Here is a 136,974-nt window from a genome sequence, read left to right as displayed (position 1 = left end):
TAGTGATCACAATTGATTAAGACCAGAAGAGAGTCAATCCACCTGGAACAGTTTCCTACCTTGTGTATTTTCTTAACCTCCAACACCAAGTCACCACCACAGTTATATTCCTCCAAATGACAGCCTCCACAGTGAGGATGGAAGCATGTTTCCTTTTCCACTCAGAAAGGAGAAATTGACTTCGTATGAAAAGTGCTGGCCTGAGTCTGAATTCTTACTTTTATCACTGCTTGTTTAGTGACCTTAGGAAAATCACTGCACCTGCTGAATTTGAATTTTCCCAGCTGGGAAGTGAGAGAGGATTCAGAGTTTGTAAAAGCTTCAGGATTTTATGGTTCCATAAAATCCTTGCAATATGAGGCATGGGGCTTGGCCATTTGTGCACTGATCAGTCCTAACCACCCACTAAAATAGAATGGGTAGAGACTTCCTTTCTATGGGTTTAGAGATACTGTCTGATTATTATCAGAGCTTAAGTTCCTTTAGCTCTAGAGGGTTGGTTCTGGTTAGGAGATCCCAGGAGACTACTCTTCTCTTTCATCAGAGGGAGCAAAAACTTTTCCACCTAACTTTGTAATTTGCTCTCATTATGTGCAGGGCTTTGTATGATGCATGACTTACAAAATGCTTCTGGAAATCTCTGGGGATTTAAACCTTGCAGAGTTCATCCTGCCCACAAACAAGGTTTTCTGCTACTTTGGAATTTATGTTTTGGCAGGAAGACCAAATGAAATTGTGATCCTGATGTTCATTCTATTCACTTTCTCACTGAAAAAAAAAAAAAAATTGCTCTCCTGACCAAACTTCAGACAGGCTCCTCTAAGCCTGCTTCTCAAATGACCCTGGGCTTCCGTGTCCACACTTCCTGGGCCTGTATTGGCCCCCTATAGCAAGTTCAGTTTAGAAGAATCCCCACTCTTGACATTTGAGAACCCCCAATATCTGAGCAAATTCCTCTTCCGCTGCCATTCCCCAGATGATGGATGTCTAATTATCCCAGGCTGCCTTCAGCAAGAATCCTGTTGGATTCCCAATGTTTCCTGTTAATAATGTTTTATCCTGATATTACCCAACTCTGTTTCATGATCATAAGTCCTCCCTGTCCCATATTGTATAAAAAATTTAGCCCCAGGCAGGAGTGGTACTACATGTCCACAATTTCTAGTGACTCAGGAAGCTGAAGCAGGGAGAGTGCAAGTTTGAAGCCAGCCTCAGCAATGTAGAAAGACCCATGACCTTCAGCAACTCAGCAAGGCCTGTCTCAAAATTAAAAAAAAAAAAAAAAAAAAAAAAAAAAAAAAGAGGACTGGGGATATAGCTCAGTGGTAAAGCATCCCTGAGTACCATGTCCGGAATTAAGCCCACTGTTAAACTGAGATGTCTTTCTCTCTATTAAAATATTTCATAAATAAAACCCATTTTGCTATTTTAGTTACTTTCTGGCTCTGATTTTCTTTGACACCACTCACTAGTAACCCACTTTCTCTAATCACTGACTCCCTTCCTGGATATTTAAGGACCAACGGTGTGTGATGTGTTAAAGACTACACTAATTATTGTGGGAATACTCAGAAAAATATAAGGAATGGAGTTTTATTTCAAAGGGTTTATGTCTTTGTGGGGGAAGCCAAATGGTGCCCATGAGAAATGAAATACACCTTAGCGTGCTGAGCACTTACTAATGATCAGACAAGAAAAATTGATGACCACTGGACTAGGGTAATCAGTGGAGGGGTGTTTGGAAGAATTTTTGAAAATAGCAGAGTTGGAATGCCAGTTTCTGGTAATACCTTGTAGCAGTATAGTAGCTTCAAATATATAGTGACCAAGGACTAAATATATAACCCAAAGGCACATCCTTAATGCCCACCTCCTCCAGCCACATCCTACCTGCTCTAGTGACCACTCTGTCAATCCCTATTAGGGGATGAATTTACAGACTGGCTGAGGATCCAGTAATCCAATCATTTCACCTCTGAATGTTCTTGCATTGTCTCACATAGGAGCTTTTGGAGAACACCTAATATCTAAATCACAACAGACACTTAAAACTGAGGAAATAATGCCAAGTTAATAACTGGATGGTATCAAATTAAAAGTCTTGTGCACAGCAAACAAGAATGTGAAGAGAGAACACACAGAATGGGAGAGAATCTTTTCTACTCTTTTGACAGAGGATTAATATCCAGAATATATAAAGAACTCAAAATCTTAGCACCTTAAAAGCAAATGACCTAATTAATAAAGGGGCAAGTGAACTAAACAGAACCTCTCAAAGAAAGAAATAAAAATAGCCACCACCACACCGCCCAAGTTCAGCATCTTTAGCAATTAGGGAGATACAAATCAAAACTACATTAAGTTTTCATCACACACCAGTCAGAAGTTTAATCATCAAATATACAAATAATAATAAATTCTGGAGAGGTTGTAGAAGAAAAAGAACACTTTTACACTGTTGGTGGGATTGTAAATTAATACAACCACTATGAAAAAATCAGTATCAGTCCTCTAAAGACTAAAAATGGAACCACCATATGATCCAGACCACTCCTCAGTATTTATCCTAATGAATTTAAGTCATCATTCTACAATAATACATGTACACCCATGCTTACTATTAGCATCATAATTCACAACAGTCAAATTACAGAACCAGCCTAGCTATCCATCAATTAAAATTTTAATGTAAAACTATTATTGAATAAAAATATTACTTTAACAAATTACCTTATTTATCTATGAATCATATTTATTTTGGATAGAACACAACAATTCAGGGTCAATTCTCTTGCAAATTGTTTTAATTCACAGGTCAATTTTCTTGCAAAGTATTTAGTTTATACATAGGAACACTAAAAACACTAAAAACACTATAAACTAGAACTAAAGTATATAGTATTTTATTTAATTTAAACACATATTCACCATAAAATGGAAATAAGAGTTTTGTTTATGATAGGAATAAATAAATATTCACAGAAATATAGAAAAATACTTAAAGAGTATTTATTTATAACAGTGGCAAATCAATTCTATAAATTTCTTTCAAGTTGTGTACTAATGTTTATAGCCTATAGGTCTATCATCAAAAATATTTTTAATTATTTCTTAGAAAATAATTTTACTTGTTCATTTTTCTGCTTTCTCAAAAACAAAATGGAATCTATGTGGCTTGCAAATGTAGTCATTGCATTTCAATAAGATTCAAAATTTTCAGGCCAGGCACAGAGGTGCACACCTATAATCCCAGCAGCTAAGGAGGCTGAGTCAGGAGGATCTCAAGTTCAAAGCCAGCCTCAGCAAAAGTGAGGTGCTAAGTAACTCAATGAAATCTGTCTCTGAATAAAATACGAAATAGGTTGGGGATGTGGCTCAATGGTCAAGTGCCTCTGGTTCAATCCCCAGTATTCCCCCCACACCCCCAAAAAAGATTCAAATTTCAGTTTCTGAAAAGTTTAAGTTTTCTGATTTTTATCAAATGGCTGTTAATTATAATTATCCATCTATTGCAAAATCTTTGTTTAACTTTATATTTTCAGAAATATAAACCAAAATACTATTGTTCTCAATCACATTTGGCCATTGAGTTTTTACTGAAATCTTTTAGTCTATTACATGCTTTAACTAATTATTTCTCTGTTGACCTAACTGAAAACTTTGAAAGTACAGATGTTACTCATTCCATTTAGAAGACGGTCATAAGACCTAACTGATGGCAATATGACTTCTACCTCTAAGAAGATGGAGTAAAAGCATTTTCCCCATTTCTTACCAATTAGTACAACCCAAAACTATAGATATTGCATAAAAAGCATGTATTAAAAATAATCTATAAATATGGAGAAAAATCAAGAGAAGTTCAAAAATTTGCAAGTAAAAGGAAATTACATTTATGAATTCTCTGGATTTTCTTGTTGCAGCAGATATCTTAATCTTGTAGCTGATGATGTCAGCAACACTGGAAAGTCAGAAACTAAAAACACTTAGTTTTTCCTTACATTTTCTAATTTTTTGTGGAGATTTTCTACTTCTTTCCTGAGTGAACACCAAACAGGATAAAAAGAAATCCACACCAATTCACATCATAAACAAATTCCTGAAAACATTAAAAGATAATAAAAAAAACCTTGAAAGCAACAAGAGAAATATGATATTTTATCTATAAGGGTAAAACAATTTGATTGATAGCAGATTTTTCAGCAGAAAACAGGGATTTCAAAAGGAAGATTTTTTAAAAAATTTTTATTAGTTATTAATAGACCTTTATTTGTTTATTTGTTTATACATGGTGCTGAGAACCCAGTGCTTCACGCATGCTAGGCAAGTGCTCTACCACTGAGCCACAATCACAGCCCCAAGGAAGTGTTTTACAGAAACATATAAATGACTTTAGCAGCTGATGAGTCATATATATTATCAGGACTCCATTAAAGCATGAGCAGTCAACAGAAAGAAAAAAAAATTCTCAGTTAAATCAACATCTTCAGTTTTACATCATTTAATTCTTCAAATAGCAGTTATGAATGACCTAACTCTGACCATCACTCAAGTTTTTAATATCAGAAAAAATTACCAACACACAGATGAGAAACAACTGAGGATATAATATGCAGGTTCCTCATCTCAATCTGTCTTATTTTAAGAACTAGAGTATCTAGTATTTTATTTAATTTAAACACATATTCACCATAAAATGGAAATAAGTGTTTTGTTTATGATAGGAATAAAAACAGAGAAATATATGTCTCACCCCCAAAATGAACATCACATTTCATTTTTAAGAAGCATCATAAGCCAAGGTAATTTTACAATGTCTCTAAACTCCAAATATATTTTCATACTCTCTTCAATGTAAAACCATTATCTAAGAAGATTTGTCAAGCTTTATTATGTGCAATTTACATTATCACATAAATCTATTTTAAAATTGAGGTATTATTTACAGAGAGTAGAATGCATAAACAAGGAGTGTAGCATTCAGTGAGTTTGCCTAATTTATAGGTCACCAAATCTGACTGTGAGGTCTAGAAAATTTTTATCACACAAAATGTAGGGTCTAGAAAGTTCCTTTGTGGATTTTTCTAAACAAAGCCCACCAAAATCAATGAGATAATTTCTATAACCATCACAAAATTTTCTTGTTCTGTGAACTCATAAATGGGACTGTATTATTGTTTCTCCTATTGCTCAACATAATATTTCTGATATTTATGCATGTATGATTTCATTCTTTATGTTTTTATTAGTGTGTGTTTCTTGTTCTTTATTGCTAGTTATTATTTCATTTTATGAGTAGTCTACAACTTTATTGACCTGCTTTTGGACATTTGGACATTTTCTAATTTCTTCTTATTATAAATTAAATGCTAAAACATCCCTACAAATCTTGATGTGGAAACACACATACTAAGTCCGTTTACATTAATAGAAACCAGTATTCTTACTTACAGGATGGCTGTTTCATTTTTCTTTGCCATTTTGCTCTTTGATGAGATTTTTTTTTTATTTTTCATACCTTGATTTATTAATTTATTCTATTTTTATGCTTTGCTAAAGATCTTTTCAGGACAATGAAGATATTCCCTTATGTTTTATTTTGATTGCTGTATGTTTTTGCTTTTACATTTAGGTCTGTGCTTCCTTTTCTATATGTACATAAAATTAAGCAGTGATTAAGTTATTATTCCCAAATGCAGTTGTTTCAGTATCCTTTGCCTGAAAGATTTTCTTTCCTTCATTGAATTTCACCAACACCTTTGCTGATGTCTAATTAACTCTACATGTGACTATTTCTGGATCCTATTTTTCCACAGTATGCCAGTAGATGCTGTTTTTGTTATTATTGCTTTATAGAACTTTTGAAATCAGGGGCTTAAATCCTCCACATTTCTTTCTCAAAGATTCTTAAGACTTCATATTTCCTTATGAAATTTAGAGTTAGTTTATCAATTTCTATAGCAAAGCCTGCTGGTATTTTTTTAATTGAAAATGCATTAACTAGACAGGTAATTTGGGAAACTTGAATACTTACCATATTGAGTATTTTAATTCATAAATTTGCATTCATCACCATTTAAGGATTTTTAAAATTTTTGCCCTTTGTTCTAAACTTGTAGCATTAATTATAGAGCACTTCTCCACTTTTGTTAAGTTTAATTTTAATTGTTTCATTTTTGATCTTATTAAAATTGACATTTAAAAATAAATAGGCAAAAGAACTAAACAGAAACTTCTCAAAGAAGAAACATAAGTGACCAAGAAATTTATGAAAAAATGTTCAGCATCTCTTGCAATTAGGGAAACACAAATCAAAACTACACTAAAATTTCATCTTATTCCGGTCAGAATGGCAATTATCAAGAATACAAGTAATAATAAATGGTGACCAGAATGTGGGGCAAAGGTACCGTCTTACGTTGTTGGTGGGACTGAAAATTAGTACAACCACTCTGGAAGATAGTGTGGAGATTCCTCAAAACACTAGGAATAAAACCACCACATGACCCAGCTATAAGACTCCTTGGTAGTTATACAAAAGATCTAAAGTCAAACTATAGCAATACAGACACTTCAGTGTTTATAGCAGCACAATTCACAGTAGCCAGATTATGGAATCAACTCAAGTACCCTTCAACAAATAAATGGACAATGTGGTATAATCACACAATGGCGTTTTACACAGCCATGAAGAAAAATGAAATAATGGTATTTGCCAGTAAATGGAAGGAAATAGAAAAAAAAACCATGCTAAAAAAATAAGCCAGACTCAAAAAATCAAGGGTCAGATATTTTCTCTCATATGTGGAAGCTACAGAAAACTAAGGGGAAAAAAGGCAGTTGGAGAAGGAATTAGATATAATGGTACAGGGAAGATCAGTGGAGTAGGAGACTGAGAATGAAGGAGAAAGGGATGGAAAGGGGAAGGAAAATGGAATGAATTTAACACAATCATGTTATGTTTATATACAAAGCCACTATAGGGAATTTCACCTTTATGTATATGTAGAAGAAAGAAAATTTAGTAAAGTAGAAGAGAAAGAATGGGGAAGGAGGGAGAGGAGCAATGGGGTTTGAAATCAAATTCCTTGCATGCATGATTCTGTCAAAATGAACCTAAATACTATATATAATTACAGTGCTCTAATAAAAAATATTTCTTATCCTTTATTAATAATTTAAAAATAATTCATTTGATCTATCATATATAACTTAAGATTTTAATAGAACTAATGCATTTATTATTTCGAGTGGCCTTTTGTGTATATTTAGTTAGAATATCTAGGTATGCAGTGAGAGCATCTGAAAATGAATAAAGTCTTGTCATTCCTTTCACATAAATATTTTTTATGTCTTCCTCTTATGTTATTGTACTGGTTTGAACCTCCAGTACAATGCTGTATGTAGTTGGTAAGAGTTAGGGGAAAAAGTTTAATTTTTTACAGCAAAATATGATATTAGCTTTAGGCGTGTCATAGAAACAGATTTGCCCACGAATGAATACTGATTTTTGTAATTGTTTTTGACAAATGTTGAGGTGAATAAATTAATGTTTTATCATTTCTTTGATTAATGTAGTAAATTATGCTAATAAATTTCAGTTAGAAAATCAGTCTTGCATCCTTGGAATAAGACTCCCTTTTCATGGAATATTAATCTTTTTATGTTTTGTTGCAGTGTATTTTCTAATATATCTTGAGGGACATTCAAAACCATGTTAATGTGTTATAGTGGTCTGTAATTTTGTTTTCTTGTAATATACTTGTCAGGTGTCAGTTGTCGTGTCATTTTGGGCTCATAAAATGACAAATGAATTGTTCTCCAACATTTTATTCCCTGAAAGAATTTGTTTAGCATTGTTCATTGTTTACCTTAAGTATTCGATAGAATTAACCAATAAAATGATCTGAAAATATTTAAAGGAAATATGTGATAATTCAATACATCTATAGAATGCTTTGTGATAAAATCAGGATAATTAGTATTTTCGTCTCCTCATCATTTCTTCATGTTTGGAGTTTAACTTCCCCTTTGCTAGTCTTCATAAAATATATACAAGATTGTTGTAAACTCAAGTAACACTCCTGTTGTAAACTCAAGTAACTTCCCCTTTGCTAGTCTTCATAAAATATATACAAGATTGTTGTAAATTCAAGTAACACTCTAGAGCCCTAGAATTTATTCTTCCTATCTCATGGTATTTTGGTATCCATATCTAACCTCCCTCCTCTCCCCACTCCCCCACCTTTCCCAGCATCTATTAATCACTATTTTACTCACTTTTGTGAGGTCAAAGTTTATAGCTTTCACATATGGAGAGAACATTCAGGATTTATCTTTCTGTGTCTGGCTCATTTCACTTGATATAATGTTGTCCAGTTTCATCTATTTTGCCACAAATTGCAGCACTATTCACAGTAGTTAAATAATGAATCAGCCCAGGTGTCCATCACAATGAATGGATAAAGAAAATGTAGTGTATATATAAACAAGAGGATACTATTCAAACACAAAAGTGAATTAAATCCCATTGTAGATAATAAAATGAATTTGTTTTTCTTTCTGAATACTTTTGTCTATTTTTAAAAACATATTTTGGGCAGGGCACAGTGGTGCATGCTTGTAATGCCAGTGGCTCAGGAAGCTGAGGCAGGAGGATCACGAATCCAAAGCCAACCTCAGCAAGAGTGAGGTACGAAGCAACTCAGTGAGACCTGTCTCTAAATAAAATACAAAATAGGGCTGGGGGTGTGGCTCAGTGGTTGATCACCCCTGAGTTCAATCCCTGGTACTCCCCCCTCCAACAACAACAACAAAAGGGGGAGTGTTCAGTTTTTCTCTATATTTTTGCAACCTTTGGAGTTCTTTTAAAAGAATGTTTTTTAAGTTCTCTAAAGTTGACACTAACCTGTTCATAATGTTCTTATTCTAATTGCCTATGTAACCTGAATTAATATTCCTTCTCCTTTTTTTTAAATTCTTCCCTCTTTATTCTGATCAGTCTTAATAAGGATTTATCAATTTCCCTAACAACTTCAAGACTTAGATTTTGGAATTGTTAATTTTCTTTTTTTCCTTATTGGTTATTATTTATATATTTATTATATTTTTGTTCTCCTTAATTTTTGAGTAGGCTTACTTTTTCTCTTAATTACCATTCATTGTTTTAATTCTTCATCTTTCTGAGCATGAGAATTTAAAACTATAAATTTGTCTTTGAACAATATGGAGTGCATTTCATAAATATTAACAATATTTTTTTATTTTTAAAGTAGAATATTTTCTTTCTAAACTCATGTATTATTCTTTGACTATGAGTATGTTTAAAGACACAGAGAGAGAGAAAGAGAGAGAGAGAGAGAGAGAGAGAGAGAGAGAGAGAAATTGATTAGCTCAGCTTCATTCATCTCTCCACTACTTGTAACAATCACTGCAGCCAGATTGATAAACTCTTGGCCCATTTAACATTAGATATTGGATTAATATATGGGTTGAGGGAGAGATATTGAAGCAGAAATAGGGCAAATTGAGGTGTTGAGCATAGATTTAAAAAGAGGCAGTTTATGATGTGAAGGAATTCAGTTTCTTTCCATAGGGAAAAAATAAAACAAAATGAATGAATGTATGAATCATGGAAAAAACATTAAAAACACCTATTTGAAGTCATTGAAAAATGACCAAAGTCAGTCAAAAATTTGAGATGCAGTTAATTTTAAAATAATACTATTTTATAACATTAGTTAAGAACTGTGAAATTTAAAATTTTTTTGCCTAGTAATGGTCCATAGCATACCATACCTAACATTAAAAAAAAAAAAGTTTGAAGCAGAAGCAATGCTGGGAATTTTAAAGGGGGGGATTCTGTAAATGAGGGAGCTACAGAAAGAGCTGAAATGCCAAATCTGAATATGGTCTGTGTCTAAAGTCCTGTTCTCACAGGGAGTGCGGTGAAAGAAAAATTTTTTCTCAGCAAAAGAAACAATCTGTGAGGTAAATAGAGACCCTACATTTTGGGAGCAAATCTTTACCTCTCACCCATCAGATAGAGCACTAATCACTGGGTATATAAAGAACTCAAAAAGCTAGACACCAAAAGCACAAATAACCCAATCAATAAATGGACCCAAAGAGACACTTCTCAGAAGATGATGGACAATCAATCAGGAAATATATGAAAAAATGTTCACCACCACTAGCAATGAGAGAAATGCAAATCAAAACCACTGTACGATTTCATCTCACTCCAGTCAGAATGGCAGCTGTTATACATACAAACAACCATAAATGTTGGCGAGGATGTGGGGAAATAGGTACACTCCTACACTGCTGGTGGGACTGCAGATTGGTGCAGCCAATATGGAAAGCAGTATGGAGATTTCTTGGAAAATTGGGAATGGAACCACCATTTGACCCAGCTATCCCTCTCCTTGGTCTATATCCAAAGGACTTAAAAACAGCATACTACAGGGACACAGCCACATCAATGTTTACAGCAGCACAATTCACAATAGCTAAACTGTGGAGCCAACCTAGATGCCCTTCAGTAGATGAATGGATAAAAAAAAATGTGGCATATATACACAATGGACTATTACTCAGCAATAAAAGAGAATAAAATCATGGCATTTGCAGGTAAATGGATGGAATTAGAGAAGATAATGCTAAGTGAAGTTATCCAATCCCAAGAAACCAAATGATGAATGTTTTCTTTGATATAAGGAAGCTGATTCATAGTGGGATAGGGAGAGGGAGCATGGGAGGAATAGATGAACTCTAGATAGGGCAGAGGGGTTGGAGGGGAAGGGAGGGAGCATGGGGTTACAAATGATGGTGGAATGTGATGATCATTATTATCCAAAGTACAGGTATGAAGGTATGAATCGGCGTGAATATATTTTATATAGAATAAGAGATATGAAAGATTGTGTTCTATATGTGTAATAGGAATTGTAATACATTCCATTGATATATATAAATATAAATACATAAATAAATAGAAAAATATAAACAACCACAAAACAGACAAAACAAGAGAAGTCTGAATGGCTCTTGGTAGTATTTGTGAGTTTGATATGCTTTTGACTAAGTATATCCCTCTACTGCCATGCAAATTGGAAGACCTGAAAATGAGCTGATCTCAAAACCTTACTGGTTTGAGGCAGAACTCAGGAGTGTCAAGGCAACCACCACTTTAAGGTATAGCAGAGAAGAGTCTCAAGATCTGAGAGTAAACTCTGTATCAATATTTCTTACAGCTACATTACACCTACAGACAGCTAGGATGTGCATGAACAGTGGAGATGAAGAAACCAGACTACTAAGACAGAAGAAAAGAAGCAGCTTTTTGAAGTCAAATGGTTTGATCACAGATATCCAGTACTGCAGGTGAGAAGAAGTTGACGTGTTTAGTTCAGGAGTGTTAATGACCAACTGAAGAGCAACCTTAAAGAAAGAAAAGAAAACAGAGTTACTGAAATATTTTCTATTCTAAAATTTCAATTTTCAACTAAAAATATTTACTTATATACAAAAATTAGTAAATTGCAATCCATGCATAGCTGGGTCAAATGGTGGTTCCATTCCCAAAATAGTCTACAAAAATTGATCACAAGTGAACACACAGTTTGAATTTTGTAGTATTCACATCAGGAATTGTAAATATATTCAAGGAATAAAAGAAAAATATAATTTTTAAAAGTATGCATATGTATAACAGTAAAGAAATGAAAATTCTAAAAAGGAACCAGTTGAAAATCTAAAGCTATAGAGGTATAATAACTGAACTAAAAGTTTCAGGAAATGAGTTCAACAAAACATTGAATATGACAGAAGAAAGAATAAGTGAATTTAAAGCTAAATCAATAGCACTCACCTAATCTGAAAAATCTAGAGAGAAAAACAAAGATGAAATGGACAAATTATTTTAGTTTTTTGAGACAGCATCAAGGTCCATATTTGTACAATTAAAGTTTCAGGAAGAAAAAAAAGGAAAATAAAAGAAAAAAGAAGAGAAAAATATTTGAAGAAATAACAGCTATAAACATCCCATTTTTGTGAAAAAATGCTAAACAATTAATCCAATATATTCAACAAATCAGAAAAAAGAGAGCAACATAAGGTATACCCATGTACATTATAGTCAAATTGCTGATAGTAAAGAGAAACTATTGAAGCGAGAGAAAAACGACACATACCATAGATTGGAATAATTATACAATTCATGGCAACATTTGCATCAGAATTTGGATGATGGAGACATTGAAAAGGACATATTAAAAGATGAAAGGAAAACACATGTTGAACCAGATTTTTATTTCCAGCAAAACTAATTAAAAATAAATAAAATTACAGCTAAAAACCTTAAAAGCCAACTATATTTTGCAATTAAAGAAAAAAATGAAGATATTTTCAAATAAATAAAAATGTAGACATTGTGTTTCAGCAAATCTGCACTATAAGAGATAATAAAGCCAGTCCTTCAAACTGAAGGAAATTAGAACCCATGCTACCTTGGATATAAAAAAAAAATGAAGAAGAGCACTGAAAATGGTAAATGTTGGTTAAATATAAAAGAATATGCATACACAGAATGTTTTCTTAATTTCTTTATAGTGATATATGATGGTTTTAAAATATAACAATATGTAGATTCATATAAATGGGACTATGCCATTGTAAATTTTCTGTATTTTGATGGAAAGTATTCAATATTAAGTTCAAGTAGATTATGTTAAAAGTGAAGTTCAAGTAGATTTTGCTAAAAGTTCATGCTGTAATCCCTAGACCAACAACTAAAAATGGTGTAAGAAAAATAGGTATAAGCCTAGTATTAATACTTGTTTCTGAATCTCACTTATCTTTCTTTCTTTTTTTTTTTTTTTTGGTGTTGGGGACTACAGGGGATTCAACCCAGGGGGCTCTATCCTAAGATATTTCCCCATTTCTTTTAATTTATTTATTATTTTAATTTTGAAGCAGCATCTTTCCAAGTTGTCCAGGCTGGGCATGAATTTGAGATCAGGCTCTCCCAACTTCCCAAGTTACTGAGAATATAGGCGTGGGCCTCCACTCCTGACCACATCTTGCTCATATTTTGATTCTGTATATGATGAAGGAACCAGGAATAGTATGGTAGCTAGGAGAAAAATTCTTGGGTCTACTTGTCACCAATTAGCTTTGTTATCATAGGATATTTAATTTTTTTTTATGTCTCAGTTATCTGTCTGAAAATAATGAAGAAAATGACAATAATCCCTCAATGTTGTGAGTGTTAAATCCACATAATGAAGTTGGTCAATGTCTGGTATGGATTCATGTGACCAATCATTATTACTGTTTCTGTTGAATCAGTGAGTGAGTAGAGATGTAGATTGCAGGTGCAAATATTGGAGAAACACACCCTTTGATAGCGATAAGTCAGGCAAAGTGATTAATGTAGGCCGATTGCAGGGGTTGTTTTGAGGGTTCAAGACAATCCGATGGAGTAAAGTAGATTAGAAATTTGGATGCAGATATCGCAGCAGCATAGGAGGGAAAAAAAAAAGGAAAGAGAATGAAAATAAGACAAAGTTACTTTTAAGAAAAAATCATCTTAAAAAAGTAGACAGATAAGAATAAAGGGGAAAATGACCTTGAAAGAGATCAGGATAGTCTTCAGAATGACTTTGAAACCAGACACTACATGAAATACCATATCAACATCTTGAGACCGCAGCCGGGGGAGAGCAAATTCCTGTTTTTATTCCACTTTTATGGCATGCATCTGAACACACAAATCCTGAGCTCTGTGATCTTGGGTTGGTTGCTTCAACTCTATTTTGGACTCAATTTGTTCATCTATAAAATGTAACTAGCTCGCTAGGTGTTAGGTTTTAAGAGGTTGATCATGTCCAAATAATATAATATTTAGCACACAATAGATGTACAAATTGTTGCTTTAATCATGATCTTTTTAGCATCTCCTTGTTCATATTCCCTTTTCTGCTTTCCCCAAAAGGATGTTCCCAACTCATAATAAAAAAACAAAATTAGACCTGCTTCCTGAAACAGCACCCATTGGGACTGGGAATCCTTAGAGAGATAAGTTGTTTGGATGGAAGCAAATATGGTTCACCACCTGGGGCTAGAAATGTGGAATGAGGTTTTCTGGTATCATTTGGAGACATTGTTGTGCTCAGAATAGGTGTTTATGGAATGGACCTCAGAACAGGCTGGCTAGCTCATGGCTGTCGAAAAGTAGGACTTGCTCTCACTGTGAGCCTCCTTGGTGAGTGGAGCATCTTCCCTAGTCAGAGCTCTCCCATGCTTTGGCAGGGAGGCGCAGAGCCTAATGGCTGGTCTTTGGGCTAAGGGATGCTTGATGCACAACCGGCCATTGGCCCCATTCTTCCTTCAGCACTCACATAGTCTTAACATGAAAAAGGAGCCTCCCCTACTCTGCCCAAGGGATTTAGAAAGGATGCAATGACATGGGCAGTGGCTGTAGAGACACAGATGTTTAAGTTGAGGAAGATATCTCTTAATCTGCATTAGTACTGGGATCCTTCAGAGTCTGAGGAGAGAAATCATTGTAAGAGGAGAATGACGTTAGGTTAGCTACTAACTATACTTGTTCACTAGAATTGATTCTGGGTGACTTCAAGAAATTAACTTCATCTTTCTTTTTTTAATTTGTTCATTTTAGTTATAAATGACAGTAGAATGTATTTTGACATATCATACATACATGGAACATGACTTCCCATTCTGGTGGCCATACATGATGTGGAATTACACTAGTTGTGTATTAATTTATGTCCAAATCATTGTACTGTCTTTCCCATTCCCATCCTCCTCCCTTCTCCTGGTTTCTCCCTGTCCAGTCTGGTGAGTCTTCACCCCTTCCTCCCCGAGTTTATTGTGAGTTAGCTCCTGCATATCAGAGAGAACATTCAGCCTTTGGTTTTGGGGGGATTGGCTTATTTCACTTACTATGATAGAGTCCAGTTCCATCCATTTACCTACAAATGCCATAATTTCATTCTTCTTTAAGGCAAATATTTCATTCTATATATGTTCCACATTTTCTTTATCCATTCATTTATTGAATGGATAGGTTGTTCCATAGCTTAACTATTGTGAATTAAGCTGCTATGAACATTGATGTGGCTGCATCACTATATTATGCTTATTTTAAATCCGTTGGGTATAAGCCAAGGAGTGGGATAACTGGATCAAATGAAGATATTTTCAAATAAATAAAAACAAATTCCAAGTTTTCTGAGGAATCTCCATGATGCTTTACAGAGTGCTTGCACCAATTTGCAGTCCTGCCCACAATGTATAAATGTACTTTATTCCCTGAGTCCTTACAAACATTCATTGTTACTTTGTTCTTGATAATTGACATTCTGATTGAAGTAAAATGAAAGTATAGTTTTAACTTGCATTTCTCTAAATGCTAGTGATGTTGAACATTTTTCATTTATTTGTTGACCATTTGTATTTCTTCTTCTGTGAAGTGTCTGTTAATTAACTTCACCTTTCTTGACTTTTGTTGCCTGATCTATAAGATAATATCCATTAAGCTGTTCACCTCTAGATTCTAATAAGCAGTATGTGTATGTCTAAAGAAGGGCACATGAATATACATGTGGCACATGTATCTTCATATTTGCATGTACCCAAATACAAAAGCATTTGTCATGTAATGGAAAGCCTGATTTACTTGTGGACATGGCCATTATGTAATAACACATACTTTTGAATGTGCAAAATGTGCATAATTATGAGTGAGTGCTTTGTATGTGCCTATACATATGTAGTCATATATGTATTTGTGTGCAAGTGTGTGCACATGAATGTTTGTGATGACTGTGTGTCTGTTTGCAGGCATATGTACATACATGCATGAAAGAACGGATTCATATATGTTTGTGCCTAATGTAACAAATACCTTGCTGAAATTTGACTGCAGTCTAAATCAGGCCTTTCTTTTCAGGTTACACAAAGAAAAGCGAATCCATATCAGCTGCCTTTTGATGGAACTAGGCATCTGCTATCAAGGTGTAAGCAATCGGCAAGCCGATCAGGAATATCCCCCAGAATGGTGCTACACAATGGGACTTTCTGGAGGGGCTTTGTTTTCCTCGGATTCTCCAGCTTTGGTGAACTGCAACTCCTGCTCTTTACCTTATTCCTCTGTCTGTATCTGGTCACCCTGACCAGCAATGTCTTTATCATTGTCCTCATCAGGCTGGATAGCCATCTGCACACCCCCATGTATCTCTTCCTTTCCTTCCTGTCTTTCTCTGAGACCTGCTACACTCTGGGCATCATCCCTCGGATGCTGTCTGGCCTGGTTGTGGGGGGCCAGTCCATCTCCTACGTGGGCTGTGCGGCACAGATGTTCTTCTCCGCCTCATGGGCCTGTAGCGACTGCTTCCTTCTGGCTGTCATGGGCTTTGACAGATACGTGGCCATCTGTACCCCGCTGCACTATGCCAGCCGCATGCACCCTACCCTCTGTGCTCAGCTCATTGGTGCCTCCTTCCTCGGTGGGTACCTCTTTGGGCTGGGAATGACACTGGTCATTTTCCACCTGTCCTTCTGCAGCTCCCATGAGATTCAGCACTTTTTCTGCGACACGCCCCCCGTGCTGAGCCTTGCCTGTGGAGATACAGCACTGAGCGAGCTGGGGATCCTCCTGCTCAGCCTGCTGGTCCTGTTGGCCTCCTTCTTCTTCCTCACCATCTCCTATGCCTATATCCTGGCAGCCATCCTGAGGATCCCCTCTGCCGAAGGACGGAAGAAAGCTTTCTCCACCTGCGCCTCGCACCTCACGGTGGTCATCATTCACTACGGCTGCGCCTCTTTCATGTACTTGAGGCCGAAAGCCAGCTACTCTCTTGAGCGGGATCAGCTTATTGCTGTCACCTATACGGTGGTGACCCCTCTCCTCAATCCTGTTGTTTATAGTCTAAGGAACAGGGCTGTGCAGACAGCGGTGAAGAATGCTTTCCAAGGGAGCCTACTGGGTAAAGGATGAAGACTGGCTCAAAGGGACACTCTCCTCTGTGTCACAGACCAACAGGCCAGATTTTCCTGACCTCAGGTCAAGGTGTCCTACTCAGCAGCCACTGGAAGAGCCCATCCTGCGGGTCTTTCCTCCAAGGCTACTTGAGAAAGCAGAGGGAGGGCTTCTGACTCTGCTCTCCGTGTTCAACTCACAGTGAGCACAAAATAGGAATTTTCACTTTCAGCCTCATAGATGCCCCCTTAGTTACTGAAACCCACTAAGAATTAAGGCTTTTCTTCATTCATTAAGATCATGACAATAAATTTGGAGTATTCAAGTTCAGGGCATTGGCTGGCAGAAACCCTAGCAGGGTCACTATAGAGTTTTATAAAATCATACCATGATTAGACTATTTGACCTCTAATGCTCTTCCAATATTTGGAATTCAGTGAAAAGCAGTATGACAGAATGATACCTTCCTAAAATGCAAAGAAAGGTTATTCCCCCTCTCACTGGGTATCTTTTATATTATTATATAGTAGAGCTTTCTATCTCTGACCCATTATTAGTTTACTTCCTTCATTTTAATTGTTTATGTAAGATGGGCAGATTCTATTTCAGAAAATGTATTTATTTCCTATTCTCCTTGGTAAGTGCTGTTGCTCTCTGGTGTCAAGGATGGTCCTTTCTCCCTGACTAGGGTATTATCCTTGGAATCTGTTGTAGAGCTATCTATTCTACCTATCCAGACTTCCACTTACAATGTTCCACACACACTGTCAGACATGGTTAGGGATAGGTGAAAGTGTAGTGTCTGTGGGCTCTCCCATCCAGCGAGGAGGTCCACGGAACAGGGTAGAGGAGAGTGTGGTTACAGAGTCGCTAATCAAGACCTCCGGAGACCAAGCAGGAAGCAGGTCTGATTTTACTGCACAGTCACCATGTATATATACTCAGGCAGTAGCTAAGCAGGTTCCAGGCAGCCACCAATACAATTTCTACTACCTGTCTTTGCAGTGACCAGTCGAGGAGTGGGCCATGGAGCAAGTGCAGGGACTGCCACACATGGCCCCATGCCCAGGGCTGTGCCTATGGGGTAAGCGGTTTGCTGCTCACACGCCTAGCACAGAGGAGTGGCCTGCCACTCAGACGTCCTTAATGTGTGCCATGTATGCAGCACTCCATGCACTTGTCCCCACAGTAGTGAATTCCTAAAGCTGTCTGGTGGGAGCCTGAATGTAAGCATTTCAACCTAGGTGACTGTATAACCCTGGATAAGTCGCTTAAGCTTCCCTCAGTTTCAAAGCCTTCATCTGAAAAAAAATGGTTGTAACTTCATAGTTTTGTTTTGGTGATTAAAGGAGATCATGAATGTAAAGAATTTAGCCTTAGTGATCGTCTAATAAATTTCAGTTGCTGTTATGAATGTGTTATGGAAAGTGATGTTGGATTTTTGTTCAGGGAAATTTTATTCTTGAGGGGGAAGATCAGAGAAGGCTTCATGTCTAAGGTAGGATGTGACCTTGTTCCTGGAGAATGAGTGACTCCTGAGTGCACCGACTGAGGACATTCACAGAAGGACGAACAGAATAACCACAGGTTGGGAGGTCAGACAATGTAGACCTGGTCCAGAGGAGGGTGAGTTAGTTGTCCAGGAAGCTGAAAATGTCTCACAAATTACTGTGAAGTTCGCTCAGGTTAGGACTCATTTGTTGGGGGTGGGCAGCAATTTGAATACCTTGCTTCAGATCCTTTGGGAACTGGGAGGCACAACCTGGGAGCCGATAGTGAAGTGGCATCGGTGATGAGTTTTGAGATGAACCCAGTGGCAGGGAGGATGATGGATTTCATCAGGGAGAAACCAGAGGCAAGGGGACCAGGAATCACTCCATTTCCATCATCCTCCAGAGAGGCAGAGGCCTGAACAGGGACTGTGACGTCAGAAATTGAAGAAAACTATAATCATAAGAGATTTTAAAACAGTGGGATCCAGATCCATAGGATTTAGCCATGAGAGATAAATGAGGGATGACTTCAGAAATCAAGGAAGAATTTAGTCTGTGATGATATTTTTTTCCCAATTGGAATCCATAGTTTTTTATGTTTTCAGAAAAAACACATTTGTAGTTAGAATTTGATGAAAATTAAATTTGGGAGAAGGGACCTACATCTTAGAGAAAAGAGCAAGATAGAGAGAAGTAGGTGAGTTATTTAGATAGCAGAAAGGTTGGCATTTGAGGAGAAGGGCCAGCTACCCTAGAGACCTTTTCAGTGTAGGATGGATCTTACCCCACTGCTCTGAGGGACTTGAGAAGATTTATTTCCATAACCTATCAATAAATAACCCAGCATGACAGTCCCTAAATGTCCACTGGCCAGTGGTGAGTAAGAGTGCTCCAAGAATCACTAAGCAATATTTAAAGGTAATTCTAATTTCCAAATGAAGCAGGCAAAAGTATGGAAGGGTTAGGAGTCACTTGGGGGGTTTGTTAGATATTTCTGAGGTCCATGTCTATAGAACTTGACAAAATTGATTTGGGTAGGAAACAACAGAAGTAGGCTATGAAAATTGTCTTTCTTAATTAAGAATTTGACCATGTGCTTTAAAAGGGCAAACATTCCTTCGAGAGAGAGAGAGAGAGAGAGAGAGAGAGAGAGAGAGAGAGAGAGAGATATTAGTCCTGATGCTTTTTAGCTCTGTGACCTAGGAAAAATTTCTTAACATTTTGTGTCTCCATTTTCTCAATTGCAAAATGAAATGATAACAATATTCATTTTATAGGAATTTGGGGGGAAGATTAATATAAAATATTTAGAATAAGGCCTGATACACATTATGTACACAATACAACCATCTCTTATTATTTGAAGTTTCTAGCTAGTATCACCTTAGAGGGCCTTGTCTTTTTGCCAGTTGACATTGGTATAAGCCAGAGACAGATGTGTCCATAATTTTATATATCACAACAGAGCTGGACAGAGTGCTATCGCCCAGTACTATGTCTGACTGGAGAACACAGGAAGATGGATCTAGATCCCAGAGACATGAGAGGATGAAATACTGGGAAAGATTAAGCTATATGTAGGCAGAGTATGGAAACAAGAATTGATGGATGGAATCAGAAAGATTCATAAGAAATAAAGGGATATTCATATAGAAATAATACAATTTTGGAGAGCCAACCAAGCACTAGGTATTAAGAAAGAAAAAAATCAAGTCTGCAGCCAGAGATCTAGGGCCCAGAATTACAGTTGAAAGTAAGTAAACAGAAGGTCAAAAAAAGAGATGAATATTAATTAGGAGAACTTTGAGATTAAGAAGGATATTTGATATAAATTCTAATTGTTATAACATACAATGAATATTTATAGTTTCCTACTAAATCATGTATACTGATTAAAAACTTATACTTTTTCAATTTTATGTTTTATTTTAATTTGTTATATATAACAGCAAAATTCATTACAATTCATATTACACGTATAGAGCATAGTTTTTCATATCTCTGGTTGTACAAAAAGTAGAGTCATACCATTCTTGTCTTCGTACATGTACTTAGGGTAATGATGTCCATCTCATTCCACTGTCTTTCCTACCCCCAAGGCCCCTCCCTTCCTCTCCCTCCCCTTTGCCCTGTCTAAAGTTCCTCTATTCCTCCCATGCTCCACCCCCCCTATCCCCATTAAGGATCAGCATCCTCATATCACAGAAAACATTCGGCATTTGATTTTTAGGATTGGCTAACTTCACTTAGCATTGTATCCTCCAACTCCATCCATTTACCTGCAAATGCCATAATTTTATTCCCTTTTAATGCTGAATAATATTCCATTGTGAATATAGACCACATTTTCTGTATCCATTCATCTACTGAAGGGCATCAGGTTGGTTCCACAGTTTAACTATTGTGAATTGTGCTGCTATAAACATTGATATGGCTGTGTCCCTGTAGCATGATGTTTTTAAGTCCTTTGGGTATAGACAGAGGAGTGGGATAGTTGAGTCAAATGGTGGTTCCATGCCCGTTTTTCTAAGGATTTTCTATACTGCTTTTCATATTGGCTGCACCAACTTGCAGTCCCACCAGCAATAATGTATGAGTGTACCTATTTCACCACATCCTTATTGTTGTTTGTATTCTGAATAGTTGCCTTTCTGACTGGAGTGAGATGAAATCTTAAAGTAGTTTTGATTTGCATTTCTCTAATTGCTAGAGATGTTGAATGTTTTTTTCTTATATTTGTTGATTGATTGTATATCTTCCTCTGAGAAGTGTCTGTTCAGTTCTTGGCCCATTTATTGACTGAGTTATTTGTTTTTTGTTGTTAAGATTTTGAGTTCTTTATATATCCTAGAGATTAGTGCTCTATCTAATGTGGATGTGGTACAAATTTGTTTCCAAATTTCACTTCACCTCACTGATTGTTTCTTTTGCCGAGAAGCAGCTTTTTAGTTTGAATCCATTCCATTTATTGGTTCTTGATTTTAATTCTTGTGCTATAGGAGTCTTATTAAGGAAGTCAGGGCCTAATCCCACATGATGGAGACTTGGGCCTACTTTTTCTTCTAATAGGTACAGTGCCTCTGGTTTAATTCCTAGGTCCTTGATCCACTTTGAGTTGAGTTTTGTGCATGGTGAGAGATAGGGGTCTAATTTCATTATATAGATTTCTATTACACTTTTTTTTTTTGCACAGATCTGATTTTAGAAGGAACTGTATGTAGGTCTGACCCTTTTATTTTAAAGCATTTTCATTGCTTCTTCAGACAAATATTGTATCAGATAAATATTTCATATACATATTACTCAATCTCTTTTATAAGATGGCACAAGTTGTCTTTGGCTGTAAAGAACACTTTTTCATCCATCACATGCCTAAAATCTGATTCAGGTCTTAAAAATTCTTGGCAGGAGGGCTGGGGAGATACCTCGGTGTTCAAGTGCTTGCCCAGCATGCATAAGACTGTAGCCTTGTTTTCCCGTCTTGGGGCAGGGGGTAAAACCATGATTACCTTTTTCTTTGATTATTTTAATGCATGGGTCTTAGACTTTCCATACTTGTGTGATACTACACAAAACTGATTTTTGGTGGCTTACTGGACTATACTCTTTTCAACTATAAAATTTTTAGCTACTTATAATTAATTTAGATATTTGTAGACATTCATATGCAAAATGCTTTCTTATTGTTATACTCCATGACATATTATTTGATTGTTCATACAAAAGTCAGTGAAATACTTATTTAATACTTATTTACTTAGTAGCAGAAAAGAAAACTTTTTAATGTTAACCAGAATTTTTCCCTGGTTGAAGAAAGGATTAATTCCCATGCAGAGAAAGGGATTGAGACAAGATGGTAATCAAGTGGCAGTGTGCATGTATTGAGAAGTGAGGGCTATTTGTGTGGGATATTAGGACTTTTATTCAAAGCAAAAAAGACCTAAGAATTCTCATAACCAAATGACACCATCACCTTTTTACAAATCAGGCCAGAATATAAGCATTTGAACTTCTTCAGAACAAATCTGTCCTGGAAATTCCTGGTGAGAACACTGCCTCTTGTTTTTTTCTATAATTTGTAATTTTATTAAAACTCCATTGACTTTTTAATTGAAGATTATTTTAAAAAAACATAAATGTTCTTTTTACTACATTAAAACTTACAAAGAAATTCAGGTGATTGGAGAACAAGGAGGGGAGCCCTGCTATGCTGGAATTTTGTCCTCATAGTGATAACATCTACTATAATGGTAAAGTATGAAAAAGGATCAAGTTAAAAGAAAAAAAGTTCTCCATGCTGATCTCCATATGGTTCCATTTTATAGACAAAAATATTGCAGTTCCCCAGAAAATCAAATATCTTCATTTTCAAATGTAAGAATTTAAAGAACTTCTAAAGCTAAAAAGAAATGACAAATTACCTTGCCATTTGGCAAAAGACCTTGGCAAATTACTCTACTATAGCCATTCTTTACCGTACAATTAGCTAAGTAATGCACAAGCTCAATTGGGCCAGAAACATTTTATTTCATTTCTCCCTTTAAAAACATACTTTATTTTCTAATTTAAACACAAGAAAATGATAAAGGTATATAGAAACCTAACAAACAAAAAATAAAGGCTGGCACTCCTCAGCAGTGACTAGTTGCCTGCAAAATAAGCCCATAGTTTCCTCTCCTCCAACTCTGTTAACTTCTCACCCATGCCCACAAGCTTGATATATTTTTTAAATCCTGCAATAAATGTAACACACACACACACACACACACACACACACACATCTTTTCACCCTCCACCCTCCCTGTTTCCTTCATTTCCCAATACTTTCTCCCAAACTGAGGTTTTCCATGATCCTCAACAATCTGCTCATCAACTGCCAAAGTAGGAATTGGTGAAGCCAACATAATCATAGCCAGCAGGCTGGCTTCGACCCCGTGGGTCCATATACTGCTGCATATGTATGGTACAGAATGACACTTGTTCTGGGGTTAAGGCCTAAAAAACATAAAAATAGAAAAACAGCGTTACAGAGACTTGAAATGGCTGGTTCCCTGAGGCATTTAGTTTGCTCTAAGTGTAGGAGGTGGAGAGCTTTTGGAGGGAGGAGCAAGCTCTGCTCTTATCACAACTTTTATTCATAAATTCATGATTTGTAATGAAAAAGACCACCTCAAATTTCCAGCGTGGCTCTTTCCTCAAGGAAAGAGCTAACTCATTATCACTGTTCACTCTCATTGCCTAAATTTGACTTGTTAAATACAAGGGAAATGAATTAGCATTAAAAGCTGAGCTGTAGGTTTTGGATTGACTCTGTTAGTCATCAGAGAAGCACTGCAGGATTTTGAGCTTCATTAAGACCAAATGAAGTGACCAAACAAATGACATATTGTGAAAAAGGAAGTCTGAGGGAAAAGAAAATGTGGGTATGTGGGTGGGGTTTTCAAAGTAAGGCAACTGAGATGACCATAATCCAGATCATGAAAGAACTGGAATCTGACCTGCTTCAAGTCCTCTTTGGTAATATAGGCCTTGCCCTCTGCCAGGGATTGGAAAGCATTCTCTATCTCATCACTGGTCTTGATGTTCTCCGACTCCTTGTCAATCAGGAATGATGTATAGTCCTCCAGTGAGACATAGCCCTTCCTGTAGGAGAAATGGAAGTGAAGATGGACTTTCCCAAGTCAGAGAAAAAGGCAGGCTCTCTTCCACGCTATTCAGTGTTCAGAAGACAGAGAGCATCTCTGTTCTCCAAGTTCCTCCTTAAATAAGCTCTCTGAGGCTAGGGGCTATACTCTTCGTCTTGATAATCTACCCACCTTACAGACAAATAAACATTGATAAGCTCTAGACTCTGTTCTGCATGGGTTGGTCTCTTTACACAGTTTTGGAATTTCCCATCAGCACCAGTCCCACATATTTAAATAATGGCTTGTCTTCTTTGGTCTTCTGTATTAGGAAGAATTGGTCCCAAACAGTAACTTATTCTGTCTTTGACTACACCACTCTCACAGTGCACACACCTCTACCCTCAAGTGGTAGCTCTTGAATCATCTAACATTCCTTAAGATCTCATATATGTGAAAGGATTCTTCTCTCAAGTTCCATCCTTTGAAATAGCTGAAATCCATAAATCAAACATAAAACATGAATTGGGAAAATTGCAGAACGAGGGACTGAGTTGGAATTAATGCCATTTACTTCTCAGTTATTCATGAAAGAAAATCAAGAGCTGCCCAATTCATTTATGGTTGGCTCTCGCTCTCTCTCTCTCTCTCTCTCCTTTCTGATCATCATATGAGCCGCATCCCTCTGCCACACTCTTCCTCCTCTGCCCTATCTCAAGTCCCAAGGAATGGTGCCAGCCTTCTATGAACTAAGACCTCTGAAACCAAGAGCCCTCAAATAAACTTTTTCTCCTTTACAATTGTTCTGATCAGATCTTTTAGTTGCAACAGTGAAAAACCTGATTAAAACACCATCCAAGCCCTAATCCCTGCCTGGATCTGACTCTTGGTCCTCTTCTTACCTTCCTGGATCCACGGCATCCAGGAACTTCTCAAACTTAGGCTCTGGTTCATCCTCCTCCACCATGGGCAAGTAATAATTGAGTCCTCGCAGGCAGGACCTGAATTCTTTGTGAGTCAAACGCCCTGTCAAATTCTCATCAAAGTGTCTAAAGAATAAAAACATGTTATCAAGCTCAAGAGAGAACCAGGACTAAAACAGATAGGAATAGGTCTTTCTTGTTGCATTAGCTACAAGTTTTTAGACATGTCATAGGTCTTGAGAGAATAGAGAGCCTCTCTGTATCTCTGTATTTTTTTAACCTAATGAATAGAGGGAAAATCATAAAGAATTGAGCATAAATGAAATGTATTTAGTCCAAGAATCTTATAGGCATTTCATATTAAAAGCTGTAGCTGAAGCAAATTAACATATTTAGATCTTCATTTAAGATCTCATCAAGTCACTCAGAGGGGAAAAAAAAGGATTACTTAGTTTTCAACTAATTCTGAATGGTCTGGGAAACAAAGCACCAGTCAACTAGGAAGTTCTACTCACTTATAGGTGGTGCTAAACTCCTTTAGAGTCTCCTCACTCACACCTATGGTATCCCTGGAAGGAAAGCAGAAATTAATCCATGAAATAAAACAAGAACAGCAAAAGACATCCCGCATGAAAGAGAGAGGAATTTTAAGAAACATTTACTATTTGAGTCATCTAGCTCAGAGTTTGACAAACTGTGCTCCAGGGGCCAAATCCAGCCTGCCCTCTGTTTTTACAGTCCATGTGTCAAGAATGGTGTTTCCATATTTCATACAGTTGAAAATAATCCAAAAAAGAGAGCATTTGATGAAACCTGAAATTCATATAGAATTCAAACTTTAGTGTCCATAAATAAAATTTTGCTGGAACATGTTCATTCCTGTATGACTGATCTATGGCTACCTTGCAACTCCATCAGCCAAGTTGAAATGCTACAACTGAAACCACTGGACTCACAAAGACGAAAGCATTCATAACAAGGCCTTTACAGGATTCCTTGCCAATTCCTGATATAGATAAAAAAAAAAAACTGCCAAAAATTTATGGAGGCCTAAAGAAGCTGCTTTGAGATAATTTATCTTTAAAAAACATTTTTACTGTTCTGCTCTATTAGGCCATACCTGAATATTTCTCCCATTCTAGATATTATATTTTGAATGACATTTTGCTAAAGGGAATGTTTTCTGAATAGATCACACAAGATGGTGAAGGGACTGCAAAAATTGGATGGAGTCACTTGTCGAGGTAGATAATGGGCAGACTCAGGGGAAAAGGCATGTGTCTTATTTCGTTATAGATCCCAGTGTAAAGTGAAATAGTCCCTCTGTGGAAATGAGAAAGAGCACTGGCTGTGGAGGTGAGTGCAGTACTCCTGAAGCAGCTCTTCAATCTAGTACCCCACCCCCAGCCCTTGGTTCAGTTCCTGCACCGTCCCTGCCCTGGCTGTCGACCCTCCATACTTGGCTTGGATCTGTTGCTCCAGATTGTGCTGCATTCGCATCCCCAGCTCGTGGAGCTGGTCCCACTGCTGGGCCAGACCAATGGTGCTGTATTTGATGTCGAGGATCAGAGCCTCTTCCATGTTGTCTCCCAGGTCCTCGATCTTGGTCAACTGACGCTTCATGGCCTGGATCTCCTTCTGCTTCCTCTGGATAAAGAGAAGAGAGGTAGTCAGTCAGACTTCCAGCTCCACACCTGGAGACAGGAGAGGAGTGAGGAGGCCGAGGACCTTGAGTTTCACTGAATTGCTCAGGAATTATTTTCAGGAACCTGCTTCTCTTTTATGAAAATCACTTCATTCTGTAGTCCTCTTTTCTGGAATAGTGGGATGTTTACGTGAGATGATGCCTATCATTCTGGTATTCTCTTTTAAATGTTTTTATTGGTGCATAATAATTATACTAGTCTAGTTGTTTTCACTAGGGCATATTCATACATGCACTTAGATTTGATCAATTTAATTCCCCAGTTCGTTCCCTTGTCCCCTCCTCCTGCCTTCCCCTGATACCCTTCTCCTACCTTACCAGTCCCCCTTCTATTCTTTAAAATATGAAGTTTAGGGTTAATAGCCATATCTTGGAAATAAAGAAGAGCAGAATTTCTGGGACTCATGCATCATCAACTCCCAGTGATTGCATGTGAATTATCTGCATTATTGATTGTGGCTGAGCTCTAAGTGTTCAATCCTGGACCCTTTCATCATCCTGCAGATGTGCATGGGCTGCTGCTGATACCCAAGCACATTATGGCAAATTTCTGCAAATTGCCTACGATTTCTCAATGAGGGAATACTGTCCCCCAAGGAGAGGAGGAATGAATTGGATATGATGATGGTGAGGGTTGTGTGAGAAAAGTTAGATGTTATAAGGCTTGGGGGTCCTCCAACTATCAACTCTAGTTGACACCTTACTCTTCTGTTGTTATGAAGAAATTAAATTTAATTAGATGTATTTATTTTATTTTCCTCTTGGGAAAAGGCAATTGAAAATAAGATGGAGAAACACTATTCTATGCCCATTGTTTCACTCAATTGTTGGGAGATAATCTAGATTCAGTTATAACATTTTACCACATTAAGTAAGAGCACAGATTCACTGATGTTCCAGGCTGTAAACTAGGAACCTTTCTATCTGCTCCCTTACTTAATTGTTACAGCAACTCTGTAATAGAGATATTAGCTCATTGTATAAATGCAAAACTGAGGTCCATATCTACAGTGTGGTGGCCTGTGGTTAGAGTGCCACTTGATGGCAAGAGGTGGGATTGCATCCTTAGCTTTGGGATTTATGGTAATATTTACCTAAAAACATCACCATGTTGCTGTTAAGTGATTTCTCTTGAGTTCTTTTTAAATTCTGGCAATGTCTTCAGCGAATAAACAATCATTACTTACTTTATTTGCATCCAATTGGGCTTCTAGAGTTCCTGTTTCTTTGAGTAATGATCTAGTTAAGAATCAAAGGAATACATTAGTCATAATATCAGAGGACAATATTTCATGCAGATGTAACAACTTGAAGCCCCTACACATCTCTGCTTCTACTTCTCCCAAATTATATGGCTTCTATAAAATGAAGTTTCACAAAACTAACTTTTCAAACCAAACCTTCTGTTTGTGGCAATCATTCAGATTGATGAGAAGGACACAGGACTGCCTAGGTCTTTCTTCTCTGCGTACGAGAAGACTTGCATGTGTATTTCTAGTTCTATTATTACATACAGTCATCCCTTGGTACCCATGGGGATTGATTCCAGGATCCCTATGAATACCCAAATTGTGGCTATTCAAGTCCCTTTTATAAAATGGCACATATTTTCATATAACCCCCCCTCACCTCCCACGCACTTTAAATCATCTCTAGATTACCCGCAATTCCTAATATGATGTAATTATTAAACAAATAGTTGATATATCATACTGTTTAGGTGATAATAAGAAAAATACTGTAAATGTTCAGTACAGACAATATTTTTCATGAATATTTTCAATCTACATTTGGTTGAAACCATAGATGCAGATCCGGTGAATATTGGGCTGACTCTGCACACTTAAACAATGTCAACAAGGCTCCACCTACTGGAATATAGGGGTAGAATAAAATAAATTAGCTTCTTTCTCATCCCGCATTTTTATTTATGCATTATCATAATGTAATGGGATCATGATGCCTCAGTTCTAAGATCGCCTTAACTAATTCTTCTAGAATAATATAAGAAAACAAACATGATAGCATGAAATACTGACCCATCCAGAAAATAAGCCCTGGATACAAAGGACCGGAACATGAATTGGAAGAGAGAAAAGAGAGATCATATGTTAACATGGATCACTTCAATTATCTTGTTCCTTCAGATCTACGAAACATTCTAAATCATTTGTTGCCATTAAATATGAAGCTTTCCACTCTGTTTCCAAAGTCTCTCCCACCCTGAGAAACTCTAAGCTTTTCATTGAAGCTCCTTGCTTTAGGACAGAGAGCACAGATGTAAAGAGCACAGATGTTTAATGTTGAGCACATACTGCCAGGGCCTGATAAGGGAACTGAACCAGAGACAGAGGAGAATGTGCTATTTCCTATGTATTTTTAGACATGATGCAAGAGTTCTTTTTGTTCATCTCATTTTCCTTACCAATGAGTATATAGAAGTAGCGTATGTTATGGCTTCTCCAGCCACTCATTTAAACATCAAAACTCCACAATTCTGACCTATCTAATACATACATTCTACCAACTTGGACCATTTGTTCTAACAACTATATCCTTTAGATTTTCACTTTTCCAGGTCATTTCCCGAGGAGATGTGATAAATATTATCTTCATGTATAGAACATTTTAGGCTTAACAAGTACAGTTACCCCTTATTAGCTCATTTGATTTTCATTAAAACTCTAGGGGGCAGGCAAAATAAGAGCTTCATGGTAGGTGCCAATAAGTACATATGAGCTTCTTGTTGTGCCAGTAAGTACATATGTGACCTTAAGCAAGTGAATTTATTAGGTGAATGTCTTCACACACTTAGAAATAATAATATTTGTTCCTTGCATTTTTCAATGTTGCTCTGAAAGGTAAGATCAGAGAGGAAGCAATTTGTAAAGCGCAATGTGTCATGTAAACATAAGGATTGTTATTATTTTGGACTGCAATTATAGGCAATAGGAGGAAACTGAGAATATTAAGGAGAGAATAAAGAAGGGTGAATATGGTGGCAGGATGAAATTCTTATTTTTTGAAGCTATAAGGATTAAAGCAATCAAATCCAAAATTATAGCACAGTCAGTATGTGATTTGGGGACATAGTGCATGCCATGGAAATCTCTCCACTCCCCTTCAGAATGCATGTCATCAAATAATGTGTGTGGCTTAGGGGTGTGGGGTTGGAGGGAGCCCAGCACACCTGGTCTCCTGAATCCACTGAAGGAAGGCACTGGCATTCTGCTCAAACTCTTGGCACATCTCAAAGTTCTTGACTTGTCTTGCCTCTTCTTTTTGTAGCTCCTGCTCTCGCTCCTAAAACCCAAACCATAGACAGTAAGACTCACATGAAAAACCTGCTTTTGCCGTTAGAGAACCAGTTTGTCAGCTCAGTTGGACATCCCTCTCCAAAATCTAACCTATCTTCCACAGGCACATGTCTATATGTTCCTATTTCTTCTTACCCACCTCCTCCCATCTCCAAAATGTAGAAAAGGCTTGTGTCACTCCACGTAAGTACTTACAGGAATATCTAGTAACAAGTAAATGATTAATAACAGCAAACTTCCCCTCTTCTCAATCTTTTTTTCTTTTTTTGATGTGTGTGTGTGTGTGTGTGTGTGTGTGTGTGTGTGTGTGTAGGGGGTAAAATTAAATTTAAAAGACCAGATAATCATCTTTAAATGGAAAGATAGTAAGAAGAGTTGCCATTAAAAATGGTGATGGGGTGAGTTTTTATTGGTTAACCTTTTATTTTTTTCACTTTTCATAGTTTGAATAATGCCCATCATCATAGATAACAAAAATTAAAAACAAACTCATAAAAATCAGTTTGGGTGGTATGTATAAAGTAGAGGATTCCTTGGATGGGGGAGAGATAGGACTTATGAATACATACATATGCACACACATATACCCAATGTGACTTCTTTGTCACAAACACTATGCTATTGCCCAATGTTTCTTAGTGTTAGTTTGTGACTCCTTTCTCAGTTTAATTACTAACAATGTTCCTTTTTTCCTTGAAAGACACCAACTTGGATGACAAATTAAGGGGTCATGCTCACTGTAGGCAAAAGTCACTCTTCTGCCTCAGGTTACCTTGATCATGTCAGGTAGTTGCTTCCAGATCCTTTCCAGCACCTCCACCGTCAGCCAGGTGTAAGGGCTAGAAGGCACATTTAAGGCCTTAATCTGCTTGTCTAGCGCCACCAAATAGTTGAAGTCTTCCTGAGCCCCAGCCAGGGAGGCCAGGAAGGCTTCGTGCTCCTTCTGCAGCTGCCGGACCTCCTGCAGCGACACGCAGTGCACAGGCTGTGACAGGTCCTCTTCCACGTTCTCACACCAGTTGTTGAAAGCTGAAGCCTTGTGTGCGAATTCCATGAAGAGCTCCTCAGCCTGCAGAGGAAGAACCAGACAGACTCATCCCTCCTGATAAAGCTTCTCAGCAGAAGAGAAGATTGAGGATAAAAATAATGACTGTCTTCTGAGAGCCAGCACTCTCAAAGGGTGAACTAAAACCAGGAGGGACCATGTGATCAGATGAACAGACAGGAGAGGAACAGCCCTGAGCTTAGGATTTTCTCACTGTGTGAAACTAGTCAAGTCTTTCATCATTTACAAATGAAAAACTGAATGAGTCTGAAAGTCATTTCACCTCTTAAGAGTTGGAGAGTGGCAAGGTAGTTTACAACTACATTCCTTATGGTAGCATGAGCTCAGGTTCTACCTGGTGCACACAAGACACGCAGAAATGGATGCTGAACAAATACAGGGAAAAATTATCACAAATCAGGCAACTCTTTTATTCTTTATCCACTTCCTCTTCTTTTCCTCCAAGTTTCTGCAGATCACATCCTGCTGACATTTCTGAGCATACTAAGTCATTTTCCTAGCTTCCCACTAGCACTTGTTTGGACTTAATCTCATGTCGGAAGCTTCTCAAACCACTGCTTTAAAACATTTCCTACACTTGACCTACATCCTTAGCATGAATCTATGTATTGTCTCAAGTTGCTCATGCTCTTGAAAGACTGAGTTGTCTATATTACTAAAAGAGTCTTTCCAAAAAAGCACGGATTTTTACAAATAGCAGGTGATCAAAAATAGTTTGAGACTTAAAATGCAACCTAGATTTTGGGTCAGCAGATTGTATTTCTAAGGAGATCTATCTTGAGAAAATATGAAAATGGGTTTCCTCTCCTACCCACCTCAAGACTTAAAGAAAATTCACCTAAATGGAGTGGAAAGGGATAAAGGTATTATACCATTACTTCTTGTGAACTTACTTCAACAATATATATGCTTAATTGATTTTTTTTTCATTTAAGATTTGTTTCTGTAGGCCCTATGTTCTTTTATTAACAGAGATTTGCATTGTGTTCTGGGTTCTTGTATTCTCGCAGCAGAGAATTTCAAGAAAGGCATAAAATATAGTAAAATCAGCAAAGTCTGTTAAAAAAAAAAAGGTACCCCCAAGGGAGAAGAAGGGCCATCCTGAGTGACAACACCTTTTTTTGTGAGCTCAGTTTTACTGGGGTATGAGGACAGAGTTGATAGAAAGTTCCACTCAAGTATCACCTTCAAGCTCTGGATTAATACTATATTGATTAGCAGCCTAATGGCAAGTCTTGGTCATCTTGGCCCAGCTGACAGGTTCTACTTAGAACTTTGGTTTACAGAATTTATTGTCAGTATAGGCTGATCTCAATAGTCCTGTTTTCCAAGTTTGCAAATCTCAGGTCTGTATTGTTTGAGCATGATCTTGCTTAGGATGTTGTAGCCATCAGGCCCTTTTAATGCATACACTCACCCTTGATTCTTACCTCCTGAATTTATCTATACTTTGTCCTGTAGTAAGAGTAATAGTTTATAAAGCTGGGATTAGGCAAGGGTCCTGAAAGAGCTATCTTTGTCAGCCCGTACAACTCCACTAGGGCAGAGCTGTTGATTGACTGGTTTGCTCTGTACTATTTTTTTCAACCCCTGACTGACTGATTATGTCTAACTGCTACCTAACACTTAAGCAGAGTAGAAATTAACTAAGGGTCCAGACTGACTTTCATGTGTGTGTTTGTTTCTCAATTTCTCAAACTCCCTGCCTTAACTTATTACCAAGTACAATGCTTCTTCTGGTCTGGGGATGCTCAAAAATTTCCCTGACCCTCTTTTATTATTGATATACTTTATAATATATATACAATGCCTTAGTAGCCACCACTGGAAAAAAAACTTTAATCACTTATATCCATATAGAATTTAGTGGTTTCTATTGCATTTTCAGATCCAACATCTATTTTAGTAGTAATGACAGAGGAAGTCAGGAGAGGTTGGCAATATTGTCCTTTTTCTTAAACGGGGAAGCAAGTTTCAAAAGAAAGGTCACCTGACCTATATAAAGGCTTCCCACCTAGGAAATGTCAATATGAGTTGAGAACATGTTTTATGGCTACTATCCGGTACTCCCTTTATTTGAGTTAGATAAAACTACAAGGTCAGCCTTCACTCCTCCCTGCCAGTTTTAGTTCTAAGTATGCGAAGACCTTCTACCCTTCTGTTCCAACCACCTCTTCTATTAACTGAGTGTTTCTGACTTCCGTCTCAAGTTGGTTGTATAACCCATCAATCCATTTTTAAAAGCCCACCTTTTGATCTAAGAAAAAAAGGACTCATTTTCATTCAACCAGAATATCTTCTTGATCTTTTTCAATGCCCTAATTTGTCTTTAGATTTTCCAAACAGGGTTTCCAGTGTCTATTTCTAAATTCCATGGCTAATATCCATATGGCTGAGACCTAATCATGCCTCATCCTTTTCCTTACTTTCTGTAGAGGCAGCTGCTTTTCCAGCAATTTCTCTCTGTGGGCTGCAGAGGCTTCCAGCAACTGCTCCCAGCGCCTTTGCAAGGTGTCATGGCGCTCCTCAATGGCTTTGCTCTGGCTGTGCTGAGCAGCTACCAGTTGGTCCTTCAGCTCAGTGATCTCAGCAAGTTGCTCTTGCTGGAAGCTCTGAAGACTGGCATCCAGTGTGTCCTGAGAAAGACCAATAGAGAGGCAATCAGCAGGAAAAACGTATGGGTTCCAGGAGGTCATGCACACCTGGCTTCCTCAGACTTTTATCACTTAAAAGATGAAGACAAGGCAAGAATTAGGGTGCTGGTCAAGAAACAGCAAACATGACTTAGAGGCTTAAGGGAACACTTGGATTTGGAATTTTGTCTATGTTCCATTGTATGTAGACTTTATAATCCAATGTTAGACTAGTTATAAAAACTAATATTAAGGGAATATTGGATGATAATATTATATTCCAAATTTTCCCCATCAAAATTAAACCTTTCTATAGCATACACACTTTCCCAGACTCTCTTACATCTTTTACTATACACTGTGTTCTAATTAGTAGCAGTGTCTTACTAAAGACCTCAGAAGGAAGTGCACAAAACTAAAAAAAGACCTCATACAGGTGGCAGTTACACAAATTTATTATTTTGTGGATACCAACATCGAAAAATTCAGGAATTTAATTTCTAGCTTTACATGTTGGCTTGTGTTAGACCAAATCTCCCTTTGAGAACAATTTTAACACCTGGGTAAAAGTAAAAAAAAAAAAAAATCTGGGGAACCAAAGATTGGAGGGGACATAAAAATAAAACTGTAGAAAAGTTGATTCGATATTGGCCTCCCTTCCCTCTCAAGGCATTTTAAATTCCTAAACTGCATAGGAAACACGTCCTAGAAGCCAAACAGAAATAGCTAAGGGTCTAAAATGCCAAGTAGAATTTTTGGTAGTGTTACAAGGCTGACTTCAGGATCCATCAAGACAGAGCAGCCCTGATTATAGGACTTTCGTTAAAACTTCTAAAAGGCCTGAGGACTAAGAGCAATGTGTTCAAACCCCCAACAAATAAATATGAAATAAATGCTGAAACTATGTTTGGAATCACTTTAATCCCTAATCAAAAATTGAGGAGACTGGATGGAGAAGGGTTGTTAAATTACCTCTTTAAACCAAAATTTGTGAATTAATTTCTTTAATCCACAAATGTAAATAAACTATAAATAAACTCATTTTTTCAATAAAAATTATCACATTAGCAAAAGTAAAGTAATACCCAAAAGCATGATATTTACAAGAGACACATCTAATATATTATTATATAAAACTTTAAAAATATCCAAAGGATAGAAATAGATATACACTGCAAACATTAAAAAAAGAAAATTAGTGTAATATATTACTATCTGAATAAAAGTGTTTAAGTCAAGAACTGTTATGGACTAGAAAGAGGAGCATTTCATAAGCAGAAGTATCAGCATATAAGATGATTTCATGATTCTACCTAAATTTTTAACCTAGACAAAAACATATAAAAATAACAATGTATTTTTAAAACATAATGACCACAATCTGGTTGATAATGTAAACCACTGTAAAATGCATGGATCTATATGAAATATTCACAAAAACAGAATATTTATTGGTTATAAATAAATATTCTGAAATAATATAGAGGATATTTTCAAAATACAATGTCATTAAACTACACATAAACATCCAAAAAAAAAAAGATAATGAGAAAATTTCCCAGTGTTTACAAATTAAATAATGAATAGGTTAAAAAAGAAACTCAATTAGATGTAGCAGAAAATTTAACTGAAAGATAATGAAAATGACAAAATTTGTGGAATACAGCTAAATCCTTGCTTAGGGGAAATTTATATACTTACATCCATGTGCCTACATGAGAAAAGAAGAATGGTTAATTTTTTTTACCATCTCAAGAAATTTTAGAAAAAAAAACAATAAGAGCATCAAGTTGATCTACAAGAAAATGAAAAAGAGATAAAAAGATATTGCCCTAGATTGGATATGGCTTAAACACATATACTTCCCCCAAAGTCTTATGTGTTGGAAGCTTAGTCCTCAATGTGATGAGTGTAGGACCTTTAGGGGGTGGGGTGAGTTACGCAGGTATGTAGCTCAATTGGAAGTACACCCTCAGCAGGTACTGTGGAACCCCTGACTCTCTCTGGCTTCTTGTCTCTAGCTGTGACTTCTTTCTTTCTTTCTTTATTTCATACATGACAGTAGTGGAGTGTATTAATTCATAATTATCCATTCACAGCACAATTTTTCATAACTCTGTATATAAAGTCTGTTCACTGCAAAAAACAAATGCCATATGTTTTCTCTGATATAAGGGGGTGGTGACTCAAAGTGGGGTAGGGAGGGAGAGTGTGGGAAGAAGATTACCTCTAAATAGGGCATAGATTTGGGAGGGAAAGGGAGGGAAAAGGGGAATAGCAAGGATGGTGGAAGGAGACCCTCATCATTATACAAAATACATGCATGAAGATGTGACGTCTTTTTGCACACGTTCCTACGATCCCCTCTGGGGCCCTCATTAAGCTGTTTGGACTTCCATCCTCAAACTTTGAATTAAATAAACTTTCCCTCTTGATGAAATTAACCTGCATTATAACCATAAAATGGACTGGTACAGTCATTAGTGCAATAGAATGCACCAATAAACAGAGAAAAAAAATTTAAAAAGCCAAAAGTTGATTCTCTGCAAGATGATGAATACCAAGGTCACAAAGCTAGTATGTGAGAGAGGTCGGGGGAAACAGAGAGAGGGGGCAAGTTACCAATACCGAGAAGGAAAAAGGGGACACACTACAGATGCTACAGACAATGAAGCCACAGATCCTGGAAATGAAGTCACTGCAGAGAACTGAGCTTCTGTGAGATGTGGGTTTAGGGCTCCCTGGCACCTGTCAACATGGCAGCCTGGTCTCACCTGCTTTGCCAGGAGAGTGAGGAAGGCAGTGAGGTCCTCACCGTTGAACTTGGTCTTCAGGCTCATTTCCTTCTCAGCTAAAAAGGAAAGAAAATGAATAAAAAGAGAACAAATGTTGGTCGTCAACGAACCCTTTTTTGACAGAATGTTTTTTTTTTTTTTTTTTACCCACAGAAAACATGAAAAACTCCTGATTCTCCAAGGATGTGGTTCATGGGATGGGCAGGGGCGGGGGGGGGGGGAGGGTAAAATGGTTGGTGTTTCTAAACTGATGAAGGATAAAAATGACAAACAGATCTAGGGCTAAGAAAACTTTTGAGTGTTTCATAGAACAAAAGGAAAACTGAACACTGGATATAAATTATAAGTGTATCAATCATACATTATAGTTTATTTCCTAGAATTTTTGTGATGATTCTACCTTTTTGAAATCGTACATCCCCCTCAAAAAAAAAAAAAGGGTTCTCTGGAATTATCAGTTCCTCTAGCTGTGTGTGTGTGCGTGTGTATGTGTGTGCATGTGTGTGTGTGTGTGTTTATGTATGTATACACATGAGTATAACTGTGTCCAGAATGGATAAGTGTGGGTAATAAAGGGAGTACCTTTTGTTTTTTAATAGTGAAAGAAAAATCCCCAGAGACTACACTAAAATGAAATGTATCAGGATTTCTTAAATCTAAGGGATCCCAGCCTTGACACATACCTATCCAGGACTCCACCACGTCAGCCTTCCAGTTAAATTGCTGGAAGGCATGATCATCTTCCAATTGCAACTTCCAAGCTTCTATTGCGTTCGCCAGAGAAGGGACCTTTTCGCTCAGGACCTGGATCTTGGCAGAAATTTTCTCCTTATTCTGAATTTCTTCCTGCAACACCAAGGTGGAGGGGAGAGGGAAACAGACACATATACTAATGAGTGCCCAGGCTAGAAATGTGAATTCATGAGCGCTATTAAAAATTCTCATCCCTTTTATTCCAAGTATATAACTACTGTCTTCCAAGTCTAGTGTAATCATCCCATTACTCATCCACTCCCAAGAAGGTTATTTCTACTCTAGTATTTGAGGAGCTTGTCGTGTTTGTATACGTAAGTGTCATTTTCTTAGTTGAGGTTTGAGCTTCTAGAAGGTATAGAGTCATTTCTCTTTAGGGGTCTCCACATAGCACTTAGATCAATGAGGTTTTGTAAAAATAATATGTAAGCAAAAAAAAATAATTCTCAACTTGCAAAGAAGTATATGTATGTTTCTGTTCCTTTGTATTCTCAGAATACTCTAGGGCCAAAGCCAGTGACAAGATCTTAATAGCACAGCAAAAGTGTCAACAAATGATTTAAGGAAAGGTCAAAGGTGTACATATAAGAACTGGAAGAACAAAATTCCAGAAAACAGCAACTGAGTAGCTAATTAGTTGTTTGGGAACAAAAGTAGCAAAAGCATTTAAGAGGTTGCTAAAGTTCTGTGTATGATTTCAGCATTACTCATGACTATGTTTGGGGCACTTTCTTTCTCAAAATAAAAATTAGACATGGAGTCCCTGGGTGAGCTCACCTTACTCAGGATATCTTCTCCTTGTGCACACACATTTTGTACTCGGGTCTCATGGATAGTAAAGTCATTAGTCAAAGCTTCGTGCTTCTTTAAAATGTTCTGCATAAATGAAATCAGTGAAAATCAGAATATCCAGGCTGAAAAACCTGTCTCTACCCACATTCAGGCTCATTGTAATATTATTCACCAGGATTGATTCAGGTTAATGGACAGACTGGATGAGTGTCTACAGCCTCTGGAAAAACTGTACAAAATTCCTCTCAAGAGTCTTCTGTTGAAGGTAGTCTTCTTGGAAAATAGAACTTGTAATGTAACTGACACTGTTTCTAACTTATCATGTGACCTTTACCTTTTTCTGATTTTTTTAATGAGGGTAATATATAAAGATGCCTCTGTACTGAGATTTATACAATTCTATGATATGTTACATCTATCAGAAAAATAGTAAGTTTAGGATACCTAAACTAAGAACTTATCCAAAAGTGGTACAAAGAGGGTTAAGGAAATGGTCTTTGCATGTCACTGCAAACCTTCTGTGTGTCTGATTGCCCAATGGGAACATGGCATCTGTTCAGCTGGCAGAGTGGAAAGAGAAGAGAGAATGAGGCATGAAAAGCACTGCTTTTCCATCTTTTGCTGTATGTTCCTAAGAAATATCTGTACCAGTCCTCGTTACCACCACCACTGCTGCCTTTTTGCATTCCTTTTGTCATACAGCATCTCATTCATATTTTATCTTAAACACCATAGTAACCCAGGCTAGAGGAAGAAATAGAATTTCTATGACAAATATACGTTTGCAAATTCACCATTTGAAAACAAAACCTTTTCAACACACAATGATCTTAAGCATTGCCGTCAGATAGTCACTCCTTTTAAAACAAGATGGGCTGCATTATATTTTATGTTCCTTTTTTTTCCCCAGAAGCTGTAAATGGAGACTGGATGGATGGATTCTTAGAAACATACAACCTACCAGGACTAAGTCATGAAGAAACAGAAAGTCAGGAAACTCTGATAAATAGTATAGAGATTGAATCAGAAATCAGAAACCTCAGAGTAAATCCCTGGACCAGATGGCTTCACTGATGAATCCAGCCAAGCACTTAAAGAACTAATGATAATCCTTATCAAACATACGAAAATTAAAGACAGGGAACATTTCCAAATGTCTTTATGAAACTAGCATTACCTTGATATCATAGCCAGACAGAGAACTCACAGGAGATGAAAAATATAAGCTAATGTTCTTGATGAATATAAATACAAAAATCCTCAAAAAACAATAGGAAACTAAATCCAACAATACATTAAAAGGATTATATACCATAAGTAAGTGGGATTTATTCCTAGCAGGCAAGGATGGTTCAACATGCAAATAAATATCTGTGATACACCCATTGGCAGAACAACAGTACCCTTTTACAATAAATGTTCTCAACAAACTAGAAACAGAAAGAGTACCTCAAAATGATAAATTTCACATACAAAAATCCCACAGCTAATATCATACTCAATGGTGAAAAACTGAAAGCTTTTTCTCTAAGATCAGGAACGAGGTAGAGATGCAATTTTCCTAAGTCCACTCAACCCAGTATTGGGAGTTCTAGCCAGAGCAATTAGGAAAGAAAAGAAGAAAAGAAAAGAAAAGAAAAGAAAGGGCATCTAAATCAGAAAAGAAGGTGTACATTGTCTCTATTTGCAAATAATGTGATTTTATATATATATATATATATATATATATATATATATAGAGAGAGAGAGAGAGAGAGAGAGAGAGAGAGAGAGATAAAATTCCATATAAAACTGTTAGAATTAATAAACCAACCAGGAAAGTTATAGGATAATAATCAATATACAAAATTCAGTTATATTTCTAAATACTAACAATGAATTATCTGAAAACAAAAGAAAGGTGACAGTCTTACTTGAAAATAAGTTTAACCAAGGAGGTGAAAAACTTAAATGCTAAAAATTTCATAACATTGATGTAAGAAATTAAGAAAAATATGAACAAATGGAGATGTATCTCATGTTCATAGATTAGAAGGACTTAATGTTGTTAAAACGTCCATACTACCCAAAACAATCCACCCATTCAATATAATTCTTACCACAATTCTAACGGCAATTTTATATAGAAATAGAACAAATCAATTCTGAAAACTCATAATGGAACCAGAAAAAATCACGGATACCCAACCAGTGATAACAAAGAATAAAAAGCTGGAGGGAATACTCTTCATGATTTCAAAACATATTATGAAGCTATAAATAACAGTATGGCATGGCAAAAAGAAAGACACAGACCAGAACAGAACAGAAGAGATATCACCTAAATGAATCCATGCACATACCATCAACTGAAAAGTGTCAAAAATGCACAATGGAGAAAAGACGTTCTCTTTAATAAATAGTTCTAGAAAAAACATTTATTAAAGTTTATTAAAGGGCTTGTAGGCCCTTATCTTACATAATACCTCAAAATCAACTCAAAGTGGACTAAAGATTTCAGCTAAGACCTGAAACTATAAAACTCCTGGAAGAAAAAAAGCAGAAAGTTTCAGAGCATTGGTTTTGGCAATGATTGCCTAGATATGACACTAAACTCACAGGCAACAAAAACCAAAATAAATAAGTGGAGCTTCATCAAACTAAAATTCTGTGTACAGCAGAGCAAACAATCAACAGAGTGAAATGGTAACCTACAGAATAAGAGCTAATTCATGCAAACCCTTTGTATACATTCAAAATGTATAAAGAACTGCTCACCCAATTAAAATAAAAAGAACCGTTCAAACTCACTACTATAAATAAGTAAATAAACAAAAAGTAAATAAATAAATGAACAAATAATAACTTGATCAAAAATGAGCTAAGAACTTGAGTAAAATTTTTGCTAAAGAAGACATGAATGGCCCACTGGTACATGAAAAAATAGTCACTGTCACTAATCACTAAAAAAAAAAATATAAGTTAAATCACAATGTGAAATCATCTCATACCTGTCAGGCTGTTTATTAGCAAAAACAAAATCAAAAGATGGCAAGTGTTAGTGATGGATTGGAGAAATTGGGCCCCTGGTACCCATTATAATCCCCATTTATAATGGTGCAGTTGCTATGAAAAACACAGTGTGAACGGTCCCCAATAAATTGAAAACAGAACTACCACATGATCTGGAAATCCTGATTCTGGGCATTTATCTAAAGGAATTGAAATCAGGAGCTTGACAAAATATGAGCATTCCTATGTTCAATGCAGCACTATTCAAAATGGCTGAGATGTCAAAACAGCCAGAGTCCATTCACAGATGAATGGATAAATCAAGTGTGGTCTATACATACAATGGGATTACTGCTCAGCTTTATAAAAGAAGGACGTTATGCAATGTGTGACAACAGAAATAAAACGTGACATTATGCCGAGTAAAATAAGTCAGTTTCAAACAGAAATATAGCTTGATTGTACTTATGTGAGGTAAACAAATAGAATAAAAAGAGTGAAACAAGGCAGACTCAGAAAGTCAAAGGTTGAATGTTTTCTCCGATAGGTGAAAATAAAATAAAATAGCAAAAACACAAAATGTTAGCAAAGATATGAAGAAACTTTATCACTAGTGCAATTGGTGATGAGGCTGTAAAACAGTACAGCTGCTTTGGAAAACAGTTTGGCTTTAAAAAATAAATTAATAGATGATTATAGTACAGCAATTAGACTCCTAAACATTTGTCCCCAAGAAATGCAGCATCACATTTGCTTGGAAATCTGTATATAAATATTTATAATAGTTTTTCCCAAAGTAGCTAGAAAGTAGAAATGACCCAAATGTCCTTCAACAGGTGAGTGATTGAACTGTGTATGCTCATACCATGACACTATACAGCACTAAAAAGGAATGAGCTATTGTTGTAATATAAAATGCTGAATTAATCACCTGCGTTTTATGCAGAGTGAAAAAGCCAATCTTCAAAAGTGACATATAGTCTTATTTCATTCACATAACAGCCTTGAAATGACAAAAAATTTTTAGAAATATAGAACAGATTAATGGTTTCCAGTTGGTGGGAATGGGACAGGGTTAGGAAGGAAGTGGGTGTGGCCATAGAAGAGCAACCGGAGAGATATTTGTGGTGACAGTAATGTTCTGAATCTTGGCAGTGGCAATATTCTGGTTATAGATTTTCTTGACATTATCATTGGAGGAAACTTGGTAAAGGATACATAGGATCTCTCTAGATTATCATCATCATTATTATTATTATTTGTACTAGGGATTGAACTCAAGGGTACTCAACCACTGAGCCACATCCCCAGCCCTATTTTGTATTTTATTTAGAGACAGGGTCTCACTGAGTTGCTTAGTGCCTCGCCAGTTGCTGAGGCTGGCTTTGAACCTGTGGTCCTCCTGTCTCAGCCTCCTGAGCCGCTGGGATAACAGGCGTTGTGCTACTGCCCCCAGCTCTGCATTATTTTTTAAAAATGCATGTGAATCTATAATTCTCAAAATCAAAGGGCTTGATTTTTTTTATTGTTGGTTGTTCAAAACATTACATAGTTCTTGATATATCATATTTCACATTTTGATTCAAGCGGGTTATGAACTCCCATTTTACCCCGTATACAGCTTGCAGAATCACATCAGTTACACTTCATTGCTTTACATATTGATATACTCATGTCTGATGTATTCTGCTGCCTTTCCTATCCTCTACTATCCCCCCTCCCCTCCCCTCGCCTCCCCTCTTCTCTCTCTACCCCCACTACTGTAATTCATTCCTCCCCTTTGTACTGTTTTTCCCTTTCCCCTCACTTCCTCTTGTATGTAATTTTGAAAAGAAAATACTTTGGAGTATTTGATGTGAAACCTTAAAGTGCTTCAAGAAGTCCAGGGATGTGCATGAACACTTTCTAAAACATTTTCAAACCACAGGAATTGATAATTTGAACTATATGCTGTTTGGATTTTAAGCTTTCTTTGGCAAACCTAAGTTTTCCTTATGCCATCATATAGAAATGAATTAATCTCCACATAGAGTTTTGGGTAAATTCCCAATTTTTAGAAAGTACAGTTCTCAAGGTTCCTAGAACATTATTGTTTTATAATCACTCTCTCAAAAGCTGTCAAATCTACATTAACTCAAGATCACACTGTAAACTTTATTTCTTAATTGGGAAACCCAGACCTGTATTTAAAATGGCATCTCATCAGGTGGGGCATGGAGAGAATGGAGGAACTTTGATTGGCAAAAGAGAGGGAGGGAGAGGAGGAGGCATGGGGGGTAGGGAAGATGGTGGAATGAGATTGACATCATAATCCTAGGTACCTGTGTGACTGAACATTTGGTGCAACTTTGTATTGTATACAACCAGAGAAATGAAAAGTTGTGCTCCATTTGTGTACAATGCATCAAAATGCATTCTGCTATCATGTATAACTAATAAGAACAAATAAAAATAATAATAAAAATGAATAACATAAAATGACATCTCTTAACTAGAACTGTTTATTTCTAGTAGATACATTAAAATTCTTTGTCTCCTAAAAATGATATATTCTGAAATTTATGACCAATATCCAGGCATAAGGGAAAACTTTTTTTTCAAATTAGTGTAACATTATGGTTTTAGGAAATCTTTAGAAAATTTATGCCCTGTAAAGAATCCAACCTATCAGAAGCAGCCTTTAGCCATAAAGTCCTTTTGATTTCTAGACCAGAGATTACAGATTAAGATTTGAGTACTGTTTTCATGCCTGATTGGTTCCATGACTTTGAACAACTCACTGATACCTTTAGATATTTACATCTTTATACTTTAAAATTGGTAGAATTATCCATAATCCCCTCTTCTCCTTCTATCACCAGGAAAAGTTTCTAATGTTACAGGTGAAGACATTGGCTATTTAAAGACCCAATTTAGAGAGAGAAAGCCTATCCATTCTGCTTGTTCCCAACCTTAGTAGCAGCCAGTGTGTCTCCAGAATCCCCTCGGGCCACCAGGGCCGCCTTCTCGCTCATCCAGGTTTCCTCTTCCTCCGCGTTCTCCATGAACTGCAGGAACTGTAGGGACTCTTCCAGCCGAAGCCCTCTGCAAAGGGGTAGTTAGCCAAACAAGGAGAAGACGGAATGGTTAGCAGTGGGATGACAGCCTGGGGGCCCAGTCTCATCCAAGCAGACCTGCTCCCACTCTACAAGTTAGCCACGGTCAACCTGCACCAGGTCACAGTCTGCTAGGGGCCTGCTGGTCAGTGGGGCAGATCTCCTGTGAAACAGAGGAGACTCTTGCCCTAGATGTCCATTTTGAGTCATCACCTACTTTCTAGGAAATCTGCTAAAGAAAGGAAACCTTATGGCCCCCAGAACTAAAATGCTAAGACTTCACCGTCAAAGACTATCCACAGTCTATGATTCAGGAACTACAAAGCTAGAAGCTCCCTTTTTCCCCAGGAAGAAATGTTTGCCTCTCACCAACAGGGTGGGATTATAGTTGGAAGTTGTGCTGATAACCTGCTGTGAAGGACGACACTTGTAAGAAATGAGTGATAAAAGACAGCTGCATGTCAGGGCAGGAAGAAAGGTGTTTTCAGAACAGAGGTAGTGATCATTTCTGTCTAGGGTACATGGTGGACAGCTTCACGGAAGAGTTGGGTTTTGAGCAGGGACTTGCAAGCTAGGCAGTCAGGGAGGGTGGTCAAAGCATCCTCCCAACAGCTGCCTAACAAATGAAGCCCATAGGAAGATAACTGGGCCTCCCACTCACCGGTCCTTGGCCAACTCTTTGAGTTTCTCCCAGTGTTGCACAAACTGAGCCAGCCGCTCCTGGATTTCCTCTTGCCCCACAGCATCCTTGTCTCCCAGCTTCTCGGCCATATCCAGCACATTCTGAAGGACACACCCATCCACTTCCCATCACTCCACAATCTCTCCCCATTCAGCCACAGTCCCTGGAAAAGTACCCAGGCCTTCCTACCCTTTGGATCATTTATAACCTCCTAGAACTGTCTTCATGCCTGACTGGCTCCATGACTTTGGACAATTGAGGTAGTCCTAGAAACCCTGGGAGCGTGAAGGGAACTGCAGCAAGGTCTGCCCTGCTAAACGTTTCCAAGTATTTTGGCAAATACCTTGGTGTTTGCATTATGCTTATACAGCACATGAGCTTTATAGTCACACGTGGACTCTGCTGCCAGGTCAGACCCAGAGTATCCTTCTTCCTATAAGGCTATCATACAGCCTTACCAGATGTCCCAACCTGCATCCCGATTGTCACTGACTTCCCAACACTGCTAAAAATGCTGCTTCCAGGGAACAGCACAACCTCCTGTCTAGAATCCTTCTATTCAGAGAAGATAAAATGTGGTCAAAAAAAGAACACCTGTGAACTATATTACCAACTCTCTGTGACCTTGGAATCAATTCTGCATTCCCATTTTGCAGCACCAACATATTTGACTACACCATGAGAGACAGCTAGCTATTAGATCATTTTCTCTCTTCAGGTCTGATCATTCTATGCCCACCTGGATGGCAGGTTCATGTGCCACCAGCTCCCCCTCCAGGCGTTTGTGTTTCTTCAGTAAGTTCTGAACACCCTGCAGATCCCTCCCATAGTCCTGGGAGCTGACTCGTGCCAGTTTCTCCCTGAAACCAAGGAAGAAAGAAAAAAAAAATTGAAGTTTAGACGTCCAAGGTCACTTAAGAGCAATAGTTTTCTAAGTGTATGTGGGCAGGGAGGTGGTAAATTCTGGAATATTCTAATGCTAATAGCCAAAAGGTAAATAGTGGCTGATGTTTTCAGCATAAACAATTGAGTGGTTCTAGTACAAACTAAAATACTGATGTCCACCGTGGACACACCTGTAAAAAGCCTTCCCATGAATCATTTTGCCTGTCTACCTTTGTATATTTTCTTTGCTTAAGAACATATACTAATGCTACTCTTGTGCAGGGCGGGGAGCGAAAATGTGTATGACCTCTATGGCTTTTATTATTTTCCTCTATCAATTTCAATAAAAACTTAGCTAGAATAGTTTTTGAAGAGTTGGTATTATAGGGGTCATGAAATTTAAATGGCTCCAAGTATAAAATATTAGAACATCATCATGAAATACAAGATATTAATAAATAAGATGATGTTATTTTAAGGTATCCTCTTTGCTGCCCTATGTACTATGTTTCCATCTAATTCATTCATTACTCATAAGAATAAGCATATCTGCAGAATAGAAGCAAGATGCAACAGTAATATGGGCAGAATCTTTTAATTTTCTAAGAGTTCCCCAGTCATATTTTTTTCAAGAAAAGTAGAATTAGTAATGAAACCATGGTAGATAGTGTATCACATTCTCTGTTTTATGTCCAGTTCAGTGTTACTAGGTAACACTGGATATAGACTGAATAGAGCCAATGATCTTAGCTGGGTAATCTATAAATACTCAGCTCAGTGAGTATTACACATTCTATGAACTATACAGAGCAAACATATATGGCTTCAAAATTTGGTTCCCTACATGTATATGAACTGCTCACTACTCCCTCCACGTTTCTCTTCTTCTGTCTAAATCCAGTAAGGGAATTTGGGAAAAAAATATAAAACCAATATTAACTTTAAGCAGAGACAAACATGATTAAAATGCCATACAAATTTTACACTGAAATTTCATTGGGTGGTTTTCTAGTACAATCTCTTGGATCATCCACACATTGTGAGTTGGACTGGGGATACGTACTCGATCCAGGATTCCTCATCATCTAGTTCTTGGAAGAACTGGAACAAGGCATAGGCCTCTTTCAGTTTCTCATGATGGGCACTTGCCAAGTTCTGGACATTTTCAAAGCGCGAGTTGATACTGTCCCTTTTCTCCACAATCTGCTCGATGTTGAAAGTTCCGCTGGAGAGCAGATCCTCAGCCAAGTTGTTCAGGTCCTTGAGTGCCTCCTAGAAAACCCCAGCTCAGTGAATGGTATTGTACAGACCCCAGACTTTAACCATCCCTGGTCCTGGTTCAAAGACCAGGTCAAATAGATTGCTTTTAAAAAGTAGTTTGAATTAAGCTGGGCAGGTAACTTATACCTGTAATCCCAGCAACTCAGGGGGCTAAGGCAGAAGGACTGCAAGTTTGAGGCCAGGCTCAGCAACTTAGTGAGACCCTGACTTATAATAAAAATCAAAAGGGACTTGGGATAGAGCTCAGTCGTAGATAGAGCACCCCCTGGGCTCAATCCCCAATGCCATACACACATAAAAAAAGGTAGTGAAATTGATGTTCTACACTATTATCTGTTTCACACATATTTGTCTATGTTCAGATTGAATAAGAGTTAGATCTCAGAGCGATACAGATAGCATGACTCTATTACTCAAACTGTACATTTATTCTGTGTCTCCTGGTTCTTCCTTCTGTTTTTCACCTGTATCCATAAGACCTTGGGGAACAACCTCACCATATAGGATTATCTTCCTTTAGAGCAAAATACTAAACAAGAACAACTGTATTGGTAGAAAGCTTAGTTTGCCCACAGAACACACCCAGACCCTTCCCATCCTAACACAGCCTCCTAGTTATACAACAGGAAGTACCACCAAGGACTGAAGACTTTAATCTAGAAAGCCTTTGACTTCTTGTCCTTTCTTCATATCCTTTACTACTAAATAAAAATGACACCATAAATGTCTGTCTGAAATGAACACACAGTCACTGTTCACAGGGCAAATTTTTGGTTGATATTAGGTTGCAAATGGAATTCTTCACAGGTTTTCTAGAGTGTATATGTATTTCAAATTCATTGTACATGTTCCAAATGATTTTTTTTCTCTCTCTCTAAATTCTGTAAAATAAAGTTGCATTTTCTTTCAAAGGCCAGATCAAATATATAGCTATGGAAAAACTCCAGGAAGTGGATCTTAAAAGCTGTCTTGTTTGTCTTTTTACTGATGCATGTATATAAACTAGTGAAAAGATAAACAAGGCAGCTTTTAAGATCCACTTGCTGGAGTTTTAGAGTCTGCAGTTCAGTGATAATTGACAGTGACTGTCACAGTGGCTCTGTACCCCATAGATCTGACCTGGTTAAAATGAATGATGGCTGAGCTGTCCTGCTCAGTTTTGCATGCAAGGCTACGTTCTCAAATGGTCTCCTAGAAAATAAGAGAGGAAAATAAAAAATGTTTCATCCTATCCAAAGGGTTTCAGTACTACTCACCTCTCGAGCCGACATCTCTTTTTCCAACAGCTGATGCTTCTTGAGCAGGTTTTCTGCAGAAGCCAAGTCCTTGGCCTGATCTTTCATGGCCAGAAGTGTCTCTGCCTGGAGACAAAATAATAAATAATAAAGCCGATAGATGAAAACTGTGTTTAAAGAGAATATAGCATCTAGTCTACAGTCTTTTCCCAAGAAGGCTCAAGAAAACCATTCACATATAAATTTTTTTATTTAACAAGTGTTCTTGAAACTACCATGCTCCCACCACCTCCAGGTGCAATTACCTCTGAGAGCCAGAATTCGAAATCCCGGACACTTGTGTTGAACCTCTGCTGGCGACTAGCCTCATTGAGTTTCTCTCCTTTGTCAATGGTTCTCTCAAGGAGGCTGTCCCAATGTTCCTTTAGCAATTTCAGTTGCTCCTAACTCAAATAAAGGGAGGATTCTGAGCACTGTGACAACTCAAGAGGATTATGTAGGGAGTTTCTTTATGTTGGGATTAGCCAAAATTGGCTGACAATTGAATGTCATACATTTCAAAGTAGTTATGCTCAATGTGGAAAAACAAGACGTTTTGGATGACAGGAAACATTTGAAACAAAGATCCTGTACTGATTGCAATGACTGGCATCCAAATGCAAAAAAAAAAAAAAAAAAAAAAAAATTCTCGGCAGAGGGATAGAGAATGCAAAGCAAGTATGAGAAGACTTGGGAATTCAGTTGAAAGCTCTCTTGGAGTTCCAGGAGCTAAGTATGATGGGAGAGGTGGTCTGAGCATTACTGCTTTCTTCCTTTCTTGTCTATAGGGAGGAGGAGTGACCACAGAGCTCATGCTGGATCCCTACCCATAGAACAATAAAGAGTCAAAGATTTTTATGCATGTGCCTTTGCAGCCCAAAGCTCATCCCAAGCAGAACTTTTACCTCCATGGTCTCTTCATTGCCATCACATGCGTTCCGCTCAATCAGGGAGTTTCCCAGGTCTATGACTCCTTCCACCTGCTCAGTTCGACCCCGGACCTCATTTTCAAAGGTCTGGTGCTTCAGGTATTTCCTCTGAAGGCAAAGCAAAAACTTATCCTTTCATGTAGGTAAGTGAGATTTTTTAAAAATCAGGTATAAAAGGAAGAGTTAATATTTCTATCACATCCAAGATATTGGTGATTTTAAAGGACTTGCTTCCTGTTAGACTCAGTATCTGGGGGTGCTCATTCAGCCAACAATGTGAATGAGACGGGTAAAATTTTCCAAGATTCCTATTTTGAACTTGCCTGAATGTTGGTGGGGTCTTTGTAGGATTCATCACAGGCTATGGGCATCATCTCACTGATCCATTCCTCCAGCTCCTCAAGGTCATGGTAGAATTTTTTCAGATCAGCATAGTCTCCAAGTTTTGTCCGTTCAGCCATCATTAGGGCTTTGAGAGCATCCCATCTGCAGGAGGGGGCCCGATGATTTTTTTCCATTTTGCAACCTGCTCTTTTTCCTTTCCTACTGTTTGACTCTTTTCAGATACAAAATGCAGTGGTTCAATCAGGTAATTTCTAGTGTAAATTTCCATGTCTTTCATCCCATGAGTCTAGATCAGACAATGTTATCATTTGCATCTTTAATGCCCTCTGAAAAGCCCATGTGTTAGGCAATGCAGCAACGTTCAGAAGTGAAATGACCAGTTTCCATTTAATGGATTTATAATCTGAATGGGCTCCTGGGTGGTAAGTGTAGGCAGGTGGGGTGTGGCTGAAGGAAATAGGTGCCTGAGGATGTGACCTGGGACTATATCTTGTCCCTAGCTCCTCTCCCTCTCTTTGCTTTATAGTTCTCTAAGCAGCTTTCCTTCACCACACTGTTCTGCTATGATGTTCTGCCTCACCTCAGGCCTAGAGCGGTACAGTCAGCCAACCATGCACTGAGAATCTCTGAAACCATGAGCCCCTTTGTTCTAAGTTGTTCTTGTCGGGTATTTTGGTAACAGTGATGAAAAGGTAACACAGACAGCTTCCAAGATGTCAAGATAGTTTAAGGCATCTAGAAAGGACAAAATCTCAGAATGTCTTCCCTGTCACAATGCTAGCAAAGAGGTCACTTTGCTACATCTTCCGGTAGCCTCGGGACTGACCTGCTTAGCACTTGTTGGAGCCGAGTGTTAATCTCTTCCTTCGCATAGTGGTCATCATCTATGAGTTGATCAGCAAAATCTTTTAGGTCATTAATTTTCTCTTCCTGAATAAAGGAAAATAAGAGACCAGGGGCCTGAAGATTAGACTTTGGGTACAATCTCAGACTCCCTCCTAAGGAAGAATAGTAATAAACTTTGTGCCTTCAGGAGACAGCTCCAAAGCTAAATGCCTTATAGGAAGGTCTATAGGAAGGTGTATTTTAACTCAACAGGAGGAAAAACATCTCACAATCTTACTGAGGTGAGCTAGCTGTGTGGTAAGGATCTCCCTAAAGAACAGTCATTCCTCATGACTGTTGTCTAGGGTGAGTCCTACATGGGGCAGGATGTTGAAATAGGTACTAAGAACCCAAAGTCAATTTGAATCCTCAAATTTGGGTTTCAGGATGGCAGACTTAAAGTTCAATTACACATAGGACTCGGATAAGACAGTGCCTCGTGTCAATCTACCTTGCCTGCCTCCAACTTGTCTGTAAGAAGTAAACGTGAGTCAAAATACTCGTAAGTCATGATACCAGACAAATGTATAAGATTTCTGTTATGCCTACAACCATTATCATTGGAATATTTACACTCCCTGTTTTTACCTGAGCAGTGATTGCTTTCTCCAAATCATCACGTTTCTTCATCAAGGCCTGTAGGCTTTGTAAGGAATCTCTGTCATCCGACCTCAGGGAATTCTCACGCGCCGTCATCCAGCTCTCAACCTGCTCACATTTACCTCGGAACAACTACGGAGGATGAAATTAGAGGTATATTAAATGTTTATTCTGGGTGGACAGGGGAAATGGTCTAACCCCTCTCCTATGACATAAATAGTGAGGATCCTGCAGGGAGTATTTAGCTCTATTGGATTTTCTACTCTTTCCTGAATTTTCTACTCTTTCCTTTATGTGTTTATATAAGCTATAACACCCATATCGTACAACTGGAAGATACCGACTGGTTATTTTCTTTAAGACTTTGCTGAACATTACCCATAGAGTTGGCCTGTGACATTCCCATACTCTTCCCTCCAAAGCTGTAATCATTCCTTCCTCCCTACCCTCAAAGCCTTCAAGAATTTTGTTTTACGAAATGATGTCCTATATTAGAATGATCTGTACTGCATGTCTAATTTTACTACTTAAAAACAGAAACGTTAATTTACTGATCTTTGTGACACCGGGGCCTGCACACAGTAGATTCTCAATGAAAATCCATCAACCCCTTCATTAATCAATAAATGACAATCATTCCCTGTCATGTCCAGGACTGATCACTTTCTTCTTTATCTCTTCTAACAGGGATAAGAGCAGAGGATAAAACAATAATCAGAGTATAGAACATAATGTTACCTAACCAAGAGATGTCCTTGTGTCTACAACAAGGGAAGTCTGGGTACTGAGTGACTGTGATATCCAAATATAACTGCTTACAAGGAACAGAGCAGGGCTTCACTACTGGAAGCCTGCTGTACCTGCAATTTCAGGCATTGGTCTAGCATCTTCTTGCGTTTTTCCCAAGACGTCTCCAAATCTTCTCTCTTTAGTTGAATGTCTTGAAGTTTATTTTCAATCTCAGCTCTATTACGGTGCACACTGTCTATAAGTTCTGTGCCAAAATTTTCCAAGTCCTGGAAAGTGGAGGCCTCTGCCTCCATCTCGCCATGATGCTCCTGTTGGAAAATGGGGAAGTGGACTGGTGAAGCTAATCCGTTTGAAATTGTTTTAAATGAAGCAAGGTCATCAGGTCAAGTGATTAGCGGTTGTGGGTTTTTAGCCATACCTGGTGTCGCTCTATCAAGATCTCTGTGCCCGTTAAGTCCTCGGCTAGCTCTGGCGATGACACCATGCCACCAATGGCACTCATCCAATTTTCAAGGTCCCTAGAGAAGCAGGTATATTGGGATGGACAAAAGACCTTGCCACATTCTGCAGGGTTATCTGTCCAATAACTTTTTAGAAAATATTTCCAGAATAACATTTTCTACGTCTTCCTATGCTTCCATGTCATATCATGTTTGGTGTTCTCATTGTGTTAATGACAGCATTACCTTGCATTTGAAAATCTTGTCTTACATATTATTTCTTTTAATTCCTGAAATAATCCTGTAGAGAATTATGAGAACTCCTTTATTTCCATTTTGGAGATAAGGAAGTCAGCTTGGAGAAGGTAAGCAATTTGCTAATGTGGTGCAATTAAAACCAGACATGTGGACTATGTTCTTAGAACATTTTCTACCTATCATCTGGACCAGAGCCCAGACCTCTGGAGTTCTGGACAGAACGTATTCCATGACTGCTGCTGATTCCTGTTCCTTCAACAGTTTTCTGGGCTTTAAAGATACAGCTTATGGAGTCTTGGGGGAGGTGCATCTTTTCTTTTTTTTCCCCAAAAAATCTAATACATGCTTCTGCTCAGCACACATATATATATATATATATATACACACATAAGCATATATACATGTCATACATTTCCTACATTACTGATTAAATCAAGATTTATTTCTTATTGTTTTAGTAGTCAAGAATTTAGACAAAGCAAGCTAAGATTTATTCTTCCAGAGAGAAAATGTCAACCATTCATTGATTTAAAAGTTATCATGATATCAAAATAATAATCCCATAAAGAATATATTTAGTCTTGTTTGATAAATATTAATCCTTAAATCTAGGAAAGAGAGGTCTTTTGTTTCTTTATACAATATTTTGTTTTCATTTATCCAAACATCTAAGTTTTATTTATTGCTTACTAAGTACCAAATATTTTGAAAAAGATATATCTTTACCTTCTAGGAGATCATACTTTATTTATATTGGGGGTAGGGTAAGCAAAGGGATCATACACACTCATAACTATTAAAAATTAAATATAAATTATTATAAAGGGATAAAATGAGGTGTTAGTGTTTCTCAGAAGCTGAGAACATAACTGCGATTGTGCAATATCGAGGAATAAAAATTTGTAAAAAGGGGCCATCATTTATTCTGGAATCTTAGTAATATATATGGAAATAAATGATTTTGAAGAATGGGTATAGATGTTATTTAATTACACTGTGTGAAAAACTACAGTTTTCCAGAAGTGCTAAAGTGGGGGAGGAGATACCAAAAGCAACTATAATCATCTTGCTCATTTGCTTCCTTTTCTTCTTCAAAAGCACTACCTTGTGAGTAGCTACTGCCTGGACCTTCAATTCCAAAGACTCTTCCAAGCAGGTTGAAACAATAGGGCAGAGTCATCCCACATAGTGTACATTTGCAAGGTTAATTTCATATTGTGAAAATATTCTGACTGTAGCACAACAATGAAAATTCTCTAGGATTTGATTCCAATGTTTCTAAATTTTTCTTTTGCTACTTGTGCTTAACACCCCTAACATAAAAAAACCCTGCTCTCCAGTTTCCCCAGCCTTTCTTACCCTCACAGTTTTGCCCATTCCCTTCTGTATGGGATAGCATTCTCTTTTACCAAAATCCTGACTGATATGTAATCAAACGCTACCTCCTCTAGAGTGCAGAGAATCTCATCTGTTCCCTCTATCTCTGAACTTTCACAGCTCTATTTGCTAGGATGTGTGTTTTGTAATGTTTCGCCATTACACATTCTTCTCTGTCTCTCCAGTGATAAAAAGCCCCCTTGATCTTCATCTCATGATATATAGCTCCTCGTTTGTGCCATATACTTTGCAGAAGCTCATTAGTTGGCCTATATGACCTCACATTTCTTCAAACATCAATCTTTTATGGCTTGAAGTACTGAATTTAACATTTTTGTGCCTCACCAGAGGCAATATTGGACAAACCCATGGGTGGATGGCACCTCTACCCAGAGTGTTCCTCCATGCTCTACTTAGGGACAGATATGAAAATTGCTCACCCACAGGGTGAAAATCCACCTTCTGAACTTTACCTGGCCTTGCTGAGGAACAGGTAGAATTTCTGGGCCTCATTCAGGTTCTCTTTACGATCTTCTGTAAGCACCTGTAGGTCATTCCAGGCCTCGTTCAGCTCTGTTCGCCGTCTCTGCAGGTCCTCGATGGCATCTGGGTGGGATTCACTGAGCCGCTCCGCTGTCTCTCCCAGTATGGTCACCTGGGGAGGTGCAAGAGCTCTGGCAATCACACTATTGTAGAACCTGATTCTTAGCAAATAAGAGTCCTGAGTCCTGGTCTTCATCTCCCCAAATAGATGCCAGCAATGTACCATCACATCTTACTACTTCATTAAATAACATCAACCTCTTAGTTTACATGATAACTTTCTGAAGTGCTCAAAATTGACCTTACCATTTTTCTTTTAAAAGCAACAAGTTTGGGAGAAAGATGGTTAAATGACTCTTCTGGCTAGTAGCAAAACCAGGGTACCAAAGGGTCCTTATTCTTTAAATGAGGATATTTCCAATATTGATATTTTCTGTTCTCCTTTTTGCTCTATATAATAAGGCCAAGCTTCGTGTTGCCTCCAGTGTATCTGGAAAGCTCTACTCTTCTTTTGTGTTTTGGAGTAGGAGTAACCTTACTCAACTCCTGACTGAGAAAACACGCACAAAGCTCAGGCATAGCCCTAGCCATCCTGGGTATGCATAGTTGCTATTTCTCTTAGGCCACTGTCCTGTAACTAATTGCCTCAACTTCTGATCACTTGATACCCACTAAACAGGCAAGAGGACATTAAATACTCAGATGGTGGCAGTTCAATGCATTTTTCTTGATGTTAATGGTCTTGGGGGTATGTCGTTTTATTGGTCTTGCTTTGGGGACAGAGTGCAAGAACAAGTATCGTGCAAGATAAAGAAACAAAAGCCTAAGACTGGAAAAGAGAGCAAAATAGGAGGCGTTGATATGGTTATGAATGCAAAGAGGAAGGTGCTGAGAAAGCTCAGAAGCACACAGCTCACCTTTTCCCCCAAAGGGATGAGGTCTCTCTCAAAGCTCTCATGCTGTCGCTGAAGCGCCTGAACACTGATCAGGTCGGAGCCAGGGTCAGCAGCCCTGAGGGCCTGGCACTTCTTCTCAATCTGTTCCTTTGTGTCATCTATATCTCTGGTCCACAAGAGAATAAAAGACTTTAGGAATAATGATGTGTACCAAAGAGAAACAGACTAGGCTCAGAAGGAAGTCACTCCTGCCATGTTACCAAATCTAACACCTCCACCTCCATCACCAATACCACCAGCACCACCAACTCCAATACCTGCATCACCACCTCCACCATTTCCACTATCATTGCAACTGCTACCTTTACCACCGTCACAATCACTATCACTATCAATACCACCACCACCATCACCACCTCTACCTCCTCCACTAACACCACCATGACTACTACTTCCACCACCACCTTTACTACCAACATCACATCACCTCTCCCACTGCCATTACCATCACCACCACCACCACCTCTGTTTACCAGAATAATATCAATGCCAGATGGTGAAGTCTACATTTGAACCAAGAGGTCTAACTCAGAACCAAGTATTTAACAATTATACTCATGCTTTCTCTTTTCAGCTATTCTAAACAACCCTACCCACCTGAATCTCTGCTTTCCCCTTCCTTGCATCTTTAAGACACATAGGAAGGTATTTGGTTTATGTTTTGTTCATTTGTTTAATTCTTGTATGTGTGGTTATATTTCTTAGTACAAGTATGGATTTGGTAGTCAAAGACAAATTCAATGAACAAAGTCAATGTGATGGTCTGTTGTCCTTTACTGTCTGCTTCTAGTCTAGGACTAAAATTATTTATACCATTTGTTTATACTTCAAATCGATGCACTATCATGAAAGCATTCATAAAATATTAATTATGTGCCAGGGCACAATACTAAACTTGGAGCTAGGCATGGTGGTACATGCCTATAATCCCAGTTACTCTGGAGGCTGAGGCAGGAGGTTTGCAAGTCCCAGGCCAGTCTGAGAATTTAGGAAGATCCTGTCTCAAAAGTTAAAAAAAAAAAAAGAGCTGGGATCATGGCTCAGCAGTAGACTCGCCTAGCACGGGCGGGACCCAGGTTCGATCCTCAGCACCATATAAGAATAAAGGCATTGTGTTGTGTAAATCTATGCCTAAAAAATAAATATTAAAAAAGTCAACAAAATTTTTTTAAGGGTCTAGGGGAGTAGCTTAATGTAAAAACACCCCTGGATTCAATGTTTAGTATCACAAAAAATAAAATAATAATACATTCAATACACAAAAAAATAAATTGAAGTAAGTTGTCTTGGAGTATTTAATGTGCCAAGTGAGGAATCTATTTCTAAAAAAGCCAGATTCCTATTTGCAAACTGTCTCTAGCTCAGAAAAAAAGGGTTACACGAATAGGTATCATTACCATAGTGTTATGGTTTAGATCTGAAATGTCCCCCCAAAAAAACTCGTATGTTAGGTAATGCATCAGTGTTCAGAAGGGAAAAGATAAATTACTATAGTTTTTACTTCATCTGTGCATTAATCCACGTGATGAACTAATCATCTGAATGGACTACTGGTTGGTAACTGTAAGCAGGTAGGGCAAGGCTTACAGGAAAGGGTCACTAGGGGCATGGGCTGGGCGACTAGATCTGGTCCCTTCTCTCTTTTTTCCTGCTTCCTTGCTGCTGTGAGCTAAGTACTTTCCTCCTCCAAGCCCGCTGATGTTCTGCCTCCCCTCAGACCCAGAGAAATGGAGATGGCCAACCATAAGCAGAATCCTCTGTGAAGTCAAACAAACTTCTCCTACTCTAGTTGTTCTTGTCAGATATTTTTGCCACAGCAATGAAAAGCTGACTAGCACACATTGTTACTGGACTTGTGAGTTATGTGAGTGTTTTCTAGAGTAGCACTGCATTTTAGAATTAATTCTTACCTGTGAAACATCTCCACAGCATGTGCACTGCCTAGCAGCTGCTGCTGTTCATCTGCAAGCCTCTGCAAGGAATCCCAGCGTGTGTTCAATTCCTAAAAGAAGAGCCACATCAGACTTTGGACAAGGAGTTGGTTTGGATAGCTCAATGGCGTCTATGACTAGCTGGATTTAAATCATTGCTTTCATGTTATCTCCTTCAGAAATCACCTTGCTTTACTTTTTTCTCAGACAGGCTGATCTTGGTCTTATGCTGGTGCAGCAGAGAAAGGGATTTCTTTTCTTCCAAACTGATGATTCCCAGTTGGACTCATCAACCCTAGAGCCATAATTGATGCTTGCTCTCTCTAGACCATAGTATATATAATCTCTGAAAAATGAGTAAAATGTGTTGCCTTTGTATTTAGAATCTGCTACAGTTCTCTGGGACAAGCATAATACCTTTCTGCATTCTGAATTGAATAGACCTTGTGGTCAAAGAGCCTTACTTTCTGTAGAGGGTACACATATTATTTTCATGCACATTACTTTTTCCTCTTATCCATGACAATCACCATGGGATGAAGAAGGGAGTTCTTCTTTACTAGTTTATAACAATTCACAGACTGGACTTTCTATTAAATTTCGTTAGTCTTTTATGCAGTCATAGGTCAAGACACAGATCAGATGAAGAATTTTCTCTCTCATCTCTATTCCTTCTCTTCTCCTTCTTCATCATGTTTATGAGAACCCAACTCTTCCAGGAAACTTTCTTGATTATTCTCTTCCCCGTATCACAGCTTCTTTATCTGCACTTTCTTTGCATTCATGTATTTGAGCAATGGATCTCTTATGTGGGTGGTAATAAAAGGGAAGTGATTGTTATAACTGAAGGATTTCATATCAGTTCAAGTGTATGTATTTCAAAATTTTAATTTAAAAGTTATATTTGGGTTAGGGATGGAAGGCAAAACTTTATGTTCAGCTTTATGAAACATAGCACAGAAAATTAAAAGAAAGTTTAGAGATTTTGCTATCTGACACTCTTGCTTTTCAGATGTCGACACTGAAGATCTCAGAAATGAAATGAGTTGCCCAAGAACACACAGTCAGACAGGGATAGGGCCAGCACTTAAGCTCAGTTTTCCTGATGCCCAATGCAATAGTCTCTAAACTTCCTAAAACTGCTTCTTGAAACTAAATCTGAATTTCTGGTCCCAATACTTTTGTCTTCCTCCCTTCACCAAGACAGTACCAATGTGAGAAAACAGAGGACACTCAGCAAATGATAGTAAACAAATATTCTCTAATTAAGTTCATTTAGACAACAAAAGTGGCTGAACTCCTTGGACCTTTGTCAGTTTCACACTGCTGTCCACCCTGCATATCCTAACTGATCCATTGACCATTTTACTATTAGAGTAAAATGATGACACCGAGGCCAAATCTCAGTTACCTGCCGAATGTGAGCTCCTTCTGGCGTCAGAAGTTTTTCCCACAGCAGATCATCAGCCACCTTGTTGATGTCCCTTCGCCGAGGCTCATTGGTCTTTAAATCCTGGATGAGAAAATTTGTCCAAAACAGTGTCACTCCTCTTCTCAAAAATATTCCATATCTACCTGTCCATCTTCATATCCATTTGGCTAAGTATTATTAAAACATATAGGTAACCTCACTTACATTACACAAGCTTCTTTCTTCTCAGCTGCCACTGAGAAAACACTCTTAAACTCCCTGACACCCCCTAACTATCAAGCCTTGGCAAGAGAACTATTATTCATCGGAAGTATGCAGCATATCCATCTTCTTAGATTTCTTAAAATCTTCCCCTATATTGAATTGTGCTGTCAGAGGTATCTGCACCTGAGTTGTGTAATATTATGTTCTAACCTTATAAATACCTCCATCTTTATAGAATTTCATTGACTGAGTTATGATTTTTCCATATTAAAGGATGTTGTAAAAATCATCACAAAGGAGCACACACACTATCTATATGCATGCACACACACATACACACACACACATGCACACAATGAGTAATATCATAAGAAAAAGGAAGGAAGGAAAAAATTTATATTCAGTGCTAGGTAAGATAATGGAATAAAAATAAGAGGGAAAAAAGGTGATCACAAGATTTTAGCTAGGTAAATACTCAGAAATGTTCTCACTGTAAACTCAGGTTTTTCTTCTCTTCCCACCCCAATCTCTGTCCCATGATTAGACTCTATACACAGTCCCATCTTAACACCCCATTTCACCCTGGGCATGAAAAACGCACTATGATATAAGGCAAGTTTTGAGGAATTCTGGGAGATTGGCACACCCAAGAGGATTTGGGAGTGGCAGAGACTGTAGGCTTGAAAGTTAGAGTAGCTAGTTTCTTCTTCTTTATTTCCTAACCAGTGACTAACAACTACAATAAACTGGGGAAGATCTAAACTGTGGAGTTCTCAGTAGCATTGTAGAGAGCATTTAATAAGTATTAAATCAATTAAAGAGTCATGTAAGAGGAGAAATAGAATAAAAAGAAATGATGATAAGTCTCAAAAGGTGTCTAGAGAAAGCTCTTCTTTCTTTCCTTTTTTTGAGGGATGGGGGAAGAAGGTAGGAAGGGAGGAAGGAAGGAAATAATGTTTTTATTTTTACCAACTTGGTTTTCTTTAGACTTTATGACCATAAAGACATTGGTAAAATATTGGGCTGGGATTTTAAATATATTTCTCATCAGCAGTCAAGTAATAAGATACCAGGGATTGAACTCAGGGGCACCAGCCACTGAGCCATATCCCCAGCCATATTTTGTATTTTATTTAGACACAGGGTCTCACTTAGTTGATTAGCACCTCACTGTTGCTGAGGCTGGCTTTGAACTCAGGATCCTCCTGCCTCAGCCTCCTGAGCCACTTGGATTATAGGTGTGCACCACCACACCCAGTGATAGCTCCTCTTTCTTACCCTTTGGAATTCATCAAACTTTTTCTGCAGCTCCCAAACATCATCCAGTTCCACTCCAGTGTTTTCTGCTTTTTTCTCTTGAATCCACTCCAGCATGTCCCCTGCCTCATAGGCCAGAAGAAATTCATTATAACGTTGTAGTAGGCGACGTCTGCGTTCTTCCGCCCGATCACAGAGAGAGCGGTACCTGGGTGGGAAAGTTATGGAGATGAGAAAGTGGAATAAAAGGTGGAAAAAATACAGAAGAGTAGAGAGTGAAAGAGACAAAAAGGAAAGGAAGAATGAAATCAAGAGATCATTAAAGGAGTGGGTGAAGTAAAGATGGCACAAAATAAAGCATTAGGAGCAGAGAGATAAACACAGTATCACATTTAATAACAATGAAAATGTTAGGGACCTGAAAGTATGGCTGGCAACATCCCTTCCTCTTCTATCAAAGTGAAATTCTTACGTGCTGCCTAGATAGTAAACAAGTAAACAAAGTCCACATTGGATGTCCGAGGACATTTTATCGACCTTAAAGGAATGAATGGTTTGGGGATCCCTTTCTTCATAGAAAAACTTAAGTGTTTGAAGGACCCTAAGTTTCTTTTCTGTTCTTGAAATCTTTTAATTTGTATCTCTAATCTAACAGATGCAAAATCGTGAGAAGAGTGCCTTCATTCAATAGGAACTATTTTGCCAAACACGGTCCCTTTCTCCAGCATCCAGAACTCACAGTTCCTCGATCTGCTCCTGGCGCTGGGCGATGCTGCCTGGCTCTTCTCGCCGCCGCTTTGGGACCATGGGGAGCTCATCAGAGGCCAGTTTTCTGACATGGTTTGCTGGGACAAAGCCCTGGTGATCATCAGCTTCAACCTTCCACCAGTCCTGAAGGGAGAACAGATTCCCACTCCTTTTTCAGTTCTTGGGAAACCCACAGACAGGAGAGATTGGACTCTCATAACTAAGCCCTTAGGCACAGGCACAAGCTGATGGCCAAGAGAGGCTAACCATCACTTATGGGTGGACATGTGATTTCCACAGACCACAAAGAAAGTTACTGTGGAATTTCAGGAATTGCAGAGGTAAGCCCCTGAAATAAAATAATATGGTATTTTATGTCAGACCCTAAACTCTAGGAAGAGTTTCAAAAATCAAACCTAGCTCTTCAAATGATGGTGCATTTTTGTTCACCAGGAATCCAACAAAGTTTCTTGGGGGTGGATCATATGTAGATAATATTGTATCAAAATTTCTTTTCCCTATCCCACTTCCAGAGGTTCTAAAAATTGTCAATTGCCCTGAGATTCATTAATGTTATTTTTTTCTTTTTTTTTTTTTTGTCAGTGGTATTGTACTAACTTCTCTGTAGTTCATTTTCTCAGAGAAAAACGTGGTGAGATAAAGAGGTCTAGGCAAACAGAAAAGGGGGTGGGTGGGCTGGCACACAGTTAATTTTTGTTATTTATTTATTTATTTATTTATTTATTTATTTATTTAGTAGTTGTAGATGGACAGCATACCTTTATTTTATTTGTTTACTTTTATGTGGGACTAAGGATCCAACCCAGCTCCTCGTGCATGCTAGGCAAGCACTCTACCACTGAGCTACAGCCCTGGCCTAAACACGCAGTGTTTTTCATAATGCAGCATTTTGTCTTTCCAAAAACATTCAGAGCAACAATATGCCAAATTCTTTTCTTATGGAAACCTCTTGAAACTTAATTAGATACTAGAATATAAGAATTACTTGACTGCTGATGAGAAATATATTTAAAAATCCCAGCCCAATATTTTACCGTTGTCTTTATGGTCATAAAGTCTAAAGAAAACCAAGTTAATGAAAAAAAATCATTTCCTTCCTTCCTCCCTTCCCCCTTTTTCTTCCTTCCTTCCCTTTTTTACTTTATTCTTTTCTACCAACCTACCCTGAAAATTTCGAACTGCCAGTACATGAACCGATATCTTAAAATCTCTTTCCTTCCTTCCTTCTTTCCTTCTTTTTTTCTTATAAGTCTTCCTGTGTTGCTCACTCTGGCCTCAAACCGGGAATTACAGGCGCATGCAACCACACCTGGCAAAAGACCCCTCTGTTATCAGGCCTCTCCTGACCCTAGATGTTGCTGTCCATCACTAGGAACGCTGGCACAGAGGGGGAACAAGCAAAGAGGTGGGAAGGAAGGGAGAAGTTAGTCCTATAATATCATCCATTTAGGAACTGCCGCCTTAAATATCTGTATGTTAATTATTAACTTCTTTGATTCTTCATTTCTTTCATGAAGATTAGGATTATAATCCCACAAGGCTTTAGAGGATGATTTACAATATCTGAAGAAAGTATGCTAGTTGGTAAGTTATAAATCATTTAAAAAACAAAGTGATTAAAAATGTTGAAGCTGGGGCTGGGGCTCAGTGGTAGAGCGCTTGCCTAGCATGTGTGAGGCACTGGGATTGAGTCTCAGCACCACATACAAATAAATAAATAAAATAAAGGTCTATCAACAACATATATATATATACATATATATAAACATTTATATATATATAAATGTTGAGGCTGGACATGTTGGTGTAAATCTGTAATCCGAATGACTCAGGAGGCTAAGGCAGAAGTATCACAAGTTCAAGGTGAGCCTGGGCTCAATATTAAAAAGAAAAAGGAATGAGAGTGTAGCACAGTGGTAGAGCTTCTGCTTAGCATGCGCAAGGCACTGGGTTTAATCCCCAGGACTGAAAAAAAAAAAAAAAAAAGTGGAGTGGTAAAAATATGATTATCTGGTTATCTGGCAAGGTGAGGAGAAGGGCTATGAAAAAGCCACTTCACTGATGGAAATAAGGTTAGGACAAGTCACCTTGTTGATGGAACTGAGCAGAGTTAGCACATCGTTCTTCTTCATGGTGACCTCTCGATGATTGCGGGCCTGGAAGTCAAATAAAGCCAGAACCCTTGATTCTTGAGCAGCATCCTCCACGGGTGCAGCCTGTTGTTGCTGAGGATAAAAGGGGGGTGGGGGTGGGGGACAGATGTCAGTCATGCCTTGGAAGCATCTCCCCGTGGAACCTCCCAGTGATGGACACCCCCTGGGGCCTCACAGGAGGAGAAAGTCTGGAACCTCTTAGGTGGCTGCCAGAGGTTAAAATACGTGGTTTCCAGAAATACTGTCACACTTACTAGGAGACCAGCAGGTTGGGGAATACGAACTCAGAGTGAACAAGAAAAACATCTAGCCTCAGGAATATTAAATGTTTTAAGCCACGGTTCCTAATGTGCTCCTTGAGTAGACCAGTAGAGGATCAGGAAGGGGGATGGGAAGGAAAGAGGAGGTACGGGGCGACAAAATGGACCCAATTATGTTACCTGCCCATGCCAATGTATCACAATGCATTCCACTATTTTATATATAACTTGAGTGGTAAAAATATGATTATCTGGTTATTAGTGCATGATAGTTATACATAATTGGGTTCATTAATGCATAGAACATAATTGACTCCATTTTATCAGGCACCAATTTAAACAGTAGAGAGACAAAGAAGGCCCCAACGGATTATACACATTGACATTTTAGAAAATTGTGTGACAAAGTTAAAGTCCCACTTCCTATCATCTGTCTGTTGACCTGACGTGCTGAATCTGTCTTGTGTCTGGTCCCAGTGTGTGAGTCCCAAGCCTCTCATTAGAAGAGATTCTTTGAATGTAAGAAGCGTGTCTCCTTCTTTTTCTCCAGTACCCAGAGGAGACACTGATTCTATCATTCACTTGATGGGAATTCATCACCCTTCACAACACTCCCTTTCACCTCCGCCCTCCCTGTTCACATATCCTCAGCCAATCTCCATTTCCCAAATACAGTTAATATAATTGTTTCGCTTCTCAGTGCATCCACCCTCATGGGTTATGAACTACATGTCATTAGCAGGAAAATGGATGGAATTTGAGGGCTATATTTTTTTTTCTCCTATGTGAAAGCTAGAGATAAAATAAGGGGGAAAAAAGTGGGGGAAGGATCTCATGAAATCAGACAGGAGATGAGTAGAGTAGAAAGGGGACCAGGGAAGGAAGAAGGGGAGGAAAGGTGAGGTCCTGAGAAACAAAACTGACCAGATTGTGTTATATGCATATGCAAATATGTCGCGATGAACTCCACTAGTATGTGTGGTCATAATTCACCAGTTTAAAAAATTCGCTAAAGAAAGACTCAGAAATACGGTACATACACACATTGGAGTTGGACTTAGCTATGAAAAGAATCCAATTATGACATTTGCTGGTCAATGGATGGAAATGGAGAACGTCATACTCAATGAAATAAGCCAGACCCAGAAAGCCAAAGGTCAAATATTTTCTCTCATATGGAGAAGTGAGAGTAAAATAAGGATTTTTTTTAAAAGGGATCCTGTGAAAATAGAAAGAAGAATAGTGGAATAGAGGGAAGGGGGTTAAGCGGGAGGGAGGGGGGATTGGAAAGAAGAGGAACTTCAAAATGAAATTGACCAAATTATGTTATGTGCCATGTATGAATATATCACTATAAGGCACCAATTTAAAAATAATTAATGAAAGGAAGGACAATAGAGTAGAGGAAAGGGATCAGGAAGGGCAGAGGGGAGGAGAAAAGTTAGTACTGGGGATTGAAATGGAGCAAATTATGTTCTATGTATTAATGAATATGTCAAAACGAACCCAATTATGTATGACTATGATGCACTAATAAATAACTTAAATAACCTTGCCATAAAGGAAAAGTTCTTTTCCTTCTTGTCAGCATAGAAAACCTCCCATTTCATAAAACAAACAAACAAACAAAAATCTCAGATAAAATGGCTCATCTCAGCTACAAAAAAATTTCTATCTTCCAGCACTCCTGTTTCGGGAAACAGAAGATTCCTTTCTTTGGGACTGTGTGTGTGTGTGTGTGTGTGTGTGTGTGTGTGTGTTCCATTTGCACTATGTGCACTTAATTATTTAAATTTCTGGCCTCCTAATGAAGTGTAAATTTCTTGCAAGTCAGTATTACTTTTTGTTCATACTTGCAGATGATAGACATTTAATAAGCATTGTTACAAAAAAACTAATAAAGGAAAGAAAAGAGTTAAGGAGGAAGATAAAAAGGAACAGAGGCAAACAAAGAAGAAAGGAAGAGAGAGAGGGAGGGAGGAAGGAAAGGAATAATATTAAAAGGAGGAATGAGGAAAGTCAAAACCAGGTATCAATGAACACATAATAAATAAAGTTTATGGAAAGCTTCTTTTGGACTAAACCTCTGTAGATGTTACATTTCCTGCCTAACGGGATTATAGAATTTTTTTTTTTTTTATTTTGTTTGCAACCCCAGGAGGGTTGTAGGAAGTAAGATCAGTGATAAGAAAATCCCTTTGCTTCTGTGGTGAGGAACATGCTTCTTGCCGTCACGAAGTCCTTCTTACCTGGCAGGCTTCTGCCTGATCCCGTAGCGCTTGCATACTATTGTCAAATGCATTGAGATCCACCAAGAAGGCTTCATGCTTCTTGAGGAGAGCCTGTATTTATTGATGAGAAGATCATCAGAACAAAGGTGGCAGGAACACTAACCACATCGGGAAAATGCATTTACTTCTGTTGTTTTGAATTACACTGATGGCCTTAAATCTTGGGAAGAGCCACTTTCTATTGTGGAGTTCTTTTTAATCCTAAATTTGCAAGACTCAAGAAAACGGGAATTAATAAATAATAATTTCAATATATTTGCTACATATATTTTCATGTCTTCCGTCTGCACTATGTGCACTTAATTATTTAAATTTCTGGCCTTCTAAATTTGCACATGTATTAACCTACACATCACAGCTGAAAGACAGTGGCAATAATTATGTTACCTTGTAGGATAAGCATCAGCATAACTTTAAACTCACATTTCAATTAGATCTAGGGCTTAGGTTTATAAAACACTATATTGACTTCCTGTAGGACAATAAACAAAATGGATATAAAGAGTTATTATGATCTTTGAGGTTCTTTTCGCCCCATGTGCCTGTATGACTTTTATATTTAAATAAAGAAATAAAGATGCCTATATCAGAAAACCATGGTTGCTTTATGAAAGTTCGATGTTAGTTATGAGCAGTTTCAGAATAGGACCAAGATAAGTATAGATCTTCGATGGCACCTTTTGGGTTTAGATACTCTCCAAAAAAATCTCTAAATCTCTAGAGCATTAGAAAAATGTGGTACATCTTTTGGGATCCCTGATAACTCTGAGAGTATCCCAGCAGATGAAAGCCAAAGGTGATCATTCTGGAAAGCCCAAATAATCAAGCAGAACCTTTATTTGACCCATAATATGAAAAAAAAACCCTACATTAGTCATTTGGTAGCATCTGGTGAGTATTCACTAGACAGCATTCACCCCACCCCTGCCTTACCCCAGCGGCTTCTTCATCAGCTCCGTAGTTAGTGTTGTCCACAATAGGCTCCTTCTCTCTGATCCATGCTTCTGCTTCATGCAGGTCAGCCAGGTACTGTTGGAACTGGACATTGGCCTCAAGATCATTCTGCCTTCTCTTAGCTCGAGCATTGAGAGATTCCATATTCTTGTTCAAACTGTCAACCCTAGAGCTGACATCTTCTGCAGCAAAGTGTCCTGTGGAGTATTTATAGAAAAGGTGAGGATGACCCTCATGAATGTCTTCCATACTCTAGTCTTTTCCATAATGGGGAAATAAAGGGAGGACTGAGAAGGGTGCAGAATTTAGTCAATGTCACACTTTTCATAAATTCTCTGGAAAATGGAAAGTCCAAAGTGAGATGAGCAGCTAAGTCTAACAAGCATGTATATGTGGTAGTAAATGGGTTGGTATAGTCTAACCAATACAGATCTGAAAAGAAAACACCCATGTGTAGTTTTTACTCAGAGTATCAAAAGTGTGTCTTTTCTAGTCTGCACAGAAAAATCAATAGACTTCTATTTCTGTCCATAAGGGATTTATTATAGGAATTGCACTTCCACCTTAAACAATCAGAAAACAGGAAAAATGTATTATATACAATGATTTTCATGTAAGGTGTAAAGAAATGAAAGAACGAAGATAGATCTTACCATTGCTGTAGGTTATGCCCTCAGCAGTTTGGGGGCTGCAGTAGTAGAAGAGCTAAAATGGAAACTCAGAGTCATACTGAATTGAGGAGACAGAAATAGGAGTGTGTAAAAGACAAGACAATTAGAATTTGTGTGGCAGAGCACTAAAGAGAAGGGTGCTGCACAGAGATGGAGCTTTGGAATCGTAAAGAAAAGTCCCTCAAGTATCTGACTGATTACTTTTTTGCACACATTTGAAAGGACTTTCCTAAAGGGTAGGGAAAGAATGACTTAAAAACCAAACAACTCCTAGAGGTCACATAATGCAAGAAGTAATTAAACTACAAGACAGCAAAGTGAAAAGATATTGTAACACCAGCTGAGTCTTTAGAAGGGTAATATCTTAGTATTAGACTAATCTGTGCATTAGTCGTAAGATAAAGTCTGTCCTGCAAGAACCACAACAAAGCAGACCTAAGAAGCTCAATGTTCCCTTCCAAGCCAAGGAAACAAAGAAAACCAAATGAATTTACAAAATAACCCAACTGATGAAAACCAGTGAGAAAGAGAAAAACCTAAAAGAGTCGGGGGGGAAAGGGGGCCATCACATACAGAGAAACAGAGATAATGATGACAGCAGATTTATCTCATCAGAAACCACACGTCAGAAGACAGTGTGGCAGCCTCTTTAAAGACGCTCTGAAAGGAAGAAATTGTTAGCCAAGAATGCCATGTGGTGAAAATATGTTCCAAAAGGAGAGCAAAATAAATATGTGCAGATGAACAAAAGCCAAGAGATTTCATAGTTAGCAGACCTGCACTACAAGCTCATAAAGCAAAAGAAAATGATACACATGAAATATTTACCTATACAAAGACTGAGGTACACTGGAAACGACAAATACATTAGTAATTTTTTTTTTCACTTTTGAATCTTATACAAAGCTAGTGGCATATCCAAGCAAAATAATGAAAAGCAATATGGTATTTATAACATAAATAAATTTAAAATGTGTGATACCAGGAGCACCAAGGATAAATGGGGAAATGGAGTATCCATTGAAGGGTCTTGTATTACACATGAAATAATGTGATACGATTTGAAGTGAGGCTATCATAATTTAAAGATCTATATTCTAAATCCTAGAGCAATGACTCTCAAATATTTTCTCTTAGAATGAACAACTTTAAAAATTATTGAGGACACTAAACTACTTTTGATCACACTCCTACTTATTGAAAGTTACCATATGAGAAATCAAAATAGAAAATGTTGAGACTCAAAAATATACAAACATGTATTCTAGTAGATATTTGGGCAATGATATCCATGCATATCTTGCATATGCTCTGGAAACTTCATATATGCCAATAAAAGAAGACATGTAAGAAAAAAATAACATCTTAGCATTATTCCAAAGTATCCTGACAATGCGCACTCTGTGAAAGTATCTCCAGCACCACAAACCACAACTAGAAAATATCTGCACTACTACAATAAACACATCCTCACACAAAACAGAACTGGACCTACTAGGCCAAAATGGGGATTAAAGTGAATTCATAATAAATACAGAAATAATTCCAGGAGGACAGAAACTGATGGGCAAAGAGGGAAATGATGGCAAGATGCTAGATTTAAACGTAGCCATTATGATAACTGTGAAGTGTATATGTTGTAAACACTTGGATTAAAATGGAAATAATGACAGGTTATACAGAATATGCAAGGCCTAACTAAGCAAAGAGATCAAGAAACAGATACCATCCTAAACTAATCAAAAGACATCTCAAGTGTCTTTATTAAAAACACATTAAGTCAATTTCAGAATAAGGAACATCACCAGGAATAAAGATGAACATTTCATAATGTAAAGATTTAAATTAATCAAAAAGGCAGAATGATCCTAAATATCTATGATAACAGAGCTTCAAAATACATACATACATAAAACAAACTGACAGAAGAAAAAAAATTAGTTTCCAATTACAGTCAGATATTTAGAGAAATAAAAGGTGAGTTTCTATAGTAACATACAAACCCCAAACCCCAAATTTGTCAATTTTAATCACACAATCGGGATCTGAATTTGTCTTAGCAAAGTTTCTTTTAACCTATACTTTTGAAAACCAGACACTGGGTGGCAGAAATGGATTCTTCAAGCAGCAAAGGGAAAATCTCAGTTTAATCTGCATGGCTTATACTCTACCTGGCCTATGATGTTCAAGTATGAACATCATATTTCAATAGCAGATGTTTCTGAATATGGAAAAACAGAATGAGGATAGTCATTAAAAACTATATAAAGTAAAAAGTTCAAAGAAATGTCACTGTTTACCATTAAGATAATAAGACACTGGAAACCTAAATCTTCACAGAACTGGAAGCTAGTACTTGGGAAAAGGTCTTAACATAACAGATTTTGTAACTTAGGTTCTTGAGTTCTGTAACTTTTACAGAGAAGCATATTGATGATTAGGGCTATTTTAATAAATTTGGCTTTACAAAAAGAATGGGGATCAGAGGATGAGGTTGGGAGATTTCTAATACTGGCAATATGCAAACAAAGCTGTATATCATCTGTCAGAAATTTCTAAAAGGAATTTCTGCATCGAGTGGGAAAATGGATCAGTTATTTTAAAATTTCCTTGAAGCTCTAAGACTGTATAAGCCTCTTTCCACGGGTCTGGTCCAGTGATATTTCAGCCAACTCCATATGAATCGTGCATACCTTCCTGTACCATTTTGTTTCCCCGCTCTGTTATCACTTGGATGCGTGGCTCATGGATGGCAATGTCTGCCAAGATGACTTGGTGCCTGTTCAGAAGATTTTTGGCTGCAACTAAGTCCTTGCCTATAGGGAAAAACAAAATTAAAGTTGGGGATTATCCTAGCACACGAAAGGAATTTATAAAAAGTGACTCACCTGTTGCCTGACATTAACATTTCACAACAAATACAATTACTGTGAATTTCCTCCATCTTTTGAGATCCCCAATCCCCCCTGCCTGTTTCACTTCCCCTTGTTTCCTAAACATTCTTTACTTCTCTCCCCTACAAACTTTCTTTCCCATGCTTCCTATTCAAAATACCTCTCCAGGAACTCTGTGCTTTTATAATTAGCCTCAAGCTCTTCTGTTCTGCGAAGTTTTCCTAGACTAATCTTTCTATTGTCTAGCCCCTCACAGATCTTTCTAATATGTATGTACAAAGTTACACTTTATTTGTATACTGTTTTTTCTGTACTTTAAGAATCCTGGTGTAGACACTTGTGAACTCATACCTTACAAAGGACAAGACAATTGCACTCTGTCTGCTAACTTTACCTTTTATATCATCATAGTGGGTTCTTCTAGTTTCAAAATTTTTATGCTACGCATAACCTAGACAAAAACTAACTTGATACCTCGAAACATTAGCCATGACTTGTCTGTCAAGAACATTCACAACCTGTGAAAAGCTGAGTGCTCTAGATCTTCCCAGAACTGCTGAATCCACAGCATTGTTCATGTCCAGTTTCAGGGGGTGGATGTTTTGGCATTATTTAGATGGAGGTCTGGACAAATTATCATGGATCTGGAGGTGACTGGAGCCGAGAGTGAACTTTCTACTCCAACCCTACTCTCTCCCAGATCTCTCAATCTGCAGCCCTTGGTCCTCTTCCCCAGGCTCAGACTGCTCAGGCTGTACTAACCGAGCTGGGTGGATGCCGCTGAAGGCTCAGTCTCTTGGATCCAGGCCTCCTCATCCTCTGTGTCTCTGCAAATCTGCTGCAGATGGAGTAGATCAAGGAGCTTCTTCTTCCGGGTGGCCAGTGGCTCTTTCAGAGCTTCAAATCGGGAGACCAAGGACTCCTGCCTTGCCCGCATGTCCCCCGAATCAGGATGGCCTATTTCTTCAAAATGTGTAGCCAAATCTGTGAGGATGTCCACCTGATCCTGAGGGAGAAACAGAGAGTGCATCAGGACGTACCAGCCTTTAGGAAGAAGGGCCTGGATTTCAATGTGATAAGAGGGGGCCGTGGGAGAGTTCTCCATATGTGGCATGTTAAGACTTCCAATTAAATCCAAGCAAAATAGAGGATCACCTCATGAAGCTAAGACCTCTTTCATAAGAAAGATGGGAAAGGGGAGGACTGGTGGAATGAAATCGACAAAATCATCCTATGTACATCTATGAAGATACTACAATGAATTTCACCGTTATGCATATCCATAATGTAGTAATTGATTAAAAAAAACTATCAGTAAGTAGAAGAAAGACTAGTAGAGTAGAGGAAATTGAATGGGGGAGGGGGAAGACAGAGGGAAGAGAAAGGGGGGGTACTGGGGATAAAATTGGATCAAATTATATTTCATGCTTGTATAATTATGTCCAAATAAACCACAATATTATATATAACTATAATGCACTAATAAAAAATGAGAGGAAAAAAGGACAATAGTTGTCACACCACATTCAGAGGGACAAAATGCTCCAAAGAAATCCTACAAATTGAAAATTTTAATGTTTTAATTCTGAGTATTGATGAATTGGAGACCCAAGGAAAGAAGTAGGAAGATTTTGTTCTGTGTTTCCCTTCCACGCTTTCTCTCCCTTTGAAATGAGCTACATCTTTCAATTAAAAATGAGAACTTCTGAGGCTTCAGTTTGTTACATAAGAACAAAGTCTAAAAAATGGAATATAGTGCTCCAAAGCAAATATCAGAACCCCACCAAAACTAATGCATCTGCACTGGCCTTGACAGCAACCTAGTTGTCCCCATTTGGGCCATTTCTGAGAAAGGATGGATACAGAAACAGACTGGGAATGATCCTCCTGGACATAAAATTCTAGCTATATGCCTGTGGGTTAAAACAGACATGAGAGATTAATTTCATGTTTGTTGGTGAGATGAGCTATAGCTGGCCTCGTATACAAATGGTACAGTTGCTTATCTACTTCTTTTGTTTTTTTGGGTTTTTTTTGTTTTGTTTTTGAGGAGGGAAGCTTTTTGCATACAAGAAGTTCTTTGAGAAAAGAGGAAGATGAAGCATTGTTCTTAAATATTCTGTTTTATCATCCAACGATCAGCCTATCCAAGGATTGATATCTCTCTTCAATTTGGAACAAAACATCGACTGTCAATTGTTTCTTAAAATCCAAACTCACTACTCTGTAAAAAATTAAAGGATCCATAAAGATTTAAAATTAAAATCTCTCACTAGCTAATTTTCCACATTTTCTTGGGATACTTTGGACAACATAATAGTATAATAGAGTGGTTTTCGAACAACATCATCATTACGACTAGGGATCCGTTACACTCTGAAAAATCTCTAATGTATTGTAGAATGCCCCCAGGGAGATGGAAGGCCTACTTTCTATTCCTGGATGACAGTTAATTGAAATTTGATCCTGGGAAAGTTTGTTCACCTGTCTTGATCTCAACTTAAACTCCTATAGGAAACACTGAAGACATTTTCCAACCATAACAATCTATATCTAAAATCAACTTTGCAGAGCTGGGAATATAGTTCAGTGGTTGAGCACTTGCCTAGAATGTGTGAAGCCCTGGATTCAATCCTCAGTACTGTACAAATATGTGAATAAATAAAATGTATTTAGCCTCTACTAAGAGAACCAATTCCTAGTGATTGGCTGCTCTTATTTTTCCCAAATAGTGTGACAGATACCTATTTCTCAAGTGTTTACACATGATATTTATCATTCTCAAATTGTTCTTTTTCATGTCAATTTAAACAAATAATTTTTTAAACAACTCTTTTCTTCCCTCCGTGAAAAAAAATCTGTTTCAAACTCGCTCTGACTGTGTAAATTTCAAATTCATCTGTTATAGTTTAGGTCTGAAGTATCCCCAAAAGCTCATGTTTGAGACAATGTAGGGATTTTTAGAGGCGAAATGATTAGATTATGAAAACTTTGACCTTAATAACGGATTGATTCTCTGGTATGGATGAACTAGAGGTAACTCTGGGCAGGTAGGGTACAGCTGGAGGAGCTAAGTCACTGGGGGCATATCTTTGAAGTTTACATTTTTTTTTCTGGTGAGCAAAGCTCTCTTTGCTTCCTGTTGTCTGTCCTGAGATGCTTTCCTCTGCCATGCCCTTCCACCATGATGCTGTCTCACCTTGGGCCCAGAGCTATGGAGTTGCCAACCATGGACTGAACACTTGAAACTGTCAGTCAAAATAAACTTTTCCTCCTCTATCTTGTTCTTGTCAGGTCTTCTGCAACCAATAAAGAAAAGCTGACTAAAATATCATCTTTGTGTGGTTTTCCTCTCTCTGCCCTTTTACCTTATTGAAAGCCTATTGAGCCATCCCTAGAGCTATATAAATGACTGAGTTGGTTTTTTTCCCTGTTTTCTTTAGGTTTTTCTGTGTTTCCCTATTTAAGTCACAAAGAGCAGAATTTTAAGAAGTGTATTATACGAGTACAGATTTATGTGACTTAGGGAATAGCGGAATCATTTTCAAATGAAAGCTAAGATTCCTAGGATAAGGAATTGAATTAGTTGTAAGTGAATTTTTACTGACTTCTTCCAAAACTCACAATATAAATGTTATGGAAACTAACTAGATAAATTTCTTTTAAATATCAGTCTAGTGGGATGTTAGGGCTAATAACCCTGAAATTAGGAACTTAGATATCTGTAGAATAGTCCTACCCTTGTTCATTTTCTCAGTGATGCTGGGAAAGTCAGTTTACATGGATGGATTTTAATTTTACTAACTACAAAAGATTGGTAAGATTGACTATACTTTCAAATTTGAAGAATAGAATATCAGAATGAGAAATTTGAGCCAAATTTTATTCAGAACCCTTATTTTATAAGTGTGGATACAGAAGCAAGAGAAGATGAAATGACCTACCAAAGATCATACAACTAGTAAGTGACAGGTTGTCTAAGACATTTAGGCTTCCTGAACTGTGTTATGCTTAGAAAAGTTAATAAAGAAAGACGAATGACTCAGGAGAATGACAGGATTGGAGGCATATTGGGAAAAGGCAGGTGAATAACTACAATTTCAATTTACCTTTGGTTCCTTATTTTCTTAGTAGCAATAATAATTGCTAATAATAATTACTTAAGAAATAGTTATTTATTACTTAACAATAATAATAGTGAATGCAGTCAGAGGATAGACACCAATTGCCTGCAGTTGGCCAAAGAGCTAACAACAAACCTGACGAGCAACCACAGCGGACTCCAGGAGACCATGTTTCCTGAGTAGATTCTGAACATCAGCGAGGCCTTTCCCATAATCCTCAGAGGTAACTTGCCCCTCCACTTCCTCCAGCCAGTGCTTCAAGTCTTCTGCATTATTTTCAAATTGTAGCTGCTGGTTAGCTTCATGCAACTGGGTCCCTGGGAGAAGACGTTAGGCTTAAGCTACTACGAACTTTGTTCCTTTATGCACTATGATACACATTCCCTCAACTTAAAAGAGAAACATAGTATTTTGATATTCCAAAGAGGAAAAACAGGATAACCCTTTTGCGTGTCGTTATATAAAAAGTCACCTTAAATTTGGAGAATTCTGATGGTGTTTGGTTTTACATATTGTAATATTCTCAAAACAAAGATAAACAATAAGTAATAACCCCTGGTGAAATATCATTATTCTGTGTCAGATTTTAACCTTCCTAGATATTTTCATTTGTCATTTACTATTAAGAATTTTCTTTTAAAGAGATTCAAACCCAAATGTCACACTTTCTGTGACAAACATAAAATGTGGGGTTGGTTCAGTTTGAAATTTTGAAGTTTCTTTGAACTTTGCTACACCCTCTCTTAATGCCTGTCCTTCATCACAAACCATGCCCCATATTTTTTTTCTCCCAAGAATGTCTTGATTATTCACAGTATTCTTAGATTAAATTTTTGTCTATGCTTTTATATCAATTATTTGCATTATTTCTGTGAAGCAATTACTAAATGTCATCTTAGTAAACAACTGCTAAATGAGGCTGGCAATGATGTCTTATTGGTATAACCAGGTTGGATTCTTTGTCCTAACCAAAAATGAGATGACAGCCAAAGAAATAAATCATGTAACATATCTCTTGTGTAACCAGGATGGAGTAATACCTACAGGTGATGTTCATAACAATGGAGGCAGTGATAGAGAAAACTTACTATTCATGTTAATTATTGGTAACTGATTAATTCTCCAAAGTAAGAGTAAGATAAAATATCAGTAAGACTATTCAGGCATACATATGGGAATTTTTTAATTGAGCTTAGAGAATAGCCTGATCATTTTTAGATAGGAGAAAAAGCAATAAGTGACCAGACCCTTAAAAAATAAAATACTATAGGAAAATCACATGTGATATCAATAATCTGTTCGTGTATAATCTCTTAATGTCAATGTTGAATGTCTAATATGAACCATTCAAAATGTTACAGATGGGTTCTAACATTCTGTCTAGTTTATAGAACCAAAACATGCAACCTAATTTAAGTACACTAGATTCAGATACAAAGCCAATACTGAACTCATGGTTCATGAAAATTTACTCAAGAAAAGAGAAAACACAGGGGGAAAAATGAAGAAAACACAAGTATTTTGGCTTTAAGAAAACCCCACATATGTGAAGAAAATAAAATATTGTTGGTGCACAGAGGGGAAAAAATTAGCTTGTATTTTAAACCATTGACTAACAAAAGGAAGACATAGAGAAGGAAATGGGTGGCGTCCCTACTCATAGAAGTTGCCAGGTGAATTCATGCTCATGAAGGTGAACGTCGTAGGTTTCAGAGTGTAGGAAGCAGCCTTCCACCAAAACCTCTGCTTCTCACCTTTCTGAGTGTTCATCTCCATCAACTCCTTCCAGAGGCTGGTGACTTCCTTCAGGCGAGCAGCCACGTTATCAGAGGCGTAGTGATCCTCTTCCATCATTTTTTGGCCTTTGTTCTCCAGGTCCTTGAGTATGATTTCATTATTTGCCAATTCCTTTTCAAAATCCTGCTGCTTTTGAACCCTGCTCTTCAAGTTCTGTGTATCCTGAGAGAAGATGTCAAAATAAATGACAAAAATCATTGTCTGGAGAATGAGGGGCAGAAATTTTGAGGACAAGGAGTTGCTCTCCATGTAAATCTAACTGTACTAAGAAGACACCACAAGGGAGAAGAGTCCTTGCCCAGTTCTTGGACTCATGCAATCAATCCCTCCTTCTACACACATGGAAGAATGGCTAACCAATACAGCATTTAGTTCTACTGAGTCTGAAGAGGGCCTGAAGATCACTTTGAATGTGGCACCCCATGCAAGCAGTGACAATCAATCAGAGCTATCATGAAAGATAAAATTACTTTCCATTCCTTTCAGTAATAAGCCCTTAAGCCCTCCATTTAAAGATCTGTTTATTCTGAACACACGGGAGCCATTTGGAATGCAAACACTTAATTCCTGGTTTCACAGAATGAAAGATACAAGCAAGATTTAGAGTCCTATCAAGATATAAGAACCAACAGAATATTAGAACCCATTTATAACATTTTGAATGGGTCATATTAGATATCAGGAGGCTGAGGCAGGAAGATAGCAAGTTCAAAACCAGCCTCCACAACTTAGTGAGGCCTTAAGCAGCTTACTGAATCTCAAAATAAAAAATTTAACAATGAGCTGGGGATGTGGCTCAGTGGTTGAACCACTGATATAAATAAATAAGATCATAAGGATCACAGGTAACCACTTAAGATCAAATGATATCTGGAAAAATAACTATTGTCAGTAGATACCGGACTAGAAATTGAGATGCTAATTCTAGCCCTGACTGTAAATGTGCAGGTTTACAAATAGTATGCAAAGGCATGTGTGCGCATAATAGTTTATATTATATAACTTCTGTGAGCATAAAATATGTGTTTGCCACAACCCCAAGGAAGAAACATCCATGGCCACAGATCATTTAGCAATCTCTATAGTCACACAAACTTCAACAGTAAAGGGCAAGAATTCAAGCCCAGGTTCACTTTCTCTAGAGTTCATGATTCAACACTTTATGTTAAGTCACCTTCTAAGTAATCAGGTAACTTGGGACCTTTTCCAATGGGATCCTAGGTCTCTTGTATAGAAGAAGTGGTTGTTCCTTCTCAGTGGCAAAACGGAAGAAGTCTACATTAGGTCAGACTCTTGGGTTCCTTTTGAGTTGATGGTATTTTTCTTTTAATTTGAAATGTATCACTGGGATTCATTCATCATATTTTTCTACTATAAGGAGGTTACACAGGCTCTCCTTAGGGGAGAGTCAATACCCTTTTCCCCAAATCTTGTTACCTCATCTATAAATGGAGATCATCATCCATCTGTTCAGCCCCAAGACTGTGATTCCATGAAGACAACTGCTCATGAGGATATCCAGGACCTGGAAACCCTGCCTACCTTGTAATCGTCATCATCTGCCAGCTTTTTCTTCTTGTTAATCCAGTTTTTTAGGTCATCTGAGTCCTGATACAGTTGCTGCAGATCATATGAATCCTGCAGCATTTTACGACGAGTGGCAGCCTTGTCTCGTAGGGCGTCCCGCCGGCTCAACAACTGCAGAGACCATGAGTAAACTTAATGTCTGCAAAGCCAAATGTGGATGCCTGAGATTCACCGCCCACCCTGGCCACCAGGACCCAACTGTCCCCATCCCAGTGCACAGGCAGTTAGAAGTTTTGTGCCGTTGGGACTTACCCCATCACGGATAGCAGCAATGTTCTCCGAATCATAATGGTCATTGTCAATCAATTTGTTTGCAGTATTGTCTAAGGTCTGGAAAAAAAAAAATAGAGTGATTTTTCTCTTCAGAGACCACTGAGCCAGCAGTCAGTTTGAGTCACTGTATGAAAATGAAACAGCAATGTGGGAAGACGACAAGTTTGAGAGTCAGAAGATCTAGGTCCTAGTTCTTATTTCTGTTATAAATTGTATTTCAAAATACACTTAATCATGTCAATTAGCTTCTCTGTACCACTTTTTTTATTATAATTATACAGAATTTTATTACACAGAATAGTGGTATTTGTTGTTACATATTCATACACGTGCACCACAATATTTTTTTTCAATCCAGGCTACAGTGAATGAATGAATGCAGATGTCACTAAAAGGTAAATATTTGCTCTATTCAAATAGAAAAAAATGGCTATTTATATAAAACCACACCCAGTGGCCAGTATCTATATAATCTCTCTCTTTCTGAGTCTTCATCCCCCCAACTCCATTCATTAACCTATAATATATATCTCCAGCTATATAGGGGAGGGGAGTCAGAAATTCTGAGAGTGAATTTTTACCCTTATTCATACATACTCCCCAAATTGCTGTATTTTAAATGGATTAATTGATTAGAATTGGAAAATAACATAAAGCAAATGATAACACTATAAAAATTATTATATACTATTGGCTTTTGAGAATCAACAGATAAGCATATGGATTAAGAAGGGGCCATATTAATCATCAAATTGATTAGGCAAGGAAATAGGGGGAGGGATGAAAATAGGGAAAGGGGAAGTACTGGTGACTGATCAGAGCACATTATAGTCCAGGCTTATGTAACTATGTCAAAATGAACCCCAACATTATGCATAACTATAATGCACTAATATTTTTAATTGAAAACAAAAATTTAAATAAAATAAATAAAAAGTAATCCATTCATTTAAAAAGGGAAGACTTAGAATTTGACTGTCAGTTTTGATGCTGGTGGTGGCAATGGTGTATGTGTATGTGTGTGTGTGTGTGTGTGTGTGTGAGAGAGAGAGAGAGAGAGAGAGAGAGAGAGAGAGAGAGAGAGATTATATATTGCTTATATATTGATCAGTTTTCTGAAATGTTATTACCAATGGTTCACCAAATATCTCAATCATAGTATTAGATGAGAAACACAAAGACGAAAACACAGTAGAAAGCATAAATATACCATAAAGGAAAAGAACAGATATTACTTAGATATCTAGATATTACAAAAGAAAATTATAGTAAGATATTACTAGAATGGAGAAACAAAAAATTCAAATGTTTAAGTGATAATCCTATATTAAATATGGACCCAATAGTTTTTATTTATGCTGCAGAAAAAAATAAGAGCCATCATCCACTTCATCAGAAGAAATAATTGCCTACCATCTTAAAAATCTTTCTAAATGTGTTTTTCAGGGAAGAAATGTGTTAGAAAAAAATGTATGATTATTTTTCCTGGATGTTTTTTTCTTTTATCTAAAGAAAAATCCTGAATAAGTTCTAGTTTTCAAACTACATAAAAAAATTTACGTTTATAAAATTTAATCAAGGAGTTTTAAAGACAGGAGTAAATATTGCTAAAACAAAACAAGGGGTGGCAACTTTTTTTTCTTTACTTTTTGTTAATTGTACATAACAGTGGAATTTATATGTGCACAAAAATAACAATATATATGATACGATCAGGTTTTTTTCCTCAATACCTTCCCTTTCTCTCCCTGCTTCTCTTCTGTCTCTTTCCTCTGCTCTACTGGTCTCCCTTCTATTTTCATGAGAGTCCCTCCCCTCAACTCTTTCCCCGCTTTTCCTCCCCAGCTTCCAGATGAGAGAAGTCATAGGACCTTTGACTTTCTAAGTTTGGCTTGTATCGCTTCACATGATGCTCTCAACTTAGGGATGGAAATTTATAAAGAATCATCCTCATGCTGTGCCTGAGCGTTACAGGAGTGATTCCACCTAGGGACACCTGTTGGTTAAAGTGTTGTATTCCATCAGGAAGCCAATGCCTCAGTCAGGGCCCATTTCTTACTGTGATCTTCTCTTCTTGGGCAGTAAAGGCTTCCTCAAAGTCGTCGTGCTTCTGCAGAAGGGCATTTACACTGCCCACAGAGTTTCCCAGCTCTTCATTTTTCAGGAATTCCTGTAGAAGACAGAAAGAAACATCCCAGATGTCCTCACTGGTGGAAAATACTCCTCTTAGCCTATCTAAGGAAGAAAGCAAAGGGAGTTGGAGCGCAAGGTGGGATTTAGTGCAAATCAGGAAGGTATGTAGGAATTAACCTCACATAGTAGGAGCTGTCGACATCCTTCCTAATGATTTCAATTTTCAATAGAGGATAGACAGACCCTCTCTCACTGGGTCTATCCACATGGAATTCACTCCACCAATCTAAGCATCATCTCAATTGAAGAAAACTATCTCCAAAGGACCACTTACCTTTTCCAAGAAATCTTATCTGATTAACATTGCTTGACTCATTACAATTTTTTCTACCAGACCCCTTAACAATTTGACACTCCTTTAACCTTATGTTCAGTTGTGCTCAAGCCTGTGTGCTGTCTTTAAATATTTTTCTATGCATTTGCCCATGAGAGTATTGTAGGGGTCATATAGTGGCTTCTATTTACTTTTTGTCATGGGTTACCATTCAGTTCCCCAGTACAAGTTCCAGCCCAAAGCAGTGGCTGTGAGATGTTAATCACAGCCATGGTGGTAAATGAAGGGTGCAAGAAGTGGTTTAAGACTGACTGGAACCTTCCAGTTACCTCTTGTCTGTTCATCCAACTGTCCACCTGCTCACGGTCCCGGCAGAAGAGATGAAAGTCCAGGCATTGCTGGTATTGTTGCTGACGCTTGGACCACAGCTCCCTCAGGGCAATCCAGTTGTTTTTAAGTGTTGTCATCTTTGGGAAGGAGAAGATAATGTATCAGAAGAACATTGAATTAATTTATTTTATCTTATATTTACTACGAAGCTTATCAATGCAAACCCTTTTGAATGTTACAAAAATGAATAGAAAATGGGATTAGATTACAATCCAACATCTAAGCAAATAGTTGTGGTCTAGAGAAACTGGAATAAATGCCACAAAAGAGATTAAATGTACTGTATATGTAAAGAAGGAAGAAAAGATTAATTCAAATTGGATTAATTAGGGAGTAAATGTAGGAAAAAGTATGAGAAGTATTGTACAAAATGGAGATTTAAATAACAGAACAGAGGGGTAGTATCAGGATTGTAGGAGGCCATAACACTGGGAATAAGTGGATATTATTAGGATACTAATAATTAGGTTATAGAATGTGCTATAGAAGACAATGTAATAGGTAGACTAATCGCTAGATAGTTCATGAAGTTGAATTTCACAAAGCACTTAAAATGTCAGACTGAGGAGTTGGCCTTTTACACTGAAAAAGAAATAAGAACAATCCAAGAAAGAAGAAAAGAACACATTTTCAAAATTAGAAAAAATAGTCTTTGTTTCTGACCAACCATCTGCCCAAGAAATTCTAGTTTATTATAGTTGCTGCTATAAACTTCATCAAAAAAGCAGCACACATTTTCAGAATCTCAGGATAATGGCTAGGTTTTCATGGATTTAGGGTTGTGCCAAAGAATAAAATCCATATTATAATTTTACCACAGAGTTCTGGGGAAATTGAAAATATCTTTATTTCAACCTTACCCATCACACAGAGCTGGAGGCTGGAGTCTAGTAGGATAAAAAGAGGCATGCAAATCTTATTGTGACTGTCACCTGGAAGACTGTTTGGATTCTGTGACTGGATCAAAATCTCTGGGTCAGGGGGTTAAGACAATTCCCTGTGTTCTGGAATGTTAGAATGATGGCAAATCTGCTTTCCTGGGACTTCTGTGTTGAAAATTTCGAGGTATACAGGAGGTAGGAAAATCAGCATGATTTGAGATGGTAAAAAGAAGAGAGGAAAAGGTACAGATAGCAGCCATATGGCAGACACCAAGCTAGGCACCACAGGGGACCTGAACTTTAAGAAGGTACAGACCTCATTGAATTTACAATCTAGATATGAGGAGGAGGATGTGATAAAGTGAAGCAGCGTATAGAAGAGTCTAAATTGTGTGAGGTTTTAAGTTAGGGAGAAGTCAGAGAGTGAATGAAATAGACTCAAAGGTAAGCAACCACTCATCATGCTGTCAGGTGACACAGTTTAGGTAAAGCATATGCGAAAAGATCTCACAAAGCCTGTTCAACTAGGTTACCTTTTCCTGAATTTCATCAGAGGCTTCATGGTTGCCATCCAAGAGCTCCCAACCAGTCATTTCAGCATTTTCAAATCGGTCATCATAAGAATCAATCTCGTGCTGTGGCCACACAAAACAAACAAACAAACAAACAAACAAAAAACCAAAAATGTCTCAAACACAGCCGAAAACCTCCCGGCATTCTTGGTGATGATGCAAACTCCTCCTTCCTCCTTTGACTGGGTAGACCTTTCCTGTCTACCTTATGTTGCAGATGCCTGTCCAGCAAGGCTTCCCCAGCAGCCACGTCTGCGGGCAGCTCATCGGCGTTGATCAGAGCAGTCTTCTCCTTCATCCAGCCTGAGAGCTCATCGTAGTCAGATAAGAACCTCTGGTACCTGTGGAAAAGGTGAGGTAACGGAGAGGAAGGAGAAAAACGAAAGTGAAAGGACTTTGAACAGAGTTAGGGTCAGACTGAGTTCAGATGGGTGAGATGTTCCTCAACCTCATCCTTCCCTTCCCTCTCCCTCATGGACTTCCTGTGGTTTGCAGTCAGCAATCCTTTCGTGCTGTAAAGTCCTTCACAGAAGGCTCACTATTCCTAGATGTCATGGGGATTGCAATGCACAGTCATTAAATCTCTACCACCACGAGGTCACAGAACCCCAGCAGTACTTGAATAAAATGCAATGTAACCAATATATAAATAGATGTCATCTAAATAACAGAAAGCACCATGTGGGAGAAGGGCCAGGATTGAGATGGGATTCCTTGTATCTTAGCTCACATTTAACACTATTAATAAAAAACAACAAAAAAAAAACTTCAGGGTAGGTAGTAGGGAATGGATTCTATTGTTATATTGTGTGCACATGTGAACACGTTAACAACGAGAATCCCACTGTTGTGTGTGATTATACTGTACCAGTAAAAATAATTCAAAAAACTGAAACAATGGTTACCCATTCAAAGATTTTTGATTTGCAGTCATATCAATGAGATAAGTACTATCTTCTGGTAATTTAACTACTAACCATAAAAATTAACAAAATTACTAAAACAGTGCCTGGTGACCCTGTTTTTTGTTAGCCTTTAACCTGTAGTTCAGGAAATGATTTGGGAGTTATTTCTATGCTCTTTAGCTTGGAAATTTATTCCAGTTCTGCAGCAGGAGCCAGAATTTTGGAATGTCATATCATCTGCCTTTCCAGCTCTATGGGCCACTTTACAATACCTTGCGATGATACACGCAGGTGAAGTCCAGGGTGCAAGTTGGTGGAGGTGTTATGCTGAGTATCACATCACAAATTAAAACTTTATTTGCCCCCACTAAATAGACAGGAGAGCTGAGACCCTCACTATTTTCTTCTTTGGACATTACACTTGACACCTGCGGAGGTAAACGGAGCAATAGGAAAGAGGGAATATCTCACCCATAAGAAGCCTGCAGTTTTGCGTATCTGGCAGTAGCCAAGTCACGGATGTGCTGCCAGTCAGAGAGCAGATCCTCCTTCATCTGCTGGATCTCAGGTTTATCCGAAGGATGGGAAACCATCAGCTTGTCTGCTTTGGCACATAACTCCTTTACCTTTGGAATGAAAAAGAAACCTGGTAGGAGATCAAGCATTCTGACTCCTTGTGTCAGATCCATATGATCAGTTACACTTGTGTCATGGCACAAGTGTAACTGATCATATGAGTAATAATAATTTACAAGTATATTTATGTTGATATATGTGAATTGGGGTATTAAGAGATTATAGAAGAGGGTGGAGTGGATCTAGGCTGCAACACTCAAGCCCTCCACAGCCTAGAAAGGAAGCAGCTGAGCAGAGAGCCTCCGCAGGAACGCAAAGTCAGGCCCATGACTTTCTACTCCCACCCCTGTGATGAGCAAAACCACTGTAAACTGAACCAACCATGATGGAGGGTTCTGTGTCCCAGATGACCCCCAGAGAACCTGCACCTGCAGGCCCCACACTTGCAGACAACCTCCAAGTGCTTCCAAAGAAGTTCTAATGAAAAGAAGTGGGCACCCACAATTCACAACTGCAGACAGTAGGAGCTCAGATATAGGCAGGCCAACTGACTTTCTATCCCAGTCACAAGAACAGTGCTCTGGCGATCTACATCGGCCATGGTGGGGACTTCTGTACCACACTCCACCCACAGACAGCCTGCGGTTATAGGACCCACACTTGCAGATACTCACAATTTTCTATGCCATTTTAAAGAAGGCTGGCATAAATGAAGACATCTGTTAAGGTCTGTAAATAAGTCAAAAATAACACCTGGTATTTTGCCAGAGAAATGTTAGAGTTCGTAAACAAGTCTGGATGGTGCCTGGCAAAATGTCAGAGGGAGTGGTTTGAGAAGTAACAAAAGTGAGCCATTAAGTGTGGAGATTCCTTATTGGTTGACTGATGTATCTAGTTTATGCTAATTAAGATAAGCTGTGCAAAATGTATAAATAGCTCTGTTGCCCTACAATAAATGGCTCCCATTCCTGCTGCATCAATCTACAGAAGTTATTCGTCACCCCCCGGTTATTTTGCTGCAGCTGGCCTGCGGCAGATGGTGGCCCGTTACGGGGAGCCCCGGGACACTCGGGGGTAAGTGACGAAAAAAAGCTGCCCGTCCCTAGATAGGACGGGAGCAATCTGCTCGTCCCTAGACAGATAGGGCGAGAGGAAAAATGGCCATTTCGAGAAAATGGAGAAGATTGATACAGTATGTTTGTGTCTTGTTTTGTCTCAGTGTATTGTATTGTCTTTGTGATGAAAATATGGAAGGGGTGAGAAGTAAATTAATAAGGGAAAGAGACACCCCAATGAAACCAAGAATAGTTAGGGCATGTGTTGATAAAAGCCCGAGAACTCTAGTCAGAAAGAAAAAGAAAAAGAAAGTTCAGAAGAAAAAGAATTATCAGGAAAAAGTTGCAGCAAAAGGCTATTACTAAATACTTTTCGTTACAGGAGGGTGCGTGAATCGGAATCTGTGCAGCGGCTGCCACGTGCGGGAGCGGGTCATGGTGCAGCAAGTACTTTGCAAGCGGCAGCAGCAGCCGGCTCTTCCACTGCCGAGAGCCCAAATCTAGACCTGACCTGGAGGCACAGTCTCCCAGGCTCTTGCTCCCTGTGTCCAGTAGCAGTTTGAGTCTGGACACTCCCCGGACTCTCCTCGGGGCCATCTGGGGCTGCCCAGGATGCTACAGCCTGCAGAAGACGCTACCAGCGTCCCTGATGTTTGGTCATTTTCAATGCCAATAACTAAGCTACAATGGTTCTCCCACACCAGGAAGCTAATGAGTAATGAGCACTATTAAGGCTTATTTCAAATGTAGAAAACCTTGAGATAATGTACTAAATTGTTCAGAAGGTTGTTTTATTAGTAGAATGCTACAAGATTTTCTTTAGCCATCCTGAGTTCCTGCCTTCATCCCAGTGCCAGTGAAAACGAGGGTGGAAGAATTTCCAGTGTTGCTGAAAACCGGAGGAGATTTCGGCTGAGAACCTGACAAGACTTCGGATCAAGCTAGCTGCCTGCAGAACTTACCTGGACTGTGATTTAAGCTAGCTGCCTGCAGAACTTACCTGGACTGTGATTTAAGCTAGCTGCCTGCAGAACTTACCTGGACTGTGATTTAAGCTAGCTGCCTGCAGAACTTACCTGGACTGTGATTTACCTGGACTGTGAGTTATTCTATTGAGATACTGCATTACCTGGACTGAGACAACAAACTGTAATGTACAACAAATTGTAACTCTTTATCTTTGCTAACGGTGTCATTGCTGGTATAATTTTTCCAAGGGCTTCTTCCATGGAGCCATAAGTTGGCTTGGTATTGTTACATTTTGTATCCTCACTTTCTGTTTGTAGCAGGTTATTTATGGTGTTTCTGTAAAAACCACTATGGTCTTTATTTAAATTAAACAAAAGGGGGAATTGTTAAGGTCTGTAAATAAGTCAAAAATAACACCTGGTATTTTGCCAGAGAAATGTTAGAGTTCGTAAACAAGTCTGGATGGTGCCTGGCAAAATGTCAGAGGGAGTGGTTTGAGAAGTAACAAAAGTGAGCCATTAAGTGTGGAGATTCCTTATTGGTTGATTGATGTATCTAGTTTATGCTAATTAAGATAAGCTGTGCAAAATGTATAAATAGCTCTGTTGCCCTACAATAAATGGCTCCTATTCCTGCTGTATCAACGTGCACAAGTTATTCGTCACCCCCCCAGCTATTTTGCTGCAGCTGGCCTGCGGCAGACATCAAAATTAAAACTAAAGGAATGGATAACCTTTGCAATAAATTAATTTCTAGAAATTTTCCAAGCCTCGGGAATGAGGGAAATTTAATACAAGAGGCATTTAGAACCCCGAGTAGGCAAGATCAAAAAAGATCCTCTCCAAGACAGATTATAATTAAAATGTCTAACAAGCAAAATAGGGAGAGGATCTTAAAAGTCATAAGAAAAGAACAGCAGGTCACATTTAGAGGTAAGCCAAAAAGAATTTTCTCAACCTGGATCCTAAAATACAAGAAGACATGGAATAATATATAATAAGCTCTGACTAAAAGCAGTTGCCAACCAAAATTAATATACCCAGTGAAACCATTCTTCAGAATTGAAGTTGAAATAAAAACTTTCCATGATAAGCAGAAACTAGAAGAATTCATAACCACTAAGCCTACACTACAACACATACTCAATATTTCATGCAGAAGAAATGACAAATAAAAATCAAAGCCAACATACGGATGAATATTACTAGTAATAATAATGAATTAAAGAAAAATCAAGTCTGAATTAAGCATTAGAAAAAATCAAAATGGCAAGAAATAAATCGTATCTCTTAATAATACTGAATGTAAATGGTCTAAACTGTTCCATCAAAATACATAAAGGAGCAGAATTGTTTTTTAAAGCAAGACTCAGCCACATTTTCCTTATAAGAGACTCACCTAATAGGCAAAGACATCCATAGGTTGAAGATGAGAGAATGGAAATAGATATACCATGCAAATGAAGACCAAAAGCAAGCAGAAAGGCTACTCCCAGATCAAAGTAGACTACAAGCCCAAATTAATATTTCATCCTTTGGCAGTTGAATTCATTTTGTTATTGGCAGCACATGAAACTTTCTCTAAATAGATCTTATTTTAGAGCAAAACACACTACTTAGAAATTACAAAAATGGAAATAATTCCTTGCATCCTATCAGATCATGATGGAAATTAGAAATCAGCAAGATAAAAAACAGAAATTATTTTAACACCTGGAAATAAAACAAGGCACCTTTAAATGAGGAGTAAATCAGGAAAGAAATTTAAAAGTTCTTAAAATGAGAATAGTGATACAACAATTAAAATCTCTGGGACGATAGGAAGGTAATTGTAAGAAGAAAGTTTATGGCATTAAGTCCCTACTTTAAAAAGAAAAAAAGAAAGATCCCAAATAAATAATTGATAATGTTATGCCTCAAGACCCTAGAAAAAGACCTTAAAAGTGTCAAAAATCCATCAAAGACAGGAAATTATGAGGATCAGAGCTGAAATTAATGAAATTGAGAATGAAACACAGTAACATGATTGATGCAACAAATAATCAGTTCTTTGAAATGATAAGCGAGATTGATTTAAACAAAGAGAGAGAGAGAGAGGCACTTCTGAATTCCAGAGTATCTTTAGAAACTATTTTGAAGTTTTATATTCTAATACACTGGAAAATTTAGATAATATTGACAAATTTTTAAGACACATATGATCCACCCAAATTGAACCATGTAGATATAGAAAACTGAACAGAACCATGTCAATCAAATGAAATTGAGGCAGCAAGTTTTCTGCATTTATTCCTTTATATTGTCTCCCGAAATTTTACTGTGGGAGTCACAGAAACATTTCTGCCCACAAGGCAAAGAAAATCCCAGTAATACTATACCACTTTGATCACAATTCCTGAAGAACAGATGACTGTGTCAAAATGTAGATACAGGTGACTTTCCACGTGTTACCTTAATTCTTTCATCATACTCAAATATAATCAGGTATTTTGTACGGTTTGGCATTTTTTAAAAATCATTATTCATCAAATCCTAGGATTTAATTATTTACTATTATTTTAAAAAAGAACAAAAACCAGAAAACAAATGAGAGAGAGAGAATGAAAGAAGATGCATGGTGGATATTTGTAAAAACTGGTCACAGGGACAGAGTTACAATGAAAGAACAGCAGTGTGGATCTTTCTGTGGGTTGATTGCTCTGTGGACACTCAGTAGTAACTGGTTTCAGTTGTGGCTAACATTATAAAGGGAGGAAATAAAGGACAAGAAACATTCAAGGAGGTAGGCTTCCTCCAAGTTCTAGGATGCATGTGTCTCGTCTTCTAGATATAGGAACTGGGGCTTTTCAGCTTACAGGAGGAAATCTAAAGGTAGATTTACCTCAAGAGTCTCAGTGTTCATCATAGAATGAAAAGAAGAAAATGCCTCCCTGATACACTGAGTGAAGAACAGAAGGAAGCAGGACTCAACTGCAACAGAAGAAAATGTGGACAGATGGTTCTAGCCATAGGGTAGTTTACTGAGAGAGACTAGAGAAATATCCTCAAAGATACCATTTTATTTTTATATTCTGAAATATATAACAGAAGACAATAGAATATAAATCATATAAGTATATTTAAATAAAAATAATTTGAATAAAATTAAAGACTATTCAGTATCCCATGAACTTGGATAAGCAAGAATTATATAAGATCAACACGCATAAATCAAAGGCGTTCCTGTATATGAGCGACAAATCCTCTGAAACGGAAATGAGGACAACTACTCCATTCACAATATGCCCCCAAAAAATAAAATACTTGGGAATCAACCTAACAAAAGAGGTGAAAGATTTATACAATGAAAATTACAGAACCCTAAAGAAAGACATAGAAGAAGACCTTAGAAGATGGAAAAACATACCCTGCTCATGGATAGGCAGAACTAACATCATCAAAATGGCGATATTACCAAAAGTTCTCTATAAGTTCAATGCAATGCCAATCAAAATCCCAACAGCATATCTTGTAGAAATAGATAAAAGAATCATGAAATTCATATGGAATAATAAAAGACCCAGAATAGCAAAAACAATACTAAGCAGGAAGTGTGAATCAGGCGGTATAGCTATACCAGACTTCAAACTATACTACAGAGCAATAGTAACAAAAACAGCATGGTACTGGTACCAAAACAGGCGGGTGGACCAATGGTACAGAATAGAGGACACAGCAACCAATCCACAAAACTACAACTATCTTATTTTTGATAAAGGGGCTAAAAGCATGCAATGGAGGAAGGATAGCATCTTCAACAAATGGTGCTGGGAAAACTGGAAATCCATTTGCACCAAAATGAATCTGAATCCCTATCTCTCGCCGTGCACAAAAGTTAACTCAAAATGGATCAAGGAGCTTGATATTAAATCTGAGACACGGCATCTGATAGAAGAAAAAGTTGGTTATGATCTACACGCTGTGGGATCGGGCTCCAAATTCCTCAATAGGACACCCATAGCGCTAGAGTTAACAAATAGAATCAACAAATGGGACTTACTCAAACTAAAAAGTTTTTTCTCAGCAAAAGAAACAATAAGAGAGATAAATAGGGAGCCTACATCCTGGGAACAAATCTTTACTCCACACACTTCAGATAGAGCCCTAATAACCAGAATATACAAAGAACTCAAAAAATTAGACAATAAGATAACAAATAACCCAATCAATAAATGGGCCAAGGACCTGAACAGACACTTCTCAGAGGAGGACATACAATCAATCAACAAGTACATGAAAAAATGCTCACCATCGCTAGCAGTCAGAGAAATGCAAATCAAAACTACCCTAAGATACCATCTCACTCCAGTAAGACTGGCAGCCTTTAGGAAGTCAAACAACAATAAGTGCTGGAGAGGATGCGGGGAAAAGGGCACTCTTGTTCATTGCTGGTGGGACTGCAAATTGGTGCAGCCAATTTGGAAAGCAGTATGGAGATTTCTCGGAAAGCTGGGAATGGAACCACCATTTGACCCAGCTATTCCCCTTCTCGGTCTATTCCCTAAAGCCCTAACAAGAGCATGCTACAGGGACACTGCTACATCGATGTTCATAGCAGCTCAATTCACGATAGCAAGACTGTGGAACCAGCCTAGATGCCCTTCAATAGATGAATGGATAAAAAAAATGTGGCATTTATACACTATGGAGTATTACTCTGCATTAAAAAATGACAAAATTATAGAATTTGGAGGGAAATGGATGGCATTAGAGCAGATTATGCTAAGTGAAGCTAGTCAATCTTTAAAAAACAAATACCAAATGACTCCTTTGATATAAGGGGTGTAAACAAGGACAGGGTAGGGACGAAGAGCTTGAGAAGAATATTTACATTAAACAGGGATGAGAGGTGGGAGGGAAAGGGAGTGAGAAGGGAAATTGCATGGAAATGGAAGGCGATCCTCAGGGTTATACAAAATGTCATATAAGAGGTAAGGAGGGGTAAGTCAAGAGAATACAAATGGAAGACATGATTTACAGTAGAAGGGGTAGAGAGAGAAAAGGGGAGGGGAGGGGAGGGGAGGGGAGGGGGGATAGTAGACAATAGGACAGACAGCAGAATACATCAGACACTAGAAAGGCAATATGTCAATCAATGGAAGGGTAACTGATGTGATACAGCAATTTGTATACGGGGTAAAAGCGGGAGTTCATAATCCACTTGAATCAAACCGTGTAATATGATGTATTAAGAACTATGTAATGTTATGAACGACCAATAAAAAAAAAAAATAGAATAAAGAAAAATATTCAAATGTCACATAATTTCTCCTTTGTTGAAAATAGTGGATGTAGGGTGTCCTTTGAAGGCATGGAGTTAGGCAAGAGGTCTATAAAATACATTTTCTAATTGCAGGGGTCAGCCATTCCTTCAACTTGTCTTACCTTGTCGTCCATGACAGCAAGGTTTCTCTCAAGTCCCTTATGATTGTGAAACAGGGCCTCAGAACTAACAAGATCTTTGCCATAGTCCTCAGAGGTGACTAGAGGCTCCTTCTCCTTGATCCACTGCATGGCTTCAGTCATATCCCTACGAGACATTAACATGAGCTCCAACAAAACAAGATGGCAGGCATTGCAAGACAAAGAGAGCCACAGAGCATGGAGCATGCACCAGCCTCATTCTCCCAGGTAGCAATTACCTACTTTCCTCCATACTAGCAGAAAGTAATTTAAAATATTTTTTCTTGTTATTTGTTTCCATTGAGATGTTAAGAAACTATGCCTCCTGATGGTTGAGCATCCAGAGATGCTTCCCATATCTGAATCAGCTATTCATGAGAACTTTCTTTCTTCCCAAATCCACCTTCCACCCCCATCTAATTCTTAATCACTTTTCTGCAGAGCTCCCATCACTATTATGCAAGGACTGTTATTTCTGAGGTTATTGTTTTGGTCTCCCCCCACTACGGTATTGGCTATAGACTGGATCACAGTCTCCTTAATTCCTTTGCTGTCCGAAAGGCAAGCACATGATGCACTTTGGTTTGAGTTATTGATCACTAATTGCTAAGAGGAGTAGACAGAGGCCAAATGGCATGTTGCTATTTAATAGTCTTCTATGAGACAGTGACCAGATCCACACCTTTTGAATCTCTGGAGGTCCGCAGCACTGTACAGGTTTTCACGTCGCCTGAGAGCCAGATCACAGAGACGCTGCCAGGCTGCGTTCACTTCATCCTGCTTTGTCTTTATCAAAGGCAGCTGAGGATGGCTCTCCTGTGGAAGGAAATCAGCACTGGAGTTATGCAAAGATGAAGTCACATCAAATGTCATTTAAACACATTTTTTTTCATACCGTTTATACTTTGTCAGAAGTAGAGAATGACCACCACAAGTAGACACTGAACTTCACCAGAGCCCTGCTCCCTGGCTCTAACCTGATCCCTGTAACCAAAACACACAAAACCAACCTGCCAGACTTTATATCCTTTGCCTACAGTGCTGGACTAGAATGCCCAGTCGTGATGTTATTTTCAGAGCTCCACAATTTTGATGCCTGCCAAATCCCCTGTAAACTAGAAACCAAGGAGAAGAAAAGAAAATCCCCTTTGTGTGGTATGACAATTTTCCAAAATCCTAGGACTTTGCTTCTTAACTGTTTTGTGGTCATGACTCAATTTTGATGAGTTCTTATATGCCCAAGTCCTCAACTCCTCCTGTCCCCATTTCTTTCCCATTCCATTCCCATTCCCAAGTTTCTTCATACATAGTTTCTACATCCTCCTTCTAAAGTGTATGGTCCTATCTGCTCTACTATAAATACCCACGCCAAGGAGCAGAAGATGCACTCTAATTGTATTGGATTCATCTTTTCTGTGGTAGACTGGAAAAAAAATGGGGATCATGCTGTTTTGTCACTTCTCCTTCTAAGAGATGGAGTTTGTTTCCTCACACCTTGGCTTAGGGTCAACCTTTATCCTGCTTACCAACAGAATATGGTACAAGTAATTTTCTATGAGTTCCAGCAGCTAGGTCTCTAGAAACCATTTGTTCTCTTGGGACACTGGCATATAAAGAAGAGTGGCCTCCTGAAGAATGAGAGACCACATTGAGAAAATCTTCCTGGCCAGAGCCCAAACACAGGGTGGAAGCCATCTTAGGTCCTTCACCACTGAGTGGGGCCACCAAATAACTTCAATCACACGAGAGGACCAGGTGAGATCAGGAGAATGGCCCAGTCCAGCAGCTCAACTATCCGGCCAATGGACTCATGAACAAAAGACACATTTGTTGTTTTAGATTTCGTGTTGGTTTTTAAAGAAGTAATAGACAAATGGGAAACTTGTACGACAAGAGAAAAAAAAATGGTAGAGAGGGAAAACGTAGAGCATTGGCCATGTGGCCTGGAAAAAAATTAGGAAACATTGGCTGGTTTTCCTTCTTCAGAATCCATTCTTCTGAATTCTTGTTAATAAAGAGCTAGGAACATTCCTACTATGGGTTGTGATCGTCATGAAACTGGAAGTGGATAAGCACAATATAGCCAACTGTTAAGAGATATGTGTGTGTGTGTGTGTGTGTGTGTGTGTGTGTGTGTATTAGATGAAATCCTGGCTTTCCTCTCTCTATTCTTCTGGAAAGAGAAAGAAGAAAACTGGGAAGACTGATTCTATGCAGACACACACAGTGTCTTTGCATATACTAAGATCACTTATTCCCATACTGACCCTTTGCTTACTCAGAGACTAAAAATTTATTTCAGGCATTTCTTTATAAATGATAGTAAAACTAACTCTGTTCTCCTTTCCACCCCCTAAAACTCATGTACAATATCATTGTATAATATAGCACGTTGTGTCTAAGCACGTGTGTCTGTGTGTGTATGTGTGTGTGGGTGTATAAGCACACATAAATTTTGTATTCCCTGCTAACTTATTCTTGCTTCTTTTCATGAACAAAGACTGCCCTATAAATATGTGTGATTAATGTACTGCATAATACAGCAGTAAATTCATTGCTCCTTATAGACTTAACTCCTTTACACACAGAGACACACATACACACATATTCACACAGATACATTTCCATGAACTGGCCAGGGGTAGATAGATTCAAAGGGGAGAGGAAAGTGCTCAGGTTATGTTACTACAGGAATATGCTACCCTCTGTTTTATCACCATGTTTGATTGCCCTCCTATCCACCTATCTGTGGCCAGAAATTCTTGGAGGCCAGAATCCTTTCCCTGAAAGGACTCTCACTCCCATCTTACCGCAGCACACTCGTCGGCATACTGGTTCACTCCATCCACTCTCTCCTGTCGAGCTTCCAGTTCTTTTTGGAACTCTTCAAACTTCTTATGCAAAATTTCTGTTCTCTCCCAGTCCTCACCCAGCTCTGCGGATGTCACTATAGCTTCCTGTAGATACAGCAAAGTTTACTGACCCACTAATAAACATTTAGGAGTTTCTGCAGGTCAAAAGAATAAAACCTCTGCATTCTGAGATGCAGATCCTGGGGGAACCTGGGAAAACAGCCCCCAACCCCAGGAAAAGCCAGAAACCAGAGTGCGCTTCTTGAATGGGCACCTTGGCCAAGGGAACAGGGATCTCTGAAAGAAATCTTCAGTAAGATCAGGTGCACTGTTCGCCCAAGCCTCTGGAAGTACCCTGTTATGTTTTTGGAAGGTGAGGAGTCAATTCATTCTGATTCTACTCCAACACCCTTTTGTAAATACTAAATATCTTACAACACATTGCACTAGGTACACATTTGTGTACATATTCAATCTTAAATATGAGAACATTCCCTAAGCATTTAGAAAAATAAAACCCATGGATATAGGAACTGAGAGGAGATTAGAGAAAGAGCTGGAAATACTCTCAGTCAAGCCCCAGAGTATGAACAGAAGTTAAAGATCCCAGGAGGTAGAACAGGGATAAGCCCAGATCATATTTCAAGTGGTATTCTTCATGTAAGTCTTGTCTTCTCCATATCTGGATCCATAGGTTTAAGCTTATGCCCTACAATGGCAATCTCCAAAATCTCTCTCAATCTTTGCCAGAATCCCCGGGCCTCCCATGGAATGAATGCCAAGAACAAACACTCTGACTTCTTTGTGAGCAGTCTGCAGGGAGTTGCTATGAAGTTCCTGGGACAGAAGGAAGGGAGGCCCTGTATGCATTCTGTCCTTTACCTTGTCTCCAATCCATTCCAAGATATCTTCACACTCCTGTAAGTATTGTTGGAACTTCAGGATCTGCAACAGCCGGTTGCCTTTCTCCTGCATCAACTCCATCAGCAGTTCCCACAGGTTGGAGAGTTCTTCCAGGTGGGCCTTTGCGAGACAGAGGCAGAATCATTTAGGTACAGAGGATTTGAAGCAGGTACTGACTCAGAGACTTGTGCAGAAAAAAGAGCTGGATTAATGATTCCTCTTCCCATTCATTTATGCATTAATTGGTCAACAAATATCTAAAGAAAGAAATAGGATGCATATGAAAACAGCTCTTACACTAGACCAAATATAATCTTGCATGGGAGAAATTTTTGCAAAAACGCCTTGGGGTTTTAAGGTGGAATAATGACAATAAAATGAACAGGAAGACAGATGCATGGTACAGTGCTTATTTGAACTGAACCTTAGGGATCAGAAAGATTTTTGACAGGTAGATGATAGGTAGAAAATGTTCTAAGAATAGCAAATAACTGTGGTAATGCTAGAGAAGAAACAGCACTGAGTGTTTGACAGAAAGTAGAAAAGCTACAATTTTGCTGAGTTACTGGAAATCAGTAGCACCAAAACAGTAAGAGTATTTGGAGGCTATATAATTTGAGACCATATAGAGTGTTTTGATTGCCACTTTAGCTCAGAACACCATGTAACACATTTCTTGTACAACTGAAGTTGCCATCTTTGTCATACCTTCAAGAATTATATTTTTTCAGCTCCTATGTTGCTCAAGGTAGCATGTGGACTGCATTTCTCTAATAGCCCTAATGATTTTGACAGATGGTAGATGTTTTTATCATTTCTCAAATCAATGTAGAATATTAGTTACCGAATGATACAAAATTGTTTCTATTTTACATAAATTTTGAAATTTTCATTGTGAGTTCTTTCGAATAAGACTCTTTTCTGGTTAAAGTCTATATTCCCTTATCATATTTTATTGATAGTAAAATAGACTAGATTTTTTTTTCTTTTTGTATTGGGACTAAACCAGTGCAGTGCTTTACCCTTGAACCACATCCCTGGTCCTTTCTATTGAGACAGGATCTCCCTAAGTTGCTGAGGCTGGCCTCAAATTTGTGATCCTATTGCCTCGGTCTTTCAAATTACCGGGATTCCAGGCATAGAATTTTATGCCACATCCAAAAGACAATCCCCGATTTGAAAACATGTAATATAAGGTTTTTGACAACTTAAAAGTATGTAAACAGTAAAACGTTCACTAATAAAATAAAAGACCATAAATGGCTATATTAATGCAAATATCTAGAGTGCACAGGTTAAGTTAGAAAGTGTTCTCTTTAGTTCTAGGAATATTTTCTGAAGATGGAACTTTAGAGGTTTTGTAGTAAAAGTAAAGGAGAGTTTGAAAATGTATAATATTAGTCGTGAGGCATAGGGTGTGAAAAGAAAGAACTTTCACAGACAAAGAGGAAAGATTTCAAAGTAGATTCAAAGGGGAGACCATCCCTTGTTCAAAAAGTTTAGGAGCCAAGAAGTCTGAAGTTGAGGAAAAAAAACAGAAAAGTCATTGGGAAAAGCTATGAGTTATCTGAGAAACGTGGAGCAGGTTGAAATGGTCTTGATCGTGAACCAATAATCCTACAGTGGCGTCAAGAGGAATGTAGTACCATCTGATGACATCTACCAATCACAGCTCTCTTCCTACTCCAAGGAACACATGACCCCCCCCCCATTACTTCTTCTCCCTCAATCTCAATAGAACACCAGAGGCAGACGCCCTTATTCTTAGCCAGCTACATCAAGGTTTATATCTGGTATCATCAGTTAAAAACCCTAATAACAAATTTAACCATGAGAAACTTCTCCGTGAGACCCCTACCATACATCTACCTTGGTGTCCTCATGGGCAAAGTGATCTTCAGTAAATCGGAGTTTTCTGATTTCTTCCAGTTCAGGAAGGACTCTGGATTTTGCTTGCACTTCTGTGACAACAGATTGGTGCTTCTCATATTTCCCCTGAAGTTTGGAAATCAGAGTTAGTTCCTAGATAATGAATCATGGTCTCCCTGCCCATAAAGTGAACTTCATTCTTCTCCTCTTACTTTCAGACAGAATTACTTGCTCCTTATCCTGGATTCGATGACAAGCCGTGGCCATAGTTGCAAGTGTCCTATTCTAGAAGAAATAGTCACTTTGGGTAATGCCCCTAAACATAGGTTTTCAAAGGGTCCCAGGGTCCACATCTCTCTATGATCTCTCCATGGAGAGGGTCGGTCCTTTCCTGTCCTCACTGACTTTGGGGAATCTTTAGCAAATTCCTATTATTTTAAAGGCTTCATAGAGTCCTATGAGAATTAAAAAAGACGTGACACATCTCCTTCAAAGAAAGCTAGGAACAGCTAAGTTCCACTGAGAGGAAAGCAGAATGAAGAGGCCAGTCATAATAATGGATTTTAAAACATGCATCCTGGACTGTTCTTGCTGTCATGTGTGAACTGATCCATTTAACATACATGTTTTCATTTTTTTCCAGGTACTCCCCGTCCTTTCCACATGAGAATTCCCCTCTTCTGATCAAGATGATGGCGCGTATTATAATACCACATCAACAGGTAGGTGTGGAAGTCTCCACCTAACTTCTTCTCCTGGGACTTTTGATTTGAATTTAACAAGAGCCATAAGTAGCAGTTTGGAGAAAAACTAAGAAAAACCGTGATTCTGAAGAGAATGGAAAGCAAATGCTTTAGAAGCATTTACGATTCCTTATCACGATTCTGTCCTTAATGTCACAAAATATTGAAATCCCATGGTACGTCAGAGATTCCTTGAGCTCTTTTGTCCATGGTTTAATTTCAAATTCTATCTTGAATGAGTTTCCTTTGTAAATAAGATCCTGAAGGTTAAGAAGTTAAAAACGTATGTCCTTTAGAGACTTAATTACGGTCCTTAACAGGTAATCTAATCTTTCTATTACATCAATCCACTACTATTAACCAGCTAGACACTTAAATCACAAGAATGTGAGTTCTGAGCATAGAAACATTTCTACTTTAAACAACTGACAGACTGCCTTTTTTTGTTTTTCGATTTTTCTTTTCTCAGCCTCATCTCTCCAAATTTATAATGGGAAATGCATCTTTAGGTTTTTCCTAAATTTAGGTTTTTCCTAATTCAATTTTTGAACTTCCCACTCCACTGGCTTACTTACTCTGGTTTTGTCTCTAAATGGAACCAGATTGCACTCACACCTGCACCTCAACAATCATAGAATGAAAGACCTATTTCCCTCCATCGGAAGCCTAGGGTCTGCTGTGGGGGAAATCTGTGGAGCTGAAGTACCTGTATGTTCGTGGGATCTTCATAACTTTTTTCCTCTGCAATCTTGAGTTTCTCCTTGATCCACTTCTCCAGGTCATCTGCATCTCGCCTGAAAACCTGGTAGTAGTAGGATTCTTCGAGTTTCTGGCCCCTCTCAGCAACCCGTTCCTTGAACCTCTCATACCGATTCAGCACCTCCTGACGCCGCTGCTGGATTTCTTCTGCTGTCTCCAAAACCTTTGGCCCACTGCTCTCCAACATCTGAAAGTTAAAAAGCCCCTACATGATTAGATTATTGCAATGCATGCTGTGAACTTGGAAAATTATTATGCATCAATTAACATTAAAAATAAATAAATAAAAATGCTTTTATCTGTTGCTAGTTTTTATTTCTTTAGCATGCTGTCCTTCTTATATATCCCAAGGCTTTTATTTACTTATGCTGGATCTATGTTTAGATATCTTTAAGCTTATAAATGCTTATTGTTTGAAGCACTGCAGTTTATTTATATAATTTTAAACCACAGAACCCTTTTCATCCAAAACACTCTCTCAATTTTTCCCATAAATGTGTACCAAGATTTCTTTTTCTGCAGATAGAACGAAAGTGAGCTAAAGTGAGCAAGTCCAATGAGCAAAATCATGGAATTTCAGATGGATAGAAAAGAAATGAAATTTTATGGCCTCTAAGAGCAAAAAAAGTCACTCACTGGCAAGTGCTGAGCATTCTAAACTTAATTGATTAAGTCTTTAGAAATTATTTGCAATTAACTTAATGAATTATATACAATATTGGAATTTTTTTGTTTCTTCATACTTGAAAATGTAGGTCAAGTGTTATTTATTCTTTTTCTTTGCTTTATTCAAAAACATTCAAAGTTTAACTTCAACCTGTCTTTTACCCACTTATTATAAATTTCTAATTATTAGTATTTCAGTGGAATGTAAAATCTTGTACAAACAACATAAAATAACCCTCTCCTTTAAAGGGATCCAACCTATGTGACAATATTCAGCAAAATTTCCATAGGTTCCACTTTCACTCATGTTGACATAAATACTGTTCCCTAGTTTACCTTAGTCAGAACATTCAACGTAGACTTTAAATTTCATTCTCTCATTAGTCTTTCTAAATATAATTGCTTCTTTGCAGATCACAATTACTATTGCAGCTACAAAATTGCATGGAGACTCAAATCTTTATTATTTTTTTCATGTTACCTGTTTTTTTCTCTATGTGAATTGACATAACAAGTTGTTGCTATATGGGCATAAGTCCTAGGTTATTATTTAAAGTGAAACATTCAAAGAAAGGAGAGAGAGTAAGAACAATTCTTAATGACCCTGTTAAAGATAGTATAGAAAATTCAAAGCAGACAGATTTCTTAATAATATTAGTGACAAATTGCGCTGAGAATTGAATTCTGTACTCACGGTTTCCATTGGAGAGTGTTCCATTTTTCCTGAAGATCTAGAACTTGGCAAGATAAAATGTTTGAAAGAGAAAGAGAGAAAGAATTCACATGGAACTGTCTACTCTCATTCAAATAGGGATGTCAGAAACGTTACAAATGTGGCCAAAAAAAAAAAAAATGTGGCCTGCAGAGACAATCAACATTATCTTCAGGAGACATAACCAGCTGAGGCAGCTGCTAACTTTCACAGATACAATGTTGTGACTCATCAGTTTGGGGAGTCTATGGTACTCAGTGTCTCAATAGGACTTAAAGGGAAGAAAGTTCAAGCAAAATTTCCAGATGAAAAAGTAGGAAAACAGTCATAGACATAAGACAAAGGCTGTGCTGGGATTGTGTTTTGTTTCTTTGACTAGTTTTAAGCTTGATAATGTCTGAGAATCGTGGATCAGGAAGGGATTCGGGATTGCTCATTCTTGACTCTGTAGGGCAGAACTAAGAGCCAGAGTCATACACATAGGTTCTTGTTCTGATGCATTTCTACAACTCAACAACTTCATCAGGCATTTAGCAGCCTTTAAGTCAACAGATTATCTTGACTTTTTCTGGAAGTTCATTTTTGAAAATAGGGAGACGGTTTTCTCTGTGACCACATAGATTGGGTTTTTGAAATTGATCATTTAAATAGAAGGAAAAACAGGTGAGTATATGAATGTGTTCATTTTGCATTTTGTGAAACAACAATTAGGATCCTACATTTGACAAACTGTGCCTCACAGAACATTTGAAAACAGGACTGACTTCTAATATAGGAGATAAAAGCCACATTATTTTACATATTGCTTTTAATGAAAAGTAAAGGGGAAATTTATTTATTTATTATTTATTAAAGGGGGAATTAATTAATTTATTTATTCTAAGTAGGCATATATGACAGCAGAATGCATTCTGATTCATTATACACAGTTGCAGCACAACCTTTCATTTCTCTGATTGTATACAATGTAGCATCGCACCATGTATGCCATCATACCTGCACCTAGGGTAATGATGTCCATCTCATTCCACCATCTTTCCTGCCCCTGTGGCTCCTTCTTTTCCCTCCCTTCCTTTTGCTTAATCACAGTTCCTCCTTTTTTCCCACCGCTCCCCCATTATGGATCAGCATCCACTTATCAGATAAAACATTCAGCCTTTTGTTCTTTGGTATTGGCTTACTTCACTTAGCATGCCTGATATTCTCCATGGAGGAAGAAGCTCTTTTCAAAGGCATAGTTCTTTTAGTCTACCTTACTAAAGTGGAGCAAATAAGCAATTAAAAAAAAATGCAAGATGGCTTTAAAATCTCCTTACAAAGTAGTGGAACCTTCCAAGCCAAACTTCATTCCATTTGCTTTTGTTGCTTAAGCTTTTGTCCTCCCATCCCCCAAATGATCACCAAGACCAATGGCCTGAAGTTTTTCCATGTGTTTTCTTCTAGCAGTTTTGTTTAAGAGCTTATGTTTAGGTCTATAGTCCAATTTGAGCTGATTTGGGGGCTATCGTGCAAAATAAGTACTCTATTGTATGTGAACATGTGATTTTTCCCAACACCATATGTTGAAGACACAATTTTATTTTTATTTCTTGGTGGTCAGTTCTATTAACTGGGCCATCCTGTGTCTTTGGCCAAAAGGCTATTATTTTATGTTTGGCACTTTTAGTGAGATGAAAGAAACAGGAAAGAAACCAGAAATGCTGATATACTAAGAGAAGTTTAGCTGAAAATAAAGGAAAGCAGAAAGTAGTCATGAATTTGATTTCTTATGTGAATATTCATAAGCCAAATAACCACAGAATGAGACTTGACACCAGAGACTACTTTATCATATGAAAGTGGGAATGATAAAACCTGCTTTACAGAATCTTCTAAAGATTAGAAACTAATGTAAATGAATCACACCAATATACATGGTAGATATGCAATGGATGTTTGTACTTATATCTTGGATAAATATAATTTAATTTAATTTATAATATAATAAATATAAATATAATTTCCTCTCCTCACGCCAGCTCCAGACTGAGGTTTCCTAAAACATGTGATCCAACACATTTGCTAAACTTTTGTTTCCACCTTTAGTGTCAAATATGATTTGAATGGAATAAAACCATATTATCCTCCTAGAAGAAAACATGGGGGAAGACTCCATGAAGTTGGTGTTGGCAATAATATCATGGATATGGGGATAAAAGCATAAGTAACCAAGGCAAAGGAAGACAAGTGGGACTAGATCTAACTGAAAACTTCTACAAAGGAATCCACCAGCAAATTAAAGGACAACCTACAAGATAAAGAGGAAAATGATCTTATCTATTAGATAAAAGGTTTAACTATCCAAAACATACAAGGATTCCTTCAGCTCAATGGCAAACACAACAATAATAAAAACAAAACAAACAAACATAAAAACAGGTCTGGGGATGGAGCTCAGAGGTAGAATGCTTGTCTAGGAAGTGCTCAGCCCTGGGTTTAATCTACAGCACTGAGCCAGGGACTTGAATAGATGTTTCTCCAAAGAGATACAAAAGGCCAAGAGATACATGAAAGATGTTCAATATCACTAACTTTGGGGAAATGTAAATGAAAACCTCAATGAAGATAACCTCATACTTGTGGGTATGGCTATTGTCAGAGAGAGAGAGAAAGAGAAGTTTTGCCAAAGATGTGGAGAAATTGGAATCTTTTTACACAGTTGGTGGAAATATAAATTGGTGCAGCCAGTATTAAAGTTGCTAAAAATAAAAATCTAACTACCTTATGATACAGCAATTCCATTTCTGGGTATATATCCAAAATAATAGAAATCTTTAAGAGATATTTGCACTCCGGTATATATTGCAACACTATGTACCACAGATACAATATAAAAAAAAAACAAAATGTCCATGATAGATGAATAGATTTAAAAAAAAATGTGGTCTATAAAGACATGGCAAGACAAGCATGATGTACATGCCTATAATATCAGTGACTCAGGAGGCTAAGGAAGGAGGATTGCAAGTTCGAGGATAGCCTCCACAACTTAGTGAGACTCTGTCTCAAACATCCACAAGACACTAATTTAAAAAAAGAAAAACAACAACTAAATGCAGAAATATTAATAGAGTAGAGGGAGGAAGGGAGGAAAAGGGGAAGTACTGGAAACTGAATTATAACAAATTATATTCCATGCTTTTATAATTATGTCAAAATTAATTCTACTGTCACTTAAAACCAGAGAGAAACAATAAAAAAATAAAGATCTCAGTGTTAGCATGCCTGAGGACTGTGTTTATTCCCCCAGCATTGCAAAACATAAATACATACATGTAGACATAGAGTGGAATATTTTCTTTTAAAAAAAGAAAGAAATTCTGTCATGTAGGACAATATGGATGAAACATGAGGAACTTATACTAATTACAGAAGGACAAATGATACAACTTATGAAAGTATATAAAATTGTTTAAGTAATAGAAGCAGAGAGTAGAATGGTTATTGTCAGGGGTTAGTGGAAGAGAAGATGAGGTGTTGCTAGTCAATGGATATAAAGTTTCATATATGCAAACTAGCTGAAGATCTGCTATCCAACCTTGTAAGGGCCTTTATGCAATATCATGTTAATATTTATTGAATAAAAGCCCTTACAAGGTTTTGTACACTTAGAGTACAGTATTGTACACTTAATTTTTTTTAAAATGGGCAGATTTCACATTGTTTGGGCTAAAAATTTTTAAATGTGGATAAGAACCACAGTCCTTAGAAAAAAGTCGCAATGTTGAAGTCCACAGAAAACATTCAGGGAATAAGTTTGATTTATGAAAGCAGATGAGTTCTTCAGGCTTCAGTCATGAGAGATTCATTGTAAAAGTTACTGATGGCTCTTTGGCTGTTTCTCTGGCTCCTGTTGACTTTAAATTCAATCTACCCTGTATTTCTATTCTCTTGAATATGATACAGATTCTCCAGTCTCTAAACATTGTTTACTATTAGTATTAATACAGTATCAAGACATGTCCTTGGGATGGATGGGGACAGGATGAGAAAATCTTATGTCTTAGTGGTTTAACACTTAGACCACTGACCTTCTCCTTGTACTTAGATCACTTTCCAAGAATGCTCATCAGTCCATATAACCCCAATAATGGCATGGTACTGGCATAAAAACAGATATATAGACCACTGATACAGAAGAGAAGACTCAGAGACAAATCCACACATCTGCAATCATCTGATACTATCAAGAATATCAAGAATGAGCCTATAGAGTAGGAGAAAGTCTTTGCTAGCTACACTTCTGACAGAGGATTGGTATCTAGAAAATGTAAAGAACTCAAAACACTTTACACTAAAAAAATCAAATAACCCAATTAATAAGTGAGGAAATAGACACTTCTCAAAAGAAGAAATACAGATGGCCAACATCTTACTATCAAAAACTATATTTATATGAAAAAAATGTTTAATTTCACTAGCAATTAGGGAAGCTCAAATCAGAACTACACTGAGATTTCATCTCACATTAGTCAAAATGGCAGTCCTCGAGAATACAAATAATAATGAGTGCCGGAGAGGGTGTGGAGAAAAAAGAACATTTTGACATTGTTTGTGGCATTGTAATTAGTACAACGACTGTGGAGATCAACATGGAGTTTCCTCAAAAGACTAGACCCTGAACCACCCTAAGACCCAGCTTTACCACTTCCCAGTATCTAAAGTCATCGTCCTTCAACAATACTTGCATACCCATATTTAGAGCACCACAGTTCACAAGAGCCACACCATGGAACAGATCAGGTATCCATCAATGGATGAATGGGAAAAGAAAACGTGGTATGCATACACCATGGAGTTTAATTCAGCCATAAAGGAAAAAAAAAAAAGAAGTTACGTTATTTTCAGGAAAATGGATAAAACTAGAGATCATTGTGTGAAGCAAAATAAGTCAAACTTGGAAGGTCAAGAGTCACATGTTTTCTTTCACAAGTGGAAGTTAGATAGGAAAAAGGAAAAGAAAGATGGGGTCAGATCTCATAAAAATCCAAGGGAGATCAGTAGGGGAAAGGGGCGGGCGGGGGTGTAGGGGACAGGGAAGAAAGAGGGGAGTGCTAGGGAGTGAGTGATATCAAACTATATTGTTCTGTTGTGTGCATGTACAAATATGTAACCACAAACCCATCATCATGTGCAACTCTAATGCACTGATAAAAGATATGAAAAGAGAAGGAGAATGCTCATCAGCTCTGATCACATAGAAATCCTGATGAGACTCAACTCAGGTAAAGAATATATGGCAGATTTCATGGAGACACAAAAGTACAAAAAAAAATCTATAAAATTGTGTGCAAGACAATGGACAAAAAGTTTTGAGAGGTTACAGGAGACATTGGAGTTGGTCCCAGACAGCTTAATTTAAAGAGAAAGTAAGAGGAGGCAATTCTTTTGTTGTTGTTATTCTTATTATTTTATTATTATTATTATTATTATTATTATTATTATAGCTTTACAAATTTGCAAGACCACATACATTTACAAATAAAATTGAAGAACAAATAAATTTAGAGGAACTGGAGTTATAAAATATTAAGAGAAGACAGCTGCAAAAAGACCTTTTGACTATCAAATGAAATTATTTTCTGTTCAACTTATTTATAAGTCAGAAAATGCAGAAAGTTTTAAGAGAAAACTAGTTTTTAAAATGGGAGTCCTGTGTACAATTTTAAAAGGGTGGGGCTGGTTTGTAGGGTCGTTGTACTTGGCCATGGTTATCAGCTCTGAGCAGATCTGTACTTCTCACTGTATCATAATCTGCCCTGACCAGCTTGTATCAGCCCCTGCTCAGGCAATACAACAAAGTGATGTGTTTGATCTTCTCCTGGGCTCAGACACTCCTAAATTTATGCCTTCATTTACTGTGAAAGTTTTGGAGTCTAACTTCCTTGATTCTTGTACCAACAAAGACTTTTGTGTTACCTTTAATGTTAAACTAATTTTCCACCATCTAATAGAAGTCATTATTAATCTATTATTTTTAAATTTCACTTTTTCTTTCTCCAGAAATAGTTGTTATTTTAAAATTTATCCAGTTTTTGATTACTAAATGATTCAGGACAGTACAAATATTATCTAAAAAATGAAAAGTTTCAATTCTCTATAATAGGCAGATTAATCGTTACTAAGCTCATTATATTCTTAATAAAATTTAAATTTACAATAACCAACTGATCATTAAATGCTCAGTAGAACTGGATTGGATTAAGAAAATCCCAAACACTAGGGTATATTTTTTCTTATACAATGAACTATACAGTCAAAACTGGAAGACAGTTTAGGATTATGGAAAGTATGTGGGCTTGAAGTTGAACCACCTACTTTTTATGCTCAGTTTCACCATTTTATAATCAAATGGTTATTGAAAATTTTACTTACATTTTATTAAGCCAAATGAACAGAGTAATGACTAATCTACCTATTGCAGGTAATTGATATGTGACTCAATTTGGGTAGCAGATGAAAAAGCACTTTACATTTAAGTCCACATAGTAAAAGAAATATTATTGCTAACTGAAATAAATAATGTCAATAGCATATATTTTAACTACATCAAGTTTTATATTTCATGATCAAATTTTAAAATCTGAATGTAAATGGCAGAGATCTGGTATGGGATAACTTCCAAAAAGCCAAGTATTTTTCCAATTAAAGAATGATTTATAATCTATCAGTACCAAATATTAAGAAAAATTGTTTGATGCTCTTATCCACCAACAGTTATCTCTGAATATAGAGACACTAAAGGAAATCATTTAAGCCTAAATCTTCCAAAGCTTATAAATCCAGCATATTCAGTGACATGGTCCCATTCAGGAAAATAAGAACTCAAATATAGTTTCTCTTTAGAGCAGAGGTGAGCAGGAAGGAAATAGAATCCAGTGCTGGAACTAAACAAATATTCCTTTCCAAGCCATGACTGAACTATGACATTTAATTACTATTTTTAAGAGACCAAGTTCCAAGGATACTAAGAAATATCCTACTTACATATGTCAGCCATGGAAGTTTGAGTGGATTATCTTTTCTGTAGATTCATCTTACTATCAAAAACTATATTTATATGCAAATACACTTGTCTTCACCCATTCTCTCCAGTCCCTGCCATTCTCTGTTGCATGTGATAATAGTCTGAGCTCTTTTTCTTTTCTATAGCTTCAAGAAATAAAGACTAGCCAGGTTCAGTGTCCCATGCCTCTATTCCAGCAACTCTGGAGGCTGAGGCAGGAGGATTCCAAGCTGGAGGCCAGCCTCAGCAACTCAGTGAGGTCCTAAACAAATTAGTCAGAGCCTATCTCAAAATAAAACATAACAAGTTTTGGGGATATGACTCAGTGGTAAAATCCCCAGTACCAAATATATATATATATATATTTTTCATCTATTCTTTCAGCAAACAATTTTCAAGTATTTCTGTATTTAATGTTCTATGAAACATTGGGAATACGCACAGATAAAACACAGTATCTATTTTAAAGTAGCTTATAAGTTAGAGGGACACATGGGCCATGTAAATTGTAACATAAGAGGATTAAATCATGCTAAGTAGAGGGGCAAGCAATGTATTACAGAAACAGAGAAAAGTGGGTATATTTCTGTTTTAATAGGTTAGAGACGATGCCAGAGCAGAGAGAATTTTATGTGACTCCCTCTGTGTTTGAAAAATAATGAATGAAGTACCTGATCTCACTGTCTTTGAATTCTATGGTTAATCAACATCTGAGAACATTCATTAAGCTCCTAGAGACAGAAAGAATGGCTAAATATTTGGGGTTGAGGCTCAGTGGTAGAACGCTTGCCCAGCACGTGCAAGGCCCTGGGTTCAATCCTAAGCACCACATAAAAATAAATAAATAAAGGTATGTGAAAAAACATAAGCATAATATATTTAAAAAGGAATGGCTAAATATTCAATTTACTCTGTCTGCACAGAACACATAAGCATAGCTGAGAACATTAATAAAGATAGTTGCATCGATGGACTTGATTAATCACTAGGTGTGGATTTTGCTTTCTTCAGCAGAATTCATAGGATTGGCACATGCTTTTTATGGCTTCCTTTCTCTCTTTATTCCTTAGATTGTAGATAACCGAGTTGAAGAATGGTGACAACAAATGCAAATGCAAGGCTGTGTCCCAAAAAACAGGAGTAGTTGGTGGTTGCTATTTTAAAAATATTTCCATAGACAATATTTCTAAAATAGCAAGGTGAGGGCTGGGGATGTGGCTCAAGCGGCATGCGTGCGGCCCAGGTTCGATCCTCAGCACCACATACAAACAAAGATGTTGTGTCCACCAAAAACAAAAAAAATATATATTAAAAAAATTCTCTCTCTCTCAAAAAAAAAATAAATAAAATTAAAAAATAGCAAGGTGAAAGCGTAAGTAGAATGGTTAGAATTACTGCAGTAAATAAATGCCACATTTTTTTATCCCTTCATCTACTGAAGGACATCTAGGTTGGCTCCGCAGTTTAGCTATTGTGAATTGTGCTGCTATAAACATTGATGTGGCTGTGTCCCTGTAGTATGCTGTTTTTAGATCCTTTGGGTATAGACTAAGGAGAGAAATAGCTGGGTCAAATGGGGTTCCATTCCCATCTTTCCAAGGAATCTCCATACTGTTTTCCAAATTGGCTGCACTAATTTGCAGTCCCACCAGCAGTGCTGTGGATAATTATGAATGTAATGCACTCCACTATTGTCATGTACGTAAGAAATAAATTTTTAAAAAGAAAGAAAAAAAATTACCGCAGTGACCCACATGCAAGCCAATGCCGTGGCATTACCACTATCATCTCCACAGCCTTGATGGACAATGCTGTGCCGGTGTCCATACGTGTCAAATTTGCCATGGGATCAAAGTCACGGGAGATATTCTGAATTTGATTTGGCTCACAAAGTGGCAGTACGGATATCCAAAAGATATCAGGGGGTGGTGTGCATAAGTCTCCAAAACAACAACCTAGAGTCAGTGGAGTACAGAGAGTTCTGGCTCAAAATTGAGAGGAAGCAGATGGGGTTATAGATGTCGTGAGCCCTTGATAGTCAAGTACAGTGAACAAACAAACCTCAGTGAGACCCAAAGAGGAAACTATAGGGATTCTGACTGTGGAAATATAGAGGGAAGCGTTCCTCCGGCGAGCAAACTCCTGGGGGCTAACAGGTACTCAGTTTCCCACCCTTAGAATGCCCCACAGTGTCTCCTAGGAGCAAGTATTATAACTAATACAGATGCCATATCCAGTTGCTATGGTAATGTGCTTTGTGAAGAGGCCCTATGCTAGACTCTTATCAGACTGGACCTTGATCCGAGACACTCAACTCCTGAGAATAAGGGAACACCAAACAATAGAGTAGTTATGGCACTAATGACTTAAAGTAATCTATTGATGTAAATGAAGCTTGGCAGTATGGCCTCTCCTACTTCTGCGTCTTGTCTCTGTGATCTCTTTTTATTTTCCTTACAGGAAACAAATACACATGCAAGAAGCAACCAGCGAGGGAGTAGGTTTCTTGCTCATTAGCTAGACTGGAGAGCAGCTTGGAGAAGATGGTCTTGGTATCCAGATATGTAGGAAGGAGAGGATAATGAAGAAGAAATACATGGGAGTGTGCAAGCAGGAAGCCATCTAGTTTGATGACTAAGAATATAATAAGTTTACTAATGATGATGACCACCTAAATGAGGAACAAGAGGTCAAAAAGCAAGAGCTCACCTTCCTGAAAATGAATAACATTTAGCCAGTGAATAAAATTCAGTCAGTGCTGTCTGATTTTTAATTGTCATCTTCTCAGATAAAAAAGAAGAATAGGGGCTCCTGGACATCTAGATTTGGAAGTTAATTAGATACCCAATGCATTCATTTATTATATATTTTATGGTTTTATGAATCATTATTTGTGGCATGCTGACTATATTCCATGTCCCATGCAGCATCCTAAGATGAAATGAATCACTAGGATAGAGCCAGCATTTCCAGTACATAATGGCTCTATTTTCCCTCGCCAGCACACCAGGAGGTTCACCTTAAGGGTCAATTGCCTCTGCTAACCACAGACACACTTTCATAATAAGCAGAAAATGTTCCCCTAACATTTCTCTTCTGTTTTAAGAAAATTTATGAATCTGCTATGTCTTGCCTATGTATACGTATGGTTAAACACAGTGAATCTCTCCATTGTGTAACCCACTAGAAAATTAATTTTAAAAATAACCATGGGTAAATAGCAGAAAGATCCTGAGAGAGAAGGAAATAGCATGGGGAGATGGAAGGGGAAGGAGAAGTACTGGGGTCTGAATTAGAACAAGAGACATCCCATGCTTGTATAATTATGTCAAAATGGATTCTGCCATGTAAAACTATAAAGAGCCAATAAAAAGAAGAATTTATATACTTCACCTCTGTTCCTCTGTGTTTCTTCGGCTCAGAAAAAGAAGAAATCAAGATCCAGCTCAAATATTACAACCCCACCCTCCACCTACACAATGACAGACTTAAAATGTGTGCCCTGGCCCCACAAAATTCACAAGCTGAAACCTTAATCAGTGTCTCTGTACAGGAGATTGAGCTGGGGAGTAGGTGTTGCTCATAATTAAACTTAATTAAATGTGTTCATAAAAGTGGGTTGGAATCCCAAAGGTACGTACTCTTATGAGAGGAAGACAGAAGCTCTCTCCCACCAGGTAATACTGTGAAGGTGGCCATCTGCAAGCCAGAAACAGAGCCCCACCAGGAACTCAATCAGCTTGGCACCTTGATCTGCACCTTGATCTTGGAATCACCCACCTGCACAACTGAAAGAAAACAAATTTCAGTTGTTTAAACCCCCATAAACAGTGGCATTTTATTATGGCAGACTGAGCACGCTAATACATGCCTGTAAGTGATTCTCCTGGATTAAGTTTTTCTCTCCTAAGTATTCCCATGACGATTAAGTTTTTACTTTAAATATTATGATTAATATTACAATAGCTTGTCTTCTTCCACAGTTAATGTTTATACTTTTGTAAACTTGATGTTTTACTAGTAACACTCAGTAGATATGGTTATAAATGATTTTTAAGACAGATAACACATGGTGAACAGACTGGAGTTGTAACTATGGCAACTTCTACCTGAATTCTGAATGAGAGAGTTTGGGGCTCAAAGGACAGACAATGGGCCACTTTTAAGAAATGCTTCACTGTCATTCATGGCCAGTAATAGAGAGAGAGGGATAAAGAGCTCTTCCTAAACCAAGAAGACACTTTGATCAGTCACTTTCAGAATTTTAGGACACTCAGAGGCATTTTTAAGGGACTTTGGAGAGAATTTGTGCTGTTTTATACCTTTTTAAGCAATTGGCCCAGAGATGTGCTCTTTTGTTACAAGATCCACTTAGGTAGGAACAAAAGGAATCAAGGATATTAAAATACAGGAAATGATGGTAACAATTCTTCAAAAACAAACCAAACAAAAAGATTTTCTGATTTCTTTAACCATTTTCATACCATCAATATCAAGACATCATGATAATATGATAATATATGTAATAATGCCTCCATTTTTTTTTCAGTGCTGGGGATTGAGCCCAGGGCTTAGCATATGCTCTATCACCAAGCCCCATCCCCAGCCAAAACCAGCCTTTTTTAATTGTCAATAAAGATATTGGAAAATCATTCCTAAGGTAATAAGTGAATAAAAAAATAAATTTTATGTATTGCAAATATGAAAAGTTTTATTGTAAGCAATATTTACACCTTACTTGCCCCAAAGCATATTTTCCTTATCCATAAGATATTCTGTTTGTAATATTTTATCATTATATTGTTCTGTGCATGAATAATGGATAATAATAATAGGTAAATACCACATCTCATTTGCATTGCCAAAAGATGTTAGTTATGACCTGGTCACAATACTCTGAATTATTGCCCAACTCATTAAGAGCTGAAACTGGTTACTGAAATTAAAAATTTAATTAAAACATTTAAATGGAAGAGACTTAACAATCTCTCAAACTTTTTTTTTCAGTTCTCCAGAGCTAAAGCCATGTCCCACACAAGAGAACACCTCAGCTTCTGGTTACATTAGGAACAAGAGAAAACACTAAATAGGAAGAGTTCTTTATCCCTCCCAGAAAAGTTCTCTCTTTCTATTATTGGGAATGAGTGAAAGCAAAGCATTCCTTACAAGTGGCTCATTGTCTGCCCTTGGTGTGTGCCAAGAACTCTTCCTAAATTACATGGAGATAGATATCTAAAGATCAACATATACTAAATACTTTTGAAGACTCAATGCAAACATTATTTCTCTTTGAAGATTTTCTTGATTCACCAAGCACAATTACTACTTCCTCTATTACAAATTTTGTTGTGATTCTTTTTCACATGGTACTTTCATGAGCCTCTCTACAGTTTTTCAATGGAAGATTTTATAGGACAAAGGACCAAGTTTATGTCTTTACTTAAAACTTAACCATATTGCCTGAAAAATAAAACCTGCTCAATGATTAATGGTTTCCTAGATTCATAAGATTTCTGATATTCCAAGACTGATAGCAGAGAGTTAACACGGAACATAAAAAGTAACCTTCAGATTAGTGTTTTATCAGTTATGAGGGACTTTCCACATATGATCCTCAAGTTCACATATAAGTCATCTATACAATGCCAAGCACAGTGGCACACTCCTCTCATCCGAACAAATCAGGAGGCTGAGGCCAGAGAATCATAAGTTTGAGGCCAGGCTCAGCAACTTAGTAAGACCATCAACAACTTAGGGAAATCTGTCTCACAATAAAAAATAAAACTACCTGGGGATGTATCTCAGTGGTAAAGTGTGCCCCTGGGTGCAATCCCCCATACCAAAAAGAGAGAGAGAGAGAGAGAGAGAGAGAGAGAGAGAGAGAGAGAGAAAGTAAGTCATCCAAATTTTAGACGTGAAAATATTTTGTGTACATAGCATTCTTTTTTTAATTTTTAATTTTTTAATTTATTCTAATTAGTTAGGCATGACAGTAGAATGCATTTTGACATATTTCATACAAATGGAGGACAACTTCTCCTTCCTCTGGCTGAAAGTGGTGCAGAGTTACACCAGTAGTGTAATCATACATATATACAGGGTAATGATGTCCATCTCATTCTCCTGTCCTTATCATCCCCTCACCCGATACCCTCTCCTTACTCTCCTCTGCACAATTCAAAGTCCCTTCATTCTGCCCACCCCCATTATGATCAGCTCTGCTTACCAGAGAAAACATTTGTTTTTTGGTTTGGGGGGGATTTGACTTATTTCACTTAGCATGATACTTTCCAGGTCCATCCATTTACCTGCAAATGCCATCATTTTATTCTTTTTTAAGGCTGAGTAATATTCCACTATGTATAGTACATAACATTCTTATTTCCTTCTTAATTTCTTTATTCTTCAGGCTTTAAGAAATGGAATTAATAGTGGTGATAAAATGCATACATAAAGCTTATAGTGATTTTCTAGAAAAAGTGACTATACATTTGGAGATGTATATAGTCATGGGAATTCTGCATATGTCTCAAAAACATAATAACTTATAATAAGCATAATTGTTTGATGTTATGAGAAGCACATCGAGAGAACAGATTGCAAAACCCTTAATAATGTGAATTCAAAGGACTGATATAATAAGAAGGCACAGCAGGACAGCACTGTCCTCTCTTGTAAATCCTCTTTGCTGATCATCAGATATTGCTAGGGTACGTCCAAGCCACTCATGAAAGTTTTGCTTTCTACTCCTAGTACTTTATGCTCTGCTGTACAAGAGCTTTGGTTCCAATGGGAATAATGCTTCCTCTGGGAGACTCAGCACCAATTTCACTAACTGGGAGTGAAGTGCCACCTGGGCACCTTGGACTCCTGATGCCTATGTTAATGCACAAAGAAGGAAGTTACAGGGCTGGCCAGGTGGCTGATTCAGACGACCTAGGGTGGTTTGCTCTATTATTTTATAGAGTAAGGAAGGAGCATGTGTGCAACACAGGAGGTCTTTAGGAGTGTCTCCTAGTGTTACCACACCCTATGACTACAGTGTATGGAAAACTACAGTCCAGTTCAGGCAGAACTACTAATGGCCCTGACCCTTCAGGAATGAAGGCTTGGGTAACCCATAGACATATCATTTAACCCTGATAAGCCACAGTTTCTTCCCTTTCAAAACAGAAGTGAGGGACTGGGCATGCAGCTCTGCAGTAGAACATTTGCCTAGCGTGCTTCAGGCCCTGGGTTCAATCCCCAGAATCACCAAAAATAAATGAATAAGTAACAGCAGAAATGATAATGATATCTATTTACAAAATATTGTTACAAATACAATGCCTTTAATATGAAGAGTTCCCAAAACATGGACATGTGCATTACTATTAATAAATACAATTGTAATTATGTGAATTCATACGGTTATTTTATTATTACAAGTCAAATTTGGTTAATAAAAGCAATATACATTAAGGGAAAATAAATATATTTAAAGTCAACAAAGAATGTGTTAGCATCATTTGCTCTTTACAAGTCAGGACATGTGTTTCCTTAATCCTGTGCACTGACGAAGGACATCATTTCAAGGTAACATTATTGTCAACCTACCACAAACTTCATAATTTAGCATATTTATTTAGGGGTATGGTCACATCTAGGAGGGATTATATATACAAAAAAAAAAGAACAGAGAAGAGAATTGTCCTTTCACACAATAGAGGGTCATGTGCAGGGAACCACCATGAATTACTTGAGGGTCTTCACTGGAAATGGCAGCCAGGGAGATTTTAGGTTTGCATTGAGAAGTATCCATGGCTCCCCCTGCAATAGATTGCCCCATGCACATGACCTTTATCTCTGCTCTTCTGGGAAGATCCCTCACAGCAGCTCTGGAGATGGGTGTAATCTGCTGGGAACTGAACAGCCCACCTACTACCTTTTTTGGTGAAAAATATTCTATGGAAAAACTTTGATGTTCTCTGATATAAACAAAGCAAGCACGGGCTCCTTTTCGCCCATTGTATTGTGGAAGCTCAATCTGTGTGACCTGCTAGCCCATCCTGCCCGCGCTTCCTGAAAATATTTTCTGTGTCCTGGGGTTGGTTTGTTGATCTACTTTTCTTAGCTTTTATTCTGCAGCCAGCCCATTCCACTGAAGGGAACCCCATTTCCACAGCCCAGGTGGGATGTGGACGGGAGTCATGTGTAGTAACTCTGTAAGGATACTAGTAAATTTAGAACAGTTATCCACTCTGTAAAATAATACCATTTCTCATGTCTTTTTTTAAAACTTTTTTTTAGTTGTCAATGGGCTTTTATTTTATTTATTTATATGTGGTGCTGAGAATCGAACCCAGGGTCTCACAAGTGCTAGGGAAGGACTCTACCACTGAGCCACAACCCCAGCCCTCTGGTGTCTTTTGCAGAACATTAAAAGGTGCCATATGAACTCAGCAGTGTTTCTTGATTTCCCTCATTTTTTTTTAAACTAAGTGTTCTCTGAAGCCTTCCTTCTGTGTATCTCTCTTTCACACAAGACCTACAGGTGCTCTCTGATTTTCTTTCTCTGCTCCATTCCAGCCCATTAGTAGATAGCACTGATCTTTTTAAAACTATGACCTTCTCCTTTACTTCTGTCTTTCCATCCAGCTTTCAGGTATCTACGATTCAGTGGTGAGGCTCAGGGAAGGACTGTGCCACAGAAGCAAGGAAATGAGGCCAACAACTAGAGAGTTTGTGTTGGTGGGCTGGGGACCGCTAGAAATCCCAGCATTTGCACTATGTAAGTTTCATCCCATCCAAACTGAGGCATTGGTCTTTATGAAGCATGTATAATTAAGAAAGAAAAAAAGGAAAAATATCAGCAGAAAGGAGTCCTTCCTTAACAAGGTAGAATATAAAAGAATCCAGAACCCTAAAGTTTAAGGGAGGAAAGAGCTTGAAAAAAGAAGAATTGTTGTCCAATGCAATAGATCAATTGCCCAGAATAATCAAAATGTATAATGGTGAAGCTGATTTATTCATTCAACACATATTTATTATTTAATATGTACAATACACCTGGGTGCGGTGGCACACACCTGTCATCCTCGCGGCTCAGGAGACTGAGGCAGGAGGATCATGACGTCAAAGCCAACCTCAGCAAAAGGAAGGCACTAAGCAACCCATTGAGACCCTGTCTCTACATAAAATACAAAATAGGGCTGGGGATGTGGCTCAGTGGCAAAGCTCCCCTGGGTTCAATCCCCATAATCAATAATAATAATAATAATAAATACCACTAGGGTAAAAAAAGGACAATGAAAATTGTAACCTAAAAGAAAAAGTATTAAACACTGCCCACTGAAACCTTCTCTATATGTATCCAAAAATTCAATAAAGATAACCTTAGTGCATATACCAGGGACACTAACTGCCCAACAGGCAACTGAATATCTCATCTGATTCTTGGACCACTTGTTCCTGAAACTTTTCAGAAATCAATCACATTGCTCACCTGAGACTTCAATGCAATCCTAACAGCTACCTGTATCTCACCCACTGCTGGAGAAATTTAATAATCAAAGCCTCACTGTGTACTAACTTCCCTTGTAACACTCTTTCCCCACTTCTTAAAACCCTCTCAAAGGCTACCTACCATATCTACAGGCTCAGTGAAGCTTTCCCTTGTTAAGTAGGAGGTAAGTTGTTCTTTCTCTGCATATCTCCCATTTCCTAAAATTAATTGATTCACTGACTACTGTTGAAATAAATATAAGGGAAGTTTCTATCTTTTCCTACCTGGATGTCTTTATTCCCTAAAAAAGCTGAATTTCCTTCATAGGTCAGACTCACCCTGTATAGTCTGTCTGTCTGTCTGTCTCTCTCTCTCTCTCTCTCTCTTTCTCTCTCTCTCTCCCTCTCTCTGTATATGTATATCTGTTTCTGAACATATGTAGAATGCTAGAATGGGTATATAGGCTCTCTTGTAATGGCTCCAATTAGGAGAACAGCTCAGGCTAGAAATTAGGAGAGCCCCAATCCCATGGAACTCCAAACCAATCCCAAATGAGATAGCTTGGGAACTCCATGCATGGGAATAAAATTACTTTTCTCTTTTCTGTTTTTTTTTTTCTTCCCTTTCCAGGTACTTCTGGTTGGACTGACTTTTTGATGCATCAAAATTCTGAAAACACAAGATACAGGTTTTGGCAATTTTGATACTGTAGAGTGAGGAGTTCCACATAGATGCAGCAGTGGAAGAAAGGAGCCAGGCGTACTACTTGGTCCCACTTGACTTTTTTTTAATTTAGGAAACACAATTGCAAGTTCTGCCTACTGATTTCATATTGAAGTCTAAGGCTGATATTTTAGATAATAATGTTGTTTTTCTCCTGTTTTACTTCCATGTGCTTAAAGGTCAGAGAATTCTCTAGGAAAAAAAAAAATGATAGGCAGAGAGGTCTCCCAAAGACTGAAGCAAATTAACTGTGTTGTATGCCAATCCTATCAAAATCAATTCCATTTTGCTATCAGTTTTCACAAAGCTGACTTCCAAGAATCATATTTTTCTGAATAAGTTGAAAACACATAAATTAATTATTTAAAGAGAAAAAGTAACTGAATTGCTTTTTTTGTTTCTTTATAGATACATGGATTTTATAAGGTTATTTTTAATTGACAATTTTTAAAAAATATTTTTATTAGTTTTTGATGGACATTTACCTTATTTATTTATTTACATGTGGTGTTGAGAATTGAACCTGGTACTTCACACAGGCGAGGCAAGAGTTCTACCAATGAGCCCCAGCCCCAGCCCTAATTGACAATTCTTTTAAAGTTCCTATTTACACTTTTATATTTTACTCCAGAAATTTTGAAATTAATCTTGTTTTAAGTCTACATGATAGTCTTTCCATTCTCTCCTTGAATATCTTTTCCCCTCTAATATGGAATATACTCTTCCTCAAAAATTCTAGTTCCTTTATAGAAAATAGCCCAAATGTCAATTTTAGAAAAATATATCACATTTTTTTTTCTTGAGTATCATTTCATATAGTCACTGATAGAAATGTATTTTTTTAAAAAAACTCACTTGTTCATGTTGGCAACTTCAACTTAATGTTCACAATGTATTGGAACAGACGAGGGTTATTAATTGCTTTAAATCATGTTTTACATTCATGTGAGGTAAGAATGGTCTTAGCTCACTTGACCACTAACTGATGAATGATTCTTTTGGACTTTTCATTGGGGGCTCAAACATGGAATAAAGGCAATCATCAAATTATCCCAGAAACCACAGGATATCCCTGCATCCATCTGGAATTATTTATTTCTTTGCATTCATTAGTGTCACAGGATCAAACACTTTTATGATGCTCTGAAAGGTTCACTCGGCATTTGACTACATACTTTCTCTACAATAGGCCCTTGATTGCTCCAACCTCAAATAGTATCTTCACGCATGTCAACTTACAAACAAAAATGTCTTTTAAACATTTCTTGGAACAGGATTACTGGGAAAGAGGATACTCCTGAGTTCCCTTTAGTTTCTGCCAGATTTTCCTTGAGAATGACTCTACCAGGGTGTTTTACTCAGCTTTTTCACTGCTGTGACTTAAAGACCACCCAGCACAATTATGGAGAAGGAAGAGTTTATTTGAGGGCTCATGGTTTCAGAGGTTTAAATTCATAGAAGGCCAGCTCCATTTCTCAGGGCTGGAGATGAGGCTGAACATGGAGGAAGAGTGTGGCAAAGGGAAGCAGCTCACTCACAGCAAGGTGATCAAGATGCAGGGAGAGAGACTCTACTTGCCAGATACAAATACTTACCCAAGCCAAGCCCCAATTCCCACCTCCTCCAGCCACACCCTACTACTTCAGTTACCACTCAGTTAATCCCTATCAGGGGATTAAAACACTGATTGGGTTACGACTTTACAACCTCATCATTTCTCCTCTAAACCTTCTTCCATTGTCTCACACATGAGCTTTGGGAGGACGCCTCATATCCAAACCATGACACAATGTATCTTCCAGTCAGTGCTCAGGTATACTAATTTGATTTCATACTCTGTCTTGCAATTGGTCTTCATAAAGAGCTTAAGCATCTCTCTATGCAGTTCTTAGTCTTTTCAATTTATCATTTTTAAAATTGTGTAGCAATATTGCTTGCCAATCTACTTTCAAATTTTCTATATTTTCTTATGTCTTTAAACAAGTATTTTTAAGTCTAATGATTTTTTCACCACTACCTACCCCCTGCTGAAATCTAAATGTATATGCAATAAAAAAATTATATTATGATTTTTGATAAAGACAACTCACCAATTTACCTAACACAACAATATTACATAGAATAATCTGAATGTTGTGCTATGCTGAACTGAACATTTTGTTTATGTACATATGGCAAGCATCAGGGATAAGAAAAGTAGAAAATTCTACAGTCTTTTCAATATGTATGCATGTGTGTTATATGCACATTGTTTTCAGAGCTTTTTTATTTTACCCTTACCTGAAGAATCAGGTAGTAAGAGCTAACTAAAATGTCTATAATCTTAGGATGCTATAAGGTCAGTGGAGCCCATAGACAGCAGAATGTCATAATTCATCAAGTGTGTTACACAAGGACACGGGCACAGAAATGACAATCATTGAGCTTTGTGCTCCTGTAGGTCAGCTGCATTTGAAGGAGTTAAGCTGAACTGCAGGCTCTGCACTCTGGGTTCTGTCCCCAGGCACCGTCCTTTCAGCAGGTGGAATTCACATCAGCTCCTTGTGTCTTTCACTTGTGAACCATGGACTGACTCTCTGGGGCACTGACTTCACAGGGTTCAAGGCTGAAAAGGAACCAACTACCATGGGACAAACCCAAATACAAAAGGACATATTCAATATCTCAAATGTCCATTGACATCCCAATAGCCTAGTAAGGAGAAAAAAGACAATCCCATATAGTGAGTCCTGAAAATACACATGACCTACCATGAGTCTTTTCATTGCAAGCTTGTGGATCTATAAATCTGTCACAGGGATATAAAGAACTAAGACCTTTAACTCAATTTATCACAATTTCTTTTTTTTTTTTAAAGAGAGAGTGAGAGAGGAGAGAGAGAGAGAGAAAGAATTTTTAATATTTATTTTTTAGTTCTCGGCGGACACAACATCTTTGTTGGTATGTGGTGCTGAGGATCGAACCCGGGTCGCACGCATACCAGGCGAGCGCGCTACCGCTTGAGCCACATCCCCAGCCCTATTACAATTTCTTGTTATAGAAATGCTACAACTTTAACTTGCCTGTGCAAAGAATTGATGTGCTTCACACCACAACTACAGTTCTTCATTTAATCTCTATGCCAGTTGTCATACTATTGAAATTGTGTTGGAAGTGTTAAATTAATGTATTATTTTTATGAGTATTTATGAAAAGAATATTTTTATCAAGAGCTATAAACATATTAATAAATTGAACAAATCAATTTCCTGAAATTTATCTTGAAACAATTCTCATCCAAAGATTTTTATGTAAGAAGATGATTCTTGCAATATTTATAAAAATGATGATAAGCAGAAAACAACATAAAGGTTCAAAGTAGAGAGGTAATTTGTATATCCAATCAATGAGACATGACACTATGATTAAACTAGTGGTTATAAATACTGTGAGGCTTGCAAGAGAGTCAGAATATAATTTTGAGTTTACAGAAATATGGATTATAAAATTGCCACGCATGGTGGCACAGGACTATCATGCTAATTACTGGGAAGGCTAAGGGAGGAGAATTCAAGTTCAAGGCCATCCTGTGAAACTTAGTGAGACTGTCTCAAAAACAAAAAAGAAGAAAATCATATATTTATCATATTAAAACTAATGTAAAATCATTCAGATGAGCACTGCAATAGAAGGGAAAAGGAACAGAACAATTTTAGATTGATGGATTAAATAGTTAATGAATTTGATTGTATATGTTACTCTTATATTTATTATGTCTTACACATCTTTTGCATAGATTCTATATAGAATAGTAAATTTTCAAAGGTAAAGATATGACCTACTCTATTGTTGTTTGTACAGTAGTTAACCCAACACCAAATATAGCCTATGATCTCAGTGCCTGGGTTATATACCATACTTCTCTCTAGTATTAAGAATAAAATAAAGCACAGTGGCACATGCCTGTAATGTCAGCAGCTTGCGAGGCTGAAGAAGAAAGACTGCGAGTTCAAAGCCAAGCCTCAGCAATTTAGCAAGGCTCTAAACAACTTAATGAAACCCTGTCTCTAAATAAAATATAAAAAAGGGTTGGGGATGTAGCTCAGTGGTTAAGTGCCTCTGGGTTCAATCTCCAGTACCAAAAATAAATAAATAAATAAATAAATATAAGAAGAATACAATAAAAACAAACAAAATTATGGGGACAGAAAATATTTCACTGACCCTAGAGTGTAAGGCATGGAATTGTTATTTTTGTGATCTATATAAACCCTCAGAGGACTTTGTGAGGCCATTTCTCAGCTCACTGGGGAAGAGAGTTGGATTAATTGTATTTTAACTCCTACTCTTTTTTAAGGTCAATATGTTGGGAAGGGTTTTCATTAGGGTCAAGAGAACTGTAGCCTAAATTATCTGCCTGATACATTAAAGAGCAAAAGAGCTTGTTAATTCCATCTTTTATGTCCTTATTTCTCAGGCTCCAAATAATGGGACTGAGAAAGGGATCAGAGACAGAGAATGAGCAATAGCGGTGTCCCCGAATGACACATAAGTAGCAGAGAACCTGAGACACCTGAAGACTGCACTGTTGAACATCAGCAGGGAGACAGCATTGTGGGCAGTTATTAGATTGCTTGAGAGCACAGATCCCACCTTGCAATAGGATCTCAGAGGCATCTCTAACAGTCTGAAGCCAATAAAGGAAGGAAATGGTAGATCTGATGATGGGGTTAGGGTCATAGAAAGAGAGGGTAGAAACCCACACAGTCTGAGATAGAAGGAATAGGAGGTCAAAGGTACAAGGGCCTGCTGAGTGCTGAGCACACAGTGAGGGGTCTTGATGGTCAGAGTGGGTTGCAGTTGGCAACAGACCTGTCAAGAGCCTTGACAGTTCACCAGCTGTGTTCAGTGTTTCCAAGTGAAAGGAGAAGTACAAATCTGCAAGAGGTGGCCAGTTAAAGAGAGAGAAAAAATTAGAACATACAGACCTGGAACTGTGAAATGTCCAACCAGAGGAACAGCAAAGGAGTTCATCCGGTTTCAATCACAATCAAGGCATAGATGAAAAATAAAGGAAGAAAAATACTGTCTTCCTTGGCGGACATAGAGAAGATCAACCCAGTCACCAAATTCTCCCCAGAGCCACCTGGGATTGCGTGCCCAACTAACAGAGAAGCTATCTAGTCTGGAGCTTTTCTTTGTTGGGAGACTGTTCATTACTAATTCTGTAACTGAAAGGTTGATCCTCGCCCAACCAATCCAATAACAAAAACAAGGTTTTGAGAAAAATGAAAAGGAAGTTTTATTGCTTTGTTAGCAAAAGAGCAACACTGGGACTCTTGTTCCAGAGTGTGTGATTCTCCCCATCATGGGAACGGGGGATGGGGGGGGTTGTGTTAAAGTGGTGATTCAGAGGAATCCTGAACCCTGGGATTAGGGAGGACTGACTAGGGAGGAGAAGATCAGGGCAGAGAGGGTCAGGAGGAAGAAGTTCAGGTAGGAGAAGTTCAGGGAGGAAGAAGGTCAGGGAGGAAGAAGGTCAGGGAGGAGAAAGTCTGGGAAGGGAAGTTCTGGAAAAAGAAAAAAATACATCAGTTTTAGAGCAATGAGGGATATAGTCAAAGCATGAAGTGTTCCACTGTCACAATCCAATCTCATTACTTGTTGACTTATTCAGGTTTTTTCTGTCCTGACAGTCTAACTTTGGAAGTTTACATGTGTTCAGAAATTTATCCTTCTTTTCTAGATTTTCCAATTTATTAGCATAAACTTGTTCATAATAAGCCTTAGTAATCCTTTACATTTCTATGGTACTGGTAATAATATCTGTTTCTTCATCTCTACTTTTATTTAACTCTTCTCTTTCTTTTTCTTGGTTACTTTAGCCAAAAATTTGTCTGTCATATTTATCTTTTCAAAAGATAAATTGTTTTTGGTTCATTGATTTGTGAGTTGGTTTTGGTTTTGGTTATTGGTTTTAGTTTCTATTTTGTTTATTTAGGCTTTGACTCTAGTAACTTATTTCTTTCTATTAAATTCAGGTTTGGAATTTTCCTTGCATTTCTAATTCATTAAGATGCATTTTGCTGAGCATAGTGGTGTGTGCCAATAATCCCAGCAGCTCAGGAGGGTGAGGCAGGAGGACCATAAGTTCAAAGCCAGCCTCAGAATGGCGAGGCACTAAGTAACTCATTCATATTTACTCATTCATGTGAGACTCTGTCTCTAAATAAAATACAAAATAGGGTTGAAGATGTAGCTCAGTGGTTGAGTGCCCTGAGTTCAATACCTCATACCTTCTCCCCAAAATGCATCTTTACATTATTATTTATTTGAAATATTATAAAACAACCGCATAGTATATATATGTGCTTGTTGCTATAAACCTCCCTTTGAGTTCTGCTTTTGTTACATCACAACAATTTTGGCAGGTGTGCATTATAATGTTCCTCTGGTGATGGGGCATGCCCTGTTTTTGTTGTTTTGAAAGGTCTTCATTTCTTCTTTGTTTCTGAAAAGGATAACTTTACTGAGTACAGTGTTCTTGGTTGGTAGTCATTTTCTTTCAGGACTTGGAGTATTTTTTTCTATTTGTTTTTGGCTTCCAAGGTTTCTGCTGAGAATCCTGCTAATAGTCTACTAGGGGTAACATTAAATGTGACTTGATACTTTTCTCTTGTAACTTTTAGTAGTTTCTTCTTTTTCTTACACTTTTGACCATTTGACTATAGTATTCCTTGGTGAGGATCTCTCATTAATGTCAATTTGGGGCTCTGTAATCCTCCTGTATATGGATTCCCATTATCTTTCTCAAGATTAGCAACATTTTAAGATATCCTTTGATAGAATAGAATTTTTTATGCCCTTACCATTTTATTCTCTTTCACGTACTTTAAAAATGTGCATTTTAAAAAATTTATGCTGAAGGTCTTGAATACTATCTTCATCTTCTTTTGCCTGCCTGCCCATCTTCTTTCTTTTTCTCCTTTCTTGTGTGACAGAGACATTTAAAAGACCTCTCCTCAAGTTCAGATATCCTTCCTTTTATTTCCATGATTTCTGTTTGGTTCCTTTCCAAAAAAAAAAATCTCTATCTCTTGGTGAATTTCTCATTGATATTGTATCAATATTTACTCATTCATGAGCAGTTCTAAGGATTAGAGACCTAGGTGCACTCCACCACTGAGCTATATACCCAGACCTGGTCTACCACTTGTGACCAGATCCTCCTGCCTCAGCCTCCCATGTAAGCTGAGAATACAGGCCTGTGCCAATGGGCCAGTTTTCCAGACCCTCTATTCATAACCAGAAAAACCACCAACACCAGGTGCAGGAAAATGTCAGAAGACATCGGCAAGAATCTTCTACAAGAGAAAAGCTCCTTAAAATTTGTACCATAACAGTGCCAGACTCTCCCAGCTCCTGCCACTCTCTAAAAGGCTGGGCCACTCATGGGCAGTTTTGACTTCTATTCCAATCAAGTCTGTCCCTTCACCTGGAGGTGAAAACCCATTCCTTTTATTTTTCCTGATTAAACCTTTACTTGTTAGAAGAAAAAACAGAATATTAATTTCTGACGGGAATGCATAGAAAGTACTTCAAAGGACACAAAAATGAAAGCAAGTGTCCCTACAAAAACACATGGAAAAGTCGTATCTCTGTCTCTATTCCTAATCTATCATCTCTCTCTCTCTCTTGAATGTGTTTGAGACTGTTTCCAAACAAATAGTTTAATTCAATTAAATTACATAAATTCAACCAACATAATCAAAGCAAAATGAAGATTGACTTCTACGTGGGCCTCAGAAAAATAAGCAATGAAAACATTATAAATAACAATCATAGCTCATTATAGCTAAGATTATGATTTCATTTTTAATGTATCATTGTTTATTATACAAATCTTTACAACATCAAAAGAATACTAATAAATAGGGGCAAATATTAGATAATATTCATTTTGTACTTTTACTGTTATGCAATATTCTAAGTCCAGCACAAAATAACTTACTTAATATTTTTAAAATGTATGTAGTCCCAATTTTAAAATGTATTACTTTTATGGCAATAGACAATGAAACTAAAATACTGAGAATTTAATAACTTTTAAAGTGACTGTGTGGTACCACTGAAATATGAGTCTTGACCTCTTTCATAGATCTTTGGTTTTTTTCATTTTTTTTCTTAGTTGTAGATGGACACAATATATTTGTTTTATTTCTTTATTTTTATGTGGTGCTGAGGATCAAACCCAGTGCCTCACACATGCTAGGCAAGTGCTCTACCTCTGAGGCACAACCCCAGCCCCTCTTTCATAGATCTTATCCTTTAACTACTACGTTTTATAATCTGTGGTCATGATTAATATATTTATGCTTATAAAATATAATGCTTAAGTAATAATAATGTTTATATAAAAGTAAAACAATTGTTCCTTTATTTTAATGGCTTAACCATCATATTTGCTTTTTACATTTTGTCCATCTGTGCCAGACTAGACAGCATATGCAATCTTAATAAATCACACATAAACAAATAAATATGTACATGGGAAGGAGAACTGAAATAAGGAGACAAAATATTAGCAATGCCTTTATTTTTATGTGGTGCTGAGAAAAGCTTCTTAATGGCTACTTTCATGTCCTTATTTCTCAAACTGTAGATGATGGGGTTGAAAAAAGGAGCAAGAACAGCAAACATGAGTGCAATGGCTGTGTCCAAAATTGGTGGGAAAGTGGCTGAGAATCGCAGGTACATGAGGGACACGCTGCCATAGAACATCAGGAAGACCCCGAGATGGGCTGCGCAGGTGGAGAAAGCCTTGTGGCGGCCTTCAGCAGAGGGGATCCCCAGGATCACAGTGATGATTCTCACATAAGAAATGGCAATAACCAAGACGGAGGAGATGATGGCCACCGCATGGACCACATCCTCAATCAGGATCATGGAGGTGTCTGTGCAGGCCAAACGCAGCACAGGCTCAAAGTCACAGAAGATCTGATGGATGTGGTTGGGGCCGCAGAAGGGCAGGGTAGAAATCCAGGCAATCTCTGGGAGCAGTACGAGAAAGCCAAAGATGCAGGAAGCTGCAGAGAGCTGAGCACACAGCTGGGGGGTCATGATGGTGGGGTAGCGGAGAGGGTCACAAATGGCCACGTACCTGTCAACAGCCATGGTGGTCAGCAAAATGCCCTCGGAATTGCCCAGCGAGTGGAAGAAGTACATCTGTAGGAGGCAGCCGATCATGGAGATGGTCCTCTGCTCACTGATCAGGTTGGAGAGTATTTTGGGAATCGTGGCACTTGTGTACCAAATCTCCAGAAATGAGAAAATGCTGATGAAATTATACATGGGGTTGTGGAGGCGGGAATCCATCCTGACTGCAAAAAACACAGTGAGGTTCCCAGTTATGATGAATATGTAGATGAGGAGCAAAGGAATGAAGAAGAAGACGCTATCTTCAGGTTGGGGAAATCCAGAGAAGAGAAACTCTGTCACCACAGTAGTTTGGTTACTTGGCCCCATGGTCAGCAATCTTAACTGCTGTGGGGAGAAAGGCTCAACTCCTTCCTAGACAAATTTTTTTTAAAAAAATCAAATGCATTGGTTAATATACAAGGCGATGAAATAGGCTTTCTGTCCCATGTATTCCTCTTTATTCATGGATTAATAGTTATTTACTTAGAACCTGTTTTGTGCCTAGAGGATCTGTTCATTTGTTGAATTTGCAGTGAAGAAAACAATCTCACTTTCACAAAGCTTGTATTCTAATGAAGGATACAATAAAATAACACATCAAAAAATGTCTTAGTCTGGCACAGGTGGCACATGCTTCTAACCTAAGAACTCAGAAGACCAAGGCAGGAAGATCACAAGTTCAAGGACAGCGTGGGCAACCTAGCAAGACCCTCTCTCAAAATAAAAAAGATAAAAAGGTCTGGGAATGGAGCTCAGTAGTAGAGCACCCTTTGGTTTGATCTCTGCTACTAAAACAAAACAAAATCTCAATAGATTAAGTTGTTCAGGCTCACCTGACATCTGCCTCAGCCTCCTGAGTCACTGTTATTACAAGAATTCACCACCATGTACTGCACTTATTGGGTCTGAACAATAAATAATTAAAATATCAAAAATAAAAGAGTGCTTTTACTATACTAAAATAAAATCAATATAGAGGAATTGTGAAGGAGGGGCAAATTTGGAGAAAGTGAAGAATTGTGTTTAGAGGGGTTGACTCTGGAGTATGCATGAGACCAACAAGGGAAGGTATTCAATAGGCAGATAAACAGACAAGCCTGAAGTTCAGAGAGGTGTTCCCACAGGTGATATGGACTTAGGAGATGCCCATGTGTAAGTGGAGCAAGACAGTCCAGTACAGATAAAGGTCTACATGGAGAGTTCATAGATAAGGTAAGAAGTGCAGCAGAGAACTGAGCTGGGAAAACACCAGTGTATAACAAAAACGAGGTAAGAGAATCATGAAAAGCAAATTGGGAAAGAAGCACTGGAAAGGTAGAGAGGAAAGAAGAAAGTAGCAGGTGACATTTTCAAATACTGAGGACCATTCAAGAAATGCAGAGGTGGAATACAAGAATCTTCCACATAAATCAACTTAGAAATCACCACTAACCTTTTCCAGAGAAACTTCAATGGAAAATTCGGGGGGGGGGGTTAAATACATGATTTATTCATAATAAAAAAGTTCATGAAAAAATAAAATAAGATAGTATTTAAAGAAAGGTAACTTGAGCGCTAGGATAAAGCTCAGTTGGTAGAGTGCTTGCCTTGCATGCACAAGGCCCTGGGTTCAATCCCCAGCACCACAAAAAAAATAAATATATAATAAAGCAGGTAATTTGGATAGAGACTGAATGGTCCAAATCAAAGCTCTAACACTTCTATTTCTGTAATATGAAGTCAGTTGGGTGAATTCTCTGTTATCTCACTTTTCTCGTCTGAAAATGGAGATAAGAACACTTAACTTACAAAGTTACATTAAGAATTATGTCAGTTTACGAAGATAGAATACTTAAAACATGAAAATATTTATTATGGTCACATAAATCAAGGAAACAACTAGAGAGTATAGAAATACATTCCCTCATTCATGGCCAGCCAATTCAATAGAAAAAAGAAAAGCTTATGGCAAGTGGTTCTGGAACAATTGGACATAAACATGCTTAAAGCAAGGTCAATAAAAGAAAATAACTGTCAAATTGAACCTTGCCAACACTGAAAAGTTTTTCTTCTCAAACTTAAATTTTAAGAGAAATTCATATAGATAAAATATTTGCAAAACATAGATTTAATAAAAGATATATCTAAAATATATAAAAATTCAAAACTCTAATAAGAAAGAGATCCCAACATTTTCTTTTAGAAACTAGCAAAGGATTTGAACATACGTTTCACCAAAGATATCAAATTAGTGTATAGATATCAAATTAGTGCATAAAAATATGTTCAAAAGACTCATTGGTCAATAGGGTAACCTACATTAAGACCATAAAGAATTACCTTATCATTCTTTTCAAATAAACTACTGATTTTTTTATTAGCAAAACGAACCAAAACACCTAATCATACTAAGTCCTTTGCAGAATGTGGAGCAACTAAATGTCACATATTTTGTCGGTGGGAATGTAAAATTTCACAGATGGTAGGAAAACAAGTTTAAAAGTTTCTTTTAAAGTTAAACACACATTTATTATTTTAAAAAATATTTATTTTTATTTATAGGTGGACATAATGTCTTTATCTTACTTTATGTGGTGCTGAGGACTGAACTCAGTGCCTCATGCATGCCAGGTGAGCACTCTGCCTCTGAGCCATAACCCAGCCCCATACATTTAATATTGATAAAGCAATTATACTCCAACATATTTACCCAACTGAAATGAAAATCTATGTTAAATCTAAAACCTGAAATAAAATACTTATAGTGGCTTTATTTATAAAACTTGAAACAATCAAAATGGTAGTCAGTTGATAAACAGATAAATTGATACATTCTGATAGGTTAAATGATTCAAAAATAAAAACGAATGAAATATGCATCACAATTTTAAAAACTGAAACAACAGGAACAAATATCACATACATTAGGTTAAGTGCAAGAAATCCAAGTTTACATTTTGCTTGAATCTCTTTATCTGACATTTTGAAAAATAAGAAAGCATAGGACAGAAACAGATTTTGGCTAGGGATGGAGTGAGAGAAGGTGTCAGTTTTGAAGGGCACAATTAGAGAATTTGGAGAGGAGGCTGCAAGCAGTAGTCTCATTATTTACCTTAATTTTTGTTGGTAGCTTTATTATCTCATGCATTGCATCCAGCATTTTCTGTACTGTGTGAGGACCCCACCTCTGCTCTGATCCACCTGATCCTCAAATTTCATTTCATGGAGAAAATAAAACTGGGGAGAATCAGTTCTCTAATTTAGCCCCTTATACTATTGTACTAAATTATGAATGCCTGCATTGTTAATTTCATCATTGTTGCTCTGATCAACTACCCCTGACAGCTCAACACCATCTCTTTCTCTCACCTGAGATCCTGGCAAATCAGGGCAGTTAGCAGGGTAAGCAAATAAGCATAATGTCATTCTGCAAGAGCCAAGAGCAGAAGGATCTCACAGGGTACCTCGGTGGTACAAGAGGAGTGTGGGACATATTCCAGGGGGTGCTACCTCATTGTTTGAAGACACTGAGGGTCCCTCTCAGACCCAGCCTGTGGGCCTTGAGAAGAATAAGCAGATCTAGTGGGACACTCCATTCGTGCTGGTGGGTCTAGGCAAGTTCTTGTAGAAGTTAGGGAGCATAGAGGATGCTAGTGAATTGTTTCTATATATATTTTGTTCTGAGAGAGAACTTGGGTCCTGCTCTTTAGTCCCTGACTCCCCAGCTGAGCCCCACTAGTGGGTCACAGTAAGGATCAAACAGCTTGGGAAGTTTAACTGGATTGTATGCAAACCCCTAGAAATCCTGGCCAAAAGTAAAATTTAAAAAAATAATAGTCATAATTTTTAAAAACTAGAAAAAAACTTAAAACAAACAAACACAAAACAACTGTCCATCAGCCTTCTGCTTCCTTTGTATCTCCACTTTGTGCTTCTGTCCCAGAAGCACTTGGGAGCAAATCCTGACCTATGGCTCTTATACCTGACAAGAGCCCTGTTCCTTCTGTCCTTCCTTGTGGGTTTAAAGATATATTAGAGGATCCCACCCATTAGCTTTTGCCCACACTTCTCAGTTTCCATGAGAAATGAGATTAGAAGATAGGCCAATGTTCTTCTGTCCCTAGTAGGGGATCAGATACCTTAAGCCATAGTTAAAGTTCAATAGAGAAAAGAAAATTGTATTTCTTAAGCATTTTAGCTACCCAGGCACAGGTGACTATGATTCCCACAACCACTGGCACAAAAATGAAGGGAAAACAGATGCATTCTCTTGTGTCACCACCACCCAGATCCTTGCCCATGCCTGACATGGGTGGGTCCCATTGGGCTCTACTAACCTCCACTGTTATGGTTTCTATTACCAAATATATGATGGGTATTAGTGTGTTGTCCATTTACACATCTCTGCTCCAATCCCTGGCAATTGCTGCAATAAGGGCCATTTTAGTGGGGCCTATGGACGACTGCAAACTTCCCTGATTCAGAGTTTAGCTGTCAGTCCCTAGTGGACATATGTGCAGAGTGCTGATCTAAATCACGGCCTGTCTGGCTCTCATGGCTATGTTTGCCCTGGGAGCTGCTTGTGCACAGGGGCAAATCAAGATGCCCCAGTTGCTATGGGTGGCTACCTGCATAGAAAGGCACAAGGCTCCAACAGTAAGAAGCTTGGGTTCAGATACTAACTCCCCAGGGTAGGGGATTCTGAGCATAACAAGACAACCTCGATGTCTCGAAAGTTTTGCTGCATCCTTCAGACTTCCTGCTTTGCTAAAACTTTCTCACAAACAACCTTTTGATGGCAAACCTACATAATAAACATACTGAGCTAGCTCAGGTGTCAGTCTTCCCCCACTAGGGCTTGGCTGAACCACCTGGTCACAGCTTTTCCTATATGTGTGTCTGTTTCTTTTTTCTCCATCTCCCATCACGCCTCTGGTTCCTGAACTAAAGAGGAGGCCTCTGCAGACATATACAAAGTGATTAAAAGAAGGAGCTAAGAACATTTACACCACGTTCAGTTGCAAATCAGTATAGAGAAAACTACTAGAAATTCCTGGAAACTGAGACATTTTGGATCTCTAAAGCAGTCAAAGTTATGACCTTTATTGTGTTTCTGCTTTTCTATTTATTCCCCCAAGGTAGTTGGTTTTAACCTTTTAATGGAATAGGGGTGCCTAGGATTTAGCAAAATCAATGTTCTACTGTATAGAGATTAATATGCCAAATAGAAGTTTATCTGCTCCACACTGGAAGGAGAGAAATAAATTGACACAATTCCACAGGGAAGAAGGAAGGTAGGAATGAAAAATTGATCTATAGGTAGAGATTATATTTTGTTTGAATCAGTGCCTATCAGCAGTAATAAGTTTCTCTGATATGTATAATCTCTAACTATGGCAGTATATTTCACTGGTTTGTTTTTATTTGGCAGGAACTTGAAGCCAGCATGTGAAATGTTGTCTTCCTGTATCATAATTTAGTTTAGAAACCTCTGTGGGTATGAACTTAGAGGAACTATATCATACCATTAAAAACATATTAATTATTTCATCTATCATGCAGCTCAAAATACAATATTATATCAGATGTCTAATCCTGTGTCTCCTCCCCTGATACCAATTCCATTCAGCCACATGCAATCTGAAGTGTGCTCCCAAATATTGTCATTTAAAATAACAGAAGGAGCACTAGCAAAGTGTGCTTCTTCCTTTATCTAGTAGGCAATTGACCTTCTCCTTCACACATGATTTATCTATATCTTGCACCTCTAGGTATTCTTCTCTTACCTCCAGCAGATCAGAAGTCCCCACCCTTTTCTGGATTTATGCAGTTTAAAGACACTTCAATTCAATAGGAAAGACTATTATACCTGTTTCTAAAGGTTTCTTGGGAAGACTTCTCTACTGAGGTATTTCCCCAAGATAATGAAAGAAAACAGCAACTTCATTTCCCAAGGGCTTAATTAATTATAACTTCCTCTCATTTTTTTCCTCATTATTTCTCCTTAATGTAAAGAACTCCAAGAGTCTTAGTAAAGTATGCATCTCCATTGATGTATTTACTCTATCCAACAGGATATATGAATGCAGTAGTTATAATTTTCATAGCAATAAAATTGATTATATAAAGGCAATGTTATAATAAATTTGTTTACTTTCCTTTAACATATTCCTTTATCACAAATTCTAAATATATATCACTTCCCCACCGTTTTATCCCACACATACATTAGTTTCAATGGTTCCAATGTAGATTTTAACAGAATGTGAAGACACCAATCTCTATGTTAAAAAAAAAAAAAAAACTGGCTAACACAAACTCTTCCCTCTATCTATGCTCCTTGCAGAGTGTATTGACACCTCCTCCCAGAACAGACTTCCTTCCTTCCCCTCCATTTGCCAGTGAGGGTGGAGGGATCTTATGCCAGTCCTGAGCCGAGTCCTCAAGAGGTCTTACACATTTAAAATCAATACCCTAACCAGTCATCAGGTGACCACATGAAGGGAATGCAATTGTCTTAGCCCAAGTTGTCCCAGCTCAGCCTATTCCAACCAACCAGCTTCTGACTCCTGATCAAAGAATTTAGTGATCAACGACTAGAAAAACCACCCATTTCATTCCAGCCCAAGTTGCCAACCCATGAAATATGAGACAATTTCTGTTTTAAGTTACTAATTTTTAGGGTGTTTTGTTCTATAGGAAAAGATAGCTGATAAAGTCTCTTAAATTATCCTTTCTACCTCCACTATTGTTACAATATAATCTACTATCTCAGGAGGCCGAGGCAGGAGGATCATGAGTTTAAAGGCAGCCTCAGCAAAAAGTGAGGTGCTAAGCAACTCAGTGAGACCTTGACTCTAAATAAACCACAAAATAAGGCTGGGGATTTTGCACACTTGTTGAGGGCCCCTGAGTTCAATCCCTGATGAAAAAAAAAAAAAAAAGAAAGAAAAGAAAAACCCTCTATGTTGCATGTGGCCATTCAAAATTCACTTTAAAAAGGTACATGTCAAAACTTACACTGCCTTCTGCATTATAATAATCAAGTTGTAACTGGGCATGGTGGTGCACACCTGTAATTGCAGCTATTTGGACTGAGGCAGGTTGATCACGAGTTCAAGGTCAGCCTGGGAAACTTAGTGAGACTCTGTTTTGAAATAAAAGATAAAAAGAGATGTGGTTGTAGCTCAGAAGTGTAGCACTTGCCCAGTATGCACAAGATCCTGGGTTCAATCCCCATATGGAAAACAAAAAAGAAAAAAAAACATTTTTTAAAGAATCATATTCCAAGAGAAAAAAACAAAAGTTGTAACTCATTTCTGACCAAAGACACTAGGTAGTACTTCCCACTCAACTTCCAAGTCTGCAGTGTGCAAGACAATATTTAGTACTAACCTCTGCCTCTTTGAGACCCTCCTCTTGATGCTGAATTCTACCTTCTGCCTCCTTTTCGACCTCTGCCTAGTTCTCTTCCTTTGTTGGGTCCTGCTGAGATGCTGTCTTCAGAGTCGTTTGCCATTTGCTCTGCTAGATCTAACTCATGAGGTCATCAGCACTAAAGGCAGATGTGGGTCCTCTGATTGACGCCTGAGAGCTCGGGTTCCATTGATGGCCTTTGTAATAGGGGAAAGCACACCTCAGAAAATAGTGCAGCTTCTTGACAGTCACTGATTTGGTCATTCAGATGAACAGTTAATATGGTCAAACTGTCCATTTTATTATTTTTCACTAACTGACTATAAAACTACAAAAATCAGATGTATTTGATTATATAAAGTGTAATCAAATTCAATGCCTATTATCTATCAGATCAATTTATAATACTACCTTAGAGTGAAACCTTTTGAAAAGGTTTACCAATCAAAATCGGATTTCAAGAATGAAAACTTGAAGACCTGGATTGAATATTGGCTACCATCCCTATTTCAATACCACATGTATGAGCTACTCTTTAGAATGGGCTCTTAATAAACAACATTTTTTTAAAAAAACTTACACAAAGTAGCTATTCTTTCTAGGTGCTGAAATTTCAGGGTGCTTATATTTTCTTTTTTACTCTTAACAAAACTTACACAATATGCTTTTTTCTAAAATATTTTTTGTTTCCATAATCAGACAACAATTAATAATCTCATAACTATAAACATATTAAAAACAGCTGAAGATTTGAAAAAGAATAAAAATCCTGGAACCAACAAGATGCCACATTTGTTTTTTATTTTGATAAGAAACCATCTAGAAAAGACAAGTTGCAGATTTAATCAAATATTCTAACTCTAAAATGAATAGATTTTTAAATTAAAAATTGAATAAAAGAAATTCTGCCCTGGTCTCTTCGCTTAAACCAGAAAAAAAATGTAAAAGCAGTACAAAAACAAAATGAATTTTTCAATAAAGCTAGAAAAATAAATCCACCCCTAAACACACAATCTATGAAGCAGAGTAAATAAATACAATGAACACTTGAGCTGGCTAAGGGGGAAAACCGAGAAGACTGCAGGCAGTGTAGAGTTCTCCAACACTATGCAGATGTCCCAGAATGCTATGACAACAGTCTTTCTTACTTGGAAAAGCAAGTTCTTAGTCTGAGAAAAGATGCCCAGAGCATTTCTAAGCATCATGGTGCCATACAGGAGAGGCGGGGCTAAAGAAAGAGAAGGGAACAAGGCATGCAGGGTAGAAATGGGAATGAAGTGAGCATTGTACATTTGAAGTAGACTAATTCAGTATTCAAAAAGTTAGGAAAAATTAAGACTTATGACACAACTGTACATAAGTTGGAGAATCAGTAACATAAAGTGAACAAGAAAAAACATGGTATCAACAGATTATTCAATAATACTGTTAAAAGAATGATACTGCCAAAAAGAACAACCAAAATTTTCATGGGTAAATTCATCCAAATTTTCAAAGTGATAACCCACTGGGTATTTCAATAGTTCTAGAACACAAGGAAAGAAATCTTCCAAATGCTTGCAAAGTCAGAGTAACATGATACTGACAAAAGACTACATTCAAAAAAGAAAATTAAAGATGAAAAGATGCAGTAATATATTATGAAGGCAAGGAGGAAGATTAAAAAAAAAGCATACTCACATATGGTGAGAGGGCAACCCGATGTGATCTTTAGAGCAATGTGGCAGTAACTAGAATTTAAATTTCATATGCCTCATTACAATTATTATTTCTTGAAGTGAATTACCAACCATCATTTCCAAATTTTACATTTTTCTCTTTGCCCAAACACTGTGTCTTCATCTTTACCAAACATTACATTTGAATAGTATTTCAACTCTACCTTTCCTAGGCAGGTTTTCATCATCCCAAACTTTACTATTCATATCACATCAAGAATGTTATTCTAAGAATATAATTTCTTTAAATTTCAATGTCTTCACTTGTAGATTGAACCCCAATATCTTATAAAATGACCTACATGGTTCTTCCCATTCGACCCTTAGCTCTCGTCTTAGGACTCTTGCTCACTGAGCCTCATCTGCACAAGTCTCCTTCCTCCTAGTTTCTATGATGCACTCAATGTTTCCAACCTCAGGACATTTGCAAACATGATTTATCTTACATGTATTCTTGGCTAATTTCTTCTGAATCTTCAATTTTCAACTTACTTCATCGAAAAAGTCTTCTCTGTTGCCTACATCCAAATGTATACCCACGTATATAATTCTTTTGATTCAAATTACTAAATTGACTTAGAAAGGATTATACCACTTGAATATCATTCCGCCACTGTCAGAGAGTGTATGTATTCTTCATCACATTTAAATGATCATGTTTTGAAAATCAAAAATTGTCTTTTAATAAAATATAAGGCATTATTATAGATAAATTAAACACCCTGGAAAAATTGGTGAAATCAGTTTAGCAAATATTTTTAATGAACTAGATTAGGAAAAAAATGAATACGATTTGAAATATCACATAAAGTATGTATAACTATTGTTTGTAAAATATTTTTGTTATGAATAGAAATAAAAATGTGCAAACCTATGTTTTTATTCTAAATTATGATTTTAATTGTTTTCCTTATTTTGAATCATGATCAATAAAGTATGTTAGTAATCATGCTTGTTTTACATTATGCCAGTCCTTTGCTCTCATTTGTTATAAAATTGTATGGAATAGTTGTTTATATACTTAAAATTTCCAGTTTTTCTTTAGCCTTCCACTAAACTACTCCAGTCAGGATTTTGGCTTCACTACTCCACTCAGACGTCTCTTAGTAAATTTAACAATGACCACTTATGCTAAACCCAATGATAACTTTTCACTACTTATCTTACTTGATGATTAGCAGAATTTGACACAGTTGACCACTTTCTCTTCCTTCATGTATTTTATTCATTGACTTTGCAGAGACTTACTTTCCTTTGTATTTTATCATTCACTCCTGTTGAAGCATAATTTTGGATTTCTTATGTTTTCCCCAAATTAGTAATACTGGAGTGCCCCAGACCTTTGGTAGTCTCACACAGTCTCATGGCTTTAATCCTTCAGATGGGCTCATGATTCACCCATCCATTTCCATGCCAGCCTTCATTTCTGAGTGTCAAACTCATAAAATAGGCCACAAGACATTTTATCAGATATCTAAGGGTCTAGCTAAACTTAAAATATACAAAACGAAACTTTTGATATCCTTCCTCCCCACAGCTGCTTCTTACACTGTTCTCTGTGTTAAATGCACTTCCACCATTTTGGTTGGTCATTCTTGATTTCCCTCTTTTTCACTCTTTCTTTGCAATCTCTCAAGAAATTCTGTCTGCCCTTTAAACTATATCTAAAAGTGGAC

The 136,974-nt window shown here is 37.7% G+C and overlaps 3 protein-coding genes across 3 annotated transcripts; 1 reads left to right on the top strand and 2 right to left on the bottom strand.

Moving 5' to 3' along the window:
- The first annotated feature begins 16,084 nt into the window (after positions 1 to 16,084).
- Positions 16,085 to 17,026, top strand: Or10z1 (olfactory receptor family 10 subfamily Z member 1). The gene has a single exon (XM_026407940.2). The coding sequence runs from the start codon at positions 16,085 to 16,087 to the stop codon at positions 17,024 to 17,026; it is 942 nt and encodes a 313-aa protein (XP_026263725.2).
- A 6,344-nt stretch (positions 17,027 to 23,370) lies between these two features.
- Spta1 (spectrin alpha, erythrocytic 1) lies at positions 23,371 to 99,762 on the bottom strand. The gene is made up of 52 exons (XM_026407964.2): positions 99,739 to 99,762; positions 98,326 to 98,565; positions 96,877 to 97,002; positions 94,987 to 95,127; positions 94,063 to 94,209; positions 91,935 to 92,068; positions 91,235 to 91,379; positions 83,683 to 83,837; positions 82,512 to 82,647; positions 82,268 to 82,369; positions 80,793 to 80,930; positions 80,056 to 80,166; positions 77,976 to 78,053; positions 77,679 to 77,834; positions 76,094 to 76,298; positions 74,475 to 74,656; positions 70,978 to 71,221; positions 70,015 to 70,137; positions 66,630 to 66,847; positions 65,655 to 65,747; positions 63,080 to 63,217; positions 60,964 to 61,115; positions 60,246 to 60,432; positions 58,743 to 58,844; positions 57,311 to 57,402; positions 55,362 to 55,506; positions 54,375 to 54,556; positions 52,245 to 52,344; positions 51,937 to 52,134; positions 51,065 to 51,208; positions 50,418 to 50,521; positions 49,570 to 49,732; positions 49,223 to 49,354; positions 48,584 to 48,721; positions 48,300 to 48,404; positions 46,826 to 47,034; positions 45,617 to 45,737; positions 44,857 to 44,978; positions 44,052 to 44,184; positions 38,095 to 38,193; positions 37,248 to 37,410; positions 36,544 to 36,620; positions 33,563 to 33,772; positions 30,843 to 31,139; positions 29,944 to 30,056; positions 28,793 to 28,810; positions 27,941 to 27,992; positions 26,508 to 26,695; positions 25,564 to 25,617; positions 25,028 to 25,174; positions 24,000 to 24,144; positions 23,371 to 23,496 (listed from the first exon to the last, which is right to left on the bottom strand). Exons 1-52 carry the CDS (start codon positions 99,760 to 99,762, stop codon positions 23,371 to 23,373), a joined length of 7,254 nt encoding a protein of 2,417 aa, XP_026263749.2.
- A 25,694-nt stretch (positions 99,763 to 125,456) lies between these two features.
- Positions 125,457 to 126,512, bottom strand: LOC113196232 (olfactory receptor 6K3-like). The gene has a single exon (XM_026408002.2). The coding sequence runs from the start codon at positions 126,510 to 126,512 to the stop codon at positions 125,457 to 125,459; it is 1,056 nt and encodes a 351-aa protein (XP_026263787.2).
- Between the last annotated feature and the right edge of the window lie 10,462 nt (positions 126,513 to 136,974).

Source organism: Urocitellus parryii, chromosome 11, assembly GCF_045843805.1.
Source record: "Urocitellus parryii isolate mUroPar1 chromosome 11, mUroPar1.hap1, whole genome shotgun sequence".
NCBI lineage: Eukaryota > Metazoa > Chordata > Mammalia > Rodentia > Sciuridae > Urocitellus > Urocitellus parryii.
This window is presented reverse-complemented; position numbering and strand designations above follow the sequence as displayed.

Coding starts and splice junctions, on each gene's coding strand:
- Spta1 (XM_026407964.2), bottom strand. CDS start 99,762: ATGGAACACTCTCCAATGGAAACC. Junction 77,835..77,975: donor TTGCTGCTATCCGTGATGGG/GTAAGTCCCAAC, acceptor TGGTCTCTGCAG/TTGTTGAGCCGGCGGGACGC. Junction 66,848..70,014: donor AAACAAAATGGTACAGGAAG/GTATGCACGATT, acceptor AATACTCCACAG/GACACTTTGCTGCAGAAGAT.
- Or10z1 (XM_026407940.2), top strand. CDS start 16,085: ATGGTGCTACACAATGGGACTTTCTGGAGGGGCTTTGTTTTCCTCGGA.
- LOC113196232 (XM_026408002.2), bottom strand. CDS start 126,512: ATGGGGCCAAGTAACCAAACTACTGTGGTGACAGAGTTTCTCTTCTCT.